Raw genomic sequence first — 144,179 nt, 5'->3', positions numbered from 1 at the left:
TACTAGCTTGCTCTCTATGGCATATTCAGTTTTCCTCTTTATATAACCCAAATCGACCTCTCCAGGAGATGTCCCACAATTGTCTGGGTCCTCCCACATCAATCACTCATAAAGCAAATACATCACAGACATGCCCACAGGCCAATTTAATTAAGATTCTCTCTTTCCAAGTGACTCCAGATTTGTTCAATGTTGACAAAACAAACAAACAAGCAAACAGAGCAGAACACCCTCTCTGACATTCCTGAAACAAATTTGAAGATCCATAAGCTTGCTTCACTTAGCATTAAGCTGTGTTGCATGTATCACTGAGAATATACATGTATTGTATGCATCTGTTTATGGCAGAAAAGCTTTACTTTCACAGATTGGCCAACTCACAAATTGAGGAGGATCAGAATGTGCCCAGGTCTACATGGCCTTGCCTGTCACTAAGGCAATTGAATTTGTCTAAGAATTGAATTTGTAATCCTTATCATCTGGACTCATGTCTTTTCTTCTTAACTTCTGTTCTTTTGCCTCATTCTATGAATAATAAATGATGGCAGAACATGGAAGAGGATGAAGCAGGGGCGATTTTAAAAAAAGTCACTTCTGATATCTAAGGTTAAAAGAACAAGTAGACTACAAACAAGCATACTTGGATGAATAACCTATTTCTATAAAACAGACAATGAAAGGCAAAACACCTTACTCTGAAGTAGAAATGCCAAACTGGAAATCATGCTGCTTCAATACTACCAAACACCAGTTTTCCTTAGGATTATGAGTTCATTAGGGTTCAGCCCCTTAGACTTCCTAACTTGATGACAGAAATGTCAGGTCACATAATAAGGTCTCATGAAAGTCCAGGTGATAGGCACTGCTCAGGGCTCAACAGACAACCAGGACTGACTTTTAGGCAAGTAAATGTCACTCAGACATTAAAGATAAAGTTGTACAATTAACAGAAAAAATTGTATTGAAGGTCTTCCAAGAATCAGAATTAGAGTCTGTGGCTCATATGGTAGACCAGAAGGACAATAGCTACAAAACAGAGAAAGATTAAAACATATGAGTCTATGAAGGAAGTGCATTCTGATTCAAGCCATCATATTCTGTTTCTTGTTTTCCAAAAGTCTGTGGGCATATCATAATGGAAATGCGTTTGGTCCAACTTCAAAAGTCCCCATTGTCTTACATCACTCTCAACACCATTTGAAAGTCCAAATATCAGGTCTCTTGTAGAACTCAAGGCAACCTCTCAATTGTAACCCCATGTAAAATTAAAAAGCAAACTACATACCTCCAACGTGCAGTGACACAGATTTTTGTATTACCATTCCAAAAAGGAATAATTAGGGCATAATGAGGAAATACTGAAACAAATCAAGACCAAAATCCAGCATGGCATACTTCAAATCATATAGCTACATGTTTGTTGTCAAAGGACATAGATTGCTCTGCCTTTCCCGCATTGTTATCTACAAGGTACATCTCTTTCTAGCTTTGGGTCCCCTCTTTGGCAGATATCCCACAGACTTAGCACCTTTAACATCTTGTGGTCTCCAGTGCAATCCAGACTTTACTTTTACAGATTCATATAACAGAGAATCTTAGGGCATCCATGACTACCCTGAGACTCACCTGGCCTCAGTAGCTTTTTTGAACTGTGAAGGAAGGATCCAGGACTACTTTTTATGCCTCCTTCATGATTCTAAAGCCAGAATCATGAGGAATACACTGCTAAGTTCAGCTACCCTCTTGGATAGAATTTGGCCCCACTAAATAAAACTCCTAAAAGCTTTTTTTGCTATTTATTCTTAGGCACAAAATATTCCTCAGCCCTTTTTCTCTTATAAGTTAGAGACTTAATAGATTGAAAGTTTTGCCCTGAGAGCACCCTTCTCTTAACTTTGCTTTTGAATAGGCCTTTCTTTAATATTCTCATCTCCTTGCTCAGACATTACATTTCCTGATGTTCTTTTTCTCTTCCACCTGTACATTGTATATTTCTTTTTGTCTCTCCGCCACCTTTTCACTGTAGATCTGAATAAGAGGGAATACTCATAACCATGCACCAAAGTCAATATTAGGCTGCCTGGAAATCTGTTTCGCTCGATAAATTAGTGCATTACCTCTCAATGTAGCCCCAGGACAATTCTTAGGACATGGACAGAAGGCAGTCACATATACAAGAATGGTCTCTAACCTAGTTGTTAATACTGTTCTCTGAAATCTCTTGAGCTGTACTTCCATAGTTCACATTGTTCCCAGCAATACTTGCTTTCAAGATCTGACTGGGATGTCCCCTTAATCTCTGCTTACAGCATCCAACCACTTTTCTAGTCCAAAACCCCAAAGTTTTCCACATTCCTTTTATTAAAAAAAAGGCTCAAGATAAGATCTGTAAGAGCAATACATGATTCCTTATTCCAACTTTTGTTTTAGTTGCTTTTCTAATTCTGTGATACATGTCTAGGACCAAGGCAACTTACAAAACAGAATTTATTTGGGGAATGGTTTCAGAGGAGTCTTAGATACTATGGCAGTTTAGCTGAGAATGACCCCCATATGTGCATATATTTGAATACTTGGCTGAACTGACTGGAAAGGATTAGTAGGTATGGTCTCATTGATATAGGTGTGTCACAGGGTTGAGCTTTGATTTCAAAATTCAAAGTCATTCTCTGCCTCTTCGTTATGTCTCAGGATGCAAACTTTTAGCTACTGCTCCAAGACAGTGACCTCTTGGCCACTAATGTTGTGAAACTATAAGCTTCAAGTAAATTCTTTCTTCTATAAGCTATGTTGATCCTGCTGTCTTATGACAATGGTAAAAAGTACCTGAAATAGACTCCATGACCATTATGGCAGGGAACATGATAACAGGAAGGCAATAATGATTTTGCAGTAGCTGAAAGTACACATTCTAAGACACAACCATGAAACAAAGAAAACTAACTCAAACTGGTGTCTTTTGAAATCTGCCAATGACATACTTCCTCCAGCAAGGGCACTCCTCTCAGTCCTCCTCAAACAGGCACCAGCTGGAGGTCAAATATTCAAACTTATTCAAACCTATAGTGGTTTGAATAAGAATGGCCCCCATAGGCTCATAATTTGAATGTTTAGGGAGTGGCATTAGGAGGCGTTCTCTTGTTGGGATATATGTGGTCTTATTGGAGGAAGTGTGTCACTGTGGGGTGGGCTTTGGGCTTTCAAATGCTTATACCAGACCCAGTCTCTTTCTCTCTCTCTAGCTGCTCATCCAGATGTAGAATTCTCAGCTACCTCTCTAGTGTAATGTTTCCCTGCATGCTGAGATGCCTCCTGCTATGATGATAATGGACTATATCTCTGAAACTGTAAGCCAGCCCCAATTAAATGTTGTCTTTTAAAATGAGTTGCTGTGGTCATGGTGTTTCATCACAGCAATTGATACCCTAACTAAGACATCACCACATAGGTATAAACTGTTCAGTGAGAGGAATAACAAGGAGCAGGCATAAGGCAAGAGGCAGTATGGAAGAAGTCATTGTTGTCTAGGAGTATTTGGGGCTCCTAGTGGGATGCTGTGACATTGGCTTTTACCCTATATTCTTAAGTGTTTTAATCTTGACCTGTGGTAGGGTAGAATAGAGGTAGGCTGGGAAAACTAAGCTGAATTCTGAGAACAAAAATGCAGAGTCATAAAGACGTCATATAGCCACCAGAGGGGAAAGAAGCAAGCTGTCAACTGGAACCTTGCCGGTAGGCCACGAACCTCATGATAAAATATAAAATAATGAAAATGGGTTAATTCCATATGTAAGAGCTAACCAGCAATATACTTAAGTGATTGGCCACAGTGATTTAAATAATATAGTTTATGTGTTGATATCCAGTTATGCTAGCATCATTTGTTAAATATGCTTTCTTTTTTCCATTTGATATTTTTTTGCTTCTTTGTCAAAAATCCGGTGTTTGAAGATGTGTGGATTAATATCTGGGTCTTCGATTCGGCTCCATTGGTCCTCCTGTCTGTTTTTATGCCAATACCAGGCTGCTTTCAGTACTGTAGCTCTGTAATAGAATTTGAAGTCAGGGATTGTGATGCCTCCAGAAGTTCTTTTATTGTACAGGATTGTTTTGGCTATTCTTGGTTTTTTGCTTTTCCTTCTTTCAAGGTCTGTGAAGAATTTTGCTAAAATTTTGATGGGCATTGCATTGAATCTGTAGATTGCTTTTTGTAAGATTGCCATTTTAACTACGTTAATTCTAACTACCCAAGAGCATGGGAGATCTTCCTACTTTCTGGTGTCTTCTTCAAATAGTTAAAGTTCTTGTCATACAAGTCTTCCACTTGTTTGGTTAGAGTTACTCTGAAATATTTATGCTACTTGTGGCTAATGTAAGGGTGATGTTTCTTTTATTTCTTTTTTGGCCCATTTATCATCTGTGTACAGAACGGTTACCAATTTTTTTGAGTTAATCTTGTATCCTGCTATATTACTGAAAGTGTTTATAAGCTGTAGAAGTTCCTTGGTAGAATTTTTAGGGTCGCTTATGTAAACTATCATATCATCAGCAAACAGTGAGAGTTTGACTTCTTCTTTTCCTATTTGTATCCCCTTGATCTCCTTTTGGTGTCTTACTGCTCTAGCTAGGACCTCAAGAACTATATTGAACAGATATGGAGAGAGTGGACAACCTTGTCTAGTTCCTGATTTCAGTGGAATCCATTGGAGTCTCTCTTCATTTAGCTTGATGTTGGCTGTTGGCTTGCTGTATATAGCCTTTATTATTTTTAGGTATCTCTGAATATTCAGAGTATTATTTTTATGTATCTCTGTTCCCTCCAAGACCTTTATGATGAAAGGATGTTGTATTTTGTAGAAAGATTTTTTTGGCATCTAATGAGATGATGATGTGGTTTTTATTTTTCAGTTTGTTTATATGGTGGATTACATTGACAGATTTTTGCATGTTGAACCATCCCTACATCTCTGGGATTGATCATGGTGGATGCTGGTTCTGATGTGTTCTTGAATTTGATTTCCCAGTATTTTATTTTGCATAGAAAAATGTAGAGCTCAACAAAAATCAATAAAAAAATCTAACAATCAATAAATAAATAATATATTTTCTGTGTGATTATTTTGGGGGTCTGGGCAGCCAGGAAATGAACAAGAGTCTCCTTACTACACTACCATAAATGATGAGTCACACATATTAGACTTGATATTGTGAAAAATATGAAATCTCACTTTGCTTGCAAGGTAGTGTATTAGGCCCTGTGTTTATCTGTGATCTATCCTTCCATCTGTCCATCCACATATAGCTATTTTTGTTGGTACTAAGCTTTGATCCAGGGCCTAGGCACCATAGGCAAGCTCTGCTGCTAAACAACACCTGAATTTATAACTCAGGTGTAGCCCAACAGGAGCCCTGGAATGCTAGTCCTTCCTCCTCTTAGAGATGGACTTCTGTTTTACAATGTACACAAATCAACTCCAGTGAGGGAATGTAAACAAGTTTCCTTTTACTATTTTGGAATAAACAGAAATGGCCCCACTGGGATCTTTATTTTTCCAGTTGTTAGTCAGCCATCCTTTACTAAAAAAACCTAAGTCATACATTAATAGAAATTTTTTTTGTTTTGTTTTGTTTTTTTTTCTCATGGTTTATTTTTTTTTATATTTAAAAATTTCCATCTCCTTCCCTCCTCCTCCCCCCTCCCTCCCCTCCTCCTCCCCCTTCCCTCCCTGTGTTCCAGGCATGAGGATTGCTTTCTTAGCAGTTTGGACTTGATGCAGGCTGAAGTTCTGCTATAGATCCTGCAATGGTCAATGTTGCCAATCCAACTGGAGTTGGTGATCTCCCGTTAGTTCTGTCCCACCGTCTCCATGGGTGAACGCACCCCTCACGGTCCTGACTTTCTTTCTCATGTTCTCTCTCCTTATGCAACCACTTTGGAAATCAGTGTGGTGGTTTCTCAGGAAATTCGGAATCAACCTACCCCAGGACCCAGCAATTCCACTATTGGGAATCTACCCAAGAGATGCCCAATCATACAACAAAAGCATATGCTCATCTATGTTATAGCAGCATTATTTGTGATAGCCAGATCCTGGAAACAACCTAGATGCCCTTCAGTGGAAGAATGGATGAAGAAACTGTGGAATATATACATGCTAGAATACTACTCAGCGGTAAAAAACAATGACATCTTGAATTTTGCAGGCAAATGGATGGAAATAGAAAACACTATTCTGAGTGAGGTAATCCAGACCCAAAAAGATGAACATGGGATGTACTCACTCATAATCGATTTCTAGCCATAATTAAAGGACATTGAGCCTATAAATTTGGGATCCTTGAGAAGATAATAAGAAGGTGAACTCCCAAAAAAAGATATAGTAATCCTCCTGGATATTGGAAGTAGACACGATCGCCAGGCAAAATTGGGAACTTGAGGGTTGGGCGAGACTGGGCCAAGGGAAGATGGGGAGAGAAAAATGTGAAGGGGAGAATGGGGGGAGCTCGGAGGAATGGGATGCTCGAGATATAGGAAGGGTGGATATGGGAGCAGGGAAGCATATATCTTAATTTAAGGAGCTACCTGAGGGTTGTCAAGAGACTTGACCCTAGAGGGGTTCCCAGGTTTCCAGGGAGACGCCCCCAGTTAGTTCCTTGGGCAGCTGAGGAGAGGGAGCCTGAAAAGGCCAGTTCCTATAACCATACTGATGAATTTCTTGCATATCACCATAGAACCTCCAGCTGGCGACAGATGGGGAAGGTGACTGAGCCCCACATTGGAGCACTGGACTGAGCTCCCAAGGTCCTGATGAGGAGCAGAAGGAGAGAGAACATGAGGGAGAAAGTCAGGAACGTGAGGGGTGCGTTCACTCATGGAGATGGCGGGACAGAACTAAAGGGAGATCACCAACTCCAGTTGGAATGGGACTGATGGATCATGCGACCAAACCCGTCTCTCTGAATGTGGCCAACAGTGGGGGCTGACTGAGAAGCAAAGGACATTGGCGCTGGGCTCTGATTCTTCTGCATGGACGGGCTCTGTGGGAGCCTTCTCAGCTTGGTCAATCACCTTCCTGGACCTGGGGGGAGTTGGGAGGACCTTGGACTTAGCATAGAGTGGGGAACCCTGATGGCTCCTTGGCCTTGAGAGGGAGGGAGGGGAGGTATGGGTGGAGGGAAGGAGAGGGAAGGGGGAGAAGGAGGGGCGGGAAGGGGGAGGAAGAGCGGAGGGAGGGGGAGGAGGAGGGAAGGAGATGGAAATTTTTAAATATAAAAAAAAAATAAACCATGAGAAAGAAAAAAAAATTTCCATCTCCTTCCCTCCTCCTCCCCCTCCTTCCCCTCCTCCTCCCCCTTCCCTCCCTGTGTTCCAGGCATGAGGATTGCTTTCTTAGCAGTTTGGACTTGATGCAGGCTGATGTTCTGCTATAGATCCTGCAATGGTCAATGTTGCCAACCTAACAAGCTCAGAATTCCCTAGACAAGCCTCTTGTTTCTTTGAGAACACCTGAGGGAATATCTAAATTCTGTTAAGAAAATTCACTGTAACTGTGGTTGATATTGTGTTTTGGGGGAAGTGCCTTAGATTGAATTAAAAGGAGAAAGTACATGAGTAAAAGCATTTGTATCTCTACCAATAAAGACCAATTAATACACATGGAAGTTTCAACAACTGAATATATCTATACTAACTGCATGTTCAGTCCCAAGGCCAGAGAAATTTCCACTAAGAGATTATTGGAACCAGTCAACTGATGATGTTGGAACAATATTGCTTTGACGACTAGTTTCTCATCAGCTTGGCTTCAGTGTCAACTTAGACCTAGTATCAAGTAGTCCTTGAGATCTTTTTAATTCCCATCATTCTAGCATATGACTCCTATGAAGAAAAAGGTTACATCCCCTTCTGGAATTACTATGTGAATCTTTCATATATTTGTGAATCACTTGCATATAAATTTGCCCATTTACAAGGACACACAGTACTCTGTGATTCTAGTTTCCTTTTAGCAATCTTTCAGAAGACAAAACTGGCATACCTTTGAAGAACTTTACTGGTCCTAGTAGCATTCAGCTTCCTTCCTTGCTTCATTTTGATTACCTGAGTGAAGTGATTGTCTTCTAGCATACCAAATTTTCTGTCTGCAGTGAAGACAGGTTTTCTTAAGCTGTTTCTATGGTGTCTTGTAGTTCCTGTTACATGATTGCCCTACCAGTCTTGTTGTTCATTTCTTTCATTGTAATCAGTCTGCTTTTGACAGTTAGTGGCATTATTTGGTGTTGATATTTTGAGATTCTCCTGAAAGACCCTAATTTCTAGGGTTCAGGGAAGGATCCCCCAGACTCAATAAGCCACACCAATGGATGCAAACAGCAAGAGGGTTCTTTAATGTCAAAGGCACCAATGGGGGACTCAATACTCCAGTGAGACTGAGATCCCCCATGGTATTTTTCCAGCAAGCATTTATAGGGCCTCCGGTTTATGTAACAGGGAACCATGGCAACTGCAACATTATTGGTCAACTCAAATTAACATACGGGGGGTCAACATCAGGAAAAAAACAAGTCTAAGAGGACAAAAACAAGTCTAAGAGGACAAAAACAAGTCTAAGAGGACATAAACAAGTCTAACAGGACAAAAACAAGTCTAAAAGTTAAGCCAGTTTCAGTCAGTTTCTGCCTCCCTGGGTTTTGATACACAAGGGACTGAATGTTTTTCTCAAGACTGCTTCTGCTGCCCACAGATATCCTGTTTTCCTTGGCCTAGCTGATCACAAAAACATCTTAAGATGGAGACTAGGGTTGGGGTCTTTCAATGCCATTCTCAGTTATATTATTAAGCCCTGTTTCATAACAGGATACTCTGTTGATTTTTCTCACATGTGGAGGAAATTTCATCCTCTATATTCCCAATGATGTTATGCTCCTCTTGCAAGAAGATCGTATATTATTTTGTCAAAACAAGCATTCTCTACCTCTACCCATCAAACAAGGTCAGTTGCTGAATTTTCCAATCTTATATTAATGACCATTTTCATTCATTCCTATTTTCTCTTATTTGCTCTGTGGTTTTACTTTTATTCTGTTTTTTGATTAACTTCTAATTTCCATTCAGCTATCGTAGCTGCAAAACTACTTGAGTCCTTACCAAATGTTAAGATGCTGCATTGCAGTACCACTGAATCAAAGACCCTTCATTATCTAGACATCTGCTCCATTCACACACACCCCAACCTCTCAGTTCAGCACCTGAAGACTCCATCAAACCCTACTTATTGTCTTCTGGATCTTGCTAGTGTTTGGGAAAATTACAAACTACTCATGGATGTAATCGGCTCTTCTTTTTGGGTCTCATCACCTCACTGGCCAGTTAATGTTGCCATCTTGATGCTATTTATTGCTCTGGCAGTCAGGAGTGTGATGAAGTTGGACACTTAAATGAGTATTCAAGATAGAGATTTCTACCTTATTTTCAAGCAGAGAAAAGAGAAAACTTCTGTCCAGGAGGAGTAGCAAAGTCATAGATCCAAAAAAGAGCCTGGGGTTGAGAATTTGCTGCTCTATGCACCATCCCACATGACTGAGTCTCACTGTTATCCAATGTGAGCCTTGTACATTCCAGGTGAGAATTTAGCCTTCTGTGATGTTCTGCTCATGGGTGTCCCCACATCTACAGCTGTAAAAGCAAGAGTTTCTTGACCCTGACCAACAAGTGTCTCTAAATACTCAGACTTTCACATATCCCTTTTGATCTGGGATCACTTACCCTTGTTGTTCCTTACCTTCCTTACTTCAAGTCTTTCTAGTTAGCACTCCTCTGAACATCTCAAATGCATTATACAGCATTTGAGTTCCATGTTCTGGTGTCTGCTTCCATTCCTGTGGAATAAGCTTAACAGCCAGCACTCCTAACAGACTCCATCCCATCTTCCTTCTTCTTTGCTTGGCAATATTCAGAATGATTCTCAAGCCCTTAGTTCAGTGCTTGGTGCAATGCAGTTACCCTGCTTCCTGAATATTTAGATGTCAGAACACTTTTATGCACTCTATGACATTTTTGTCAAGTCCAAAAATGCGTTGCTTGTCAATATAACTCAAGTAGAATTAGGCTAATTTTATTTTTTCTCTTTAAAAGAATTAACTTTTAAATTTCACTGTGTGTACCCTTGCACATATTACTGTACAATCAACTTTTTTCATTAAAGTATGCATTGAATTGAGAACATGATCTTTAGTGTCCACCTCCAGTTTCTCCCCCAGACTCTTCCTGTTGGTTCTTAGGCTCCCTAAGACACTTTCATTTCTATTTCCATGTTGTAAGCACAAACATAAATTTAAATACAAAATTTAGGAACCCCAAATGAGAGAAAATATATATTTGGTTTTCTGAATCCATCTTAAGTCACTTAAAAAGGATATTTTCAGTAACATCCATCTTCCTTCAAATGACATAACTTCCTTTTCCTTTATGGCTTAAAAATCATTTTGCATCTGGGTGGTGATTGTGCATACCTTTAATCCCAGCACTTGGGAGGCAGAGGCAAGCAGATCTTTGTGAGTTTGAGGCCAGCCTAGTTTATAGAGCTAGTTTCAGGACAGCTAGGGCTGTTACACAGAGAAACCCTACCTCAAAAAACAAACAAACAACAAACAAAAAGACCATTGTGACCATATATATATGCACAATGGTCTTTTTGATATATATATATATATATATATATATATATATATATATATATATATATATATCTGTGTTCTTGGGCATTGGACATCTGGTTGGGTTGTATAACAGGCGTTTATAAACAGTGCTTCAGAAAACATTGACGAGTAAGTGTCTCTGTTGTCTCTGTTGTCCATTGATTTGGAGTCTTTTAGTAGCACAGCTGTATCTGATGGGAACAGTAGAAGTTGAAAGCCAGCATAGCTGCCTGACCAGGATCCAGCAAACCTGAGCCATGTGGTGGCTGCCATGCCACTTTTGGTTTTCATCTCCACCTCTTGCATATTTTGGTGACTTTTAATATTTGTAAAATTTGTAGAAATTGGATTGATGGAAAATTTCATATGACTCCTTAATTCCTACTCCTAGGAGTATTGTTTCTAAGCTTCCCAGGAAAGCCTTGAGCATACTACCCTTCCCTCTTTTAGGGAGCTATTCTTATATAATTGAAGGTCTTCCTTATGCCTTGGAGGTTGTGATACATATAAAGAAGCCAGAGGTTGCTTTTGGAGGCTATGAACTAACCTTGGAACATCTGTCCCTGTACAGCAACAAGATATTCAAAACAAAGTAAACTCCAAAAGGTCAACAAGATTCAGTGGGTGAGGGGAGTTGGCCACAATCAGGACTGCAAGTGTCCTCTCACTATACTTTCAGGCAATTACATGTCCTACACAGCAAACAAAGTTAGATTAACTGAAGTCACTTCTACCCTTTACAGAGACTTACATTGATGAACAAAAAAATTGATGTAGAAAGATGATAAAGAATGAGATATCAGAATCTTCCTTTCTTAGAAAAGTTGTCTTATGCAGAGCTGCTGGAAGCCGCAACATTTTACAGTAACTGCTCAGACATCGTTTCACGAGTGACTTATCAGAGACAGAGGACCTAGTAAAGGTTAAACCAAAAGGCAAGGCTTTTTGGCGGTATTGCTTTGTGAATAAAGTGGCTGACTTTTGCTGTAGATTTTCACTGTAGTTGACTCACCTTCTGTTTCATATTTGGGAATTAATTCCCACAGTTCAGAACTGTTTCCTATGCCTTTGGGCTGTGTGTGAAAATAGTTTCCCAGTGCCGGGCCTTCATTCCTTTCTCCTAGGTAAATTCAGAGATCTGCCTTCCTGCAATTATCTTTATCAGCAGGCATTTTGTCAGTGTTTAGTGTCCAGGCAAGACTACTACATTTAAGATATTTGCAGATATTCAAAGAGAGAATGACTACTTGCCCAAGCTGCTGCTCTGGTTTTACCTCACTTCAAAGATTCTTAACTCTTTATGTTCATCTTCACCTCAGTTTACTGATGATTTTAGTTCAGGAAATTTACTGCTATTTATTCTCAAGCCCTATTCATAATTTTACTGAAAATAATCCTTTTAACTTTTTACTAAGCACCTAGAAATGTAGTGTAACAGACCAACCTCCTCTCCTCCTAAATTCCCTAATGATTTAACTCCTTTATTAGCTAACTTTCTCCATTGAAGAGTTCACCAGATATGCACTGGCCATTCCCACCTTTGAGTTGACAGCTATGGATCTGAGTGTATGTGTGTGTGTGAGAGGGGGGGAAGAAAGGGAGGGAAAGGGAGGGAGGGAGGGAGAGGGAGGGAGGGAAAGAGAGAGGGAGGAAGAGAGAGAGAGAGAGAGAGAGAGAGAGAGAGAGAGAGAGAGAGAGAGAGAGAGAGAGAGAGAGGCAAAAGAATTCCAGTACTGGAACCTGCTAGGACTAGGGAATTGATGGTTTTAAGGGTGTCGATAGCTGCAAGGAGAACAATTTAGAATAGAGAATAGACTGAAAAAAGAAGAATAAAGAAACATGAACAAATGAATTCTGATGCGAGTAAACTTCTTAACCCTCTGATTGCTAACCCTTCTTTCACTTATTGTGGTGTCTTTAATTGAACTCTGAAGGGATCCCTAGAAGTTGGACTTTTAGGGATCCCGCTAGAAAGCCATGTAGTGTCATAAACAAGGAACAACAGAATGCCAGAATTAGACATGTAAACAAATTCTATAATTATATAAAATACAAATATTGTATTTTGCCAGAATTTGAATAACAGCTGCAACAGCTTTGGCCTGACAGTTTTTCCTGGGTACTCTGACCATTGAAAGTTAATAATACACTGCTTAAAACCTGTAAATATACCTGGGTGGGCTTGAAGATTTTGTTGTGGTCTAGTGTCCTTGTATCTACAAAGGCTAATCACCTCAAAACAGGCTGTCATATGTCTCTAGATTTTTAAAAATTGGAGTAGAAGGTTAAGTTGCAAAAATGATAAGTCTATTTAGTAATGATGTCAAAACTCGATGGAAATTGGTTGGAAATGATAACTCTGTTCTGTCATAGTTTATGAATGATGACTGAAAGCAAGAAGAAGTGAAACACATGTCCAAAACCAAAAATTGACATTATTTATAATTTGGAACAACATGAATGTATCCCTGCCTACCAAATTCTATATAAATAAAGAAATGCTCTAGCTGCTAGTTCCAACCATCATTCCTGGCTCATTCCATCCCTTACCTACTCCTTACATCCGCTGTTGTACCTGTCAAGTCTGGGGATGGCCCCTCGTTTTGGGCCAATACCCATGAGAGGTATAGATAGATCAGAATTTAGCTTTGTAAGGGACCTCCACAGTGATTTTCAGAGTGGCTAGTCTACTTCACGCTTCTACCATCACCACATGGAGGAACTCTTTTGTCGGAATGTTGCCTACATTTGTTATTGCCTTCTAAGTCACTGTCATTCTGACTAAGATAATATTTCCCACAATCTAGTTTTAATCTGAATTTCATTGATGACTTCTAGTAAAACTGAACATCTTTTCATATGATGGCTATTTGTGTTTCATGCTTTGAGAACTTTTGCTCATTTTATTTACCTGTTTATTGATTAGGCTTCCTGATTGCTTCTTGTTTATTTTTTTCTTTCAGTTCTTTGTACATTCTAGATACTAATCCTATATATCCAATATATAGCTAGCAAAAATTTTCTTCCATTCTATAGGCTGCCTCTTTACTGGTTTGTTTTGCTTTTGTTTTTGTTTGTTTTGTTTGTTTGTTTGTTTATTTTTACTATGGAAAAGCTTTCTCATTTCATGATATCAAGTGAGTGGAACTAATTTAACCTACCTACATTGAGCTTTATCTTATTGAATGAATCTAATTTACTATAAGAAATAGATTTCAGTGTACCACATAGTATATCTCTTTGTCCTATCAGTTTTACTGGCAAATGTTTATTGCAATGAATCATTGGTCTGGGTCAAGGCCTCTGGGTTTTGGTACACCATTATCACTGAATTCTCACCAGAACTTCCCTGGGATATCCTGTTACTTTCACAAGTCTTGGAGATATTGTGGGTATCTTTCCATAGGACCAGTCCCTTCATCAGCTTCTGCAAGTCCTAGATGGGGTAGATGCTAGGGTGGCTCAACCAAAGATCAGGCTGTGGGCCTAGATAGTAGCAAATGTGGTCATTCCAGGTCCCTGAGTCACCTACCATGGACAAGAGGGTGGACTTAGCTCTCCTACATGTATGCCTTCAGAGTTGGTTACTCTGGCCTGTGGTGAAGGGTAGGGGCCATCTCTCTAGTGTTCAGGGGTCAACTCTTTTTCTGTAGTGCCCTGTGAGAGTCAAGGCTGGCTTTCCCAGGGCCATTGAAGGACATGTCTGGCTCAACATGGCCCTCTAATTTCATCTCACATGGGTCCAAAAATCCCCTGAGGTGACACAGGCAACAGACATCCACACAGACTCCAGATGTAGCTGGATGATTGACCCAGACATGGTCCTTGGCAGCAGTTTGGTTCCAGTTGACATACTGGCTCTGGGTAGAGGGACTGGCCACCATTGCCACCAGGGTGAATGAAGAGATATTGGAGAAACAAGGAAAGGGAAGCAAAAAGATTTTTCTGTTGTTGTGGGTTTTGTTTTATTGTTTTGTTTTGGCTTTTGTTTGCTTATTTACTTATTTTGATTTGTTTCCTAATGTGGAGGGGCATGGCATGGATGAGGGGAGGATATGGGAGAACCAGGAGGTGAACAGAATTGGGTTTCATGATGTGAAACTACCAAAGAATCAATAAAGAAGTTTAAGAAAATAAATAAATTGCACATAAATTAATGATTATCTTATATTTAAAATTGGCCACTTCAGTCTTGTAGTAGGAGCTGCAGGCAGGTCTGCTTTTCGTCCTGCCTGGCCCCTGCACGGCTAGCTTAAAACCTGAAATAACAACATATAAACTGTATTCTTTTAAACACTGCCTGGCCCATTAGTTTTAGTCTCTTATTAGATAATTCTCACATCTTGCTTTAACCCATATTTAGTAATGTGTATAGCACCACGAGGTGGTGGCTTACCAGGAAAGATTCAGCATTATCTGACCTGGTGGCTGTTTCCATAGTGTCTGTCTCAGAGAGAAGAGGCATGGCATCTGCCCGAGGCATCTGCCTCACTCCCAGCATCCTGTTCTGTCTACTCCACCCACCTATGTTCTGACCTATCAGGCCAAACAGTTTCTTTTTTAATTAACTAATGAAATCATCAGATAGATAGAAGACACACCTATATCACAGTCTAATCTGACTATACTTCTTTTGTTCAGGTTCCTTGGAAGTGAACAGTGAGATTCTTGGTATGGGTTTCTGAACATGTAATAAAATAAACTCCAGTTAGAACCCTGGGTACATTGTAAAATTCAACTAGACAAATATTGGTGAGTTAATCTTGTTAAGTATATAGATACCATCTTGATATTTTCATAAAACATATGCAATTGCATTGATTATGATTACAAAGGATACTGTCCACACTTTCTTAATTAGTGTAACATAATAAATTCATTCAAGAGTTTCCACTTATCTAAGTGCACAGAAAACCCTGCTTTTCCTTCCCTTTGCAATTCTAGTCAAGGCAACATGGCATGCTTTTGTAGAGGGAATGCCATTGAACCTTGCTTGTATACTTCAGCAGAGGTTTAAGGGCTCTAAGTATGTCCTCCTCCCCCAAAGAAAGAAAGGACAAGAAAGGTGTAGTTTGTGAATCAACCGTGGTGTTTGCACATATACCATTCATCAGTGTGCCAAAAGGCAAGGCATCCTCTCTTCACTGACATCCATGCTTGCTTCCTTCTTCCTGCTCTGCTGGTATTGGCCCTGCATCGAAAAGCTCAAGTGAATGCACAAAGAGTACCATTCTATTTGTCATTTCTGCTGTTGCTCAAACCCCTTGATATTGCTCCAGCTCAGCAGTTAGCTCCACAGACAATGAAAGCCTGTCCCTTCAGCATGCAATTTCCTGCTCTCATCCATCAATCACATGGACCAACAATAGGAATTCATTAAATTAGTTAACTGCTTGGTTATTATAAGAAGAGAGAAAGCAAAACTGCTATTTTTGACCAGAGTGGCCTTTTATAACAGCCACTAAAGACTGTTCTTTCCCTAGTGAACTGTATCCCTCAAAAGTCACCCAGTTCCTTCATGATGCTGCTCCATGATGGACATAAGAGAAACTATAAGAGGTTTTTTCTCTCTAGAAAATAAAGGGCAGACGTGTAATTATTCAGCAAATTCAGTGGGCTTTGTAGTTGTTTGCTCATTGTGTATCACTTGAAGAGTCACTATAGTTCTTGGTAAATTCTGGATGATGGTGTGAATAAGGCTGACATGCAATCAGCAGCTTCTCTAGTGAAGAAGTTAAAGAAATGGCATTATTAATTTCATCAAGGGTAGTTGGTAATAGAATAAAATTCATTTCTTTAAGTGTAGTGGAAACTCCAAAGCTCAAATGTCTCAGAAAGAAACCTTAGCTTATTTGGGCATCAGGATTGAGCCCAGATATTTTTGAGAATTATACCATTACACAGAAAATCTACTCCATTCTTTTATAAAATTACTGTTCAGTGAAGCTTTCGAGGTCCTAGAAAATTCAGTACAGTTGATGCATCCAAGATTTGACGAAAGTCTCAGGAGGAAAAAAGTAAACAATAGAGCTGACTGAGATGATTTTTAAAATTCAGCACTCACTTTTCTAAGAAACTGAAAGAGTTTAGATGCTTGCATCTGTATTAGAAGGGAAAACAGCATGTCTGTTATTTGTCTTGCTAAATACTGGGATAATCTGTCCCTAAACTGCTGAAAAACTATTATCTTAAGTGTATATTTATCTATTTTGATAGTCATTACAGTTTAATTTGATAAATGTCACACTCTGCTTATATGGTGTAAAAGTAGCTCTTGGTTTCTGCTAGTATCCCTAACAATTCTTTCCATCTGGTAACTGCACCTCATGCCCAGGGATGGGGCTCCACCATTCGCAACTTTACTGGGTTGTCTGTATCTGATCTGGATGCTTCATTTAGCTCTGGCAGTAAGACTACCACAAAGATTTGGAAAGTGAGACTGAAAGATACAGAAGTTTGTGTGTCTGCCAGTTGGGTCTCACCATGACCTGGGGGTTTCTGAAGCCTGATCTGGCCCTCCTGCTGAGGTCTCCCTTTTCTTCTGCAACATTCACTTGCATCTTCCTAAAAAGCAGATTCATTTAATTTAGACCCAGATGGTATTTGCTCCTTGAAAAAATAAGAATCTTAACTAATGTCTAGAGCCTATCTTTATCATACATATAAGTGTATTTAACATTGATGTCATTCCTATATCTCCAGATTTTTAATATAGAATAATCTAAATTCAATCTGTAGCACAGCATAAAGAGAGAAATTTTTCTCAAGAATCTTTTTCTCATTAAAATACTTGTAGTAACCATAATTAAAGAATAATTCAGCAATATTCATAGTAAAACTCTACGCATTCTATTTCACAAATTAATATTGCTGTGAATATACTCACTATAATATCACTAGACTATGTCAATCACTTCTACTTCTCAGTACACCTACTAAATTTTTTAATTGATTTTTATTGAGCTCTACATTTTTCTCTGCTCTGCTCCCTGCCTCTCCCCTCCCTTTCAACCCTCTCCCAAGGTCGCCATACTCCCAATTTACTTAGGAGATCTTGTCTTTTCTACTTCCCATGTAGATTAGATCCATATATATCACTCTTAGGGTCCTCATTGTTGTCTAGGTTTGCTGGGATTGTGATTTATGGGCTGGTTTTCTTTGCTTTATGTTTAAAAACCACTTATTAGTGTGTATATGTGATAATTGTCTTTCTTGGTCTGGATTACCTCACTCAAAATGATGTTTTCTAGCTCCATCCATTTGCCTGCAAAATTCAAGACACGTACTAAATTTTGATAATCCTATGTTCTAGGTAATGACAAAAATGTGAAAGGCATCTGTGGAAAGGCACAGTACAGTGAAGGTCTTATCATTCTTTGAAATTGTCACACATTGATAGAGAATGTGTAGCAATACAGAGTCGATAAACTGTTATAACTTACAGTTATTTTTTAAATGTACAATCTCTTGTCATCGTAAAAATAAGAATTAACACCAACTTTTATAGAAAACACCAGCTAATGCCAAAATAGCATTTTATAAGTGAATACATAAATTAGTGATGGCATGTTTCAATTACTCTAAAAGGAAAGGGGAGAAACATTTTTTTAAAAAAACTGCATCTTGCTTTTAAAAACATTGCAGCTATCTTTATCCTTTGCTCCCCATTAGCTTACTTAGATTCTGAAACTGGTCTTTGCAAATTCATAGGTGGTCCATAAATATTTATTGGATCAAAATGTGTTCCTCTGGGAGGTTAATGAAATGCAGACAGTGGAAAAATCTAGCTGGTGACAAGAGGAGGAATACAGTACCTAAATCACCCCTAGTTTGGATGGAGCGCATGAAGAAGGACACCACATTGCCAACCTAAAATGAGTCCTGGGTTGAGATGCACAGTGAACAGGAGGGGAAAGGGCAGCTTGAATCCTTTTCTCTTTTTGTAGCTTTTTCTATGACTTTAGCCGAAATGAAATATTAGTAATGTCAGTCCCACTCATAGCTCTAGAAGATATTGCACAGGAAGTCTGAAGATGTGTGACAGCTGAGTGTTTGACCTGCTAATCAGCCATCTCTCTGTGTGTTGGACATTGGTTCTCACTGGAGGAGACTTCAAATCCTGATAATGGTTACTTGAAAATAAACCACTTCACTTTCCCAAATTCATGCAACTCTAGCCATGACTCTGTAGTTGCCAGAATGTGGAGGTACAACATTGTCTTTCCTTCCCTGCCTGTTCCTATTCTGCCTCTTTTTTTTTTCCCTTCAGTAGACTAGCTGACCAATGAGGAAGAGATATAAAAGAACAACACGGCCAGAGCAACCTGAGCCTGGTAAATAAAAGAAATGTAAAGCACGTTCTGTGGACCTATCGATCCATTTATCAGTTGCAAAAGCATGGCTATCCTTATTTTAAAATGCACAGTACTAAAACCACAATAGCACACTTTGATAATAAACCAATTAAAACTTGCCAGATCTGAGGGCTCAGAGGATGACCACTGGATTAAGGGCTTGTTGTGCAAGTATAAGAATCTAAGTTTGGGTCCATAGAATCCATGTAGAATGCAGGTGCGGAAGCATACATCTGTCACTCCACTGTCCCTAAGGTGAAGGGGTAACAGAAACACGCAATTCTCTAGAAGCCTGCCAGTCTAGGTCATGAAATGAACAACAAACGAGACACTGTCTCAAACAAGGTTGAAATTGAAGACCAACTCTTATACCTGTGTGTCCTGGCACATAGTGTAGAATCAGTTACACATGCCTCATGCTTTGGAAAGATCATGTTTATTAAAATGTTGACTGCTGGTTACAGGACATGGTGATATCAAATTAGTACTGACCAGAAAGCTTCATTTTTGCTATTGAGCAGTCACAGTACTATAAAATGCTATGTAAGTTCCTTGGAAAGCAAAGTCATCAACAGTCTTCCCTAGTTCTGAACCCGGCGAGCTATAAAACTGATCAGCATGCCAAGATATGCTCATGGATGCAGTAGTAGCACAAAAGTTATGGAGAATAATCAACTGATTTTTACTGTATTTAAGGTCTCAACCAGAGGAGAAAATACTATATCCTGGTACAATAAGTCTGACCCAAAGGAGTTCAAGGTCACCAGGGAAAACTTTCAATTATTATTCTGTTCAGATGGACATATTATTAAACTGCCTCTAAATTCATATTTCAAAACCGATAAACTAGTGCAGTTCTCGAAATAGTCAGAGGTTTCTTTGTGTATTGGAAGATGGTTAATGCAGAAACTAACAAAGAATCCAAGTGCACAGAGTACCTGTTGAGTGCTCAGTCATGAAAGGTACATCTATCACCCCTTCCTCAAGGCTCAGAGACCATCAGAGAAGGAATAAGGGAGGAAAACTAAGAAAAGAATCAGGTCAGGAAGGACCAAAGAAAAACAACATCTCCTGCACACAAGAGGATGATACACTCATGAACTCACAGCATTTGTGGGTTCCTGAATAAGACCTGCACAATATCAAGGCAATCAAGGTAACATGGAGTTGGAAGGAGCTCATGAGCTCCTGCCCCTAACTGAGACACTGTGGGCAGTTGATGGCTTGTCAGGGGGACGCAGTTTTCTTTAAGGGTTTAGATCTGATACATAAACTATTCTCTAGTGCATGGGCCCGTGTCGTAAGTGTATGGGCAGAACAAGCTGGGCACAGTTATTTAAAATAAGAAAAGAGAAGGGAACAGGAAGTTTATAAGAGTTGGGAGGTGAATGTGCCTATGCGGAAAGTTAGGGGAAGGAATATAGGATTAATAATCTCAAAATACCCTGCATGAAATTCTCAAAGAACTAATAAAAATATTACATTAAAAACTGTTAACAACTCCAAAAATGTTTCAGTATAGGTATTTAATTTACCTTTTAATTTTTTAAATATTTGCCTTTCTAAAATCCAGTACTTGAGAGAATATATATTATAAAAAATGAGTTTTTTAGTCTTTGATTTGTGAGGCAAGTCTAGTAATTACACATTATTGTGCCTCTCCAGCTTCCTAACCTTTTCTGGGTCATACCCATTTTAGAAGTGGATGAAAATAAAAAAGTGTCTAGCCATAAAATGTTGCATAGACATATGGACATTAAATTTTATATGAAATGCACAATTTGCATATTATTTAAGTGTGATACTTCAATTTACCTTTGGACACTGTAATGAGGAAACCTGAACTTTTCAACTCTCTTAAAAATTAAGATTTATTTCTAGTATTCTACACTTAATTGTGGATAATTTGATTTAAATTTTGAAGTTTTATTGTTTAAGTAGATGCTTTACACTCTTTTATGTGGTCTTTTTGAGTGACCTGGAAAGAGAATATATAAATAAAAGAGTGCTGCAGTTCCTCTATCATACCCAAAAGTATGATGAAACATGATATAAATAATACAAACTCTTGGGCTGTAGCAAGATCTCTGTTGTAAAGAGGGATGACCTCTTTTACAGAGGATCTAAGTTCTGTGACCAGCCATGACTTTTGATGAATCAAAATTGCCTATAACCTAGCTCCAGAGGATCCAACATCCTCCTTTAAACTCTGTGGGCGCTATACTGGTGTGCACAATCACATAGACATAATTAATAATAATATAAATATTTTTAAAATGAATTGAAACTCTTAAATGTATTTCTGTAATGTAAACTTCTGAAATATTAGAGCAGTGGTTCTCAAACTTCCTAACGCTATGACTGTTTAGTACTAAGAATGTATAAAATGCACAAATTTTCAACTTACATCTAATGTTCAGAGGTTAAGATATTTCTTAGGTTTACATAACTAACATGTCAGAACAAAATTAAGGATCAATCGGACAAACAGGCTGGACAGTGGCAGCACAGGCCTTTAATCCCAGCACTCAGGAGGCAGAGGCAGGCGGATCTCTGTGAGTTTGAAGCAAGCCTGGTCTACAGAGCGAGTTCCAGGACAGGCTCCAAAGCTACAGAGAAACCCTGTCTCAAAAAAACAAAAAACAAAAAAGAGGACAAACAGATCAAGGTGTTCATATTGGAAAAATGGAAAGCATGTTTCCTTTTGTAATAACTTCAAAATGGCAGGACATGGTAGTGCAGCGCTTGAAAAATGGAGAAGAAAGTTGTTTGAAGTCATGAGTTTGAGGCCAGCATGTGTATTTAATGGAACTGCAAGCCCAGCCGTGTATGACAACACAAAGTGAACTCTGGCTTTTTGGAGAATTTCAGTCTCATATTGCTTTGTTTGGGCATTTTCACCTTAGTGGTATTTTGCTTGTCTTACATGTTTCCCTTCCTTTCTTCCTTTCTTCTTTCCTTCCTTCTTTCCCCTTTCTCTCTTACCTCCCTCCTTCCCTCTCATCCTTCCTTCCTTCCTTGCCTTTCTTTCTTTCTTTCTTTCTTTCTTTCTTTCTTTCTTTCTTTCTTTCTTTCTTTCTTTCTTTCTTTCTCTTTGCTTTCCAAAGGGAGAGAGAAAGGAGGCATGGAGTTGGATGGGCAGGGTGGTAGGGGGTATGTCAGAAGAGATGAGGGAGAAAAACTGTGATCAGAATACATTATATAAAAAAATCTACTAAAAATAGACCACGTGTCTAAGGAATAATAATGATTTTGATTTCAAAACACTGGGTCAAACTACATGAAATAAGTAAGAAATTGTCTTTGGAAAGGAAAGTCTTGAGGCAAAAGTTTGGTGACTGTAGCCTTGCTTGGTGGATGCAGAGAGATGCATCCTGGGTAATCAGTGTACCCACACTGTGAAACCTAGATTACTGGTCAGTGTCTTGTGATCAAGAGGCATGGCAAACAGGTGCAAGACAATTTCGAAGGAGACTTTTTTCCTAAGTAGTGATTAATTCTATAATGATTAATCACAATCCAAAATGGTAAATAAATGCACAAACTAGAAAAACCATTATTCATTGTCATTATCAAGTGTTTGGTATATAATTTTGTGCTTTTTTTCATAACTGACAGCACGGTAGGTTTGCTTCCAGCAGCATTATCGTGAAAGTGGACTCTGTGACACTTCATGATGACAATGCTATCATGGCATAGAGCAAGAACACCTCTGGCATCCATTGTAGTCCTACAGGAACACTGCAGTTATATGGTCTGTTGTTCTCAAACATCACAACTGTATAGAGTGTACACAGTAATCAAAGTTCTATTTCCTTGTACTTTAGTGTCTCTTAGGACTGTGGAGTCTGTGGAGAGCCCTGCCCTAATATCTAGACCTATGGCATGCCCTACAGAAAATTGTTTTCATAATTTTACTTTAATTTTTATTTTATACATTTTGCACACAACACAAACGTGCACGCACGCGCGTGCGCACACACACACACACACACACACATACACCTCTGTATCTTTTCAAAAGTAAGTCCACTGCTAATCTCAAAGAAAGAATCCCTTTTGTGGCTGGCCCAGTTTGTAGTCTTGTGTCTTGTGCAGTTGCTTAATTCACACCTGCTGCTTCTCCATCTGCTAAAATTTTAGATCAGTAAGACCTTCCCAAAATATATGTAAAATGTCAAACATAATCCAAAAAAGCACTGTCTTCTTCAAGCTGACGGTGTCCTAAGCTGACTGAAGCTTTTCCTATATTAGCACTGCTTCTTCTTCTTTTTTTCATTAACCTAGAGTCTGCATTTAAAAGATCAAGACAATTTGGTCACTGTTTAAAGAACAGAGAGCAAGCATTTCTGAAGCAAATGCTATTGTGCTCAATGGGAGGCACTTGAAAGGTTATCTCTCCTATACTTAGGATAACATAACAAGCCTCAATGATGCATTTTGACATTCAGAGAGTATACAAACAGCTTCTATCTCTATCTAAAAATATCTAGAATGAAAAAATTTACATGTAACAGTAATGTTCAATGACTTGATTTTTTTTTTTATGCAGGTACTTAGACTGAGTGAGATGCTACAGAAACTGATATAAGGAATCCGAAAATATGTCCAGGAACTTGATGACATCATACTTTTGTAGATGGATGGTTGGCTCTTAGGCTGGAGTTACGTTTTACTGCTTAATGTTTCAGGATGGAATTTGGTGTTTATTTTCCCACATGTTCATGTGAGCCTTTGTATCACACTATCAATCCTCATTACCCAAAATTTCATGTTTTGTGGCAAAAGGAAGATCTAGGAATGGCTCAAAGGAGTAAGAGTCAATGAATCCCAACATCAGAGAAGCATGTTGTGTATTTCTCTTGGAGTTACGTACTGGGATGTTATCATTCTGTAGCATGAAATTCACTAACAGCTTTTGCAACAATAAAATATTAAACCTTAAAGTGTGTTTAAATTCAAAATGGTAAATTGTTAAAAGTTGTGTATTGCAATGAAAACATTGAGTGATTAATATATTACATGAATCTCTAATTCTGAGTCAGTCCACAGCTTTGTGATTTTGCTGATGTAGGACATTGTGCTACTAGGCAGGGCTGAGTTGAAGTAAAATGTAGGATCAACCTCAAAATGGAGGGTGTATTATCAGAAAAAATTATTTACTAGAGCCTGATACTAGAAAGTATGGAGATTGGATTTTCTTCCATCTGTGTTACATCCTGAATCTTGAAACTCTTCCTATATCCTTTATCACTGTAGACTCCACCAAACTGCATCCTTTGCCAAGGCAGGCTCCATCAAGCTGTTACAACTTGGCTGCTCTTAGGGTATCTCACCAGAATAATCCTACCTTTAGCTTCTCTTTGAACCAAAAAAAAAAAAAAAAAAACCCCACAAGTGCCAAGATGAAAATTAATGAGGTAGTTAATAATCCACCTAGAAACTTGAAGTTTTCCAGAATGTTTTTGAAGACATTCATAGTGCCCAATGCCAAGTAGTTGCCTTCTAGAAATTTGTATAACATAACATTAGTTTACCACTGAAACAAAATAGATTGAAGTATGTAGTGAGCCTTGTGACTCCTATGTATGTGATAAATGAAAGTTTTGGAGATTCTGCCTTGCCTTCAATTTTGACATGTAAGATTATTTGCTTCTGCACAAAATTCACAGAAACATTATGATTTCTATTCTAAAAACAAAAAAAAATGTTCATTTCTCAAAATATCACGAGCATGCTAAGGGCTTTCTTTTTAGTTGGATAAATGCCTATCCTGCCTCTAGATATTTTAATTGATAAGAAGATGCTGTGAGTTAAGGAAAGCTGATTGACAATCCTGCCAAAACCTTCATATCATTTGTGTATGTTCATGTGCATGTGTGTGAGTATGTGTGTGTGTTTGTGTGTGTGTATGTGTGTGTGTGTGTGTGTGTGTGTGTAAGTTCTTTGAGAGCTTCATAAGTTTTGATCACATTCTCCCTTACAACTCTTCATGGATCCTCCTTCCTTACTGTCATCACCCAAACTTTGGATCCTATACAACTACTCTTGGGTGTGTGGTCTTCCATTGGGGTATGGTTAACATTTCAGAGTTGCACTATTAGTGAAAATTGTCTCTTTCTCTCCCAGCAGAAAACAATCACCAATAACCCCATGTGAACATCCCCCAAAATTACTTCACCAAACAAAAAGGGGGAAGCAGTTTGGAGAGAACTATTCCCAAATTCCCAAATATCGTTTATAAATATTTGTTTATATTTAAAGAGGAATATGATATAGATACATGAATAATTTGCATTGGTATGGATCTTGGTCTATTGATATATATTTCTGCTCTTGATTAAGGTATTGTGATTGTGCAGTTCACTTAAAAATGTAATGTATAATTAAGAAATACAGGTTAGTAGATAGTCATCTATAATAGTCAAGCTTGTAGTTGTGTTAGGTTTTCTAGATATATAGAGATATATTTCAGTTAGATATTCTTCAAATCTTTCAAAGACCTTCAGAATATGGCATTTAAAATGTTTTAAGAACTTAGGACTTTTCATGACAATGAGACACATCTATTCCTGGCAACACCAATTGCTTTGAGAGGAGAATGGGCATCCAAGCAGCTCCTTATAACATTGGTTAGCCATTTGGGCAAGAAACTGCTCTTGCCTGGACTGCTTGATATTATGCTGTATGAGCTGAACATGTGGGATCCATGGACAGATGATTGCTGAACTTGCCTAAAGGTGAGTTGGTCTTTTGGGGTTCCTGATTCATGAAAGAGTCTGCCAGACATTCTGCAGGATACAGAAGAAAGTGACTGACAAACATCCAATATAGGCAGAACTGTCTTTGAAATTTCCTGCTTCATGGAAAAGTCTGCTGGACACTATGGGCCTATAGGCTGAAGATGGATGCTCCAATGATACAGAAAAATTGTGGGTGACTGTTCTGGCAGTGAGATGTCTCTGTCCATTGTAGAGTTTTGGAAGTTGCTTACAATGTACTTCCTGTTTACTTCAGTAATAGTATATCCTTCTGTAATCTTTGAAGGAGTCGAATAATAGTTATAATTATAGTTTTCCTTATGACAAAAATATTTATAAAAGATATAAATATTGTAACTGTAATTCTTGCTTGATACCTATTTTGTTATATGTAGTTTTACTATGTTAAAGTTAAAACCTTCCTTTTGATTTAAACAGAAAAGGGGAAATGATATTGAAAGTCCTTTTTACAGGTGTTGTATTTATTGGTTAATGAATAAAGAAACTACCTTGACCTGTTTATAGCACAGAGTAGAACTAGGCAGGGAAACTAAACTTAATGCTGGGAGAAAGAAGGTGGAGTCAGTGGGAAATAATGTAGCACTGCTGGAGGCAGAGACAAGAACTTTACAAGGTAAGTCACAGACTTGTGTCTATACAAAGATTAATGGAGATGGGCTAATCTAAGATATGTTAGCCAGAAATATGCTTAAGCTATTGGCCAAACAGTATTGCAAATAATATGGTTTCTGTGTGATTATTTTGGGACTGAACAGCTGGGAACAAACAAGTGGCCTCCTACTACATCTCTTCTCTTCCCTGACATTTCCTTTTCTCTAAAGACAAGTCAACTTTACAAGGCTTTTCCTTCCAGTATGATTCATACAGTCAAACTATCAATACCTCTATACTGTAGCGCAGTTACCATGCCTTGACATCATATACAGATCACTCTCTGGGCCCTCTTCTTATAGAAAAGCATAGTGCTTTTAGCTCTGTCAATATGGTGGCACTTGGGACTGGGATAACTGCTGTTGGAAATATAGCACAACTTACTATCTGAAATATCCCTGTCTGATGTGGGAGGGTCTTCTTTTGAGTTGATTTCATTGGTTAATAAAGAAACTGCCTGGCCCATTTGATTGGCCAGCCCTTAGGTGGGCAGAGTAGACAGAACAGAATGCTGGGAAGGGAAGTTAATAAATCGCCATGCCTCTGCTCTCTGAGACAGATGCAATGAAGCTCTGGCCCAAGATGGACGTACGCTAGAATCTTCCCAGTAAGGCACCACTTCGTGGTGCTACACAGATTATTAGATATGGGTTAAGCAAGATGTGAGTAAGAGGCTGGAACTAATGGTCCAGGCAGTGTTTAAATGAATGCAGTTTGTGTGTTGTTATTTCAGGGCATAAGCTAGTCAGGCAGCCAGGAGCCGATCGGGACGAAAAGCAGGCCTATTAGCCTCCTCACTACACCTGTCCATTTGAATTCCTAGACTAAAGTGGTAGGAAAGTAGAGTTGATTCAAATCCTTTGCTATGAGTAAGCCTGAAGACTGCTAGAATTTCTTCTTCAGGAAAAAAATCCTGGTTATTAAGATGTGTTTGACTAATAAAAAGTATAATTCAGAAGGGTACCATTTGATTGTGCCATGTCTTAAAGTAGACATATGTTAATAATAGAAATTTGCTTAATTATTATATACTACATTCTTTAGTTACATTGTTCTATTATTTAGAATCTTTTATATTAAAAAAGTCAGCATTATTTCACAATCCAATGTAAATTTTTGTGTCTGTTTTTTTGGCGATAGTTGTTTGTTACAATGTGGGCAGAGTATTATTTGGCAACAAATTGAGTACATATATAAAATTAGCATTCGGCAGTTGAAAATATTACACACATAATACATGTTAAATATCAGATATGAACATATCTGTTCTTAATACACTACATAATTAAATATGCAGGATGACAGATGGTCTGTGTTAAGCTGAGATGGGTGGGAGTAGGAGTGGGATGAAGAAATTTGTCAGCTGAGGAACTGCTTCAAGAATTCAAGTCAATTAAAAACTGTCAATAGACTTTATCATCTATAAAAAGAGAAGTAGAAATTGTTGTTATTTCAAGAAGAATTACTCTGGGGGTGGGGGAACTTGTTTCTAATTCACCCAGGAATTGTCATGAAAACGATGACCCAAAGATATTTCTAATGGCTTGTAACTAGGTCTGCAGGAAGCAAGCAAAGCATGGCATTTCTGTCACCACAGACAGTGGCAAGACAGCCATCATAATATGAATGGGGAAAGCTCTCCTGAGACACAGCTTTGATATGATAGACTCCTCAGAATTACATCAAGTATCCCCCAGTACATTTCTGTTGAAGAAGCTGCGATCACTAACCTAAAATCCATTATAAGCAATCTTTAACACAGGCATTAGTTCTTGTATCTTCGCTAAGCTTAGTGAAGATCTTTAAGGTTATAGGAAATGCATGACTTTGTAATTACCATTTTGGTCATCATGCTCGGGAAATGGCATCAGAGAACTTATTTTGTAAGTTGCTAAGGTCTCTCAAGGCTGCTGGCTTGGGACATCTGCCAGCAACACTTGACAGTCTCTCATCATTTGACATGACACTCCATCTTCAACAGCAGGAGCCAGTCCTGCTGAATTACAAATACTTGGCATCCTCTCAAGACTGGCCCTACCATTTACACAGAGAACTAGATGAGGACATGTACAATAGACAGACTCTGTATTTAAAGATTATTTTTAAGAGTTAGCTTTTCTAGGAGTTATAGCATTGAAATACAATGTTCTGTTATTCTTAGTTCCTGAGGCTGTGAAAAAGTGTGAGTGTCCAGAGTGTGAAATGCCAAGTTCAAATTGTCCTACTCACTGACTTCTAACATTACCCCTCAGGGAGGTTCACAGGCACCTGCCACAGAAAGTACCTCATCTGTCACTTTCTCTTAGCAGGCTGCAACAACCAGGAATAAAGAAAAACAAGCAGTACCTTCCCTGAAATCACATCTATTGGCATCTCAGCTGTTTCTTGGATAATGTAGGAGTTTCACATAAACATTAACTTCTTTTGGGTCAAACATTTAACCCAATAGGAAGAATATGGGGAAGATGAGAAATGGATTAGACTTAGGAATCCAATGGACATTCCTTTCTGAATTTTAAAGTTATTTTTCTCTAGTTGACAGATCAATGAGTTTTATGTATGTGTTTCATATTTTACCATGCTATCTTTTTACCATGATATTCATCTTTTTACCATGATGACCAGAACTCTAATCTAAAACACACTAAAGACTATTACCTATATGTATATATTTACTCCTCTTTCTATCAATCTATAATCTTACCTGGTTGAGAAGCTAAGTGTCATGGTGAGTATAGTTGAATCTAAAGACAAATGTGTTCCATCAACATATTGTTTATGGATAAGACACATATTCATCTCCCAGTAGTTTATAATTTTTTGATAGCTTAATAATATTCATTTTCAGAAAGTACCCGGTAGGAGATGAGCAAAGGAGATGTTTTAGAGTTTCTACTGCTTTCATAAAGCACCATGACCAAAAGCAATTTGTGGAGGAAATAGTTTATTTCACCCTACAGGTCCATCATCTAGGGATGTCAGTGCAGGAACTCAAGGAAAGAACCTGGAAGCAATAGCTGAAGCAGAGAGTGCAGAGCAATGCTTCTTGCTGGCATCCTTTTCCTTATCTCACCAGGACCAACAAACCAGGCATGGGACCATAGTGGGCCCTCCCACATCAACCGTCAACCAAGAAAATGCCCCACAGGCCAATCTGGTGGAGGAATTTTCTCAAATGAGGCTCCCATTTCCCAGATGACTGTAATTTGTATCAAGTTGATTTTACCAGTCCATTTTAGGGAAGATAAGAGAGTCATTTTGTGGTCCCCACAGAAAGGGATGGGATAGGAAGGATAAGTAGGTGTCAAGTTGGCAAATTTGTGTTGGGACTAATGAGTCCTGGTCTTCAGCTGGATGTTGGGACTAATGAGTCCTTGCCTTCAGCTGCTCTTTCCTCCTAGAACCTTCTAATTAAAGTTACTAGAAGCTGTGCCTAGCTTAGAGGATCAGAGGATGGGATTTTCACCTGTTGGCCATTGACTGCAGTGTATTTAAGCCTCCATGGTGCTAATAAAGAAGGGCTTTGGTATCAGTGTTAAAAAAAAAAAAAAAAAAAGGAAATCTTAGATGAGTACACTGGGGTCATTGGAAGCAATGTCACCTATAAAAAGTTCTGATGCTTTATCTGTTTGTTATATTATGAGTCCTTCAAATGTAGGCTTAGACAAAGCATAAAATATGTCCTTACTGTATCAAAAATACAACTAGAGAATAGGAGCTTATCACAAAATATTAAGGTGTCAATATCATTTACCAATGGAGATTTTTAGTTCAATCCCTTGCTATGTAATATGTTTTAACTTTAAGGTATTTTACTGATAAATAAACATAATTAAAAGTCATACTTATAAATTACTTTACATATTTCTTTGGCCATTTGGAAGAAAGCATGTACCAGTGGGGAAGTGACAAAACTTGCCTTATTTTAGACTGGTGTTACTATTACATCTATGTTTTCATTCTATTGAAAATAAATGACTAGAATCATTTAATTATGATAAAATATCTATCATGGGCTGAGTAGTATTCTTAGGATCAGAAATATATCTCCAGACATGGAAGTCTCATAGCACACAGACACCTGAAGGAAAGTAGAAATAAACATCCTAATAATTATACCTGGAAAAGTAGAGTCCACACCACTGCTTAGGCTTCTAGCAATTTCTCTTATAAAGTTGCACATTCTGACTCTGAGAGACATTGTAAAAGCCGGGAAGCCAGGCCCTTCCACTTACTGAGGAGATGACCTTGAGCAAGCTCCTTCTCGTGTAGGTGCTTATGTTTACTCACATAATAAATGAGACAGAAAATTGGATCTCTTAGGGTTGTTTTGAGAATTAAGAGACCTAAAATTATATATTAGAACCAGAGCTTTCCCATCTATAATGGGAAAAAATGTTTTCTTAAGGTATATTCAAATCCAAGGACAGGGCTAGCATGGTCATGCGAGCCCAGCTCTGTTGTGCTGCCCAAGGCAGAAAGAACAAAGTGGTTAAGCTCTTGCTACACTGGAATACAGCTTCCCCAGCTTAAGGCCAAGGCTGGTGTGTTAAGTTTATAGTTAGAAGACATATTTTATTCCTTGGGATGGGCTTTTCTTTGCATTAAGGGTTGATTACCACAAAACTGTCTCCAACTTCAGATGTCAGTAGCTACTGTTGGGTCTTCAAGTTACCCAACTTCTTGTAATTGGAGGTTTTCTAGATTCTCTGCTTAGTTCTGATAATTTTCACGAGTAGTTCACAATTTATCCAGTATATCATCAACTTATAGAAAAAGAAACCACCCAGGAGCAACCTGATAGAGGAAATGCAAAGGGCCAGGTGTAGGGTTGGTGTTCTAAACCTTTAGGTCACCTCTGAGTGGTCACTTGCCCAGGAGTTCTCTGAGCCATGCCTTTTAGGGACTTTTACAAAAAAAAATGTTGCAGATGAGTCTTGATATCTAGCTCTTTTCCCTTCCTGCAGTATTGGAATTGGGTCTGAAGTTTCAAATTTCTAACATTGTTTGGCCTTTCTTATGAACAAGGCCAGGACTCAGAACACATGTCTTGAAATATGACACGCATGCTTTGTAATTTAAGCTGAAGGAAACAGAAAAATTCAGAATCACAAAGTCTCTCTCTCTCTCTCTCTCTCTCTCTCTCTCTCTCTCTCTCTCCTCTCCTCTCCTCTTTTTCTCTTTGACCTTTCCCTGTTTGAAGACATCCAATAGGCACCCGCTTCCAAAGGAAGGCATGCCAACAGAAGCAAGAAGAATACAAACAAGATCCCACCCCAGTTATATTGCCACTGTATTATATCACATTTTTATTTAACCATGGCTCCATACAACTGTATTGTTTACATTGAACTCAACCATGAAAAATAGTTGCCTGTTTTTTGACCCTTGATTCATGAGTACTCATATGTCATGTCAAACTTTCCTTAGATATGTTTGCTCTTCATTTTGCCCATCTTTGTTACAGAGATATCATCTGACATTTTTGTTGTGAATGAGGGAAAATTTATTACTTTCTCTCTTATATATATGCCAAAGTGTACTTCATCAAAACCAGAGTCAGAAAATTCCCAACATCAAGAGCTGTGTCTAAACCAGGGACATAGATAATCTATTAGAAGACAAAACACACTAATAACCTTAGCAGCCATATGGTTCACAGAACCATATATTTTTAAGTACTATGCCAAGAATTTGAAGCAGCAAGTATCTGTATATGTTTCTTGAGACAGTGTCTCAAATGTTTGATCCTCCTGGCTCTGAAGAGAATATAAGTGTACTAGGTGTATGCCACTATTTCCTAGCAAGTGCATGTGTTTGTGTATGTACATATATTTTTCATTATATCACTAGTAGCTACAAAGTAAGGAAACATACCTACATCTTACAATGGAGGAGCGATTTTTGAAAAGACAGTTGAATTCCAAAGCATACACTTTGAGCATGGTGTGTTATCAATTGTGTGCCCAAACCTACTATGGAAGGTTTTCCTTATAGACCTTGATGGACTTACAGATCAAACAAATTGAACTTGGGATTTATACCCTCAATAATAAAGTTTTAGACAAGAGCCAGGTACAGGAGTCTATCAAGGCTTGTGAGGACTGAGGAATTTCATTATGTCCTAAGTGAAAAATAAGCTATTAACTTTTTTTAAAAAACATAATTAACTGCTCACACATTAATAGGAAGAATCTGCTTAAGGAAGGAGAGCTTTATAATATAATTTCTATCAATAGAAGCCCTAGAGGTCAAACATATTCTTCCTTCACCCCACACTGCTCTTTGTCACTGCTGTCAATTTGATTTTGTTCTATTATTTATTACCATTTACTTTTCTTTTTAAGATGGTGCTTTTGGTATATTAAAAAGATATTTTAAAGAACATATAGAGGATCCTAATAATAAATTATTTTCCAGCTTCAAGGAAGCTTAAGGATAAGAGAATCGTCACTTCTCTCCCTTGTCAAAGCACATGTGATGCTGAACACATTGTAGTTTATGTTCTCAACTGTGGTGCTGTCTTTATGGTCTCTACTTCCTCATCCTTTCCTGTCAGTCCCCAACATGCATCCAAGTACTCATCATCATACATAAACCACAATAATCTTTAGTGAAATTATACCATCTACAAATGGCTTTCACCATGGCTCTGTTTTTTTTCTCCTCAATAACTAGAAAGATGGATTAAATAAGTTTTCAATAATGGTCAAGTTTTTTTTTCTACACTCATGAGGAATTAATTAATCCTCTTTATGGAAAGCCTTTTCTAAAAAAAAATATTCTCAAGCCTCTGTATTCACAAAACAACATTTCTTTTTGTTCCATTTTGCCTTTGTCTTCCCATAACTGCTGAGGTATCATATATGCCAATCTGCTAACTGAGGCATTTTAGGTATGGATATGTAAGAAATTTCATGTTCAGTGGCTTCTTGGGGGGGTGCATGATATGCTAATGTGTCTTATGAATATGTAAAAGGGAGGTTGCCACTATCACTCACACGTTTTAGTGTCACTGAACTGTTTCCCAGGGCAGCTAGCACTCAGAGCAGCACCAATGATCAGACCTGGCTCTGGGCAGTTGCATTGAGGAACTCCTCCCGCAGATGAATGTTTCCTCCTCCTCTCAATTTCTAAAGATCACGTTTAAGACTTTAAATTCAGGTTCTTTGTCTCAGTTGTCATTTCCAGTTTTATGTCCTCGATAAGCACGATTTCATTACTAAAGTGACATGGAAAAGAGTAATTTTGCAATGAGATGATATTTTATTTTAGTTTTCACCATTTATGTACAAACACAAGTTAATAAAACACATCACAAAACTGTAAAATTCAAAATTAATATTTATAGGTGCATAGTTTCATGCTCACATATTTTAAAATATATTATTAACAAATTTCACAATACATCATTCTTAGACAGAAAGAATCATTAAGGACACCTAGAACTCTTATAAGATAGCAAGTCACAACTTATCAAGAACAGCAACAAAAATAGTGAAGGTTTAGAAATAAGTGGTAGTCACTTAGGTGTTTTAATTTTCTTCTAACATTTTAGGTTTGAAGCCACGAGATCCACAGCACACAGGACCCTGCTACCATGTATTCACTGTAGTGAGAGGGAAGCACCGGGATGCTGAGGGGCAGGTACAGGACGTCAATCACTGCTGATGGAAGACTTTGAAACACACTGTACAGCTTTGAGAAAACGTCATGAATGGGCACATTGGAACTGAGCACTTGTACGCCATGGAACAGTGGCCGGAGATCTCAGGACACTGGGACTCAAGGCCCTCTTAGGCTTCAGGCTCATAGTCTTGGTATCCTTCCTATTATCAGAGAGAAAGAGAGAATGACCTGTCTGTGAAAGTGACAGCTATCAAGAGTCTACTTCACACGAGAGAAGAGCCCACCTCCCATTCAGATAAAATCATCAGAACAGTGTTTGGAACGTCTCTGTCATACATATTTATTGGTTTGTTCATACCTGTCATCTATAAGTTATGGGAGTTGTCAGAGTTAGCTTATTAGGCCTAATTCCAGGTGTGTTATTTGAGAACTACAAGCAATGCGCACCAATATCAACTGCATGGAACTTCTTCCTGAGCTCAGAGACTCTTGTTCTCAGAAGTGACAATGCTTAGAGACAAGGCACATTTCTCTCTCACATTAGGAAATGCCACTTCATGGCCAGCTTTAATGATTCCTTTACCTTATTCTAAAACCTAAGCCTCCTGGCCAAATGTGGATAAACACTCACAACAACAGTAGGCATAACTAGCTAGATTAGGTACCCTTCCTCAAGAATAATTCCAATTACATCAAGATTCTGCTGTTAAACTAAACATCTTTAAACGCCTGTTTTTGGTTTTTTGTTATGTTTGTTTTGTTTTGTCTTGTCTTGTTTTAAACAAGTATAAACTTAACTGACAAAGTTATCTTGGTGCTCTATAGTTTTTTCATAACCCTAATTATGTATTCCATTTTAATCTGTCATTTTTCTGTTTTCTAAGTATGATTAACTGTACACTCACTGTTCCTCAGACACTTTCATGTGCCTTTGTTTCTGGTAATCTCTTGTGCTAGAATATTCTCTTCTCATTCTGATCTATCTTATCTCTCATGCTCTCCCACACAGATCAAAATCAGTTCCTCTCAAATCTTTTCTTGATTGAACTACCCAGATCCTAATATGGGGGAGATCTGATAGTCACAGGGTTTTGGTGATATGTAGAAGGAGCAGTGGGCCGCTTCCTGCCTCCCGGCTCCAGGCCACCTGGCTAGCTTATGTCCCAAAATAATTACACGGAAACTGTATTCATTTAAACACTGCCTGGCCCATTAGTTTCAGTCTCTTATTGGTTAATTCTCACATCTTGCTTAAACCATTTCTAATAATCTGTGTAGCACCACGAGGTGGTGGCTTACCGGGAAAGATTCTAGCCTACATCCATCTCGAGTCAAAGAATCATGGTGACTGCCTCGGAGAGGAGACCTATGGCATCTATCTCACTTCCCTTCTTCCCAGCATTCTCTTCTGTCTACTCTACCCACCTATGTTCTGACCTATCAGGCCAAGCAGTTTTCTTTATTAACCAATGAAAGTAACACATAGACAGATGACTTTCCTCCATCAGTGATACTTATTGGTATGACCTAAATTAAATACCTCAACTATTTTTATTAGTTTTCTGTATATATATATATATATATATATATATATATATATATATATATATATATATCATTTACCTCTGAAGGCATTTCATAAGCCTCACTGCTAGGATCCACAGGCATGTCTTCCAGAATTCCTTCTTGTGGGTATCCCTCCTCACCCTACAGTCAAAGAGAGAAGTGCAAAGCACAATGAAATATCATTTTTAAGAACTGAAACATAGTTTGAAAAACATTATTTCTAACACATCAATGGGGTGTTCAATGGAGTATTGTCAGAGTTTCACACTTTAGTACTACCAAGGGAATTCTAATGGTACCACACCTATGGAAAAACTGTAAACATGGGTTACCAATCTGAAGAGTACCAGGTTTTTACCAAGGTGACTAGGAAGTTGCCAAAGCTAAAGTTCATAAATTCTCTCCATAAGAGCAATGTGATAATAACACAATGGCTTATAATCAATGGATGATGATGAACAAAATAATGGTGATGTATTCAAAATTATTATAAAAACATATGTTCTGGACTTGGGGGAGCTGGGAGGACCTTGGACTTAACATAGTGAAGGGAACCCTGATGGCTCTTTGTCTTGGAGAGGGGTGGAGTGGGGGTATGGGTGGAAGGGAGGGGAGGGAAAGGGGAGGAGGAGGGGAGGAGATGGAAATCTTTAATTAAAAAATGAGAAAAAAAGAACACAGATATGAAAAAAAACATATGTTAATTTTCAAATAATGAGAACTTGGCTATGGTGTAATGTTTATCAGGACAGTATTTTTGGACAGAACCTATGTAGCATATGAATGCAAATGTTTTGGAGTTGAAAAGCTCCAAAACAGTAAAATAAATATATAGAGACAAGTTGTTACTTATTTCCCCTAAATTTTATATGGTTAAGTATATATGGTTTATAATTTACTTAAAATTATTTTTATTTTATTTTATGTGTATGGGTGTTTACCCTGCATGCATTTCTGTTCACTGTGCGCATGCCTGGTACTCATAGATGCAAGAAGAAAGCATCATATTCCCTGGAACTGGAGATATACAGACAGCTGTGATCCTTCTATGGGTGCTAGGACTGGGGCCTCTGGAAAAAGAACATGTGTTTTAACTACTGAGCTATATCTCCAGCCCCAATAATTCATTTTTAAATCCTGGCAAGGAAATAAGTTCTCTTCTAAAACACAAAGTCTGAAATTATTCATAATTGTAGTTATAAAACCAAAGACATGACTGAAACAATTTTTCAGTTTATCTCTCCATAAATGCAGACACCCTAACATTCAGCCCATCATGATGCAGCTTATTTGTATTCTCCATCAAAAATCTTTTGTTCCTTCCCCTTTGTTCCAGCAAAGCAATTATTAAATTATAGAGTTCAGTAAAATTCAATGAGTAGAAATGCAACCAGCATCTAAAGGGGCTCACTTGAAGAGGTCAAAGGATGTTCAGGTTACGTGGACAGTATTGTTGTGTAAATGTTAACCCCCACTGCTTTTATTATAGACATGAGAAAACCAATATGGGAGGAAAGAGACAATGGTGGACAGTGAAACAACATCAGACTCTGAAGATCATGCTTTGGGCAGTTGGAGAGAATATCTTATAGATCATCCTTTCCTGCTTTACAGGCATCACCAATCTCCATTTATAAATCCAGAGTGTCCAGTTTGTAAGTTAGGTAAAATATAAACCATTCCTAAAACACCTCACTTCAAAATGTGTGGCAAGATAATACTTCCACAGTACAAAATACTGTGATATGAAAATCTAAGGTTTTGTTGTTCAGCACCAGAATTTGGTCATAAGATGCACATTACAATTCTAGACACACTAGGTTATCAATATTTTGTGACCCTGGACATGTTTCCCATACTACTTCTCAGCATCAACTAGTTTTAGTAATAGAAGAAAGCAGAGAGATCTTTTTATTTGTATACAACTTGAAAAAGCAACTAATGCTATCGACTCCTCCAATTGATATGCAAATGCTTTTTAGAGACAGTTAATATAAAGGAAATATGATGAACCACCATATCTGTGCATTTATAATGTAATCTATGAGATTTATGTTATAAACTGGATGAGACAAATGGCAGGCCAATCTTGGGGACTGCTGAGTCTCATAAAAGAAGTGATCCTGCATGAGTAAGAGAAGAGGGAGGGTATCATTGGATGTGACTGTCCCTGTCTATGGGGGGGGGTAACTGTTTTCACTTTGAAGTTCAGCCAGGAAACAACTGGATGTTGCTTGTCATGTACTACATGAATTAAAACCTATCCTTGTTAATTTTAAATATAATATCAACCAAATTGTAAATGAATAAAAATAGGTTATATTTTTAAAATATAGTTTATATGTTTCTGAGTATAATTTTTTCTTGTACTAAAAATTGAGTAAAATTCAAAGGTAATACCATATTTCATAAATTCATGAGTAATTATCATTATCACAGATTTTATTAATTTTTTAAGACATTCAAAAAATGTTTGTAGGCAAGGGTTTCAGAAATAATTAAGGAACCATAATTTCTATAATAAAAGTAAAGTCACAGACATGTTTTTATAGTTTATCTGTGAATATGCTTCAAGGGAGTATTATATCTTTTGTGGTATAAATATATACCCCCCAAGAACAAAACAAAGTATTTGTTTAAATAAAAAGCAAGAATGTCTTTATAAAATACTCTGATGGATCTCCTGAATGTGTTAAACAACAGCCAAAGGGTAAAGATAGAGTAAGGTATTGGTACAGATGAAGCGGTCATCAAAAGACATTTTATTTATTTATTTATTTATTTATTTATTTATTTATTTATTTATTTTTGGTTTTTCGAGACAGGGTTTCTCTGCAGCTTTAGAGCCTGTCCTGGAGCTAGCTCTTGTAGACCAGGCTGGTCTCGAACTCACAGAGATCCGCCTGCCTCTGCCTCCCAAGTGCTGGGATTAAAGGCGTGCGCCACCACCGCCCAGCATCAAAAGACACTTTAATAGCAGCCATTGTTACTGTAGCCATTGTTAAAATCTTGTGACAAGGCTATTTTATATATTGTGCCTCCTCTTATTCAGAGAGATCTATGCTGCAGTACTACTTGGATCCTCATGCATAGCTTGTATCCTATCTGGACTTGTAATGAATAACACACTTGCTTCCTGGCCCTTAATGTATATCTTGCATCCTATCTTACCCTTAATACTCATCCCACATTTTACGTTGCCTTAAATGCACAGCTTTCCTCCCACCTGGACCCCCATGCCTAGGTCGTATACTATCTGGCCCTTACGGCATAGCTTGAATCCTCCTAGCCCTTAATGAGTGCTTCCAACATGCCTGACCTCCAATGTGTGGCTTGCAACCTACCTGATCCCCATGCATATCTTGCATATTCCTAGTTTTTTTTAGTATATTTCTTTTATCCTTCCTAGAATTCCTATACATAGCTTCCATTCTACCTGGCCCTCATGCATATCTTGCAGTTTCTTGGCCCCAATGCATAGCAAGTACTCTCTCTCCCCATGTATAGCTTGCATCCTACCTGGCTCCCATGTATAGCTTACATCTAACTTCCTCTTAGCTTGCACCAAAATCTTCACTGAAGTGTGCCACAGAAGATTCTGAATATGACAATTTTTGGTAGCAAAGTAACAACATAGAAAACATGGATTATGCACAGAAGCAAGAAGTTAAGACCAGAACTGACAAGGATTTCCAACTGATCTTGAAAATAACTGTCCACTGTAAGCAATCATTTGTAACCTACACAGTGACATTTAGTATAAGAATATTCTTGCTACCAGCCTGTCAGTGTGAATATTGTAAAATAAAAGATATTCTGACTTCAAAGTTTATGGAGGGTAATTAACAGTTGTGGTTTCTGAAAGAATGCATATAGAGTGCATATACATACATACATACATACATACATACATACAACAATACATACAACAATACATAGTGATATTTTCAATGGTAAGGGTTAACCAATTATCTGTCATCTATATTTATAACACTAAAAGTGGCAGTTCAAGATTTGACCCCACTGTTTTTATACTAAGATAGGTTTTGGTATAACCACTATTTTATTATAATGCCAGGCAATGTTAGTCAGCCCCATGAATAAAGGAAGCAGCATATTTGCTCAATAGGGCACATCATAAAGATGAGAAAACAACAGTCATCGGACAAAGGAAAAAATTTAAAAGAAAGAAATTTGACATTATAGGGTAAAGGTTAATGAGCACATATACTAGTTTGTTAAATGTTTCTAATATGAAATACAATGAGAACTAATATGAGAACTCTGTTTCAGATGAAAATAGCATTGATTTCTTTGATATATACATGACTGAGGAAAATTTCTCTCAGAAGCCATGGGCTATTAATCCAAACACCAAATGCCAAGGGCTGGATATTTTCTTATGAGTTGTTGATCACAGAGACCCCATTAAAAACTCAAACAATACCAGCTGTTTCCACTCTTCTTTGCTGTCTGCCACAGGTAGGTAATACTCTATTCCTAAATACACTAAACACCTTGGATGCAATACTGGGGAAAGTCAAACTGGATTTGAGCTGGAAGATTCCTCCCCGTTGGTTAGCTTTCATGGTCTTAGAAGGTGATATGCAAGATACTGGAAGTAAAAGGACATCAATGTTATTTTTTCTTATTCTATGATCTATAAATCCAATGTTCCAAGCACAATAGTGGCACTACTGTTTGGGAGGTAACCCATTGCTCTCTGGTTGAATTAGAGTCTTACTCCAAATGAAAGAATGCATGTCTAGTATTATAAACATGACAAAATAAAATCTTGGCAGGAGATATCATAGCTCCTTGGGGAATACTGAATAGTGTTGTTTAGCAAATTGACCTAGTATCAAGTTGCCTCTAAATATTTATATTTATGCTCTTAAACAAATGCTACTTTCAGCCTTAATCAGAGAAGCCTCTTTGTCCAGTGACAAGTGGTGAATGTAGAGACCCATGGCTTTAATGGCACCATGTATTGGTGATTGACCTACAATAATATATTTATACCATCTGCTTTAAAGATCAGTGGGCATTGAAGAAGTGGTGACAGAAAGAGCCAGAGGAAAAAGCAAAGGGCAGTGACATGCTATTTCCCTGGCAAGACAAAGAAATTTCTCATAGCAGCTGCAGGTGCCTGCTCTGATTATGCACAGAAATGAGCCTGTCAAGAGTAAGGCTAGCTCAAATGACCCTACCTTTCACTGTGGAACTATGTACTAATTAGGTTTGGGAAAGGGTAAATTGCTTCCTTCAATTTTATATCCACTAATGATTCCACTATATACTAATGGACAGTTCCAGCTAAATGTTCACATAAACAGGCCTGATTAAATCAAATGGGTCTTAAAACAAAACCTAAATGCCTCCATGAGAGAGGGGCTCATGGCCATGGCAGGAGTAAGGTCTTAAATGGGATGAGAGGGAAATAAGAGACTGTTAGAGAAAGAGTAATTAGGAGGGGTGTGTGTGTGTGTGTGTGTGTGTGTGTGTGTGTGTGGTGTATAAAATAGTCAAATTTAATTGAAAAAAGATGTATATAACCATATTTTCTACTTCTTACATAGGGTAGCCAACATACCTATAAACTAAAAGCAAATTTTGCTAAGACAAATATCTATGTATTTTATTTTTTTCTTTCTCCAATTTATTTTTTTATTTCATTCTACACAGGAACCACAGTTTTCCCTTCCACCTCTCCTCCACTACCTCTTGCTTCCTCCCTACCTCCCATCCACTCCTCCCAATAGGTAAGGGCTTTGATGGGGAGTTAACAAAAAAATACATGTATTTTATGTACACAGTAAAAATAAAGAGTGAAGTTGGCAAGAATGAAAAAAACTTGTTTAAAAAGAAGTATAAGGTATATTACATGTATTCAACTTTTTTTGCTGCCAGTTTTGCCATGGCCTATATGTTTACCACTATCAACAATTTAGAACTTAGAAGGCCTTTGTTTAATATGAAAAGTGCACAAGACTGGGAGGAAATGGCTCAATCAGTAAATATCCTCTTTCTGAGCATGAAGATCTGAGTTAAGTAGCTTTTGCTTGTAATCTTTGGGTAGGGTACATGGGAGCTTAGTGGTGGCAGGAGGTGAGGCTGTGAGACACTGATCTCTGGATCTCGCTGAGCAGTCAACCTAGTCTTCCTGGCATCTGAAAAACAACACCCTTGGGTTGTCTTTTAACTTGTACATAACCAGGCAGAGAAAAACTCCTATCTACATGCATGCATTCTATATTAATAAACATATAAAATGCAACTATAGAGTTCAGTGGTTGAGATTTACCCTGACCTTGATATCTACTACTATTAAATTAATGAAAACACAAGTATAGCCTGATTTTAACAAGAACAACAAATGATTAACCACAAAGCTGACTGAAGATATGTGGTTCCTGATTCATCTGAAAAGCTAATTTACTATCATAGTGACTAATTTGCCCTCACTTATTATATCTAACCAGATTTTCTCAATGAAATCTCAGTCAATTGCTATGCCATCAACTACATGTGTCATATGGAAAGAGCAAAATTGGGGAACACTATTAAGCCATGCAGCAAACACACTGTCCCTAGGTCACACCTACAAAAAGGTTTTTGACATTATGAATGTAAATTTATCCAGGTAAGGGACGTTTGTGGAGATTCTACCTCCACAAAGAGACAATATGTCCTCATGTTCTCATTGAACATGGGCATGTTCTATCTTGGAAGGCCAATAGCTCATTTCTCACTTTCTTGTCTTCTTCCCTTTTGGCACACTGATTGAGTCTCAGCAATCCTCTCAGACAGATAGAACAGTATAGAGAAAAGATGAACATCTGCTTATCTCATTGTTTTAAAAGGTTTGGGAGCAGAGGAAAAAACAAGATAATATAGTAAATACACTTGAGGAATCTTTGTAAATGCTTTTTATCAATTATTGAAAACCAGTTGCATAAAACACTTGACACACTAAGTAGGTATCTGTGTAAAAGCTTTTTTAAGTAGGGTTTCCAGGAGGTAGGCTGCTATCTTAATCCACATTTTCTTCGGTAAGCTGTGTAGGGCATGCCATCTTGAGTGCACAACCATGTCATTAGCTGACTCAGCTAATGAGACTTCACAGCATGGCAACAACTGCCAGCTTTCATTCCTGCTATTTGAATACGATCTGCTTGAAAATCTTAACACACAATGGAGTCCCGAGAATAAACTGTTTTTTTTTTTTTTCATGTTTGGGGACTGTTGAGGCAAAGTATTATTCTATATATTTGAATATTTACTTGAGATTTGTACTATTAGTTTAAATTTGTATGGATTGGACTCACAACGATAAACCCCTGGTTAGGGCAGGCATAAGACGTCATCAGAGTTCGTGTAGGCTGAGTTGAGGCTGAGCTGAGGCAGACTGGCTGTGCAGTGCATGCAGAATCAGCTAGCCACATTCTCTTTGCAAGTTTACTAGTCTTCAAAATCAGGTCCTAAAATCCACAACTGAATAATAAGGTAGACTTTGCTGCAATTATGAAACAGGATCACTGTTTTTATTTTAGGTGACCTTGGAGAATGTTGAAGATCTTAGAGGAAAAAATAGGAAACATTAAGACTTGAACAAGCCAAGGCAGAAGTGTTTGCTTTGACCAAACAAATAACAGACATTCTATCTATCTTATAGATAGATAGATAGATAGATAGATAGATAGATAGATAGATAGATAGATAGATAGATAGATAGATAGAATAGATATCCCTGACTGGCAGGAAACTCTTCTGGCAAAACAAGCTGCAAAGGATGGACAGGAGTTATGGGGTTCTGAAGCAGACCATGGAAGCTTAGACATCAGCAAGAATAAAATCAAGAAACCTCAAAGAACAAAACAAGGCTGTGTCTTCCTTATCAAGCTGTAGCAGGAATTTGAGCAGAGACCAAGGGAAGTCTAACAAGCCTCAGGTCTAGAAAGATAAGTTCCTCACTGGGCCCCTGCCTCTCAGACTGACTGTGCTATGCAATGTCTCCGTGGGACCAGAGGAACGAAGGAGCTAGTGCCTCACTAATCATAACAAACTATTTCAAAAGGACTTGAAACTTCTCCCATAATTAAATATTGTCACATGGTGGCAATAACCATTCTCCCCCTCCCTGTTTTTATTTTTGTTTATTTGTTTTGTTTTTATTTTAACTTAGATTTGTTCTGGAAATATCTAACCATGTCTGAATAGATTAGTGTTAAAAAGGAACTTTTTAACCAGTACATGCCAGGAATGTGGGGTGTCTGTGAAAGAAGCAATTCAAGGGAGAAAGCACTTCTTTTGTCTCACAGTTCTGAGAAGGTGCAGTCTATCGTGGTGAGGAAGTCAGGAGCTATGTCCACAAGATCGGGAGTGTGGGTTTGCTTGCTTAAGTCTTGGCAGATTAGGAAGCAATAACTCAGGCTAGACTCTGAGCCAGCCTATAATCATAAATACTGTCCTTGTGACCCTGCATTTTGTCATCTGAACCACATGCCCAAAAGGTTTCATGCTTTTGCCAACAGTAACACCAGCTGGGGACCAAAGGGTCAAGCACACAAGCCTGTAGGAAACATTTAGTATTCAAACCATAACAGAAAGAAACGGAGGGCAGAGAGAAATAAGAAAGGGAAAAGGGGGAAAGGGAATACAGCAAAGTGCTAATAATTGCTGAATTAGAATAGGATATTCTCTCCAATTTTGTGAATGCTTGATGTTCTTATTACAATGACTTCTAAAGGACTTTTTGGAATATAAAAGATTTGATCAAATAAATACTAAACAGTTTTCAAAAAAAAAAAAAATGAAGGAAAGTTGATGGGTAAGGGGACTCCTTAGGCGGTAATTGAAACCCAGCATGGTGATCCGCACCTGCAATACCAGCGCTTGGAGAATTAAAACAGAATTTCCAAGGATTTCAGCCCAGTCCGGGCAACAGCATAAGTTCCATATATATATATAGTGAAACTTGCTTGCTCACAAAAATAATAAATTAATATATTTAATTAAATACAGAAAGAAAGATAATTGGAAGAAAATGCTACTAAAATGTTTTCTTGTCCATCTTACTTATTAATGAGCAACAGTATAAAACAGACCTTTCTTGGTGCTTCACCAGGGTCTGGACATATTCCAAAGACCTTAGAAATATTGCTTCCTTGTTCTAAAGCTCACCCTCTTAATTAATATGGGGTATTTTTATGAAGTCTCTTGTAAATAAAATCTTTATGATAAAACATTAAGCCAATCTCCATGAACAAGGGATAATTAATTTCTGAAAATGTAAGACATTTTATTAAATACCTTAACTATCTCTGGTATTAATTAAAGCTTGTTACTATCTGTCACAGGAATAATGGTCTCAGACGACTGCTAAAGAAATTGAGTGTGTGTGTTTGATGTTTTGCCAAGGACAAAATCAGATAGCTTAGCTTTTTAATTTTTTATATTTTTATTTATATTATTTATTCATTCATTCATTCATTCATTCATTCATTCATTTATTTATCTAGAGGACAGTGAACAGGTTTCTTCTAATGAAGAACCCTACTCAGGCAACATTATTTTCTGAATCTGTGTAAGCTATTTTGTCAGAGGTCCTGACACTACAAACTTCCAGACTAGTTTGAATTATAATGATTGAGTGGCTTCCTTCTCCCAAGGAACAAAGCTTGGCTGAGCCCTGAAGATGCTAATCTCTCTTAAGCCCCTGCATTCTGTCCACTTCGATTATTACAATCGGGTATAACAATCTTCAGTAAGCCCACTGGGCAGATGCCACATTTGGTCATCATGTTTAGTTGGCTTATTTATTCACATAGGATTTGAAGAGAAAGGAAAGATTCACTCCTCATCACAGCTGATGTTGTTTTTCCTTTCCTTATAATAAGGCTCCAAGTGTTTCTCTGTAGTCTCTTAATTACTTTTAAAGAATCCATTATTTCTAGATTACTTACATTATTAAACTCTCAATAAGTCAATCCACTGCCATTGCATCCTTCTTAATTTGGTTTTTTTTTTTAGATCGCATTTTATTGAATATGCAACAGGAACTCACAGTTTTCCACAGACACAGAGTGTCTGTGTGAGGACCATGTACACATCTCCAAGATTATGCGTAGCGGATGCAGGCACTCTTGTGGGGTGACAGTGCTGGTCTTTGACCCCTTGACCCTGGGCTTGCCCTCACTTTCGGGTCATGACAGCCAGCTACCAGCACCCTTGCTCCTGCAGGCTTTGACTCCACTGGTGGTGAATCCTAGCTACACCTGGATTCAAGATAGGAAGCCCTGAGCAGCAACAGCACGTCTGCCAAGCTAGCCTCACTTTCATGGTCTTAAAAGGAGGCGCCACCTTGAGCCTTCGGCTGCTGGTGCCAGGATGTGGGGAGGATGAACCTGCGACTCCACCTCCAGTCTAGTACTCAGGTTCAGAACACCCCCAAGCTTGAGCAGCTGAGTAGAGGGTGTCAGGAGGGAGAGGGGGCGTCCCCACCCCGTTTGGAGTCTGGGATCAGGCCCCCAGAGAGCGGGAGTCCAAAAAGGGTGGCCCAGAGCTACAGTCGGAGGATGATGCCCACTGCCAGGCCAAATGTGGCCACCTTGTAAAAGGTAAAGTCATCATGAATTTGTGTTCCACCTGGTCCCTTAGATCTAGCCTCCCAAAGGCCAACAGGCAAAGATTCAGGTGGGAACATGCTGGCCTTCTCACAGGCTTGGCTGAGGGCAGGATTTTATTTAAAAAGAGGGCTGCTCCATATTTAATGGGGGTACACTCAACCGCATAGTGATTGGCCCATCAGTGATTCTTCCATTCCTCACATGGGTCACCAATCTGCCAGGTTCTCTAGCAGAAAGGGCGGGGTTCCCTGGGGCTGAGCAGGATGGTAAAGTGTCCATGACTCAGGCCTCCCTCCCTGGCCACCAGGGATAAACACACACACTGAGTAGGGAGTCTGTCAAAGCAGGATCTCTTTAATTGTTTTAGACAGGAATTTACATAGGCTAAGATAGAAGGTGGGAAGCCTGGCATCAGCAGAGGCAGAGCAAGGAACAAGGGCCAATAATATCCTGCCACGTTAGTGGTGGCTGGGCAGAGACAGGCCTAGGTCAGGTTGTGCTGAGTCACTTCCTATGTGGAAGTTATAGCCAGAGACAGGTCTCCAAACTAGAGCTAGACTCAGGAAGTTTCACTAGGCCTCAGGCAAACCCAAGTTAGGCTCAGGAAGTTACACTGGGCCTTATGCCCAGGCCTCATGAGGCCCAACACACATATTTCATTAATGAATTCTCATTACTTTTAAATTATCAAGTTATACCTAATTTTTTCTCTTAGAATAGACTATAGATATTTTTTAAGCAAGCTATATTTTAATAATGGAAACTTCTTGTCTATTTTCATCACTTGCATTTGAGTCTCTAAGCAACCTCAATTTGTCTTTTTCAAACTGGCACATGGGCGCTGTCCTATCCTCACCTCTTAGTGGCCCAGGAATGTGGATCCAGACTGTAGTAAGAGAAGATGCTGAAGTCCTGCACATGGGTAAGAAGCACTCAATGGGAGACCAGCAAAGCAACAGTTGAGAGCACAGAGCTCTTAGCATCCATCACACAGGCCGACTCAAAGCAGCAGGAGCAGGGCTTATGAGGGACCACTGGGAAGGTGGGACACATCTTTAGCATCAATTCTGGAGGATAAGTAGGATCCTGTTAATTCATATGATGCTGCTAAGGAAGCATCTCTTCAGTCACTGTTTCTCTTCAGGAAAGCAGGATAAGAACTATATGAAAACCTTGACCTTTTCTTCGGAGTCCCTGGGTTCAAACTCACAGATTCCCTAGTGTGCTGCCTATGAAACTTTCACAACTGAGACATAAGCAAAGGCAGCTGAGGTCTTAGAGCAGATACAATAATTATTACACAATATTAGTGGCTATGATGGTGATAGGATGCACTGCCACTAGTCTCTAAAAACATGACCTATCTTGTGTTTAAGATGTTATACGACTTCTGTAAATGTAGACTTAATGTTACTTTATTTGAAGAATTGGCCAAATCATAGGGATTTTTTGATGTGGTACTCCCCTCTGTATGCTGTGATTTCCATCAAAGAATAAAGAAATCTGGCTTTAGTCTATAGCAAGGCAGAACTTAGCTAGGTAAGGAAAAACTAAACTGAATGCTGGGAGGAAGAAGGTGGAGTCAAGGAGAAGCCATGGAGCTACCACCAGAGACAGACATGCTGAAACTTTGCTGGTAGGCCACAGTCTTGTGATGTACAGATTAATGGAGCTGGTTTAAATTAAGATGTGAAAGTTAGCAAATATGAAGATAGAGCTAATGGGCCAATCAATGATTTAAATAATATAGTTTCTATGTGATGATTTCAGTAGTCTGAGTATTTGGGAAATGAACAATTAGCCTCCTTACAACACTTTATGATATTTGTATGTAATAGTAAAGATTTCAAATTTTTAATATATTGAAATAGAAAATATTATTTCTCTATAGTCTAATTCAGTGATGGGATCTATGATTTATACCACCAAAACTGTAATTTTCCCACTAATATAAACCTATTAGGCTCTTCAGAAAAAAAGAGGAATTAACAATAGAAATATTCTCATATACCCTGAATGATGCCAATAATTGCAGAATATATACTGATATATGGTTTCACCTCAAACCATTTAAAATATAGAAAAATAAAAGATATGTAAAAGTTGATAAAACAGTAGTCTGTAAACATGATTTAGGACAGTTAAAAGTAAAAATAAGATGTTTAAAATGAGGAGAGATTATTCCCCAAAACACTAGTATTATATCTCAATATTTTGGTGATGCCTGGAAAAACAGAGTTTGGAAATATCATGGACAAAACATGGTAGTAGGAAAGCTATTCTGTCCTTGTGGACAATTAAAATTGGAAACAGATAAGCACTCTTTATACTTGCCAACACGGTTTGCACATTGACTAACCACTGAGCTCTGAGTGGAGGATATAAGGGTAAAATTTGTTCCAGTAAATACACCTTGCCTGTGACCTGCAGAATGGTTGCATAATATGAGGATCATGTGAGTTGGCAGGAAAACCCCCAGGAGAGATGCTGGGAAGCTTGGGTATTGACAGGAAAAAAAAAAAAGAAAAAAAGAAAATATAATAGCTGAGATCTTTCAAAGTTAGCAATGATTGCTTAAAAGCTATTGATAGTCTCAATTTTTTTCTACTTGAAAGTTAATATATTTGTCAATATCAATATTATAGATATTGAAAAAAATACAAAATAATTTTGAGCCTGAGACAAGTGACCTCACTATTTGTGAAGGCAACAGTAGCCAGGGTATGATCCTTCTTTCATAGACTTCCCAAAGCCTCAGGAAACTTCCCAGTTCCCACAGGAAGAGAAACCAACACTCAATAACTGGCTTTATAAAAGAAGAGAACTCCAGAGCTCAGGGAGGTGAAACTCTATATAAATGGGAAGTGACTACAAACACAGCTTCTCATTAAGGATGCTCACTCACATCTGCCTTTCTTCTAAGGAGGAGAAACCCCTTCTATCCTCCAAGGCTTAGCATTTTCCTAATATCCTCATAAAGGGAGACCTGCAGTTGGTAGCTTTTTACTCTTACCTCTTTTTTTTTTTTTTTTTTTTTTTTTTTTTTTTTTTTTTTTTTTTTTTTTTTTGATTTTTCGAGACAGGGTTTCTCTGTGGCTTTGGAGCCTGTCCTGGAACTAGCTCTTGTAGACCAGGCTGGTCTCGAACTCACAGAGATCCGCCTGCCTCTGCCTCCCGAGTGCTGGGATTAAAGGCGTGCGCCACCACCGCCCGGCTACTCTTACCTCTTTTAGTCTTTTGCCTCTTTGCTGTTTGAGGGGCCTGCCACTGGCTCCCAAATAAATACACCGGAGGCTTATTCTTTTTTAGGAACGCCCAGCCTTAGCTTTGTTTGTTTCTAGCCAGCTTTTCTTAAATTATTTCATCTATCTTTTTGCCTCTGGGCTTTTATCTTTCTCTATTTCTGTATACCTTTATTTACTTCTTACTCCATGGCTTGCTGTGTAGCTAGATGCCTGGCCCCTTCTTTTCTGGCTCCTTGATTTTTTCTCCCCATTTTCTCTTCCTATTTATTCTCTCTGCCTGCCAGTACTGCCTATACTTTCTCCTGCCTTGCTATTGACCATTCAGCCTTTTATTAGACCAATAAGATGTTTTATACAGGCAAAGTAACAAAGCTCCACAGAGCTAAACAAATGTAATATAAAAGAACGCAACATATCTTTGCATCATTAAACAAGTATTCCACAGTATAAATAAATATAACACACCTTTAACTAATATTCTATAACCAGACCCAAGCAAAAACAGTTAATGTCTAGTTCAAAATGTGCAGAAATATGGTTAAAGTCCATAGGAATAAGCCTTCAACTGAGCCTATAGGCATGAATCTCCAGCTAATGTCTAAGCAATGATCCCATACTCTGAGTGGATAAAACTACAAGACTGGGATTCTGTTATCCCAACCCCCAGGATTCAACACTCAATGCCTGAATTCACAGTCCCAGGTGAGCTTCTTTTCATCTACTCAAGATTTCTCTCTGGACAAGAGCAGGACCTAAACAGCTTATTGGTGACCGTTTGAACACTGACTTCATTCCTGTGATTGAGGAAGTCATCATATTTCACAAATGTGTGGAGAAAAGTTAGGCAAGTGAAGAAAGAGAATACATTTGTATTAATAAGGCCACTTGTTGCTTCCTGGCTGTTCAGCCGGAAATAATCACACAGAAACCATATTATTTAAATCACTCCTTGGCCCATTATCTCCAGCTTCTTATTGGCTAGCTCTTACATCTTAATTTAACCCATCTCCATTAACCTGTGCATCACCACGAGGTCATGGCCTACCAGCAAAGTTACAGCATGTCTGTCTCCAGTAGTGGCTCCATGGCTTCTCTTTGACTCCACCTCCTTTCTCCCAGCATTTAGTTTAGTTTTCGCCGCCTAGCTCTGTTCTCTTATGGCTCTGCTATAGGCCAAAAGAAGTTCCTTTATTAACCAATGGTATTTACAACATACAGAGGGGAATCTCACATCATACATCACACAAAAAAATCTTCTCAGGAGTCAAAGGAGAAAAATATGAAAAACACATAAGCTAAGATAAAAGGTGTAAACCAGAAAATAAAAGTGTTCTGGGAATAGAATGGAAAAATCCAGGTACTAAGGATGTTGTTATTAAGGGTGTCAAGCGCTGATCAAAAAAAATGAAAATAGAAACCACACAAATACTTCCTGTCCTGTGTTCTCACTTAATAGGAATGCATGCAGACAGATCTCTGAGAGTTCAAGGACAGCCTGGTCTACAGAGTTATTCCAGGACAAAGATATACAGAGAACCTGTCTCAAAAAGTAAAAGTAAAAATAAAAGAAATAGAGGTTAAAATAAAGCCACACAAAGATGGAAAATACACAGAAAATCTTGATTCTGTATGCTATTATGCTCTCTTTGAATTGTTTGAATGCTGAGGAAGGAGCAACAGCTGCTAAAAGTTATTTTTTTATAAATGCTGCTGAACTAATTCAACATAGATATTTTGAAAATATCTTGACTTCAGAATTTGGATCTAAGGATATGATACTTTGGAAAAGAGATTCTTCTTTTTGTTTTCACAGAGGATGAGACCCTGTGGATTGCTTCTATCCCAATATGGTATGATAGACCATGCCCTCCTGAAAGGTTTCTGTGAACACCTTCAGAAAATTACTTCACTCAACTGATGACTGAGATGAAACTGACACACAGGTTACACCATGAAAGATGTGATTAATAGCACCCCCATTCAACAGGAAGCAGTTTGGAGAGAAATAACTATTTCCATGTTCCCAAATATTGTTTATAAATGTTCTTTTACATTTGAAGGGGGAAATAACATCGATATGAATAATTTACATTGGTATAAATTTTACTCTATTGATATAAATTTAAGGTCAATTTTGTTATATGTATATGTATTTCTGATACTGATTAAGGTATTGTGATTGTGTAGTTCATTTAAAAATGCAATGTATATCTGTTGTTAATGGATAGTCATCAATAATAGTAAAGCTTGTAGTCATGTTAGATTTTCTAGATATATAGAGATATATTTCAGTTAGATAGGCATTTCTAATATCATTCAAAGACTACAGAATATGGCATTTTAAATGTTTTAATAACTTAGGGTTGTTCATGACAGTGAGACATGTTTGCTCCTGGCAGCACCAATCTACTTCAAGAAGAAGATGGGCATCGAAGAGGATCCTTATGGAGTTTGATAGCCATATGGGCAAGAAACTGCTCTTGCCTGGACTGATGCATAGACTGGACACAAAGAACCCACAGAAAGAGGACTGCTGAACCTGCCTAAAGGTGAGATGGTCTTTCGGGGTTCCTGATTCATGAAAGAGTCTGTGAGACATTCTGCAGGACACAGCAGATACTGACTGAACTGACTTTGAAGTTTCCTGCTTCATGGAAATGTCTGCTGGACACTATGGGCCTGTAGGCCAAAGATGGATACCCCAACGGTACAGAAGAACTTTGGGTGACCGTCCAGGCAGCGAAATGTCTCTGTGATTTCTAGAGTTTTGTAAGTTGCTTACTTCTCATTTACTTAGGTAATATTATATCCTTCTGGAGTCTTTGATGGAGTTGAAGAATAGATAGTTATGGTTTTCCTTAGGTATGATAAAAGATGAAATTGATATAAATATTGTAACTGTAATTCTTGCTTGATAACTGTTTTGTTATATGTAATTTTACTATGTTAAAGTGAAAGCCTTTCTTTTTTGTTTAAACAGAAAAAGGGGAAATGATGAAGGTGTGTCTTCTATCTATCTGTTGATTTCATTGGTTAATAAAGAAACTGCCTTGGCCCATTTGATAGGCCGGCCCTTAGGTGGGTGGAGTAGACAGAACAGAATGCTGGGAAGTTAGTCAGACCGGCATGCCTCTCCTCTCTGGGACAGATGGAATGGAGCCAGCCACTAGGTCAGACATGCTGAATCTTTCCCGGTAAGACACCACTTGTGGTGTTACACAGATTATTAGATATGGGTTAGTCAAGATGTGAGTAAGAGGCTGAAACTAATGGGCCAGGCAGTGTTTAAAAGAATACAGTTTGTGTGTTGTTATTTTGGGTGTAAAGCTAGCCGTGTGGGAGCTGGGTGGGACGAAAAGCAGACCTGCTCACTCATCACTACAGCCATTGATATTTCAAACCACAGCACACCATGGTCAGGTTGTACAATGATAGGACTATGCTTCTGCTAGGAGAATAGCAAGGCAGGCTCTCTAGGACTGAGGGTCATGACCACTGTCCAGATGGCCAGTTTGACTGACTTAAGTCTTGCTGCCATCATCATTTTATTTCACAACTGCCATTAGTAAAAAAATGCAAAAAGCCAACTATTTATATTTTTTAAAACCCCTACTTCCTGCTGCCAGATTCCCAGATGAATTGGAACACATAAAATGAATCTATAATGTTCTGTGGAACAAGCGTGAAAACCACAGCAATGAGCTCAGTCAAGAGACAGCTTGATATAATGGAGTGTCACTGGTTAATAAGTGAGATTGCTTTCACTGAACTAATAGACTGTGCTCGGACAGAGTACCTGATATGCCGCATAGCATCATCATACCTACAAAGTGGGGGTTTCCAAAACAATGAGAGACCCATCGGGGAAACTTAGAATTTCCCTTTTATTTTCTTCATAGTCAAGCAAAATATGTACTGGATGTGTCAGCAAACTGCTGCAAGTAGCTGACATATTTTTTTTGTCACATACAGAAGAACAGCCATTTATAAAAAGTATTTAAAATGAACCTGCTCATGTATTGCTCCCAAATCTCTCTATCACTATCAGTTCACCTGCTTTGTACCGTGAGTATTGTTCTTGTCTCAGGCTCTCTCATTAAATGTCTTCTACCTCTGGGAGAAAGTGTGACTAACCTTTCTCAGTGAGCACACACTAATGCAGAGCAGAAGGCACCTACAAGAAAGGTCTGACAAAGCCAGGATAGCAACCCAGGACATGAAGAGAGTGCTAGTTACACAGCACATACACACCATCTGACTTGTAATCTACTGCATAGCTGTCACAGAAGAAACATAAGGAGCTTTGAAAACACAGCACAGCCTGTGGTTACAGTTAACACAATGACTACTCAATACAAAGCCAAATGCTCCTTCTTGCTTGAAGGACACAGAAGATATCTAGAATCAAGAACAAACCCGGTCTCTAAGGTGATTTTACACACTCATCTTGAGGCACATGGAGAAAGTGTTTATTATTTTTTGGAAGCAATGCCATAACTTAAGTCAGACAGGGTCACTAAGAAAGGTTTTTTTTTAAGATTTAGAAATAAAAACATATAGCTTTAGGTGGTTTCAGAGTGACTGGATGTATGAAGTCCAGAAAGTCATCTGAAGGCCACAGATTATATTTGTTTTTAAACTGCAGAGATGAAAAACTTTTATTTGGAAAACTAAAATTTATTTGGACTACCAATTTTGAATTTAAGTCAAAAGGAAATTTAGCTAATGGGTATTTGAATACAGTAGCTCAGCAAAAATTTTTTTCTAACATTATTCATCAATGAAGCATTAAAAAAATCCTGTCTTTAGGAATGCAGCATGTTAGGAAGGCAACACATTGATGTCTGATGTCAACTTTTCCAAACAGTTCTCAACTTACTGCATTGGACATCTTATTTTTCTTCCCCACATTATTCATTTCTAGACGAGCACTTTATTTTTAATTGATACTCTAATTTCCAACACTTTAAGAGCCATTTTAATTTTGTATTGAAATATCCCCACAGAGACTTCAGTAATGTTTGAGATTCTACATGCAGCAGACTTTGTCAAGTACAAACACCAACACAAATGAAAAGATTTTAACAATAGAAGGCCTAAATCAACATGAAAGGTCAAGTTTCTCAGGATGTCTTATGTCTTCAAAACCTCCCTCCTGTAATTATCTGAAGCTTTGGTTGGATAATTACTGGGGGACTCTGCAGTTGTCCCTTCTCTCTGCATAGGTCACCACATTAATTAAGAGAGTTTCACTGGGGACAGTTGCTGTTCTGCATTTTAAAGTATTTTATTTTTAGTCTTTTATTTCCAACAGAGGTGGGAAAAAAAACAAGAAAAAAAAAGGCTGCTTCTCAGCTAAGCTTCTCACACAGAGCTTTAAAGAAAAGGCAGGTGGTAAGGAAAGAAACAGAGAATCTTCCAGAATGAGCCTTTACAATTGAACTTTTACACATTTTAAAAAGTGTAATTCAGTTTGAAATTCACACATCTTTCATGGCTTCTAATATACCTTTTGGGCTGATTCATTTGAATTAGCACAGACATGTGAACCAGGTGCTGGCTGTCATCAAGAGGCTAAAGATGTCTTCTCATTACATCACCACTGTCAGGTGTGAAAACACAGTGGGACCACGAGGAAGCTGAGAATTGAAAGGACCAACAGGAGACAGGTCCTCCTCTACCCAAGGGCTTCTCCAGGGCTGATGTGGTGATGGGAAAAGGCAATTAAAACATGTTTTCCATAGACTTTTTTCCCCCAAGGCTGCCTGTGTTACTGTAACACCATAAGCAAAACAAGCCAACTGAGGGATAAACCTGAGCTCACTTTTGTCACTAGTCATCCTAACTGCCTGTGCTGAGGCTGGCAGACATGACGCTAGAACAGAAGGTGTGTGAGAGGAGTAGCCTGATGGTGTTCCCTCTCCTTAGGTCTGCAGGTGGTAACCAACAGCTAGCCTAGGTGGTCTGCAATTAGCTCTTCCCCGTGTGCTCCCTCAAGTACCCTCCTACATAACCCGCCACTCTGAAGAGCTCTGGTATAGGTGAAAAGCCTTTAGGCCTACAGGATGGTGAATATCTAAAAGCAAGGGCATGACATCCTCCCATTTGTACCTTTTATAGTTATTTCCTCAATGCCAAGTAAAATCTGTGGACTGAAAATGAGAAGCACAACTATGAGAGAATTTAACTGTTTCCCAACAGCGAACTCTCAGTGTTTTGTGGGTGAAATTTAAACTCAAATAAGAATTACTGTCCCTAGGAGGTAAGACTTTTTATATCAAAGGACAAATACGCATGCTGTTTTTTTTCTTTTTTTTTCCAGTTTATTTATTTTTTATTAAAAATTGCCATCTCCTCCCCTCCTCCTCCCCCTTCCCTCCCCTCCCCTCCACCCACACCCCCACTCCCTCCCTCTTGAGGCCAAACAGCCATCAGGGTTCTCTACCCTATGTTGAGTCCAAGGTCCTCCCAACTCCCCCCAGGTCCAGGAAGGTGAGCAACCAAACTGACAAGGCTCACACAGAGCCCGTCCATGTTGTAGAGACCAAGCCCATCGCCATTGTCCTTGGCTCCTCGGTCAGACTCCACCATCAGCCACCCTCAGAGAGTCCGATTTGGTCGCATGTTCCATCAGTCCCATTCCAAACAGATTACTATACCCAGCCAAGCTTTCATTCACTATAAATGGAGAAAACAAAATATTCCAGGATACGCATGCTGTTTTATGTTGACCTTTCATTTACTGTGTTTTCTTTTGTATTTTGAAATTATATTCAATCATTTCCCCTTCCCTTTCCTCCCTATAAGCCCTCCCATATGCCCCTCTTTGCTCTCTTTCAAAATCATGGCATCTTTTTAAGTAAGTGCTGCTTATATGCATGTTTGTGCACATATTCTTAAATTTAACTTTTTCAGTCTATATAGCATTATTTATTTTTTCAGGGCTGTCTGGTATTGGATAGTCAATTGGTATATGCTTCTCTTGAGAAGACCATTTCTTACATTATGAGAATTTCTTAGTTGCCTGTACTTCTTTGCAAAGGTTTGAGATCTCATGGGCTTTTTTTTTTCTCTCCTCTTAAGCATATCCATTGTCATTGTTGAGTGCATGTTTAGGCAGTCATGTTGGTGAGTTTATGGATATAGCTTCTGAACTTACTAGGAGACAAAGTTTCTCAAAATTACCGAAAGATGATTTACATGGACAATTCTTAAATCATCAGTATCTTAACAATAAATGAAACTGTAAGTCAGAGCACTTATGTTGCCATGCTTTTGCATATTTGTTCCTTGTCAGGTGCACACTAGCAACTTTATGTCAGTCTTAGTAGGTATGATCAGGTTCAGGCACACGCCACAGTTAACCTGGAGCTCCCAGTTATAGCAGAGGAGGCTGGAACTGTGACTGAGACCCGAGCTACCAGGGCGGGTGGTTTATAGTACACTCCCATGAGACATCACTGCAGGACAATTTTAGAAGTTGCATTGTCTCTCAGAGCACACTCACGTGTGACATCATGTTTAGGAAGTGAACATATCAGCATAGCTGAAATCACTTACCAGTCTTTACCTTGTGGTCTGAAATCCCAAGAAAATGGGAAAATCCTTGTACTTTCAAAATAATTGAAAGTGTCATTGAGTTCATTCACAGTATGCCTGATGCACTTTCCCATGCTACAGGGAGAGTGTAATGGGTAGCTGGGAACATTATATTGATTTGTACACAAATGAATGTGCACAAATTATATATATACATATATATATATGTATATATATACATGCATATATACATATTCATTCCATCTATTCTTCAGTCTGAAGTTCTCTCTGGATTTGACTTTAAATGTTGCCACATTCTTCAGACACAAATACATCCTCTTACAAACCTTTATTAAATATTTAGGAAGAGGAAAACAGACTAACCACAATGATTTGTTGTAATACTGGCACTCTCATATTACTTCTGTAGAGAGTCTCACCTCTTGCACAATGGTCTAAACAGGCAACTCTATCCACGTTATATACAGTTAAAATGTAGGTATGTAAGCAGCACATTTAGACCACACTAGTGGTGGGCATGCTTTCTGAGAGTCAGGTCTGGGGCCCTGAGTGATTATTTTTGTCATTTTCTTAGTGTTCATTTTAATGAGAAAATAGAGATTAGAAGTAAAGAATGGCATGTCCTCCATTTTCCTTTTTGATTTTGTCTGTTTATTTCTGTGTGTGAACATGCACATGCATTTGGGAGAAAGTCATAGGACAGCCTTGAGTGTCATTTCTCAGGATTTATCCAATTTGTTTCTCTTTTTAGCCAAAGACTGTCTTGTGAGGCTAGGCTGGCTGACCAGGGATCCACTAAAATCCACTTCTCTGTGCTTCACAGTGGGGCTCAAACTGAGGTCCTTTGTGTTATGAGGGACAAGAATTTTACTGACTCAGGTATTTCTCCCATCCTGATACATGTCTGTTAAGTGAAATTTCTTTTTCTCTTATGCCTGTATTCGACTTTGTTAGTAACTATTTGACAAGTGCCCTGACACCCCACAGTCACATAAATGACTGGTAGCACTCTGCAGTAGAAAGAATAGGCTGACCCCCTGGTAATAGTGATGCTAATCATCTCTGCCCATTGGTCAACTAATTTCACATCCTACGATCCATTGTTTTGATTGCTCACCAGCCAACAAAAATGGGTGGGCATCCTCTTTGACATGTGTTGGTTTTGCTTCTATGTAGGAATAATATTCTATAGCTCTGTAAAAATGATTCATCAACTCCAGTGAGAACAACCACTGAACGAAGCTGAAGTATGGTGAAATCATTTTCTTCTTTTAGTCTTAATAATCTGTGTAATTTAAAGTGTTTTAGCCTCAGAAAATGACTTCTTAGTCTCTACAGACTATGTAAGTATTGTAATGTCACCTAAGAAGGTAAGAAAAGCTCCACAGACTACGAATGCTGGAGAAGGCTGTTTTCCAGGTCTACAACTGTGCTCTCTATAATGGCTCCTGACGCTAAGCTTGCAGATACTGGGCGGGTGGTTTATAGTACACTCCCATGAGACATCACTGTAAGACAATTTTAGAAGTTGCATTGTCTCTCTCATTTCATTTTGTATTTGAACATATCATATCCTTTGAGGATTACAGAATAAACACATCACTTCCTCCAAGAATCTTCTCTAAAGAATACAGGTAAGTATGCCAAGAGAAGAAACAAGAAGAAACAGCTGACCCTCTGGTCAAATGGTCTCAGAGCATACAAGGCAGGAGTTCTCCAGCTGAAGGGGAATCCAGCTGCAAGGAACCCCTGGAGAGGCAAAGCTTTCCATAAGCGGTATCTTTCTGTTCTGGTCCAAGGACAAAGGAACTCCCCAGATAATACCTTTCCTCCCTCCCCACTCCTATCTACACATAGACCCAAAGAGATCAATTAACACTTGTTCCAGGAAGAAACACAGACAGTAGCATCCGTATCACAATATTCCTCTGTGAATTAATTTGAAACTTGTAGAGAGGAAGAGAAATGTTTTGAGAGAGGCAGAGCTAAAACAAACCCCTTGGCCTCACTGCTTAAAGGAAACCTGTGGTAAAAATAAAGCAAAAGCATGGTGTATTGAGTGTGGACTGTGATTATAGACCTGGTCTTCTGAGAGGATTACATAAAATGAATGAATCCTCTAAAGCCCAGTGTGCTTGGAGAACTCTGTAAGAAGGAGGTCAGGAGAAGATTGAGCTAGAGGACAGGAATGCTATGGGTGGAAAGACAGAATAGGGTCCAAGTGTATACAAACTTGCATAATACTGGAGTAAAGGGAGCTTCTTTTTGTACACCAAAATCCAGCATGTCCTCAACAATTTAAAAAGATTCCTGGCTCTTTCAAAATTCCAATAAAGCAAATGCTTTGAGAACTTGGGTGATTTGGGGCCTACTTCAGTTGGGGAAATTCCAAGTTCATTTTTTAATTCAATGTTTAAGTTAGTATGTGAAATGATTGATTTTCTTATAGTACTTTCATGCATGGATTTCACCATGCTTGATTATATTCACTCCTATAGCCTTCCCTTGGCCATCTTCATTATGCTGGTGTCTTCCTACATACTTTCTCATTCTATGTCACAGTTAGAGCATAATACATTTGAATCTAGACTATGTATATGAGAGTAAACAGGAGATATTTGTCTTTCTCTCACTATTGCTGTCTCAGTACCTTTCTTCCTCCTATTGGCTCCTTTCCTCCCAAGCTTAGACAATGGAGTAAGCATGGATGTCCAGCAACCAGAGAATGGATGAAAATAAGGGGATGTATAATATACATGTGCTTCTGAGTGATGGTTTGGAATCCATCAACTAACTAGTTACAGCCTTCCTATTCATAAAATCACTTGAAAGTACTTAGGAATACTGTGAATAATTTCTTCTTTCAGAATTCCAAGAAAGTAAAGGGGAAAAAAGTGGAAACCATTTTTAACAATGATCCCCAATAAAAGTTAATATCATAAGCACAGGCATACAGAAACTTATAAATCAAACTAATAAAAGATTTTTACATCCTTCAAATGCATAGATACATTTGTGACCCAGGTTTCCACTATCATCCCAGTATTGCAGCCCAGGTTTCTTTGTTTCTGGAATACATCTGATAATAAGTAAGACATGTCTTGAGCTGGACAATAATAATCTCCTTCCTAAATTACTGACAAGCCTAGGCTTGTCTCGCTACAGCTGAACTCATCCACCTACCCCCAGCCTGTATCTCTTCTTTCCCTCACTCTCTCCAAGTTTTCTGCCCTCTTTCATGCCATTAAGACACAAGATTCTCAAATCCTTTAAATCGTCATACAGGAAATGTTTTCTGCTTTGGATATGTCAGCCCTACAATATAACAGCACCATCCTCAAACCTTCTGCTTTTGTGTTATGGCTTGAAATTTTGCTTATCAAATCTGTATTAAAATGTGGTCTTTCTATACAAGCTTTATATAATTTGGCCTGTCTCATCCTCCTATTTCATGTGCTGTTTTTGATGAGAATTTGGAAAATATGTGTGTGTGCACATGCATGTGCTCACAATGGATGTAAATATCTATGGGAGAAATTCAGGAAACAGTGTCTGCTCCCAGCCTGGCTTTAATGATGACACTACTATCCACAAGGGGTGAGCCACCAGAACTGTTGATACTCCATCTGACTTTTTTGTGTTCCCAGACATACACACACACAAAAAAAAACCAGGATCATTAGTTAAGGTAACAGAACAGCATGATTTCTTCCTAACTCATAGGAGCTGGTTTCGCAAGGACAGCCAAGCAGATCAAAATCAAAGCATTTAGTTCTTAAGGCATGAGGTGCCCTTGCAGATGCCAGTAAATCACAAGGGATCCTGAAGGGCAGCTTAGGGACCAATGATACCATTTACAATGGGCGAATATCATGTTTATCCTCAAATCCATCTGGTCTGAAGATTTTCAGGTTAAGTAGACGAGCTCTGGGATGGAAAGAGTGATGATTAGCAGTTACAGATCCATCTCTGTACCATCATCCAGGATTATGAAATACCACAAATCTGTTTCAGTGACTTCTCGGGCACTCACTCACTGCTTGCCCCTTACTTGCTTGCTACTCAGCAGCTAGAGAACAGCTGCCAAGTAGACAAGAAGTGAAGATGCACATTGCTGTGTGATTTAAGGTAAACTTGGTATCGTCAGGAATTTCATCAGTCTTCTAACCAGCTTTCTTTTAGCACAGCCTTAATCTGCCCGTAATTGCCTTGAACTCAGTGACTCAGTACATGTAAGCATGCATTTGACTCTCAACAGCGAAAAGCAGCAACGAATTTGACAGTAGGGATCTAGTCTCATCTCTGTATATTATTCTGCATGATGCTCTTAATACACAGACTTTGAGGCTCTTTTTTTTTTTCTTGCAGTGTTAGTAAGCTTGAATTTTTCTATCTTAATTGTTCTAAGTAAAATAGAACGTATTTGAAAGGCAGTGGCTGTGGCAGAGTAAATAGTATATAGTCTGTCACTAGACTTTTCTTTTAATGACAAATTATGTTTTTAGAAAACAAACACAGCATATCTATTCATTTTAAAACGCATTTGCTACAACATCATCAGTCAATGATAAAAATTACATAAACCTCTGTAACTGATAAGAGTAAAGATTATGTTTAATTGAAATATTGGATCTCTGCTTTAATCACAAGAATTGTGTCATTTAAACTGGGTATATAAACAATTATTTTTAAACTAAAACCAAATTAAGCAATTAATTTATTTTTAAATGTTTATGTTCAAAAGGTTCTACATAAAATAGTAAATGTTTGCGTGTTTTCAGATCATCATTGATATCCTCTACTTATTTGAGCATGGACAAGAATTTTAAATCTCCAGGAATGTTTATTCACTGACTGTATCTGAATACACAGCATCTTAAGCCTTCATCAAATGTTAATTTAATGTCTCAGGTTTCATTCATCAACTCATAAAGGAAGCAATGACATTTAAAGGAGGAGGCATCATCTGTGAAAAGCTCCGTTTCCAGACTCCAATTAAGCCATTGATTATTTATGGCACTGAGACTGAGTTGGACATGTTTGCATGCTCTTCTATGCGGCCATATTGTGCAACAGTGGGGGTTCAGAAAAATAGGCTCACTCGTCCTTTCAGGCTCCAAGAGAAGAGAAGGAAGCTTCAGTTTGCAGGTCTAACAAATTTCAAAATAGTCATGCTATTTACAAGTCCAGGTAGATCCAAAAAGCAAAAATCACAACAGAAAAAGAAACTAGGATTTGACTGGTTGTTTCAGACATTATTATTATTACGATATAAATATAAAATATCAGGGCACATTTTTAATTGAAAATAGATTATTTTCTCACATAATATATTCTGATTACATTTTTTTCACTTCCTCTATTCCTCCCAGGTCCTTCCTAGCTCCTCAGCCTCCTCTTCCTTCTTTTTTGGTTTTATTTTTTCTTTCTTTTCCTTTCTCTTTTTCTGTACATTTCTAGCACTGTTACAACTTCCAAAGATCAGAGCTAACCTGGCTTATGATATCTGAGTACATATTTTTAACTACTCTTTCTAGTCTATTAAATAAAACCTCTACACATCCATGACATTTTCCCCTTTGCTTCAATCATCCCCACCCATACTTACATCTCTCTCTCCTTCTTCCCATCTAATAACCTAATATTTGTCACTACTCTTGCCATGATTTCTGAAATCTTCTTTTCCTCTCCAGTTGTAACCACACTAATATATTAGTATACACAGTACTATTAGAGTCACCTGACACCCTAAGTCAACCAGTACTTAACAAGTGTCTCTCTGTAGTCACCCGTTACTCTGTTATCAGAGTGGGCTAGCTGTTGGATAGAAACTGTTGCCATAGACAGCTCTAAACACACAAGTGCAGATTGGAGATGGAACTGGTGCTTGGAATACCAGTCTAAGAGACAAAATATCACCAAACTGTACTACAACTTAGTCTCCCATGAACACAGCAAACACATCCACAGAAAAAAGAGAGACAGTGAATTAATGGTAAATGAATGTTACTGGATTAATGGTCACAAAGAATTTTAACAATTGATCAAACAAATTGTTAGATATCAACACAAAACCAAAAGTCCATAAAATATAGTATAACAACTACTTATAAAGCATTTTGTTTATATTAGGTACTATAAGTATTCTAGAGGCAATTGCAAGTGTGTAGGAAGATGTAAGTTGAAAGCACATGTTGATCAGTTATATATAAGAACTTAGGCATCTTCAGTTTGGTATCTGAAAGAGGTCCCAGAGCCATCTTCTGTAAATATAGATGGATGATAATATGAACCAATCACTTAGGAAAAGCTTCTATAAGCCTGTCCTACAATGGCATATGAATAATTACAATCTGAAGCAGGTCCTAGAACCAAGTCCAACAGATATAAAGGGGTGATGGTTACATGAATCATTGACACCTGAAGGGGTTTCTGGAGCCATTGCCTATAGACATGGAGAAACAATGGCATGAGTTAATTGGTGGGTAAATAAGAAAAAAAGAAAATGTCACAAAATTTACTTTATATGGCCAATGGGCAGAAGTGTTATATAGAGGGACAATAACATATAAATTATTGTACAAAAATAACAAAAAAGGAAATGTTACAAAATTTTCTTTATATGACCACAGGGCATGAGTATCTGATGATTATTAGAAAAAAAGTGAACAGATAAATATATCTAAGGCAATGTGTAATTTTAATAAAAAATGTTTTAGTTTAAAATTATTGAACAAACATTAAATGACAATTTAGTTATATTTTTCAACATTAACAACTTATAATTTTAGATACATTATTTCCCCAAACATACAGTATTGATTATCTCTGTAAATAACCGCTTTAAAAGAATTTATGATAAAATTTTCCTGATATGCTTTGAGAGATACCTGGAGATAATCCTTCAGCATTTATAGCAGAAGACAGTGGTAAAGGAAGAGTTTCAAGTTTGAGAATGTTGAAAGATGCACTTTGTGATTGATATACTCCTTATTTTCTCTAGAGAGTAAATGAAAGCTTCATTAAGAACATGAAAATTTCTGAAATTAAATGTTTAGATATAAAAGTATGGATAAATCTTAGTACATTATATAACTTAAACTATCTATAATATAATGTTACTAGTTATATAGATTTACAAAGATAATGTATGTTTAATGATCTGAATGACACTAAGCAAGTTCACAAATGAAGCATAGCTGTGCTCACATGTAAACTGCTTTTATATTGACATTTAAGTATTACCAAAGCAATAATTAAGTGTGGCGTGGGAGGTCCTTCTGTATATGTTTCACTTTTATTGGTTAATGAATAAAAAATCTGCTTTGGCCTGTGACAGGGGAGAATAGAGCTGGGTGGGAAAAACTAAACTGAATGCTGGGAGAAAGAAGGCAGAGTCAGGAGCCAGGAACAGACATGGTAGAACCTTGCCAGTAAGCCACAGCCATGTGGCGATACACAGATTAATAGAAATGGGTTAAATTAAGATGTCAGAGTTAGTCAGTAAGTAGCTAGATCTAATGGGCCAAGCAGTGATTTAATTAATACAGTTTCTGTATAGTTATTTTCGGGTTGAGTAGCCAGGAACAAACGAGTGGTCTCCTACAACACAAGTGGAATAATTTGAAAAAACAATTAAAAGAATCAGTCTCTGATAGCCAAATTTTAATAATTAGAGATAGATATATCAGGTATGATTTGAATTTACACACTCTAGTGTGCTAACAAACCTTGTTCATCTCTAGAGGCTAATCTAACTCAAAGTATTAAATTTGCCCAAGTAAGGGATACTTGCATAAGCACATTTTCTCATGGCTAGACATTTGTTCTTCAAGTGTTTTTTTAAGCATCCTTGATCAAAAATGCCTGCAACTATGAATCTGTATATGTAATAGAGATAGAGTGTGGTTAGACATTTCCTTTAGTGTCTATTTTATTATTTCTCTTTTTCTCCAGTGTCATAAGTACATGACATACACACACAGTAAAATCCCTACATGAGATAGTTCTTATGGTTAATAGATGTATTAATCTATAGGTATAACAATGAGAAGCGTGTTTAATACTAAGGCTATTTAGCAGAGCAATGGTAGTAGGTTCTCCACTGGAGATATGACTTTTTGAACCATAGGTTCTTTGCCCCAGTACTGGTGGCATGCATGGATTTCATCTTGTGGAGCTGGCCTTAAATAAAATCTAATCAGAAAGTTGTTGATCACTCCTGTGACACTCATGCCACTATTCTACCAGGGTCATATGTTGCCAGGCTCATCATTGTTGTACCTTGCAGGGTTCACATTTGACTAAGACTGATGAGTGTTTTTCTCATTTTGTAGCACTTCCCAGCGATGTAAAACCTACCCAATAAGGAAAAAGCTTCCAGATGAGTGCCATCTTGATTTTTCATGTTATATGGCTCAAGAATGTGATGTCTCTAGTAATAGCATCATATTTTAGGTTCTGGGGGACAAACAAGAGTACTGGCAATAGTTTGTAATGTTTGGTGACCTCACTCACCAACAATTCTAAAAGGTGGTAAGCCATTGCTGACACTAGGATTTATTTGTTAGCCTATGGTATCTAGTAGGGGCATTGTTGTCTTGTTATGAGGTAACTATACTTACATTCTTTTGATATATATGTGTGTGCATCTATTTTAAGAAATTTCAACAGTAGTTGACTTCTATATGACTTTTTTGTTTATTTTTGAAAAATTCTATTTTAATTCTCCCTTCTTATTCAAGCCTCCAAATCTATATAATTTTTAGAAGGTCTTCAGCAGTAGTTATTTCTTTCCATATTCTCTCCTGTGGCCCACCATCTCATTTTTGTCACTCCATTTAACCCTTCCTGTCCCATAATTTCCATTTAACCATTTCTACCACTATGTCCTTCCTTCTCTCCCTTGAAATCCTCCTTATAGCCTCATAATTTTCTGACCCTATATGGATGATTCATGTAAAATACAAATATCTATGGAACTAAAACTAGCATGCATAAATGAGAGAAAACATGAAAATATTTTTCTGTGTCTGAATTAGTAGAGAAATTTCTTTATACAATAGATGGTTATTAACACAGAGATCCACAAATAGTCAAAACACAGAGAATAAGAGATTGCAGAATGCTCAACCCTAACCATAATTTGTCTTCCCAAGGCTCAGTGATCATAAAGGAAGAGAGGGCAGAAAGAGTCTAAGAGCCAAAGGCAGCAAATGACTACAAGGGAAACAACGTTTTCTAGACATGGTAGAGCTGGTGCACATATGAACTAGCAGTAGTTTCCACAGTATGGACAAAACCTGTATAAGCTCAAGCCAGACCAAATCCCTGCATAGAGGGAAAAGTGAACAAAAGGACCCAAATCAGTCAAGAAACTATTGATAATTGATAGCTGTTGAGGGAGGGGAAATGTATTTTCTGTAAGAATGTTTCCCCTGGTAACTAGACTACACTGCAGTGGAAGCCCACACATTCAAAAGTGCATAGGCAGCACAGATTGTATTTGATAATTTGTTGGGTTTCTGGTTTGCTTGCTTGTTTGTGGTTTTGTTCTTTAGAGTATACAAAGCTGGATGGGTATGAAATGATGAGGATCTTGGAGAAGTTAGGAGCAAATGAATAAGACAAAAATACATAGCACAAAATTCTCAGGGAAATATTAGAAAAATGTGGAAACATTTCTGATGAAATTAAAAAGTTTTAGTTACAGATCCTTATTTTAGAATAGCATGACAGCTTATAAGAATCCTATGGTTATAAAAATATGTTCACAGTGCAAAATATCAGAAAAGAATTTAACATTAAATGATGAAAATGTTTTGAGACATTGGAACTAAGTGTTCTGAGTCACTTTTTGGTCGTGTTTGACTCACAGTGACACATTTAGCTTGAAATAGTCTTTAAAATAAAGTTTTCAGGGAGGCCCTTAATCTTAAAATGGAGTGTGTTGGAGATAGCTGTGTGGGATAGCTAGGGAATAAACATGCTTATGGGCACAGTGGGAGATTTTAACTTTAGTCTTCAAGATGATGTCATGATAGTTATGCTAAGCAGGTATGTTTAAAAACCAATCTGTCAGCTCCATCATCAATGCTCTAAAATAATAATAATAATGTCAGTAATTTATATGTTACAATAAAATGGTGTTTTAAAACTGAATTCTCAAATACACAATAGGAATATATACTATGTACAGTGTGTACTAAACTATAAATTCCACAATGTGAGTTGGAGACAACATGTGGGGGGGTCTTGTGATATTATGAGTCAAAAATCAAAGTCTCTCTCTCATTTTATTAACTCTTTTCAAAGGAGATGTATGTGTGTGTGGTGGGGGACAGGAGCAAATTAAGTAGTAAGTCATTATCTGATGAAAAAGCAAACATTTATGAAGTCATCCATTAGGTGATAGTTTGCTAACAGCTAGGCACTCATACCAGTCTTCAGAGACTCATATTCTCTGGAGTGTGGTAGAACATTCACCCAAAAAGCAGCAAGCTCATTTGAAAAGATCACAAGCAGCAAATGGCCTTGGCATTGTGAATTCTGCTCAGTAACAGGTGTATTTTCAATCTGGTTAGCATGTGAGGATGAAAAATGGCCCTATATCAAACCTTGGCTTCAGTTCTTCTATGTGAGCCCTGCTTTCAATAGTCCACGACTATAGTTAATGATCTGAAAAGCATTTAAAGGAGATAATGCAGCTGACGCAAGGGGAGCCATAGCCATCATTTTGTTCGTGCTGCTCTTAGACTAGGATCAGGGAATGCATATCTGAGCAAATGTTTCTCTCTCACACCCAAATCCAAAATTTATTTGGCATCATTGAGTAAGATGTGTAACAGCATTGGTGCAAAAATAGGTTATACCGACAAGATCCAGTTCTTACCCAGCTCTTTGCTTTCCTGTATCTATTTGACATCCTGTTGCTTTATATCTGAGCCTATGAAAAAGTTCCTGTTAAAGTCTATCAGGGCATACATACATTTCCCAAATTGCATCTGTGTGATCACAAAGAAGCAAGCAACTTTTATCATCCTTGTTTGCTTTTCTCTTTGGCTTTGGTCCTATGACCTTCAGATTATTTGAGTTCGGAATACCTCACAAAAATAAGTAGGGTTAAACCAAATTGGACTCTAAATGTCAGAAGGCTCAGAACATATATTAAATACTTTTTGTATAATCCTTTTGTTTATATGACAAAAACACATTTATTCTGTCATTCTTTCATGAAAGTGAAAAGATCAAGTTCATATCATCACAGAAGGAGCAAAGGGAATTATTCATTCATGTTTCCAGACTTGCAATGGCAGTGATTCTTTATACCAATGACTTTATTTACAAATACTTTCATTTATGATACAGCCTTCTTTGATTAAAGGATACTTCAGCACGTGCATACCATCAACATCTACATTATTTGTTATTCTATATACTTCCAATAAGTATAGTACTTATTGCTCAGTTTCAGTTTAATTATATTCATTGTTATTAATGGAACATGAATAAATTGTTTATCATTATTAAACAGAAACTATTTAAGGGTGTAAGATTATTTTAAATCAGAAAAAGATAATTATTTACCAGGATGCACAAGCTTTTTGTTTGTTTGTCTTTTTATTTATTTATGTTTTTCATTTTACATACCAGCCCCATTTCCCCCTCCGTCCCTTCTGTTGCTTTTAGGACAGTGATCTGTGCTGGCTGTAATCCTCCAATTGCTGTTAGAAGAGAAGGGATGAACAGGCCTGCTGTCAGTAAGATCCATAGGAACAGGAACTTCTCTATACTGAAGCTGCTACCCTCTACAAAGGACAACTGTGGGTCTTTCCAGACAGTAATTACTCTTGAGCACCACTGATAAATGGCTTAATTCCTTTTCCTCAGAAATTTTTTATTGTATTATGTGTTTATAGAATGATCCTATATAACACCTTACCTGCCTGAGCTGACTAACAGCAGTCCATTGCAATGGCTTATGAGAAATTATATTGCTGTATTTAAAATTAATTTGGAGGTGCTATCCAAACATTGAGTTACTAGAGTTAGCACACTGCTGTAGTTTTACTGTTAAAATTCCCTATAATTCACTAAAGAAAGATGGTATTGGAGAGTTACATACTTTATAGGTGAATTGTCTATGATTTCCTTATAGCATGGACTTTCTAAAATTAACTTTATAAATATAAATTCTATGGTTTTGAGAGCTACAGAACTTTCTAGTTATCCTTTCCATATGCAAAATTCTACTTGAAAAAAATCATTTCAAAATATACTATAATGTAAGAAATCTATAGGAGTACAGTTATACCTATAAACACTAGTAAACCTAAACAGATAAATACCTCTTCCAATAAAGCTTGTAGGTACCAAAGACGTTCAATTTCTAAAACCTCACTCTGTAGAATCACACAGAAAGTGATAATAAAAGACCAAAGCTATGGTGATAGTATTGAGTGGTTACAGACCTGTTACTGTGATGTCTGCAGTGGATCCATGCCAGATGTGTTAATCCTAGCTAATGTGTGTTTCTACAAACATCCCCATGCAGAGTTTTTGTCAACATTAGGATCTTACTGAGAAGAAGAGGAAAACAGAATGATAAAATGTTTTATTTCCTTCTGGTCTGGACAGAATTACTTCATTGATACTTAGTGCCTGTAAATTCATATAGAATATGAACAGTCCTTGTTGTTTAGTTTCATGCACATACCATTTTAGGGTTCATGGAACCCAGTAGTTATGTGGTTAGTTGACATCATTAAGGACCTCTCTGAAGCTGTGGTTACTGCACATGCCCTGAGAGAAAGCTTCATCAAGACACTGGCATGTCATAGCCTCTTCCGTCACAGAGCTGGAGCCCATCCCCAGGAGGCTTTGTCTCTGATCAGCTGTCAGAACTTGAAAAATTACTTTTACATGGCAAGATGTATAGTCATGCCAGAAACTTAAACTATGATTTTGATAATAAAAAATAATTTAAAAGAAAAGCTACTTTGTTTTAGGATCAAAATTATTTGGAAACTAGATGTAAAAAGGATATAGTTCTTAATCAAAATCTCCTCACTTGCAGTTTGACAAAAAAGGCTTAAAAATATTAATAGCTTTTTGAAAATAAGTAGCCTATAGCCTACCTTGGTGATACATGCCTTTAATCTCAGCACCCAGCAGGATCTCTGTGAGTTCAAGGCCATTGTGATCTACACAACTGGCTATGGGACAGCTAGGACTATAGAGAGAGAGCCTGCCTTAAAAAAACCAAAAGCAAAAAGCTAAAGAATTCAAAATGATCATAGAATTTATATTTTGGACTAAAAGGAAGAATGAGACCTCTGGTCTTGTGGAACCTAGTAGAGTGGAAACAGTGCAGAAGGTTTTCTTCATCTATGGCTTTCTGTGACAAGCAGCAAGAGCCATGTTTATCTGTTGGTCTAAGAATAACTATTTAGAATGCAGCTAGGAAATACATAAAGAGTTTAAATCTTTGAAAATTTCATACAACATATTTTGTCATGGTCACTCCAGCTCCTCCCCACAGTTCTCAGATCTACCTCCTTCTCCCTACTCCTGCACTTTGTGCCTTTTTTCTGATTAAAAAATGGTAAAAAGATTGTATATGCTAACAAACTACCTGGTCCTCTGGTTCTTACCATCTTTCCACTCCCTCTTCCAAAATGTTCCTGACCTTTAGTTATACATGTTGTTTAGAAAGAAATTAACTGGGATCAATTTTTCTCTACATTTTTTAGCAACACATTGGTCTCTTAATTGGACTTAGGGCCTGCTCAGTAGGGGGAAATTCATGCTTGGTACTGTACACGCAGTCAACTACCTATGGCTGGTGAAGCAACGAACCATAGGGGAGAACCTGCTGCTGCCATTTTTCTAAGACAGTATAATTTTTAGCTTCATTCTAGATACTTACCACTCATCACAAAAGCTTTTGCAGCAGCAACAACAGCCGCCGCAGACAGAATCCATCATAGAAAGCCACAACTGACAGCCTTTTGAACTATTTTTTTCCCTGAACCAGTTTCCCAAACACCAGTGGCTTTATTCTTCTCTTTCTTTGCAAATATGAATTCTGCAGTCATTCCCAATCCATCACATGCTCAGTCATTCTGTGACCTGTTCTTTCTTCCCAGGTCATCTTGTAGTCTATGTTTTCTATTTACACATCTAGAGATATCAGAACTCTAAGATGCAATTAGGGTCAACTGTTTTCCCTTCAAACCACCACTGAATTGAATTGTTAGAGGTCAGGCACTATGCTGAGTACTTTATATAAATCTGTTGAAGTAAGAGTGATTTTTATTTTCATCCCATGTGCAAATCAGCCAAGGAAGACAAAAAATTATGAGATATTGTACAAGATCTCATTGCATGCACACAGTCAGTTTGACCAGAAGACAGTTGTCAATTGCTGCAATCAGACATTTGGTGCAGTGGTCATGAACCACTCATTACACAAGCTATACAAACAGGCTCTTTGGGCTTCATGTTTGCCTCTCACGTGCTGGTAATAGTAGAATTTTACTTGCATTGGAAACCAAGTGCTGAAAAAGTAGCAGCAGAAGAAAATAAAGCAGATGACAGAACCCAGAATTTGTTAATAAGACCCTTTGACATTGTTTTGTGTGGTTTGGGAAAACGCTAAAGGGCTGTAGCTAGAAGTTTATGGAAATGCAATGTGGAGAGGTCTAACTGGAGACCGAGCCAGTGAGGAGATGGTGAACTGTGTTGATAAAGGCAGGGTTGAGTGGGGCGGGGGGAGTGTGCGGAACTGCTAGGCAAATATGGCTGACTAAATGTGGAAGGCAAGATAGCATACATCTTAACTATCATTGTAGAGTGGGAAGAGAGACTTGCTTCTGGTTCTGCTCTTGTTGCCATTCTTGGTCTGGACATAGCCTTTCAAGTGCAGCTTCTTCCAGAAATAAAACTCCAATATCAGAGTTATGAATTAGAGAGAATAGGAAAAGGAAAAATGAGGGAGCCTGAGGCTGCTAGGCTTTAACTAAGTGGTAGGTTAGGTGTTGTTCCCTATGTAGGTAAATATATTAGCCTTCCTTTATATAATATTATAATCTGTTTTAAATTGATATATTAAAAGTTTTGTAATCATGTATTTAAATAATATAGAAAAAATCAAAATTAAGATTTAATTGGTTCTTTATATTTTCAAGCAAAAGTCCTCACCATGAGTAGTACTTGAACATGCAGATGTTTACCAAACTCATATCACAAATGATAAAGATAATGATGAAGATGCCTCCGTATACAGAGAAGAGACAATTCTTACATATAAGGACATAAAATTAAATGTTATGAAATTAAATGTAATCTAATGGGTGTGTTTTCAATGTAGTTCTTAAGTGGAAAAAATAAAATAGTTTCCATAACATTTTAAACATTTTACCTTTACCATATCAGCATAAAGGCTCATTTAAAACTGGTCGATCACCTTCCTGGACCTGGGGGGAGTTGGGAGGACCTTGGTCTTAGCATAGAGTAGGGCACCCTGATGTCTCCTTGGCCTTGAGAGGGAGGGAGGGGAGGTATGGGTGGAGGGGAGGGGAGGGAAGGGGAAGAAGGACGGGAGGGAAGGGGGAGGAGGAGGGGAGGGAAGGGGGAGGAGGAGGGGAGGAGATGGAAATTTTTAAATATAAAAAAATAAACCATGAAAAAAAAACAAAATAAAAAAAATAAAAAAGGAAAAAAAATAAATAAAACTGAAATTTCCTTAGAAATATTAGCAAAGCCAATGAATATTTTCATAGAACAAAAATTAGCCAAAGAAGACTCTGTATTCCCATAAGCTCTGCTCAAGCAGGTCAAGGCAAAAAAGTAAGTCAGAAGCAAAATGAAATAAATATGTGCCAACCCAATCTGGGTGTAACAAGTATCTTTAGTATAAAAATTGGAGAAGAAAGAGCATATGGACATAAGAATCTAAGCAGACACACGAGAGTCTATCTGAAAAGAAGTATCCAAACATTTTCTAAATGTCAAACAAAGCCTAAGTTTATTTAAAAAAGGGCAATTTTATTAGAATTCAAAAGGAAAATACAAACCTAGGGCAGGCAAGCTGTAGCTCTCATCAGGTGCCCAGAAAAGGAGAATATGGAAGAGGAGGAAAACATTCTATACGTTGGGCTAAGCACACTTAGTAAAGACAGAGGTAAGGGAAAGTTATGGTCCTCTGGGAAATTCAGATAAGCAGGCCAACTAATGATGTAGCATGCCTACATGCTGTCAGAGACTCTGCCAGTGGATAGGAACCCTGAGATATAAAGCTATCTTATGAAAGGGACAACGATTCCGCTTATTTTTTAACAAGTCTTAAGTTGAACCCACCTTCCTGTGGAGTGGTCCTCTGACTAGGTGTCTGTACAACCTAATTCTGTTAGTTGATTTTCATTTATTTAGCTTGCAGTGTTAGTTCTTGCCAGAAAAAGCAATAATTCTAAAAGAAGACACCAAAAAGTTTTCACATTTTTTTCTTCACATGTTTACAATGTAGGGGATGAGGGTAGCAGAAGACAGTGTAAGAGGCCATGGAGAATGAGAATGGTGTGGAACCCAAACACATAGTAGACTTTTGCCAGGTGGATAGCGAGTGATAATTGGAAACCAGGTCACAGAAACGAGTGCTGTGTAACTGAAACAGAGCCATCTGCTCAAGTACGCAATCTGAGATGCAGCTTGGACTCTGACTCTAGACTTTCAGTGCTTTATTACCAGGATGTGCATAACTAGGTAATAAAAATCCACCACACAGTGAATTTCCGGAACTAAAAAAGTATCTCCATAAAAATAGAGACTGCTTAAAACTGAAAATCGCTTTCCTTAGATGGGTGCCTTCAGCTGGACCATCCAACTTTCAAAACTGTGGAAGATGATGTCCATCATCCTCCTTTAGCATAGGCCCTGGAATCAAGCTGAACATTCTGCCTTGCCCAATCTAAGCTTCTCCACGTTGGGGTAGTTGTGATACACCTGGGTCCCTAAAATGAAGGCATGTGGATGTTCTTTTTGAGGCTATCCTATGAACACTTTTCAGAACTCCAGAAGTAAACCTCTTAAACTCAGGTTAGTCTCTCCATCTGTGCTACCTAAGAGGATTCTGTGGAATGAATGGACACGCTAATCATCACCTGTCTCATGTCAGGGACGTAGATATCCTGACCAAGCTATGTGTGTTCCCTTCTGCTGACATCAGAGTGAAAATGGGCATTCCCTAATTTCTGCCACCATGGAATGAGAAGTCTGATGCTTGCTGGATTGACATGATCAATGTTCATACTAGATATTCCTCTAACAAAATGTGAGAAAATGACTGCTTTTAGTGATTCAGTTAACCCAGTGTTGATGTTTGAGTTTCAGTTATCAACTGATATATTATTTATCATTAAGTGAATACATTGTGTTATTAAACGCTAGTTGTAGAACAAGTTGAAAACTCAAAGGAAAGGCACTTATTCCAGATAAGACGTGACTTGCTTCCCCCTGTAAACTGCTGACATACCCCATATCTGAACACGCACACTGTTTTTGTTATCATGGGTACTTTCACGGATAAGACTCATGTCATAGGCATATGGTAGTTTCTGACAGCTACATGTAGTGAGACAAAAAAAGTAGCTATTTTCTCTTACTCTACTGAGACTATACCTAATATTTAAATGAGGTTGCAGTTGGTTATTTATCTAATTAAAATAATCATATTACAGGTATAGGTGTGAAAGTATCTCTCCACAGAACTGATAAAGATTAAAATCTCAGGCAGTGAGTCCGGTTTGATCACATGCTTCATCAGTTCCAGTCCAGTTGGTCTTGGTGAGCTCCCATTAGATCAGCCCCACTGTCTCAGTGGGTGGGCACACCCCTCACGGTCCTGACTTCCCTGATCATGTTCTCCCTCCTTCTGCTCCTCATTTGGACCTTGGGAGCTCAGTCCAGTGCTCTAGTGTGGGTTTCTGTCTCTATCTCCATCCATCGCCAGATGAAAGTTCTATGGTGATATGCAAGATATTCATCAGTATGGCTATAGGATTAGGCCATTTCAGGCTCCCTCTCTTCAGCTGTCCAAGGAACTAGCTGGGGACATCACCTTGGACACATGGGAACTCCTCTAGAGTCAAGTCTTTTGCCAACCCTAAAATGTCTCCCTTAATTAAGATATATACTTCCCTGCTCCTGTATCCACCCTTCCTCCATCCCAACTGTCCCATTCCCCCAAGCTCTCCCCATCCTCCCCTTCTCACTTTTCTCTCCCCATCTCCCTTTACCCCCACTCCACCCCCACCCCTGAGCTCCCAATTTTTGCCTGGCAATCTTGTCTACTTCCATTATCCAGGAGGATAACTATATGTTTTTCTTCAGGTTCACTTTCTTATTTAGCTTCTCTAAGATCAAGAACTATAGGCTCTGAATGTGGTGGTCAGTGAGGGCTGACTGAGAAGCCAAGGACAATGGCACTGGGTTTTGATCCTACTGCATGTACTGGCTTTGTGGGAGCCTAGTCTCTTTGAATGCTCACCTTCCTAGACCTCGATGGAGGGGGGAGGACTTTGGACTTCCCACAGGGCAGGGAACCATGACTGCTCTTTGGAATGGAGAGGGAGGGGGAGGAGGGTAGGGAAAGGAGGAGGGAAATGGGAGGATGGGAGGAGGTGGAAATTTTTAATAATTTTTTTAAATAAATAAATAAATAAATAAATAAATAAATAAATAAATAAATAAATAATCTCAGGCACTTTCAACCCTATATAGGTCTATTCTTCATACATGTGAAACATTTTCTTAGAGGCAAACAAACTCATCTTTCAGATTCATCTTCAGCTGGATTAAGTTGTAGTTGACTTGATACAAGCTATTCCCATCAGACCAAATAGGAGAATACGTTCAAAAATGAAGACAGCAACAGGGACAGCATAAGCAAAAACTGTGATGAGTTCCTCTTGTTCACTGGCATTTTTACAGACAGATGCTTGGGCCACATTCAGAACCTTTCTAGCATTTGGAAAATACACAGATGAAAGAGACACCTAGAAACTGTGTCTTTCTGAAGTTATCTCCTCCCCAGCAAGTATAATGGAAACCAGAATGGCTTCTTAAGCACCGAGGAAGCCAAAGCTCTCATCTGAAAAGAAGGAGGCTAGGTACTATTTTGAAATTGCCTCTGTTTTCTGATTTCTGAATAGAATTCTGGAACCAGGAGCACAGTATTTCTGGCCTTTGGAATGGAATCATTTTGCAGAGCGTGCCTGCTAGTCGATGCTAAGCACAAACAATTTGGTATTTGGCTCCCGAAATATCCTCACTGTTGACATTTCTCCCCTCAGCAACAGGCATGCAGCCAAATCATTTTTAACCAGATCCCAGAACCCAGTTATGCCTGTGATACTGAGACTATTACAGTTGCTGTGGAGACAAGATGAGGAGTGAAATATTGGCACTTCTGAGATAAATAAATTGTTCACCAGTATATCCCACCTTAAATCAGAGTTGCTAAAATTGCTTTGCTTTGAAGCCGAACCTAGTGGAAATGGGAAATAAACATGTCAATCAGAAATATTCAACTTCTAGACTACTGGCTTATATAAAATCCAAATTTTAAGACTCTCCTTAAACTGAATATTTCATGCTTCACACAAAGTGTGAGGAACTTGAATTATATTTCTAATATGAATGAGAAAATAAATAAATTGCCTCTTACTACTTTCTTACAATACTGCTTTCTGTTATCATTTTAACATGTTGTAAATCTTTGCTTTTTTTCTTTTTTCCCAGAATTTCACAATGTAGTATACTGAAGCATTTCCTCAAAATTCAACAAAGTTAGTGAACAAGAATCCTGCTTTTTCTCTCTCATGGCTTAATTATGTAATTCGAGTGAGATGGCTAAGGTCACAGGATGCTTTAGTGAGGTTTAGAAGAAAGGTTAGAAGAAAACTAGGGAATTCTGCAAATAACACCATAAGAAATAGTAAACAACATATGTATATAGTCTAGTAATATATTACTTTTTAAGCAAATGGGCTATTATGATAAATGATTACATTAAGATCACTAAAAGGTACATGAATTTTGATGTCATGGAGGTAGAGAGTAGAACAGCTATTGTGAAAAGCTAGGAACAACAAGGATGGATAGAGAAGGCAGGAAGAGGCAGGATAAATTCAGCCGACTACAGATTGTAAGAAGGAATGATCTCTGGTGTACTATAGAGGCATAACATGCCAACAGTTTATAACACTTTATTAGCTACTTTATAAGGAAATAGGAGAATGGTACTGGGAATTTACTTAAAAATGAGAAATGGCTGAGTTATTTTATAGCCTAAGTTTTCAAATGAATAAGGTGTGTGTGTGTGTGTGTGTGTGTGTGTGTGTGTGTGTGTGTGTGTTTGTGTTGGTGAGGGTGTGTGTTCATCTGCAGGTACATATATGCATGTGTGTGTGTACGTGTGTGTGTGCAAGCAAGCCAGTGAACAGTTTCTGATGTTGTTCCTCAGATTCTGTCCACATTTTTTGTTTTACAATGTCTCTAATAGGTTTGAATTTTGTCACACAGACAGTGCTGGTTAGCTAAGGAATGCGGAGGTCCTCCACTCTCCGCCTTTCAGAGCTGAGATCAACCATACATTTCACCATGCCTGCATTTTTTTCCTTATGGGTCAAAGTCAGGTCGTTGTGTTTGTGAGAAACCTACTGAATCATCTCTCCAGACTGGGAACCCTGATCTGATCATCATGTGTCCAATCATTGTGTAGCACCCTGTAGGGACACACCACAATGAGATGTCAATGAAAAGTATTCAGAGAAGCGCTTCTTCAAACTGTGGCTAGAAAAAAGGCAGCATGATATTTATATAGAGTCATGTAGATGAGTAGAACTCACTTTTTTTCTGATCTGTGATCTCAGTAGAATTTGGTGACAATACGGATAGACTCCTTTGGCAAAAATTAGACATTAAAGGGATTATAGAGAGAGTTTCCATTTCTTAGTTTTGCACTGTGCAGGTGAACTGTTAAGCATTTTTCTTTGTTCAAAAGTAAGTGTTGGGCCTGGTTAGCTCAAATATTCCCACTTTCGTTTGCCCCTTAAAAGCAGACATCCTTGGTCATCCTTCATACTGGAACCCTCACTCTGGTCACGTCATTTGGGAGTTTGTCTCTATTTTCATCTAACGGTCTGTCTCAGGCCTTTAGTGACCTCCCACATGTGATTACGCTTTTCTTCTCTGCTTAATTCTACACAGAACAGGTTTCTAAGACCCAAAAGCAAGTCTCTTGTGGAAAAACACATTGTCAACCTGTCAACGTGTGACCATACACAACTAGCTTTAGGGTCCAAACCAGCACACACCATTTATGCACCACAGAACGTGACCAAGTATCCAACTTCATCAGCTGGTGATGTGCAGAGGGTGCAAGAAGATGGCAGCCATTTTCAGTGAGCTCAAAGAGCAACTCAGAAGCTAGGCCTGTGGACCATTGTAAAGTAGTTCAGCTGCTGCCTAAACAGAAATGGACATGGACATGGAACCAAAGGGAGGGACAGATAAGCGGCCAGAACCAGAGGGAAAGGTTGAAGGAGACTTAATGGAGAATATAACGCATAGAAGTCAGTATGTAAAGGAGCTGGCTAAGGTAAAGAGAAGGTCAGCAGAGCAGGAATAAGCCTAGGAGCTGAGGAAGTCTGCATAGAAGCAATTTGGGCTCTGTCAGTACTTGTATCTGCACACTCCTCCACAGGCACTGGAATCTGCACACACTCCTCCACAGGCACTGGAATCTGCACACACTCTTCCACAGGCACTGGAATCTGCACACACTCTCTCCTCCACAGACACTGGAATCTGCACACACTCTCTCCTCAACAGACACTGGAATCTGCACACACTCCTCCACAGACACTGGAATCTGCACACACTCCTCCACAGGCACTGGAATCTGCACACACTCCTCCACAGGCACTGGAATCTGCACACACTCCTCCACAGACACTGGAATCTGCACACACTCTCTCCTCCACAGACACTGGAATCTGCACACACTCCTCCACAGGCACTGGAATCTGCACACACTCTCTCCTCCACAGACACTGGAATCTGCACACACTCCTCCACAGGCACTGGAATCTGCACACACTCTCTCCTCCACAGGCACTGGAATCTGCACACACTCTCTCCTCCACAGACACTGGAATCTGCACACACTCTCTCCTCCACAGACACTGGAATCTGTACACACTCTCTCCTCCACAGACACTGGAATCTGCACACACTCCTCCACAGGCACTGGAATCTGCACACACTCTCTCCTCCACAGACACTGGAATCTGCACACACTCCTCCACAGGCACTGGAATCTGCACACACTCTCTCCTCCACAGACACTGGAATCTGCACACACTCTCTCCTCCACAGGCACTGGAATCTGCACACACTCCTCCACAGGCACTGGAATCTGCACACACTCCTCCACAGACACTGGAATCTGCACACACTCTCTCCTCCACAGACACTGGAATCTGTACACACTCTCTCCTCCACAGACACTGGAATCTGCACACACTCCTCCACAGGCACTGGAATCTGCACACACTCTCTCCTCCACAGGCACTGGAATCTGCACACACTCTCTCCTCCACAGACACTGGAATCTGCACACACTCTCTCCTCCACAGACACTGGAATCTGTACACACTCTCTCCTCCACAGACACTGGAATCTGCACACACTCCTCCACAGGCACTGGAATCTGCACACACTCTCTCCTCCACAGGCACTGGAATCTGTACACACTCTCTCCTCCACAGACACTGGAATCTGCACACACTCTCTCCTCCACAGACACTGGAATCTGCACACTCCTTCCTCCACAGGCACTGGAATCTGCACACACTCCTCCACAGACACTGGAATCTGCACACACTCCTCCACAGGCACTGGAATCTGCACACACTCTCTCCTCCACAGACACTGGAATCTGCACACACTCTCTCCTCCACAGGCACTGGAATCTGCACACACTCCTCCACAGGCACTGGAATCTGCACACACTCCTCCACAGACACTGGAATCTGCACACACTCTCTCCTCCACAGACACTGGAATCTGTACACACTCTCTCCTCCACAGACACTGGAATCTGCACACACTCCTCCACAGGCACTGGAATCTGCACACACTCCTCCACAGGCACTGGAATCTGCACACAGTCTCTCCTCCACAGACACTGGAATCTGCACACACTCCTCCACAGGCACTGGAATCTGCACACACTCTCTCCTCCACAGGCACTGGAATCTGCACACACTCTCTCCTCCACAGGCATAAGCAACTGACATTTGGGTCTCCACAGTCACTCACATCTGCACACTCTCTCTCACTGGCACATACATTTGCACACTCACTCTCCTCCACAGGCACACACATCTGCACACTCTCTCTCCTCCACAGGCACTCACATCTGCACACTCTCTCTTCCACAGACACTCACATCTGCACACTCTCCTCCAGTGCATGTTATCATAGTGACCACACAGATGTTCTGTGGATATGAGGGTCACAGAAGAGTTAATGGATAAGGTGACATGGAAGCTTTCTGACTTGTGCCATCACATGGAAACCAGGAGACGCAAATGCCAGTTGTTACAAAGCACTTGCTTGTAAAATCCCCTTGGTAATAATGCTGAAGAATCAAAAGCCTATTTTAACAAGGGTTGGTGTTCAAAATAAATAACATAGTTGCCAACAATTTAATACTTAGAATACTAAGCTGTTATGAGAACAGCTGTGGGCAAAACAACCCCTCCAAGAGCTTTACAGAAAAGCCAGAATTGTCTGACTCACCAATTTCCCACCAGGCTTGACCTGCTTTTACATCCCAGATCTATGTGAAATAAGTCTCGAAATACTTAAGCAGCACCAAGTGCCTGTTTAGGTAGCACTGGAAAGATTCTCTGCCTCTGCCTCACTGTTAGCTGTGTCTCCACTCACTTCAGAGTCATAACCAAGGCACAGATGGCATCAGCTGAAACTCCTTAATGCCTAAGAACTCATTACTAGAAACCTCAATTTATATTCAAGTTTCACTTAATGTTGACTTGCTTATGGGCTAGTCGCTTTTAAAACTATCTGCTTTCTGCCATTATCCAACAACAAACACTTAAAACCCTGTGTGGTATCCAAGTCTCTGCTCTGAAGTGGCTGGTTTTACGTCTGTATTCCAGAGACTCTGTTATTCTGACCCATGTATTTCAAGTTGCCCAATTTGAATCTCATTTTAAATCTTTCCTCCCATCAAACGTGGTGGTATAGGCTTATAATCCCAGTGCTCAGGAGGCTGACACAGGAGAATTATGAGTTTGAATCCAGCCTGGTTCTTCATTGTCACAAGTACCGGAACCTGTTTAACTTGAGCCCGTGGTATGTTTTCTGGAAACTAATATTCTGTGATGGTCATCCAAGATACATTTTCTGATACCATGTATGTCCTCCGTGCATAAAAATGTGTGTGTGTGTTGTTTGATTTTATTTGAAGCCTGAGGAAAATCTTTCACAGAACTGAATTCATATGTTTTGCCACTTATTGATCAGTTCTCAGTACTATCCACTGGTACCAATGACATGAGCTATCCATTTTGGATGCTTGCTCATTCAGCTTCCTTATTATAGATGAACAACCATAGGGCAATCCCTACAGAGAGATAAGTTACACAATGATGACGAAATAATTTCAGACTTTTCACGAAACATCTGAATGCCACAATATGGTTTAGAGTCAGTGTGTCAAAACAAATAACAAATACTTCACATACTGTTTAAAATGGGAGCCTTAAGAAAGGCTACATCTGCTTGGAAAAGTTCAATGAACAGTAATAAGTTAAATTTCAAAATTATTCTCTATTCCAAGAATAAGAAAAGGTTACTTTAAAAATGATATATGTAAGCTATTGTCTTTAAATGTATTTATGATTTGCATCTGTGTGTGGTGTAATGTGTGGGGGTAGATACAAATGCAATGTGTGCATGTGGAGGTCATCTCTGTGCAGTCAGTTCTCTCCTTCATCCTGCAGTGGGACTTGCACTTAGGACATTAGGGGTGCAAGACAAGCAATAACCTGTTGAGCCATTTTGCCTGATCATGCACAAGCCACCTTTTAAAGAACAATTCTTGTTACTTTTTTATGACTGCATGGTGTTTAGGGAACGCAACTCTGTTATGTAAAGACATTTCAGATGAACTCATTGTGGATTACAAGTTTTACTCCCTGCCTCTAAAGGCTGCCCTAAAGAATTTTGCACTTGCCATCAGAGTACCTTCAAGCTTCCAGTTCATGTTACTTTTCTTCTACATGGTTTTGAGGAATCAGATGACGCTTAACTATTATATAGCTAGTTCCCAATCTACTGCACTCTCCTGCAATATATTTTCTTGAACACTCAGTGTGTATTTTACTTATTCATCCATAATGCAGCTTTCTTATCTTTGAGTTTGTACTTCAGTGTTAGTTGTAGTAAGCCATCTGTTATTAAATCTGTTGATTAATTCTTAATATCTCTTTTTAAACTTTCACTTATTTAGGGTGGAGGTGTATATGTGTCACAATGGACATGCAGAGGGCAAAGGATAACTTGTGGGATGACAATTCCTCCTTCTACTCTGTGGGTCCTAGGGAACCAAACTCAGGTCATCAGGATTGGTGAGAAGTTTCTTTACCCACCTAATCATCTCATTGACCCTGATATCTCTTTAACTATATCTTGAAGCATCTAGTCAACTGAGTAGAAACTCTGTGAATAATTACTGAATTGAATTATCCTTTTTAGCATACAGAGCCCCACATGAAGGATAAGAGTCAACTACAAATCAGTTAATTGATCAATCACCTGGCTGCAGAACACAAAGGCTTAAATCAACAATATCTCACAGGGAAATTCTTCCATATTTTAAAATAAAACACAAGTCCTGTGGCTTTCTGATTTAGAGTTAATTCACAAGATTCGAGCTTTTCTAGATCCCCAGGGACACATTTTTTTTCTTTCACAAACAGCAAGACAAACACTAGGCCTGAGTGATAGCCCTGCAGTACAAGCCTTGGTCACCGGAGGTGGGTTTTGCAGTACTATTTTAAACAAGAACATTACAAACCAAAACATGTGCAGACATTTTATTGCAATTCTGATTCAGTCTGCAACAGAGGCCTGCACCTCACAGTCTGAGAAGTAATTAAGTAAGACAACCAAGCAGAAGTCTACCCAAGAGCACTGGCATCCATGCTGCCTCAGATTGGGACTGTACCCTCACCTTGGTCAGTTTAAAATCCTTTCTACTTTGAATGAAAGGGGGTACCAGGTAACACATGTTTCATAATCACAGTCCTCAAAGCAGATATATCTAAACACCTACATTTTGTTACTTTTCTTTTGCATATGTCTTTTATGTCTATAATATGAAACCACTCACAAGAAGTACAAAAGCTTTTCCACTAGCATGCATGTCACAGGGGTCGGCATTTTATTAGTAGTGATATGAAGTAACTAGAAACTTACAGTTCATGCATCTTACTTTTTTATCTTTTGTTTTAAGGTGGCACTGGGGATGAAACCTAGAGCTTACACTGTGCACATGAGACAAGTGTGCTACCAGGGAGCTAGCATTCTTAGACCTCGAATCTTTAAGTGTGGTATAATGACATCAGTGATGGATGGGAGGGTGAGATCTAGAAAGGAAACATTCTTCAGATCTGAGAACAGATGGCTAATCATTGTGACAGCAAAGGACATATCCCAGATGAATGGCTGTCAGGCTGGACTTGTTTTACATTTTTAAATCCTCCATCACTTGAAATGCCCTGCATTAGCAGAGCTGACACAAGCAAGCCTTTGGATTGTTCCCCATTCTTTGGAGAGTCTCCTGTTGCTTGTGCTCAACAGAGCAGCAGTGTGGTGTCAGGTGCTGCTTCTTAGTGATCTCAAGTGTCCACATGGAATTGGTTGTTTCTGCATGACAGACAAGCTGCCAGACCAGTGCAGACTTTAGATACAACCATTTTTCTGTAATTATTTTATTGTATAGAATACTGAGCCTAATTTATCACTAATTGGCTTATTTGTCTCATGGTCAAGGGCTAATTGGAGGTTTACCATTTTAATGTTTGAAATTGTAAGAGTCAGGTAAAAAGAGAAGCTAGATATTTCTTTAAGTCATCAGCCTTGTGCTATAAAAAAAGATTGTAGGAATGAGGATAGTGATTTCAGTTTCCTTTACTTGACACCTTATACCAGGAAATGGGAAGGACATATTCAGTGTACAGAGGATTTTCAAGGTGAATTTTCCAACTCTATATATTTTTTGAATTTACTTTAAACAACAGAAGCTTGAAACAAAATGCATTTTTTCCTGGTTTTCATACAAATATCTTGGTAGAGTTGTAATAATGATTTTTCCTGTTGCCAAGTACTTAGGTCCTTGAAATCCACACCCAATTTTCCTGTTGTGCTCAGTTCCAGAATTAATCTGCAGACACATCTTGTGAATGACAGAAATAATTTATATTTCTTTGAATCCAGATAAATATAGCTAAGGCAGTGTTATGGAAAAAAAACATTTTCATCATTTTTTGTTCACAAAAGTTAAAAAAAAACCTGATTTTAAGTTTTTAATTGACTTTGGTTTCATTAATTGCCTTTACTAGAATCCCTAAATAATATTTACTTTAGTGAAGCACAGCATCATATTGGCTATTAGTTTCAGAAGTCTAACAATTAAATGAATAACTAGATGGCCATATTATTAATTGAGGGTTTTGGACAAACATGTTTTTTCTTTTTAAAAAACTTGGCCAAGTTAATAAAGTGTTGGCTGAAAAGTGAGAAAATGAACTCAGATATCTACTACACATGCAAAAGCTGAGCATATATGTGTCTATAAACCATTGCAGGGAGCACAGAAGGAGTCCAAGGGCCAGTTAGTCTAACTAAAACAGTGATTCCCGACTCAGTGAAAGTGTCTCAAAAAATACTTTGAGAGTGATTGAGAAAGATTTGATGTAGACCTCTGGCCTCCACATACAAGTGCACTGATTTGTACAACTAGACACTGCACATGACTGTACATACCACACACATATAAAATACGGTACACACATACATACACACATACATACATACATACCTGGCATAGAAAAGGAGGAGAGAAGCCGGGCAGTGGTGGCGCATGCTTTTAATCCCAGCACTTGGGAAGCAGAGGTAGGCAGATCTCTGTGAGTTCGAGACCAGTCTGGTCTACAAGAGCTAGTTCCAGGACAGGCTCCAAAGCTACAGAGAAACCCTGTCTTGAAAAACCAAAAAAAAAAAAAAAAAAACCAGAAAAGGAGGAGGGGAGTGACAAAAAGGCCATTGTATATGTGAGAACCATTTCTTTCTAAATATTCATTTAAAAGCATTGTATAGTACTGTCATACAACACAAATATATGTCTACTACATCATAATATCGTAACCCACAATTTGTGACCTAATACAGACTTGTGCAATATTTTGGGACTTATTGTTTAAATGGAGGAACAAAGTAACAAATGCAACTTTAAAGGTGAGAATCTTGAAGAACAACTCAGGTCAGGGTCAAAGTTAGGCAAAAAATAAGTAAATGTATATTTTTACAGGATGAAGAAGTAAAGCAAAGAGGATGTGTGGACGGTCACTACATCCCTATGGTGGAAGGAAAGAACTGTCATCTGACGTTGACTCAGTAACAGTCATTGAACTGAGGGACTAATGAACAGACAGAGGCTTATAGCTGGCAACCCTTTGAGTCTGTGTGCATAAGTAGTCCAAGTCTCTTCAAAGGAGCATGTGATATGCTTTCTTGTGTACAAACATGGGGCTGGACTAATACAAGGCCATGAAGTTCAGAATGCTCTAGTAAGGAAAAAGGAGGAGAGCAAAGAGTATTTCAGCACATTTGACACATTTCTTCTAACCTATCAGTATCTTGCAGACAATGGAGAACAGATGGCAGTATTTATTGGGGTGGGCAATGGGAAAGTGTGCCATTGTTGATTAAACCCATGCAACATGCCAAAGAAAGAAACATCATAGGGGAGAGAACATTTGAGGTTATAAGAACACAAAGTTTTAAAGTAATATGGCTCTCCCAGCCAAAGATATACCTGTACAGATGCTTAATTTATCAGTCTAGCTGAGTTACCATAAATCAGTTCATCTTCATCTTTGACGAATCTGAAGATGAAAAACAATGTGAGTCCTTCCAGAACTAGAAAATTCTACAATACAAAGGATATTGGAACCTAAAGCCATGTATGTGTGGGGATCAAGTGATTATTTTTAAATGTGCTTGATCCTTCTTTATTTTGTTTGTATGTATATGTGTTTTTCTTCATGTCTGTATTGCACTACATGCATTCCTGTGACCATGGAGAGCAGAAGAGTGTGTACTATCCCTAAAATTACAGCTACAGATAATTGTGAATCACCATGAGGGTGCTGGGAACTGAGCTCAGGTGTACTGAAGAAACAGAAAGTGCTCTTAAGTGCTGATCTGTCTCTCCATCACCAAAGCGATAACTTTTTATTGTTTTGAAGAAAACAAAGCATTCTGGAGGAAGACCATGGCATGAAAAAGCTTTCTCTTTCTGGGCCCACTATGCCCTGCCCATCATCTCACTATGCCAATCAACTGCACCTAGAAGGTGGGGTAAGATGGCCAATATAGGCAAGATAGTCTTTCAAATTACAAGCTTTATGGAAAAGTCTGCTGGATACTGTGGGCCTTTAGGATGAAGGTGGATGCCTCAGTGTTACAGAAGAACATTGTGTGACTGTCCAGACAGCAAGATGTCTCTTTCAATTCTAGAGTTTTGTAAGTTGCTTACAATGAACTTCCTGTTTACTCAGGTAATATTATATCCTTCTGAAGTCTTTGGTAGAGCTGAAGACAGATAATTATAGTTTTCCTCAGTTACGCTAAAAGATAAATTATGTGAAACTTTAGACTCACGAAAAATATTGTAACTCTAAGTCTTGCTTGATACCTATTTTGTTTTATGTAATTTTTCTCTGTTAAAGTTAAAACCTTCTTTTTTATTTAGACGGAAAACGGAAGATTATGTGGGATTTCCCTCAGTGTGCTAAGGATATGTTTTATTACCAGTGGTTAATAAAGAAGCTGCTTTGGCCTATGGCATAGCAGAATATAGCCAGGCTGAAAGAGGACTATAGAGAGAGAGTAGGAAGAGTCAGAAAGATGCCATGAAGCTGCGAAAGGAGACAGACGACCCGGAACTTTACAGGAAAACCACAAGCCTTGTGGTAAAATATAAAATAATAGTGATGGGTTAATTTAAAATGTAATAGCTAGCTAGAAAGGCACCTAAGCTATTGACCAAACAATGTTGCAATTAATATAGTTTCTGTGTGATTATTCAGGTCTGAGCAGTCAGGAAATGAAAAAGCAATAGCCTCTGTCTTAATATGCTGTATTGATAACCCCCATATTCCTTTGCTAGAATCAGCTGGCTCCAATGAACAAGTGATTCTATGAATTTTGCTGACATTTTCATGACCTGATGTGCATTTATTTAGAAAATATTGTAAAAACAAAAAAGTGAATAGATATTAAAATTAAAAATATTTACTAAATATAATGCATTTATTTATCTATCAGTCATCTACTAGATGTTGAGTGACAGTTTTTTCTTCTAGTATTTAATTTAATTTTTTCTAAGGATCAGTTAAAATATAGTGAGGCATATCCAGCAAAACTATATTTAAATATATAAAATGTTTCTTGACCTAGTTAAATGGATTTAAATTCAATAATGGGTGAATAAGGTTTTATTCAAAATTAAACAGAGGCCAGAGAGGCCACCTGACTTCTCGACTGCACTGCAGGAGGCTAGATTTGGATTTGAATCTTTGTTATGTGCACTGGCACAGACTCTGCCTAGCAGGGAACTGCACTATGTTCAGTCTGAAGGTCTGGTGGTTTGTGCAGCTGCACATGTGAACATTTTCTTGTGTATCCTTTTGACTATAACTAGTAACTCATCTAATTAAAATATGGGGAATAGGTAATTGACAACTGATATGCTGCTGCTGTGTAGAACAGGTTAAACCTCTTTCCTAGGCATTTTTGTTATTATTTTTGCTTTGAGGGCTATTAAAAAAAGATCTTACCATAGAGTCTAAATTGACCTTTATCTCACTGTGTGTCCCAGTCTACCTAGAACCCAAGTCCCCCTGCCTCTATCTGCTATGCTGGGGTACAGTATGCCTGTACCCCACATTCAATTGTTATCTCCATCTTTAGTCCAAAATACTCTATTAGAAACTAGTCTACAAAGACCTCACTCACCTGAAAACTAAAGGCCAAAGTGAAAGTTTTTGAAAAGTAAGGGAAGCCAAAATGGACACTTTAACTGAGTTTTCTTCATAATTAAATTTTACTTACACACATATTACTTTAGAGTTGTTTGTAAATCCAAACACAATTTCAAGTAAAAGATAACTCAATTTCAAATGAAAAGAAAACTCAGAGATAATAATTGAAAGAAAATTCTGAGCTCACAGTCAGGGAGGCTGCCAGCGTTCAGCTAACAATAGATGCTTCTAGGGATAAACTATACACAAGAAGCCAAGTTCAAGCTGGTTCACAAGCTGGCATTAATTACTTGAATCAATTCCCAGTAGGTCAATGCCTGAAGATGTTTCCGTTAGAACAGCATATAGATTTGTATAAAAGGGTGATGTTTTAGCCAAGAGGATGTGTGACCTCCACATATGCCACTAGCAAAAATATTTGAAGAGAATTTGGATTGAGTAGATGGAAAACTGCAGCACAAATGGGCATCTTCATAGTCTGGTCACAGCCGCACACACAGCTAGTCAATTGAACAATTCTGTCCAGAGCAACTAAGGTAATGAGATGACTATGTGTGGAAAAATGCAGAATTTCCATTGATAACATAGTGTCTTCCTGAGGCTATAACGCTATAATCCTTACTTTTAGAATGTTGACAATAAATACCTTTAAACAGAAAAATCTTTTTAAAAACTATTTTTATGATTACTCTCTCTCCACTTTGTCTTTCTATCAATTGACATGATTGTATTTAATGAGTTTTAGCCTGCCTGCAGCAATTTATTGCTACATTGTATTTGAGAATACTTCATTTTACTTAAATGGCAGCAGTTCTATGTAGGCATGATTATTTTTCACATATTCATCTTTTGTGAGTTCACTGATATAACTATGTTAAATTCATAGCTAGCATAGTTTCAAGCAGAATAAAGACACCAGCTCTCTTCTTGAAGGAAACTTCCGGCATCAGCCCACATATTATGCTTAATAGGAGGCCTAATGTGGTTTTCTAGTGATCTGACAAAAATCTGTTCTCCCTTCTCTGTCTGACATGTCTGGTGTGTACTCTATAGGACATGTTTTCAGCCTCCTTCAATTGTGAATCAAAGTTCATGACATGGAAAAACAAATGTATATGCTTCTTCAAACAGGTGACAGAGTGAAGGATACACCCTTGGGGAAGAACGTGAAGTAGCATTAGGGAAAAGACTGGCCACCTCAATTTTTCTGCTCAGGAAATTCTCACTTGCCAAAACACCCACTATTTTATATTATGTAAGTTAATAACTACTTATTATATTTGAACATCTTTATAGGAGATTTAGTAAGTCATGGTTATTTTTTAGCTTAAAATTTTCTTAACTCAAAATATATTTAAACCCACAGAAAAGTTTCAATAATGGTTCAAGAGGCCCTATATTCACATTGTCCACAATCCTTCCTATTCATTGAAACAATCTCTGTCTCTCTGTCTCTCTCTCTCTCTCTCTCTCTCTCTCTCTTGCACTTGTGGCCTGATTGATGATGGGATAAAACACCCAATGCTCAGCATGCATGCCCTGGAAACAAGAATACTAGTCTACACAAACAACATACTTCTCATCAGTCCGGAAGCATATACCAATACAACAACACTATCCAAGCCAGACAATGTTAACAGTATTCTATTTATTAATTGTTCAACTGTGTTTGATGTGACAGACAAATCTGAAACTACACCTTCTTTTACCCACTTTTTAGACACCCTTTTCTTTCCCACTTCTGTGGCTGCTGGACACTGACCTCGATCATGATTTGATACTCTATTTTCTCCTCACTGGGCTTACATGGCAGTCATGTTTTCACATCCCCATAGCAAGAAAAAATGGGGGGAGAAGAAATATCCTTGGACTTAACATAGAGTAGGGAACCCTGATGGCTCCTTGGTCTGGAGAGGGAGAGAGGGGGTATGGGTGAAGGGGAGGGGAGGGAAGGCAGAGGAGGAGGGGAGGAGATGGAAATTTTTAAATAAAAAAATAAACCATGAAAAAAAAGCAAGGAGAGACTGGTGAACAAGTCTATGTTTGGTGTAATGTTAGCATGATTTTGAAAATCAGTGCTAAAAAAAAAACATCTCTATAGGACACCTAACATGGACATTCACTTTTCACTCAAGCTCTTGTTAGAATTGGCATGGTCTAAGGACAACTTGAGAACAGCAAATGTTCTTTTGAACCATCCAACTGCAGCATTCAGATGACTAGCAAGCAATTTCTATATGTTTGACATTTAGCTTTTTATATCTTTTATTAGAAGCCATAGGGATGAATACTTACAAAATGTATGTTCAGTAAACATAATTTGGTCAAAGAAAATCTTTTCTCTGAACTCTTAGTTCCAGAAGAAAAGAGGTTTAGGCTTAAAGGAGAGCACAGTACACACTGAGAAACATTTGCCTCACAGTAAACACTCTGTCCATGTAGGAGGTGGAAGAATTCTGCCAAAACTACGTTCCCTTCAGCAAACACTCACAGCAGCCTGTCAGGCTTCTCACAAATGCATGAAGGCAGGCTTGCTCATCAGAATCATGTTTCGCACAATGGTAATTTGATTTGAGCAATTTCAGCATCTATTCATTGTATTAAGTAATTGTAAAAAAAAAATCTCTTGACTACTTCACTATGCATAAAATTGCATTGAGTACTTTGATAGGCTAACAGTAAAGTAAAAGTTTTCTTTATTCCCGTCAATCACACTATTAGTTTCAGCAGAAACTACAGTATGAGCACATACAAGACAACAGTCATGATTGCTAGTGTGACAGAAAGCATGTATCCTAAACTATAAATGTGCTTTATCTCAATAAGCATTTGCCAAATCTTATGTCTGAAACAAAGAAAGGGATTTCTTTCTGCCTCAGAATTTTCATTAAGGATGTGGTTAGTTCCCCCCCAAAAAAGTCCACAATAATCATTTTAAACTTATTATGTCATAGAATTCAAGGCTGTGTGTTTACCTACAACATTCCAAAAGTCCATTCTCAAGACCCTTGTTCCTCTTCCACATGTAGTGGAACTTGATGTGGTTGTCAACAGTAAATCTTCCTATCAAGAAGTTCCAAAGCTCTGCCGGACTTCCAGAGTATGTGTAGGAAGTGCCGATGCAAGGAGGGGCTGGCTTTTCAAAAATGGGGCAGTATGTGTGTTCAGCTTGTAGTAAACACTGTATGTACTTCATCGTACCCTGATTAGGCAGCAATAAGCAGAGAAAGGAACTCAGTGCTAATGGCCTGCTAATGGGGGAGAAGTGACTTCAAAGGAAGGGGCCACAGCTAAGAACTATGAGCAAAGAAAAAAAAAGAAGAAGAAGAACAGTCCACAGATAGCCTATTGAAGTAACAAAATCCTCCTCTCAAGAAATAGAAATTTATTAACTGCAGTGAAACCTGATTTTCAAAAAAAAATAGTTGCTATGCATTGTCAATGGCCTGCCTGAATATGGTTTGTTCTAGAATATCTTATGATGGGTGTGAGAGCTACTTTAAATAGTGCTTAGACACATAAATCCTATTCGAGGCTCATGTGCCTTATAATGTAGTGGCTTCTTCACTCCTGTTTTATATGATAGCTTTGTATGTCATAAAGAAAACTCTAGTGAAATTGAGGAGGATGTCGGTGGCCCTGATTTCTCTAACTGCAGTCACTGACTATTAGGTTCTTCACCATCTTCTGAATATGAAGAGGGCAAGTTCATGCCCAATGGTAGCTTTGTTGTTTTCTCACAAAGGAATTAATGGACACCACTGTGGCTCAGAGTGTGACAAAAATGAGTATGCTTCTCTTTCCACACGGCCAACAGTATAACTGTGGTTGTCTGTTTCTGCCTCTTTCACCACTCAGGTCAAAATGTCTTGTTTCAAACAGCTAAAAGGTGGTGACACAGTTTGTCTCAAAATAGCCTTAAACCTCAGTCTTTATAAACCCGGCCATTGCTGAATGCCCCTTTTCTATGCTACATGACAATGGTGTCTACAGATAGAGATGCCCTTTGGAAAGGTAATTTTGCTCTAGTTGCCTTCAGACCCTCGTAGTGAGCCCTGCAGCCTGCTTTGACGTGAGGGGTGGTGGGGGAGAATTGTCTGTATTCTGTCAATCATGTTTTAAATAAATGCTGATTTGCCAGGCAGGAGGTAAAGGTGGGAAAACCAGACAGGAAGTAGAAATGATATAATGAGAACAGGAGAACTCTGGGAAGGAGGAAGTTGATTCCTCCCATTCCTGTCCAGATCACCAAAGCAGAGGGATGTGATCTGCAACCACTGAAAAAAGGTACAGAGCCACATGGCTAACATAGATCAAAAAAATGGGTTAATCAAGATGTGAGAGTTAGCCAGCGAGAGGCTAGAGCTAATGGGCCAATCAGCTTCATAACTTTAGAGACCTACGTGTGATTTTCTTTGGAATTAAACAGTTGTGGGGTACCGGGGCAGGACAAAAACCCCAACAAACAGGCCCCTCATGTTACAGAACTTTGTAAAGATAATTTTGCTCTAGTTGCCTTCAGACCCTCATAGTGAGCCCTGCAGCCTGCTTTGATGTGAGGGGGAAATATAAAAATGTGTGTTCCAAATTTAGGAAGAAAAATTTTTCCAAGGTGCATTTTCCATCAGGCAACTTCTCATCTGTGATGGTTTGCATTGTAAACACTTCGAATGAGAAACAAAGATTTGTTTGATTTAAACGTCACCTGTGTTCATCTCAGTATTCTAGTATCTGGGTCTGCAATCTTTTCATTCTTACCCATAAGAATCAGAGTGTCAACTATCCTTCATCTTATTTTTCCTCTTGAAAGACTTCCATGGATGACTTAGTTCACTTTTAATACAATTCAATTAAAATTTAACGTATTTAATACAATGAAAGTTTTGTTTTCTCTATTGTGGCTATATACTGGCAATGCACTGGGGTGCAGCTTCCATTTCACAAAGGGATTTCTGTGTATCTTCTTGCACACTTCATTTACTGGAGCCCTTAAAGATTTATGAGAACGGTCATAAGCATTAACTGTGGACTACCTATTAAGAACATCAGACTAAGAGCTGTAAATATATTATTGTGTATAGTATTAATACATATTGAAGCTTTTACTTATAGTGTACATTTTGCTGTTTTATCTTTCAAGAGATTTGATGTAATTCAATTTTATTGCTGTTATTTACTGACTTCAAATGACATATATGTATTATTTTAAGTTTAAAATCCATGGAAGTTTCACTGCTAAACAGAGTATATGAAAAGGATATTGTACCCTGCTAAAAGTATAGGGGAGAGTCTCTTTCTTTGTCTGCCCCAACTCCTTAAGGACAGTCATCATTCTGGTCATAATCTACTGTGTATCACACATGTCCTGTTGTTACCTGTTTAATCTCTGTGAGAGGGATAGTTGCCTAAGGAAATGGATCTTTGTTTTTAGCTTATAATTGCACTATGCTAGCATTGACACTCAGAACCCAACATGAGTTCATGAATCAATGAGACAAAATTTCCATTTTCCTTAGTACTGTGTGAGTTAGAGAAAACACTCCCACTAAAAGCACACATGTGTAAACCACAGGGGTTAATACTAAAATTTAATCTAGAGAATTGTAGTTATGCTTGTAAATATCTAATACCATAGTATCCTCTACACAGTATTAACAGATTATGTCATTGTTATTTATTAAAATAGTCTTCCATAGTACATTGCTCATATCCAGTTATATAGATTATTTGTTCATTTACTAACAATACCTTAAGAGAAATGTACAGAATGTTAGGAAACAAGCCAAAGACATTTTTCATTTGCCCAAAATGCCATTGCATCCCTTAGTATGCCTGTGTAGCAGTGTATTCCTGAGGACAAGTTTCAGAATTCACATGAGGTGAAAATGTAGAATTGTTGCTTTAGGGAGTGCTAGACACTCTTAGTCCTGCTATAATAAAAGGTTTTATGTTTTTTATGTCCTTTAAACTTGTTAGGCTCTAAATAAAGCCATGACGTGTCAGATGTTTATTCCGACAATGTACATCTCTTCAAATACATAACACCCTGCATATAGACATCCAAAGATGGATTGTGGAACCTATAAAAACACAGTAAAATAAACCCCTTCTTCAGGTGAATCTCTTCTTGGTAGATTCCTTTCTAGATGTAACAGTATGTGATGTGAACAGCATGGTATGTCAGTGTATCAGGAGTGCCAGTGGCAAAAAGCACCTAGGAGATATTACAATCCAAGGCAAAGGCATTTTTAAAGACTGGAGTTGACATTTGTGATGCTAAAGTGAAAGAAGTCTCATATGAATAGATACAAATTGTCGTGGTATTTTGGAGAGTGAAGGATAAAAAGCCATCTTTAACTTCAACATTGCTACCCTCTGCAATCAACATTTTGTTTGTTTGTAGTTGTCATAAAGTATTGTAAATATTACCTATATAAGGACTTTTGAATAAATAAATATTCTAGGCTAACTTTTATGTGATTTTCTGCCATTTATATATTATTACAACTCAGAGCTCATTCTATCCATGGCTATTATTTGAAAATTTGTTGCACATTATTCCTGTACACTGTAAGAAAATGTTTTGCTATGATTTGTGTAAGAAAATGTTGGCCTGCCAATAAACAGGAAGAGGTTAGGTGGGACTTCCAGACAGAGAAAGACAGGAAGAGAAGATGAATCTAGGAGTGGAGGAAACACCAGAGGAAAAAGAGAAGAAGCAGGACACTCAAGGAGGAAGGTAAAAGCTGTGAGTCAGATGGCAGGGCATAGATTAATACAAATGGATTAATGTAAGTTATAAGAGCCAGACTAAGCTAAGGCCAAGCTTTCATAATTAATAATAATACTTCTCCATGTCATATTTAGTGAACTGACAACCCAAGGAAAACTCCATCTACAAAGATTTTTGTTTTGTTTTGTTTTTCTTTGCTTTGTTTTTGAGACAGGGTTTCTCTGTATAGCCCTACTGTCCTGAAACTCTCTCTGTAAACCAGGCTAGCCTTGAACTCACAGAGAGCAGCCTGCCTCTACCTCCTGAATACTGAGAGCTACCACCACCCAGCAATTTGATGATTTCTTAATCCATAAAGAACATTCTTAATATCTATTTAAATATACCTAATTTTCACCCCCAGAGAACATTTAAACTGCCACTGAACAAAGACCATTAAAATTATTGCAAATATGAGCTTGTGAGATAGCTCAGTGGGTAGAGTGTTTGTGTGACAGCCTGTTCACCTTAGTTGAATACAGGTTCCTACAAAGAAGTAGAAGTGAGCCAACACCAGAGAGATGTCTTCTGACCTCTGCAGCCATATGGCACATACACATTGTGAAACAAGCAACAGTTGTTTGGAAAAGAGGTTCTTTTGTTTCCACAGAGGATGAGAACCTGTGGATTCATTTCAGGCTAATGTGGATTGATGGACAAAGATCCCCTGAAAGGTCACTGTGAATACCCTCAAAATTTCTTTACCCAACAAAATTCAGGAAGCAGTTTGGAGAGAATGTTGCCCATAATCCCAAATATTGTTTATACATGTTTGTTTACATTTAAAGGGGTATACTATAGATATGAATACTTTACATTGGTATGGATCTAGGTCTCTTGATATAAATTTTAGGTCAGTCTTATTATATGTATATTTCTGCTCTTGATTAAGGTATTGTGTTTATGTAGTTCATTTTAAAATGTGATGTATAATTAAGAAATACAGGTTAACATATAGTCAATACTGTACTGGGTCTACATTAGTTCTAGTGATTCCAAGTCAAATCCTCACATTTGGTCAGCAAGAACTTTGTGCTCTGAAGAATTTCCCAAACCTCCATTTCTGTTGTTTTTTGTTTTTTTTTTTGACTTTTGGTTTTGAAAACTTTATCCTATTTTCTTAATTCATTGTTTTAGATAACCAAGCAAAAGATTATTAATAGTAATATACCAAAGTATTAATGAATAAGATTAATAGTGAAAAGAATTAGAGAGGGTTCCTTTGAGGACTGACATTAGGTATAAGAAGATATTTACACCACCTGGATCAGCTTAGTATGAAGTCGATACTTTAATAGTTTTTAAATGGGTCAAATGTTAAATTGTGAGGCACGGGTAAAAGAGTACACTGGATTTTTATTTTAAATAGCATAGAATTTCTTCATAATCTTACATAGATTGTATGTAGAACCATTGGTATGTAGTTAAATAGGTTTCATTGCTCTTTGTAATGTGGTAGCCAGAAGTCTATTTAACCTATGTCTCAGTTGAATATATGCCACCACAACTGTACCTCAGTTCTAGAGACTTAGTAGCCATATTTGTCCAATTACAGACACACTAGACATACAGGTATAGAGATGAGCAAGAAATGCGTATGAAGCCCTGTCTTAGAAGGGAAAATTTTCTGATGCTCAATAACTAGCTAATCCAAATATATGAATAAACAAATGACAGGACATATATGCATGCGACAAGGATGGAGAAGAAGTAAGAACTTAGGACAAATACTAACTTATCATGAGGACCTGGTTAAGTGTGTTCATGTTCAAAGGAAATGATATGTCTAGAGACACAGGCAGCTAGCAGTTATCCAGAGGGAAAGATCAATCAGGAGACAGTTGATAGTCTCATTCACTCTCTAGGTCAGAGTCTCATCGACCTTCTGAACGAAAATGACAGGAGAGAAGTTGGAAGACAGAGTGGGAAAGATAAGGAATCTAGAATCATTTTATGAGAGAGAAAGGGAATTAAAAACTTCAAATGCCTCTGTGTTTTGTGTTATGGCTCACTGTAGAATACTGTTTTCAATGTTGATAACTGGTAAGGTAGGGTTGCTTGTTTGGGGGAAAGATTAAATTGAACTTTTTGACCTGTTGAGGCTGAAATAGAATATGTTTCTAAATAAAAATTGTGGTATATATGAAGAAACATTGAGTCAATAATGTAGCTAGAGTTGTAAATAAAAGTGATAAATGGTTTTGAGAACATACGGCATTTCTGGTGGGAAAGACAAACATGGAGAATATGTCAGGAATCTACACAGTGGTTTAAAGGCTTAAATTGTAAAAAATGTGAGAAACAGATTTTGTGGACAATGCTTTGGGTAATACATAGGAGATGAATAAAAGAACCAGATAGTAACCAGACAGACTATGTATCTTGGTGTATGCAAACACGTACAGCTGCAAAAATGTCAAGGTTACTGTCTCATGTGGCGACATCACTATGCAAATCACAGCTTCTAATGGGGCACAGTGAAAGCTGAAGAATCATGTGTAATATCACAAAATCCCTTGTGCAAACACTGTGTTATCCTATTACTTTCTTGTCCGTGTTTTACATAACGTATCTGATTAAAATATGAGTGTTATATATACTGTTTATTAACAGATCCTTGTATAAATCCCACAAGGATTTCTAAAGACAAACCTCATTTGTTAAATATTATACACTCCTTGTTGAATTTTAATAAATATCATAAACCCCACCTGATGTATTTCTGAGCCTTTTTATATTTTTCCTGCTGTCTCTGCACCTCCTCTTTGCACAGGTTGTTCCATGTTCATGTTTTCCTTCAGACACTGGCTCCATCCTACTCCTGCCATTCCCTGAAGTGAAGAACCTTATGGTTTGCACTATAGCTTGTAAAGCCTCACACTAATGACATCACAGCTGGTGACTTCATCAAGATGTGTTATATCCACTGCAATCTGGACAGAGAATATTGAACTCCTATGCAGTGGACAGGGAAGCATGCTTCTCCCACAGAATTTAGGTAACTCAAAAATTCTCTTTGGAAAAACCTGTCCTAGATGAACAACAATTCTATATCTAAATACTGCTTCACCTCCATATAACTATGGGGTGTCGGTCAACACAAGCACCAGAAAGAGGTGGATAGGGGAGGCCAATTGAGGTGACCTGTTCCCAGACAGTCACTCATCTCTCCCTGCCAGGCCAGGGTAAGCAGGTAGTTGTCAGTCCGCAGATGGCCAGCCCAGTCAGGAGGACAGCACCTGCTGCTTATTTCCCTTGTTCTCCTCTGCTCTATGCTGTCCTCCCATTCCCAAATCCATCCCTTTCCCCCACTCTTTTCTTCTCTTTATGGTTACCTCTCTTGACTGTTTAATTGGTTGTTATAAGATGCTTTTATTACCAACATCCATAAATTACTATTTAATGAACTTTCATACCATCTGTTCTTACAGGAATTATAATAAATACAGAGGAAATATTTACCAAAATATTTAGAGAAAAGTAAAATTCCAAATAGTTACTGAATTCTCTCCACATCAGCCCTAGTCATTTAAATGTTTATACACACAGCCTTGGAGTACTCACAAGGTAATACTTCAAATTCCTTTTATACCTTGATTTGTTTAATTAGCAAAATTATTAAAAGTGTATCTAATCATTCTCATGTGAAATGATACATATTTATAAAAAAGAGTAGCTTCTCAGCGGCATTTCAAACAGCACTATAGTCAGGAAGCACAGAGGTACCCTGAGGTGTCTGAGGCCATAGACAGTATAAATCTTCTGAAGCATTCTCTTGTCACATGTTATAAACCAACAGGGAAGGAGAAATGTATGATTGGCTATACATTTAGTCATGAGATCATTTTTTTTGAGTCAGTACACTCTAGGTGCCTATTAATTGTGATCAATACTGTAGAATTTACAAATGCAAGTAGGATGTAGTCTTAGCCTTAGAAAGAATATATAATCTTTCAAGGCACGAGGAATAATTAAGAGTATCCATGGCGTAGACAATAAATTTGTGTTAAACCATAAGTGTCACTAAAATATCTCCACAGTGTCTAAAAGGGACTACATGACAGCCAACAACAAATACTTGCTGAATGTATCCAGATTTCAAGCAATCTGAAGAAGACAAAACCTTTACCCAGTGCTTCAGTGCTGTGTAGAACTAACAAAAATAATTCTCCTAGTTTCCAGCCACACTGCAGGCCTAATTAATGCCTACTGACATTCCATGCTTGAATGACTAATTAGACATGTTCTGTTCTTCTGCTCCTATTTATTTGAGGGCAGGATTATTTTGGAGATATAAATTATTTTCCATACATTTTACATCAACATATTAGTGTTTCTACTGTTACCAAAGTGAATCCAACTGGATGACATAGGATAGGTTAAGGAATGCAAAATAAGTTTCTAGTACTCTGGAAATACATAAAATCTAGGGGTTATATCCTTCTGATATGCTAATTTTAGGCAAGCCTTGGACAGAATAATTGTACAGCAATAAGGATGATTTCCAGATATTCCATTTTCCCATCCCCCAATTCCCAACTTATCATCTTGCTTAAGGTAATAAGAACTACTATAATAGTACTAAAGGTCAAAGTTCACCTGTAGATTTCCATTATTTTATATGAGTCAACAAAGCCCAACATGGACAAACATGGCATCATAACAACCTGCCTACAGAATTTTGTCATTCCAAGAGTATCACATTTTCATATATCACCACATCCTATAGCTCATAGTCTTTTAAAACTGCCCTATTTTACATTTTTTAAGTTTCCACATTGTGTTTTTGTGCTATGATAGATAAGTTTTTAATCATCACTGAACAGAATTCCATTGAGTGGCTGAATCATACTTATTTATCCATTCATCAATTAAAAAATTTCTTGGCTGCCTCCAAGTTTGGGGAATTTTGGATAAAGCTAGCAGCAAACCATGTGCTAGTCCACATGTAATTATGTTTTCAACTCAAGGGAGTAATAGTAAGTACTGTGATTGTTGCATAATAGATACTAAGCCCAGCATTAACTTTGCAAGGAACTTACAAACCATATTCCATGCTTTGTGTGTCCAGCTGCGGTGAATGGATTTCTCTCGCTAACCACCCATCCTTCCCAGCATGAATAACTGTTATCACTATGGATTTGGTCGTCCAATCGATGCATGTTGAGCTTTTCAGGTGGTTAACTCTCATGTAGCCTTTCAAGTCATCAAAGGAAAGCAAAATTAGAAGCTCTGCTGTTTCAGGGAAGCATGGAAAAATGAAGGGATACTATTGAAAGGCAACACACTATATACCTCAGAGAACCTCTGAGTCACTAAGCTAAGATTTTTAATGGTGGATTTTTAAAAATTGACTTGTACATACACAGGATATGCAGTTTTCACTATCCATTTTTTGCTGGTTTAAATAGTTCATAGGATAATGACTTGTTTAGCTATTAGTAATTTTGAGTAAAAGACAGTAAGTTGTGATATGTATGACTATATTCTTGAGAATCCCGTGACTGTGGATTCAGTTTCTGAAATGGACAGTACTCCTGATAAGTCAGGCATACATGGAATTTTAGTACATTAGATCTCTTTTCTTTCCGGGGCACTTACCATTTATGAGATTTGGAGTTCATTTGATTATTTAGGCATTAAAATGTGTTTGAAAAATGGAATTACATTATTTTTTCTCATATACCATAATGTCTTAATTAAGGTTTCTATTGCCAGGAAGAGACACCTTGACCATGGAAACTATTATAAAGGAAAACGTGTAATTGGGGCTGGCTTAAACTCTAGTGGTTTAGTTCATTATCCTCATCATAAGGAACATGGAGGCATGCGGATAGACATGGTGCTGGACAGGTAGCTTAGAATTCTATATCTGAATCAGAGAATCACAGGAAGTGAACTTTGACACTGGGCATAGCTTGAGGATAGCAGAACTCAAAGGCCACTCCCCAGTGACACACTTCCTTTAACGAGCCATACTTTAACTCCAGCAATGTTACACCTCCCAATAATGCTACTCCCTATGGGCTTATTTTCATTTAAACCACTGCAATTAGTGTTGACAATAAATAGCAATTATTAATTACATTGTGCATTTTAAATTATGCAAAATCTGAAATGTGTAAAACACTATAAAAGTATATTGTTTCACTGGTGACAGTTCTTACTTCACAGGGTTTATAATTTGTCAGGGAAATGTGGCACTCAGTGACCACAGTACAATTTAATAAATGTCAAGATAAAGCATTAAAATTTCTAGGTCACTAAGGAATAAAAAGACCACAAACTCTAAGCTCTTTTATGGCAAGAACTAGGACATTTATTACCACACCTCTAAAACATGAATTTTATTAATTTCAATTCATACAGTTTAGGTAACTGAATAATGAAGCAATGTACTCCTGACCAGACAGATAATGAGTGCATTGCCACTCTCTGCAGAGCACTGGAGAAAGCAACATTACATAGCCTTAACTAGACAGACTATTTCCAGAATTCTAATTTCAAGAAAGCAGACCATCTGCATACATTACCATACAGCACAGGGATGGTGCCAAAATCTTGGGTCTCTTTGCCAGACGCTCTAGCAGGCAGCATTTGTATCTCGAGTCATGGTTTTGACCATGGCTCTGCAGCAACAATACTGGTTTTTCTTTCCATTGAATAAACAGCAACAACAACAACAAATTCTTAATTCTGTTTGCCACCTTCAATGAAAGTTAGCCTGGACAGAACCGCAAGATTAATTTGTGAGGGATTTAGTACCCTAGCCTTTCATCTTCATGGCTGCTGAGAAGAAGAGGTTTTGAATGGTTCCAGTGTGATCAGGAGGAAAGGGGCATTGAACTGAGTGTCCAGAGCAAAGACAAACTGAAGAAAGTGCTTCTTTAGATTTATTTTTGAGTTTAATATGGAAGGGGAGCAGAAAAGAGGAGTCAGAGCTGCTCTAGACAAACGCTATGTTCGTTATTCTGCATCGAACACATCTTAACCATTCTTGTATCTTAGCTCTTATGAAAGCATAATACTGTCTGTGGACCCATCACACAGTCAGATATTCATATGAAGAGATGTAGTGACAGGCTAGAACAGTGTGTAATTTTGTGTACTTGTACATGATATATATTTACCTATATGGTTGCTTTGGAGACATTTTTGTTTTTGAAATTCCTATCGGTTGCTATGTAGGAATCACCTTCATCTGTCATCCAAAGCTCTATACTTGAGTGGAAACCAGAGTATCAATACGTTTCTAGCTTAAATTGCATAAAGGATCTGAAGTGAGCGGATTAAGTAGAGCACTGTGCATCAATAGGTCCTGACGAAAGGATTGCTCTCTACCAGTTTGTGAGACATATAACTGGATGAAATGACACAATAGTAATTCAGTGCATCCTAGGACACTGAGCATCCTAGGACACTGAGCATCCTAGGACACTGAGCATCAGCCAGGTGCACTGAAATCCACAAAAGCTACAGATAGGGCATACAGGGAAAACTCCATTGCAGTAGCTCTGACCTCACTGAAAATATTCTAAAACTCATTTCAATTGTATCAAATATATAGTATTAAGAAATTGTAAGTCTTTTTTCAATTAACCAAAAGGGAACACATAAAAGAAATTAAGAAAAGCAAATTCCAAATTGAGAGAAAACATATAAGAACTAACATAAAAAGCACATGAAAATGGAATTCTTTAAGAAAACTATAGATATATAATCAGTAGAAAATGATGATAGCTCCCGTTAATCACCAGACTCCCCAAAAATTGTAATCACATTTTACTGAATTTTAAAACTACTATTAAACATAAAATTGTTTTGTGGGTTTTGGGGGGTTTTGTTTTTGTTTTTTGGTAACAAAAGATCTACCCATGTGAGGCTTGACTTGGGTTTAGCTAAAATACTAAGTAAAGAATAAGTGAAAATTAGGAAAGAAATAAATGCATAATAAATTCTGTGAGTAAATAAATCCAGGAAAAGTTAAGCTGATGATTCATATAACAAATGCTTCAACATTTTCCATGTTTCACAAAATGTTCACTCCAAGTAAATATCATAATATAGTAGGAGAAGGTATAGCTGGTCTGTGCTTGCAGTCACCTCTCTAATAATGAGGCAAATGGTTGAGAGATAAAAGGTCAGCTTTGGGTTTCTCTAATTTTGTCATGTAGATGAGGGTCAAGCAAGCACAGAAGTAAGACTGGTGTCTCTCAAGAATCTTATTCACAATTCGCATTGACATTCAGGTCTCAGAGATGTATTTTGTATCTAAGAACAAATGCATGCAAAATGGACCTTGGATGTACAGATGACAACCCTTCAACATGATTGTGCTGGAGGGCATCAATTGATTCCCTCCCACAGAAGAGGAATTGCTAGCTCTGGTGGTTTGAATAAGAATGGTCCCCATGGGCTCATATATTAAGTGCTTAGTTATCAGAGAGTCACACTATTTAGAAAAGTGGTTCTCAGTCTTTCTAATGTTGTGACTCTTTAATACAGTTCCTCACATTGCTGTGATCCCCAACTATGAAATTATTTTTACTGCTGCTTCACAACTGTAATTTAGATATTGTTATGAATCATATACAAACATCTGTGTTTCCCAATGGTATTTCATGTTGAGAACCACTGACTTAGAAGAATTAGGACTTGTGGTCTTGTTAGAGGAAGTATGTCACTTGGGGAGGATTTGAGGTTTTAAAATCTCAAGCCAGGCCCAGTGGCTCTCTCTCTTCCTGCTGCCTGCAGATTCAGATATAGAACTCTTAACTACTACTCCAGCACCATGTCTACCTGCATACCACCATGTTTCCCACCATGGTGATGACAATGAACCAACCATATGAAACTGTAAGCCAGTTCCAGTTCCTTAATAAGAGTTGTCATGGTCATGGTGTCTCTTCACAGATATAGAATACTGACTAAGACACTAACCAACAGTGATTTCTACCAGATCATACAACATAGGCAGCATGTCTCTGGAGTTTTGAATATGCTTTTTTTGTAAAAGTACTAGTCAAACTTGAAAAAGAAATACAGCAAAATAAGAAATCTCTCGATTGACTCGTATAAGCTATAGATAAAGCAAGCCACAGTTTTCCTTTATAATCTTGACTAATTTCAGAGCTGAATCAGGAAAGCTAATGTAGTTTGACATTTTTCTTTTTTTATGGTGAAACCATTAATCGTGAAGAGTTCTGAAGATCTTAAGGAAACCAGGGTTTCAGCTATACCTCCTGGGCTCCATTCACCTGCATAGTCCATACAGTGACAAAGTCATACAGTCCTAACCTGCAACATAGCCTCATGCACCTTCCTCACCAAACCTCCTCATTTGTGTGCTTGTGTGTTTGTGAGTGTACACATGCATTCATACACATGCACACACATATGCACACACATACACACACATGTGCATGTACACACACACTTTTTCTCTCCTTCTCCTCTCCTTGTCACTAAGAAAGCTTTGGTGTTCTCTGCTAAGTAATTTTCATTTTCTAACTGGCAGCCTGGGATAAAAGGCAGAAAGAACATGAATTCTTTTTTTTAATCAGGCCTACCTAACTGTTTCATTTTATTATTTATATTCCAAACACTACAAGAAAGCAGTGAGTATGTTTGGATTTGAGCTGGGAGTAGTTGTTTTGGAAGACATCATTTCCAAAGGAAAACATATAGTTACATCTTACTTTCAAATACAAACATGCATTGCTGTGGGACAATGGTCTGTATCCTGTCAATCATATTATAAATAAACGCTGATTGGCCAGTAGCCAGGCAAGAAGTATAGGCATGGTGACCAGGCAGGAAACAGATGTGGGGCAATGAGAACAGGAGAATTCTGGAAAGAGGATGCAATCCACAGTCATGACTCAGTCACAGAAAAGGCAAGATGTGACTGCCTTGCTGAAAAAAGTACCAAGCATGTGGCTAACATAGACAAGAATAATGGGCTAATGTAAGTTATAAGAGTTAATAAGAAGCCAGAGCTAATGGGCCAATCAGTTTATATTTAATGTAGACCTCTCTGTGATTTCTTTGGGACTAACGACTGTGGAAACCAGGTACGACAGAAACCTCAGACAACAATGCTTTTCCATTACCCCCATCCCGACCATTAGATCCTGCAAGCTACAAGTTTCATCCCACCCCCAACCCAAACCCTCCTATTCCCCTGCAACCTCAGTGGAACTCTAAAACACAGCCTGCTACTACACAGGACCAAGAGAGGACCAAGAGCCTGATAGTACAAATAGAGGACCCAGTAAGAGGTCCAAGAACCAACTACTATACAGACTGGACCAAGAAATTCCAAATAACTCAATTAAAAATGGGGTACAGATGTAAACAGAGAATTCTCCATAGAAGAATCTCAAATGGCCAAAAGACACTTAAGGAAATGTTCGTCCTTAGCCATCAGGGAGATACCATCTTACACCAGCCAGAATGGCTAAGATCAAAAACACCAATGATAGCTTTTCTTGGAGAGGATGTGCAGTGAGGGGAACATTCTTCCTTTGCTGGTGTGAATGCAAACTTGTACAACCGCTTTGGAAACCAGTATGGCGGTTTCTCAGAAAACTGGGAATCAACCTACCTCAGGACCCAGCAATACCACTCTTGGGGACATACCCAAAAGATGCTCAATCATACTACAAGAACATTTGTTGAACTATGTTCACAGCAGTATTATTTGTAATAGCCAGAACACAGAAACCTAGATGCCGCTCAAAAGAATAATGGATAAAGAAAATGTGGCATATTTACATATTAGAATACTGCTCAGTGGTAAAAAACCAATGACATCTTGAGATTTGCATGCAAATGGATGGAATTAGAAAACACCGTCCCAAGTGAGGTAACCCAGAGCCAGAAAGATAAACATGGTATGCACTCACTCATAAGTGAATACTAGCTGTAAAGCAAAGGATATTGAGCATATAGTTCATGATCCCAGAGAAGCTAAGTAACAAGGTGAACCCTAAGAAAAAACATGCATAGATCCACCTGGAAAGGGGAAATTAACAAGATTGCCTGACAATCTTGGGGTGGGGGGAGTAGGAAGGGTGGAAAGGAGAAGACAAGGGGAGAAGATGAAGGGGAAAGAAAACTTGAATTAATGGGATAGTGGAGACCAGAGGAAAGACAGAGGTGAGAGTCTGCAGTGTGGATGGGGGTTGGGTGGAGGGATAAATAGAAGGAATGGGAGGAGGGGAGGGAGTGGGACTTGGGACTGGTATGTAAAATGAAAAAAGATAGGTTGTTTTCTTTTTAAAAAAAATTATTTAAAAATTTCAGTCCACACATGAGATCCCTGTTCTTTCATTAAATAAATCCATACACTATGAGTTGTGTTAACTGCTAGGAATAAAATGATGATTAATAAATAAACAAATCCCCAAATGTGCTTTTGTGATTTCCTACACCTTATCAAACAGGATAACAAACACATTGGAAATGATATGTAAGACAGGAATTTTGTCATGCTGTGAATGGTGTCACTATAGAGAGGAAGGTAACATTCTAAGAACACTTGAAAGTAAAGATAATTGCTACTATGGCCCGAATGTCCCCAAAACCTATGACCTCAAATTTAATCACTACTCTCACAGTTTTTGAGGTAAGGCTCTTTGGAGGTAATTAAGTCATGAAGGATCTGTTATTCTGTAAAGGGTATGAAGGGACAAATTTACCCCTTTAGTTCTTTTCACCTTGTCAGGTGAAAAGGTACAGCAACAAGATGCCATTTTGGAGCACAGATGAAATCCTCTACCATCTTAATCTTGGAATCTGCAGCCTTTACAATGTGATAAGAAAATTTCTCTTGTTTATTAATTACCATATCTCATTTATTTTGTTGAACATATTGACTATTAGGGACAACTCTCTCAGAGTCCAAAAGTTTTGTGATGAGAATTGGCAAAGCCAGTTAATTGTTAGGGCTCCATAGATCAGAAATACTTGTCAAATGTATATAAGCCAATAAAACTAACCGCTCAGGAAATATAATTTATCACTCTTAGAAATGTTTTATTCAAATGTGTCCTGTTATCTGGATATAGCCTGCAATCATCATAACAAGAAAGAGAATTGTCAATGTCGTATTTCATATTGCTTTGAAAATTAAGATCAAGAGTGATATATAAAAAAACTACTCCAGCTAGGAATTGTTAATGATTGAGAGCTACATAACTTCACACACACACACACACACACACAAATCTGGTTTTATAGTAGGAGGAAACAAGGTCATTGAGGGAGATACTCTCAAGCAAGGTTCACACTTAATAAATGACTATCAGGGTTCTCAGCTAGATGTCAATGCATTAGATCCCCAAAGCAATCTTATACATAACTACAGTATAATGCTTGATACAGTATTGAACACATAGTATTAATTAACTAGATGAACTCATGTATGTGTGGATAAGCAGATGAATGGACAGCAAAGGTCATAGTCATATAATTAATTTCAAGTCCTACAAAGCTCAAATGACTTTATGACTCAATTTAAGTTGAAATATGGGCACCGACAAGGAAAATTTATATCTTTAATTTCTAATTGTAATTAAAGGAGGATAGGGATAGTGGGATAGTGCTTAGAAACACACACATCACATGTGTGCACCTCTTTTTTTTTTCCTCTCTCTTTCTCACACACATGCATACATATATACATACACACATACCACATGTGTATTTTAAAGAACAGAAGAGTTTACCACCTTTATTATTGTTTTATAATCTGTTTGTTTCACTTAATGCAGCAAGAGCAACCTAATATGACACCCATTATTCATCTGCACCTTTCTGATCAAGTCATTGCTACATGGGAAAAGCCATCATGCATTTATCCTAGTGGCTATGTCAAGCTTTGATAAATAAACTTATGTTTAAATTGATGGCTGCTAAATTCCAGGACACAAAATACAGTGAACAGAAAAGCATACTTGCAGTGTTTTTTTCTATCAGTGTCCCATGTGTCCTCAGGGATGCTTCTTTCATTGCATTCTTAACCTGTGACATAGAGATGCTCAACACATGGAGCATCAGCAGAAAGCACGATGCCCTTCCCACGCCAACCTCAGTTCCTAAGATTCAACACTGGAATGACAAATTTCCAGGTTTTCCGGGTTCAAATCAGGTCTTTGAAAGAAGTGTAGGCTGGCACCTCACAAGGAGAGAAGCAAGCAGGGGAATCTTCTCTTTCCAAAGCCTCTAGGCTAGGAATATACCAAGGCACATTTCAGTCACATGGACCATAATCACAGAGCTGTGAGGGAATCTGGGATGATGACCAAATGCCAGCAAGAGCAAGGGCATTTCATGTCCCTCTTTCTTCCTCTCCTCTCTGTACAGACATCTTTCTATTTTTTTTAAAAAAAAAAAAACTTAGGGAAGAAGGAACTTTAAGGGTCTGTGTGAAGTTGTTCTCTGGGATGGCTTCCATTTCAGGAATTTCCAGCGTGATGAATTAGCATGAGGAGACACTTTACATGTGGTATCCTCTAATGTCTGGGAGGAAAAGGACAGAGACAATGAAGATGCCAACTTCATAGCTGGTCTCCTTGGACCTCTCCCCATCTAAGGCATCAGGATCTTTTCCAGGATTTGGTGAAAAACCTCACAAGAACAAAGGGGTCATTTGTTTGTCCTTCCCTTAGAAATGTTTTTTTTTTTTAAGTGCCTATAAAGGAATAGATTGTGGTACAGAATGCTGAGAGGTCGGTCACTTGCTCTGAATGTCCTTTTAGCTGGGATCTAAAACTTGACATTTCTAAGAAAAGGAAGAACAGAGTGCAGAGTCAGGCAGGTCATTAACCCAGGTCATCTCATATCTGTGTTCCATTGAATACTTAGAATTTTTCTCTATGTGCCCAGCACCAAAAGAAACTAAGAAAGATAATTATACCTCTACCATGTAATGTTAAGCACTTTGATTTTCTTCAATTTAAAAGAGAAACTTTTAAACTTTGCTTATGCTAGTGTTTCTCAAAATAATTTGAGCAGAACCCATTCAAATTAAAGCAAGGAGATAACAATTCATAAAACCTAGTACATTTTAGAAAAATTTGAAAAAAATCTAAGGGACAATAACAGTAGTGTGATGTGACTGTTAATCTCAGTTGTAAGCTCGATAGACTCTAGGATCAGCTAGGAGATGAGCCTCTGGGAACTCCTGGGAGAGCTATCCTGATTAGATACCCAAAGTGGGAAAACCAGTCAACTGTGGGTGGCATCATGCCCTGGGCTAGAATCTTGACCTGTTTAAAAAGAGAAAGTAAGTCACAAGCTGGCTTTTGTCTCTCTCTACTCCTGACTGGGTCTTTCTTGTTGTTTGGTTTGGTTTGGGTTTTGGTTTGGGTTGAGGTGTTTTTTTTTTTTTTCACATGACTTGACACTTTACCTTTCTGCTGCCTTAATTTCCCTGTCATATTGAACTCCACCCTTGAACAGTCAAATAAAGTCTTACTACTTTAGGTTGTTTAGTCAGAGAATTTTTATCACAGGGACATGAAAGAAACTAAGACAAGGAATGTGACTCATTTTATTAGGCCAATAAAGTGAAATTCTTGGTGAAGTCTATTCCCTTTAGTGTTAAAATGCTTAATAAAGCCAAACTATGCTACTCTGGGAAAAGGTCTCTAAAATCATGTATCTAAAACAGAGATATAACAGGGAATATCAAGAAAAAATGCCACAATTATTCTACTACCCAGTTGACTGCTTGTCTTTTATCTGCTGCTGCATTTTTTCTCACTCCAACTCTATGCAGTTGGTCAGCCAATTACAGAGGAAGAACGCTGCTTTAGAAAGGTTAAATAAGTTGCCAAGAGTCTGGAAATGCATAATTGAAAAAAAAAAAACTGGCTTAAAATGCAGTCATTGAATCAGGATAGAAAACATTTTGAGCTCATTTCTCTCAACAATTCTATTCAATGGATAAAACCTTCCATGCTCAAAGCCCTGTGGTGACCTCATCCAGGATGGTGAAAGAGATGGGAATAAGGCCACACTGCATGAACTACCAAGCTGTCCTCTATTCACAGCCACATGTTCTATATGCCTGAAGAAACTCGTGCACATAAACCAGGCACTGGGTATGAAGATCAGGGCCAAGTCCATCATAATGGTCAAGTATTAAAAGCAAAGTAGCTCTAACCAGAATATGTAGGCACTACCTTTGCTTCAAACTTAGAGTGACTGTCTTCCATGCCAGAATCATGTTTCTATAAACAATTTTGCTAGTATAGCAGATATTTTTTAAAAAATGTATCTGTTTTACATATATGGCAAAATTAAAGATGAAACATTCTAGTAATTTTGCACTGTGTACAGAAAATACATTGATCCCAGAGACTTAACAAATAACACATGACCCACTGAGCAAAAATTGGAGTGTCAAAGCTAAGCTGAGCATGCATTCACTAAAGCTGTATGACAAGAAATAACATAAAATATTAAAATGGAAATTTCTCATTTTTGTGGATATGCAAAAATAAGACAGAAAGGTGTTTATGTGTATGTGTGTGTGACTTGCGGTTGATTTACTACTGTAAATTTTCAAACTCAGCCCTTCACAAGCATAGTAAAAATCTGATATTCGTTTTATTCCTTGTATACACTGACCTGAAACTGTATTCATTCATGTGAACTGAGTTCCAAATAAATTAGACAAACTCTTTTAATTAAAAAAACACCAGTGTGGGGGCTGGAGATATGGCTCAGCGGTTAAGAGCACTGATTGATCTTCCAGAGGACCTGGGTTCAGTTCCCAGCACCCACATGGCAGCTGACAGCTGTCTAAAAATGCAGTTCCACAAGATCTGACACCTTCACACCAATGTACATAAAATAAAGTTAAATAAATCATTAAAAAATTTAAAAAAACACCAGTGAAAGATAAGGGAATGATGTAGGTGTGTCTTCTATCTATCTGATTATTTCATTGGTTAATTAATAAAGAAACTGCTTGGCCTGATAGGTCAGAACATAGGTGGGTGGAGTAGACAGAACAGAATGCTGGGAAGAAGGGAAGTGAGTCAGATGCAATGAAGCTCTGACCCAAGATGGACATAGGTTAGAATCTTCCCAGTAAGCCTCCCCTTGTGGTGCTACACACATTACTAAATATGGGTTAATCAAAATGTGAGAGTTAGCCAGTAAGAGGCTGAAGCTAATGGGCCAAGCAGTGTTTAAAAGAATACAATTTGTGTGTTGTTATTGCAGAGCATAAGCTAGACAGGTGGCTGGGAGCCAGGCAGGACAAAAAGCAGGCCTGCCCGCAGCTCCTCTCTATAAGGGAAAAGGAAGCTGAAATAAACATGACTTCTTATTTTTCATTTGTTTCATTTTCACCGGTTCCTGACTCTACTGCTTGTTTTAAATATGCAATATAACTTTAATGGGAATAAAAGACTACTATGAAAATGTTGCAAATATCTATTTAATGATTCCATTACACTGGGGGGATCTTTAAATTAAAATTAAAAAGTTGATAGAAACTGTAATAAAATTTCTATGAGGTAATTACTTCATACAAGACTTGACAATTCATTTTCTCCTAATGGAATGATTAGATTTATGATATGTATCATCCAATTTCAGTTTTCATAAATATATATTCCCATGCAAAACCAAACTGATCTTATTTACTTTACTTCTGCCTTTGAAAATACCAAGCAGTTGTATTACATCCTGAATTGTACATTTTGAATATTTGGAGAATCATATGATACCTTCTGTCATTCCCTTTTGGCAAGTGACAACACAATCTATGTTTCCATGGGATTAGAGTCAAAGTCTTCCTTTTTGACTTTGGAGTAAGACTAACTAATGACGGTCATAATATACAAACACATCTTAATCATTTTCTGCTTAAATATGTCTGTCATTTTCTTACAGAGTGAAAATGGGGGTTAGATGGGAAAGAGATTAAAATGAAAACAAACCATGAAGAGTTCATGAGTGTAAAGACAATGGCAAATACTGAGTGTGTCCAGGTAATTGAAGACAAGAGCTAATATTGAGTGTGTACAAGCCATTTTCTAAGAGAGTAACTTTTAGCTTCTATCACTAAAAAATAAATAAAAGTAACACTATGAGACAGCAGATATGTTAACTTGATTGATTGTACTAATGTGTGTGTGTGAAGATGAGTGTACCATGTTTTATCCATTTAATATAAAAAATAAATTTTATAAAATCATATATCTTTGAAAACACCTTACATATAATTGTAGAAGCTCAATGAAACCCTATAAAAATGTTACACAATAGTTATATGTAAAGAGACATTGCAAATAAATGTTCACATGTATCCAACTAAGACCAATTCATGAAACTGCAGCCATTGCTATTATGAAGCATTTGTTAGAATACCAACCTCTGCCAGCATTTAGGAAGAAATGGACGAGTTACATAGTATAGCTTGTACCTGTTCACTGGAATAATTAAGGTCATACTACCATGCTGACCTTGGAATGCACTTCTCCAACAGACAGCAATATCTCTGATCTAGCATTTGAACATTTTTATTCATGTCTCTGCTGCTGAAGGTTTCATTCTGGCAGATTGTAACCAATGAAACCTAGAACTTGAGTGGAAGTTTTGTGCCCCTGTGTCTAAACAGCTGAAGTATTATGGTTATTATTTGCCTAAGATTACTTCATATACCCAACTTAACACTTGCTCAAAAGTTAGTATTTATTTGGAATAATAAAAATTCTTTTTCATTTCTAATAAATACCATTTAATGTTCTTATAATAGATATAAATTTAGGGCAAATACATACTATAGCCAGATGAAGGGGAAGCCCAGCCAATCACCTTGTTTGTGAGGCATGTCCCCCTTAGGCTAATATTTACTTATAAAATCTTGCGGGCCTGTGGCCCACCTGCTCTTTGTTTTCCTGTACTCCTCGCTGGAACCTTGGATTTGTAAGTTCCCTTTTCTTTCCTTTATTAAAGCTGAATATTATATATATTAAAGCTAGCCTGGTTAATCATAACTGCCAATCAAACACGCCCCTTCAGCCAGATTTTGATACTAGGGATAATCTTATCTCTTGCCCTACATACTTCAGGGCATGGGTCAGGCACTCATGATTCATGCATCCCCTGCTGAGCCATCTGCATATCCAGCACATATGAGCAAATTACACAGTGCTATTGAATTACAGCAACAACCAAAGCCCAGTAAGTCTATTTTTCCATAACAGTTTATAGATCATAGCAGAAAGCTTTTGCATTTAGAGCTTTGCTTCCATAAGGTCACTAAGGTTCACAATTCATCTTCATCTATATATGTCCAATAAAACAGTGACAGGAACATCACAGCCACCTGACAGGTGTGTTTCTATGTGTGGACAATATATACACAATATATGTATTGTGAATGCACATAATCATAGCAAATTCTCATTTCAGTAAAACTATTGTTGTATACGAATCACACTGCAAAAACATTACTGATAATCTCTCTTTTGAAACAAATCAATTGAATAAATTGTGTTTTTCCTATTTGGCATATTATTAGGCTTTAAGATTTTAGTCAGTTTGTGGACTCCACTCCCACTACAAACACAAAGCAGGTCACTCACTGTGTCTCAAAGCTTTCATTTAGGTTTGAATATTTTTAACAATTGTGTTGACTATCTTAAACTGGACTGACAGGACTCAGAGTCCTAATGATTTCAGATGATGTATTATATTAACCATAATTTAAAACTGAAGGAGAAAAATTTTACTGTGCAGGGGAGTATTTCATTAATCCTGACATTTGATGTCACCTGTAGTCTGTGTATTTCTTCAGAGAAACCTGAAAGGTTGCGTATAGCCGGTGGCTGCTTTGTGAGATGGGGATAACCTTATCAGACTGGTCTAAATTGAATAAAAGAAATATGTATTTATTTAGCAATAATCACATTAACAGCAGCCCCATACGGAACACAGTTGAGCAGCTGTAGAAGACAGACCGGCCAGATGTCCCAACCAAATGCTCCAGTGACTAGCTCTAAGCTGTAAGCACTGTACCGTTCCTCAACAGTATGAACTCCTGTAACTTCCTTTGTCCAATATTCTTCATCCAAGCAGATCTTTCTCTCAGTTAAAATGGAAAATAGACTGATCTTCTGTACATAAAACCATGCCTAGTTTGCATTTCTGCCAGTGTGTGTTGGCCATTTTCTATTTTAACAATCAACTGAACAAGTCTGGAGCAACTGATAAGCTTTGCTATACAGTTAAATGTAGATCAGGTCTATTGATTTTTTAGTCACTTATAAAATTTTCCACATTTGGCATTGCCAGTGATTATCCATGTTTGTGCATATACAATGAAGCATGTGTGTGTGTGCATGTGTGTTTTATATGTGCTTATTGATATATATGCAAAACTGTAGATATTACACCAAACAGGTAATAAAAAATACAGTAAAGTTTTCAGATATAAACTTAATATGCAAAATTAAGAAGCAACTTTACAGGTATCTATCTAAGAAAGAAAATAATTCCATTTAAATAGTATTAATAGCATTAAAAGCATGAAGAAAAATAAAGTCCTTAGAAATAAATTTAATGCATGTTTTAAAGTCTCTGAGAATTAAAAATTATACAACATTGATGAAAGACATTGAGAAGACAGAGGTAAATGGGAAGATAAGCTGTATTCATGGATCTGTAGAATCAACCTCAGAAGTTCACTTTGGCCAAAATAGCTTAGATCTGAGATGTTGTCTCTGGTCCCAACTAAATGCCACATCTTCCAGACATAGACAAAAGCCCTAAACCCAGAAGAGTCAAATCAGAGGACATTAAATGTTCAAAGTCACCTTGAACAATAAGTAATAACACTAACACTTCAGATTCATAACTGGAGGCATTAGAATGCCAGATTTCATAAACTGTCACAAAGCTGGAATAACAAAAGAATAGTTTACTGGCATAAAAACAGTCACATAATCCATGCAATGGGGCAAAGAACCTATAAACCCACAGACTGGACATCAGTCAACCTTGGCCAAATGCATCAAAAGCACACAGTAGTGAAAACTGCACTGGGAAACTTTCAGCAAGCATCACTGGCAATGTGGATAGTCACATGCAGAAGGGAAAATTGAACACAACATTCAAACCTTGAAAATATTACACAAAAACATAAAGGAAAATTTCTTGACATTGGTCTGAGCAATAATTTTTTTAGATCAGATTAAAACATTACAGGCTACAAAAACACACAAATTAAATGGCATGAGACTCTCAGCTTCTCCACTGCAAATCAGACAACTCTCACAATACAGAAGTATCCTGTAAAATAGAAGAATCAGTTTGCAAACCATGCATCTGTTAGCTGTTAATCTTTTTTAATGAACATGAAATACTCAATAGAAAGGAAGTAAATAACTTGGGTTAAAAATGGACAAAAGAGTGTAAGAGCCAGAGGAGATGGAGAACACCATAAAAACAAGGCCTTCTAAACACAACAGAACCTACCCACATATGCCTGTGGTACCATGCATGCATAGGGTTGGCATAAGTCTTCACCAGATGGAATCCTAGAGCAGAAAGGAGAAGTGAACACATTCCCCCACCCTAACCCAGAAGCTCTCTCCAGTTTATAACCACTTGCAAATGAAAACTTAGCTTTCTCCAAGGGAGTCTCACTGGAGAAACTCACTGTTTAAGGGTAGGCCCCACGCCCAGTAGCAGATGGTCAACACAAAACAAACACAGTGGCATCTTTAGAGGCTCTTTGCCCCATAATATTATGTCAGGGCATTTTCTTAATGCTACAGGTCTTTGCATATATGTTATGACTTCTGGTTTCGTGAGGGTTTGGCAGAGAGTGGGGGATTCCTGTGTATGCAAATGTGCATGTCTCTGTGTCCTTATGTATTTCTCAGACTTTTCTTTGACTCTTTCCTCCTGTTTGTTTTAGTTTTATCTAGTTTTAATGTGATTCCTTAGCTCCCTGTTTGTTTTCTAAGGATAGACAGAAATGGTGCAGATAAGGATGGGAAAGGAGGTGGGGAGGAACTGGGAGCAGTTGGCATAGGGGAAGTTATATTCAGAATACTTTATATGAAAAAGATCTATTTTCAATAAAAGAAAAAATGAATAAAGGAGCTGGACAGTGGCTCACTGGGTAACATGACTGATGCACTAACACGGGGTCCTGAATTTAGATACCCAACACCTACATAGAGAACGAAACAGCTTGACAGACCACACCTGAAAACCCAACACTAGGAAACTGGCAGGTAGATCCTGGGAGAACTGACTGAGAAAGATATCCTGAAAGCAGCCTATAGCCTCCATATATGCCTGTAAAAAAGTGGATTTGTGTACCAAACACATACACAGACACAAACCACAGATACACTACATACACCATACATAATGCATACCACATATACACTCACACACATATATACATAGTCACATGAAAACCACACATACCACAGTTGTGCGCAGGAGCCACACATGCATACTCCTAAATGAATTATCTGGGTAGACATTTATCAAAGAAAACACACAAATGGCCAAAGGTTACACAAAAAAAAAAAAACATTCATCACTAACCATTAAGAAATGAAATTCCAAACCACAATGACATTGCCTTCCTTATACCCATAGACTGGTCAGCTAAAAAACAACACATGACAAACATCTTGAGGATTGTAAAGACAGGAAAGCTTGAGCTCCTACTGTTAGGAATGTTAACTGACTGAGCCATTATCAAGATAGTATGCAAGTTCCTCAAATACTGAATCACAACTACCACGTACTCTGTCAATCATTCTCGTAGGTATAAAGAAATCACAATAGTCAAGAAATGTAAGCAAGCAAAAGAGTAATTAGCAACTGAATGAGTACAGAAATTGGTGTGTGCACATGTATGCAAATGAAATGCTATTCAGCCTTCAAAAGGTTTTTAATGAGAAGGAAATCCTTGCATTTGCCAAAGCATGGCTAAACCCTGAGGTCATCCTACAATGGAAAGTAAGCCAGATGTAGAAAGGTACATTTTGGGATCTCTCTTCTATGTGGAAGCTATTCTAAAACCATTAAGCCCATAGAAACAGGTTAGGATGATGGTTACCAGGGGCTGGGAGATGGGACAATACAGCCAGATGGTGGTCATAAGATACAAAGCTTTATCTGGGGCAGAGGAGGGAGGAAATGTCCCGGAAACCTAACGTGCAGCACAGTTGTTATAGTTGTTAGTGTTGCATTTTATTCATAAACTGTCACCACAATAAGAGAAAAAGCCATGAAAGATGTTGACTATGTTAATTATCTTTGTTGCTGTGATCATTTCAGGTTGTATGTACACTTACTAAAACATTGTGCTGTATTCCATAAATACAATTTTCTTTAGTTAGCTATACCTAATTTAAGATGGGGGTGCATCTCACCTTAGTTATGTGAAACTATATTTTTCCACTGATATTAAAAATAGGTAGAATACAAAAGAGCAGGAGTATCCCAAAGAGAAGAATTTAGGGAAATAACAGGGTAAAGAGATGAATAACTATAGCTTAGTTCTAGACAAGAAAACAAGAAGAAAGGGAGGGAGGAAGAAAGTGTGCCTGTTCTCTCATCACCCAGGAAGCAATGAGACAAATACACTCAGAAAGCATGCTGGGCAAATGCAAGGTCTGTCACCTCTATTTCCCCAGTGTTCCTAGGTCAGGGATCCTGGCCACCAAGAGAATGGCCAGTGTGGTTAATCCACTTCTATGAGCCCCACTGGTCAAATTCCTGCTCTTCCAAGCTTCTCGAACACAGTAAATAATCATTATTTTTTTAAAAATAGAGCAAAGGGGGTCACTGAAAATTAGTTAAAAAATAAATAAATAAGTGCTTGTTGCTCTTTACCAAGATCATTCTGATTAGAATCTGAAAGACGCAATAAAATATTTCAGATTTCATTAGAAATAAATCTAATGATTATATTTAAACTGTGGATATGTTTAGCATCAAAAATATGGCCATAATTTCATAATTTACTTTAATAATCCTTGAGTTATTATAGCTATTCAGAACTTCATTGCAAAATTGGGCTTTATCAGCTTTCTGATAAAGTAGTGGAATTCCCTCCTTACAGATGAAAGGGTGTTAGCCACTCAGCACAAGCTTCCATGCCTAGCAAATGACCAGGACAGCATGAAGATCCACCATTTTAACCCCAAACCCACTGGGTTTCATATCAATTTCTTACTCCACTTTCTATGTTTATGGCTTAATTTTTATATTAGGAAATTTTAAGAACTTACAATACCCCAAAGAGAAATATCTGCAAATATTTCATTTTATAACATTGGTAGATTTCTGCTTTAGAATATTAAAATGAGGACTGGTATTTTAAAAGGTAGAAAACAAGCCCAAGTTAATGTGAAGTGCTTTAATGAACCGTTTGTGATTTACATTTTAAAAGCAAGCAAACTGGGAAATGGAATGAAACATACTTCCCAAACTTCCTATATCCAAAGCAACAAATTCTTCTACTAACTCCTTTATTGCATAATTCAATCAGAGGAAGCTGCATGTTGGCCATAACCAGGGAAGTGATAGTTCAGATAGATAGATGTGTGCTAGCTAGGGCCATCAAGGTAACTCCAGCAGGCTGCGGGAACTTGGTACTCACTTTCCCTTTACAAATCCCACATTCCTCATTATAAAATCAGGAAATAGGTTTAAATAGAGATTCTGTTGACATCCTTCTTTTCGTCCTTTGGTATATGAATGTGATCGTGCATTTTTCTGATAAGAGACTCCATTGCTATACCTAGAATATGTCATTAAAGCCCCATATTTATCCAGAAACAAATTTAAAATTCTGGAAATGTAGAAATCACCATATGAAACCATGATCTCTGTTTGGCATGCACTTTCAGTCTCAGTTTGGAAAAGCCTGTGTTTGGTAATGAGTTGATATCTGATATGCAAATATGTCATTTAATAAGAGTTGTGTCATTACAAAGAAATCAAATAAAAGATCTTCATCCTTGAAATTTAGGAATTAGGAATGGTAACAAATTGGTGTTCTCACAAAGAGGAATTCCAGACCCACCATCCACATGAAAGCAGCCATTCTTTCTGAAATGTCACCAATTCTTTAGCATTTATGACACTGTTCACTTCTGTAGTTTTCTTCCAGAAATTAAAACAATCAGGGATATTGTGCAGTGTGCATGGCATTTCCCAGGGTTAACTGTGTGACAAAATAAAAGCCCTATAAAAGTGCAGTGCCCCTCCCAAGCCCACATGCATATCTAATGGCTGCTTTCTGATACATATGAAGGATAATGGTATTCAAAGTTTATCACTGTAGTATAAAACAGGCAGTCTTACCTTGCCCATCTGGTCCTTCTTGACGAATCCAGTGGCAGCAGCAATGTTCCCAGCTCCCTCCACTGTCTTCTGGGCAACTGCTGTCACACCAGTCACCACTGCCCCTCCAACATTGGTCACTTGCTCTTTGGTCTTCTCAGCCACTTAAGAAAATCAAGAGCAGCACCGTATTAAAAGATGGTGGTGTGACAGACTTTAAATAACTACTCTTCCATCAGCTGTCAACAGCAATAGACACATCCACCATAGGCAACAAGAGTTGAAGAACAAGACACCAAGGTAGAAGTGACCTGTTTCAGCCAAAGACTGAATCTGAGCTATAATTATGCATAGCTTAGAAAATCTTGAGCATTTAATTGTAACACAATGCAAGCAAGGTAAGGCAAATGGACAGAAAACCATGCACCTGGTGCAGTGTCAAGTTGCCAGTCCGAGCATCTCAGTCCTATTCACTTTCAGTGCCAATGTTTTTATCTCATTTACCAAGTTCACTTCCATTATCCCTCTGAGCAAACACGTCTCACAACCCAGTATCATTGCTTTGAACACAAAAGTAAAAATGTTCCTAAAACCTTAACTTTTGAGCAGGCCCAATTTAATACTAGTAGAAAATTTCACACCATGAACTTTGATATATGCTCAGAATTATTCTAAAATAGAGTATGAAATTACCTTCAGACAATACGTAAAAAGTATGTGTAATATATGTGAATTTTACATTTAGAACTGGGTCCCATTGCCAAGACAGATCATTGTAGGTATGCACTTATCCCCAAATCAAAAACAGGTGAAATCTAAAGCAAGTGTTGCCTTAAGCAGTTCTGATGACGGGACGCTGAGCTCATACATGCTCCTCGTTTGTTTTAGAGATAAATGATAGATGGGGACACGGTAGAGGAAAATGATGGTTCTTTTAAAGGATTACTTTTTAAATTATGTGTATTTGTGTCTGGTTAGGACAGGTATGTGCACATGTGTGCAAGTGCACAAGGATTCCAGAAGGTGATGTCAGGCCCCTGGAGCTGGCCTTACAGGAGGACAAAAGCTTCCCAGCAGAATGCTGAGAACATAATTCTGGTCCTATGGAAGAGCATCAAGTGCTCCTTAACACTGAGCCATCTCTCCAGTCAAACAAAATTGTTGAGACAAAATTTCAGCCACTTCAGTGGAAACAGGGAAGCTATAATTTTAGTAAATATAAAAATAGATTTACAGAGCACACTTATATTATGGCTATTTAATATGTTTTTTAGACAAGTTAAATTTCAGAGAAGATTCTACAAATAGTTTAGAAGGTATTTATAAGTAAAGACTTACTTTCATATAAAAAATTCTCTGTGTCATCCTAGAAGGACACCTAATTGTTAAGCTAGTCTTTCCCAGTCTTGTGTGTGTGTGTGTATGTGTGTGTGTGTGTGTGTGTGTGTGTATAAAACAGAACTTAAAATAAAATAAAATGTGCTTCCCTTAACTCCATAGTTCTGCGCAAGAAGTGAATGGCAAGAGATTCCACTTCTTAAGCAATGCTAAGTAAAACAATAAAACAAGTAAGTAAAGGAACCTGTCTATACCTCATCTTATATCTATAAACCTTGATGTCTCCAAGTTCTTATCAACATGGATGTCATGTCTGCCTTTCATTTGCTCTACATTTTTTTCTTTTGCTTTTGTGCCAGATTTCAGGGTTAGGTTGTTTGAGTTCATACTCTCTATGTGTGTTTTTCTCCTAAGCAAATAACGTATGTTTTTCTTCACATACTCTCTGAGAAGCTTGGATCCTCATAATCTGAGGAGTCACAGCACATCAGCCAGTCATGTGAGTACTGAACTGTACAGATTTCAGTACAGGAACATTAACCCAATAATGTGGGCAAAGAAAATTAATTTACAAGGGACAGTTCTGTAATTGAAGTTACATTATTTGTAAAGGCACAGGGCTTATCCCTCAGAGCAGGCAGAGAAAGGAAGCCTGAAGGTCATACACACTGCAACCAGCATCCACATAAGTGACTCTGTAGCTGCCGTTTAGGTCTGAGTTCTGTAAGTCTGCCTATGAGCTCTCTGTCATTCTGTCTGCTTCCTGAAGAGCACTGAGGATCCACAGTCTAATTTTAAAGGCCAGGACAGAGCTATATTAGAAAATCTGTTTTTAAACATCACTGGAATCATACTGAATTCTGTTTCAGGTTGTTATTTTTCTTCCAAGAGTATGACAGAAAGTTTTGTTTGAAATTAACATTTTCTTGTTAAAACAATTCAAAGCAAAGCAAAATAGGTTTTGTCTTTTTACTTATTCATATTTTTTGCCAGCCATAAACTTTACATTTCGTGCACACTTCTTTATATAAATAGAAATTTTAATCTGTTTTTAAAACACAAAAATTGTACAGTAATTGCAAATTATTCATGATTCCCATTTTACTGGTTTATCATAACAATAAACAATATTATAAAATGACAACATATGGTAGTGATAATATATGTGGTTAAAAGATAAAAATATAAATATCTGTAGGACTATATTTTGACTTAAAGGTCTAGTTTATCTACTCACTAACAGTGCCTTAAAGTACAAAAGGAGAGAAACTTTTTGTGTTTTATTCATTCAATAAATGACATTTATTTTGTGGCTAAAGACTTTATAATCAGGATCAAGAGTATTTAGCTACTGTCTTAGTGTTTTCATTGCTGCAGTGGAACACCATGACCATAAAGCAAGGTGGGGAGGAAAAGGTTGGTTCAGCTTACACTTCTCATCGCTATTCACCACTGAAGGAAGTCAGGACAGGAATTCAAACAGGGCACAATCCTGGAGGCAGGAGCTGTTGCAGAGACCATGGAGGGGTGCTGCTTACAGGCTCTCTTCTTCAGGATAGCTTAGCCTGCTTTTTACCAGGCCAGGGAGTACCGCCCACAATGGGCTGGGCCCGCCCTTATTGATCACTAACAGAGAAAATGCCTTACAGCTGGATCTCATGGAGGCATTTCCTCAGCTGAGGCTCCTTCCTCTCTGACTTCTCTAGTGTGTATCAAGTTGACACATGAAACCAGCCAGCACACCTCCCAATCAATAGATATGGTAGAATTCAAACCGACTTGTGTTTATCCCAATGTGTCAGTCTTGTCTAATTGGTAAGCAGACTTCCATCTTATCAGAAGCCCTCTTCCACTCGGTTTCTCTGTTTTAATCCACTCACCTGTCATAGCCTGTTAAAGACCTGCAAAGGACTCCTTCTTCCTCTATGGCCCCATGAATTTCTGGCTATATCTCAGTGGCAAACACTGAGAATGTTATCAAAATTTACCATATGTCTACCTACATCTGTCTCTATGTTTTAAGCTCTTTAAAATCATGGGCACAGCTGTCTTGTTCCTTCCTTATATAATGCATTGGCAGATATTTAACAAGCAATTTTTAATTTACCAAAAAGGAACTTAATGCCAAATTTAATGTCCAAATTAATTTTAATAATTAGTTTTATATATTATTTAGTTTCTAAAAGTAAAATTTTAATTATAAAGTTATTATACATACAATAATAAAGTGAAAAATTAAATAAAATATTCATGAAACCTCACACTATAGTTATATAAATAAAATAAGGTTTATCATCATTATTTTTAAGTTTTTACAAAATTTTTGTACTTTTTTATGTGCACAAGTCTTTTGTGTGTGTGTATATATATATGTGTGTACTCCATCAATGTAGGGTCCTTGGAGGCCAAGGGAGGATTCAGTTCCCCAAGCACTCGAGTTAGAGATGCTGGCGAGATGTGAAGTAGAAGCTGGGAAGCACACCAGATCCTCTGCAACCACATCCAGTGCTCCAAGTTGCTGAGCCCGTTCTGCACCCCCACAGTTTGTTCTGAAACAACTTCAAAGATGTCTTTCAATAAATCTAATTAAATATATTTTTATATCCCTGCCACATGACACATATACTGGCAACTGAAACAATATCATGAAATCAAAATGGTAGAATTTAAGATGTTTTCTACATTTATATTGAAGGATTATCTGACTGAGAGATTTTCTTTTCTTTGGATTTGATAAGTAGAAAAGTTACCACCGAAGTTTCTTGGTTTATATTCCTGCTGAAAACCTATGGTGGGAATCTTGGCAGAACTTCAACAGTGGTAGGTAAGGGTGAATCTGCAGGGAAGTCACTTTCCTCTTTGTGTAAACATTACTAAAATAATGGAAATATCACTGAGTGGGTATGATTCTCCTGAAATGGACACTTATACCCAACACAGTAAACCACCAACTCTTCCTCTATTCTCATATTTAGGTGGTTGCCAGAAACATTTGTCCGTGCAACTGAAATTCGGCTTTTATATTAAATAATATTACTTCATAAATTAAGCATTTTATTTATAGACAATGGGAGGAATGGTACTTACTGTGGCATCTTTTTGACAATGCATCTATTCCTCACCAGACTGATTGTGTCAGTGCATTTGATATTTTATCACTGCTCAGGGTACTTAACTAGTAGACCAGCAGTTCATATCGCTGCAGCCACACCCCTGTGTCCATGTGGCCTAACAGAGTCTCTCGTAGTGTTTTGTGAAACACTAGATTCATTTGATACAGTAAGTACTGAGAGGAGGCTTCAGTAGTGAACCTTCCAAGATCCCTGGGCTATACCATATTCTGTGTTTATTTACTGTGGGATATCGCAAATTCTTTAATAAACTAAAGAAATAGAAAAATACAGTATGTATAATTTTCAGCATTATTAAACTATGGAAATGCAAACTTGCTATTATTCTTTAGAAAATGTTTGTAAAATATTGCTTATTTTATAAACACCCCCTCTCTTCTCTCCCTCCCTTGTTCCCACTCTCTTTCTACACAGCATTAAAAACTCATGTCCTACATCCAATTATTTAGGGGAACACTAAAAATTTCCAAACTTGCCAACAGAGAGTTCTGCAGCCTGTCACCACAGAAGACTCTGAACCTCACCACTTGCTACCTGTGTTGTAAACCACATTGCTTCTCCCTCGCCTACCAAGACTGGGTCACCATTACTCTAGAGTGGGCCTCTTCACGACACTCTCTGCCCGTCTAATCTCTGTGTCTTATTATATTTGTGCTGATGTTTGCCTTTCTTTCAGCCTCCAGAAACCAAGCAGCCTATTTATTTGTCCCACTCTCTACACTTCCTGTTGGCCAACAGGAGAGAGAAGGTGTCCGCTCTGTGAGCTTTGAGCCTGTGTTCCTGGACTTCAATTTTACTCTTGCAGCCTCGCTCTTTATCAGAAGGTTGTGTGAAAAGGGAGGAAGCTCTTTTCTTCCCTGACAAATGTCTCTCAGGAAAGGGCTGTTGGAAAACACGGTCTTTAATAGATGAGAAAATTAAACCAAGGAAAAGATAGGACTCTAGCAGAAAATCAAACAGCAATAAAAAATAAACCAATGTGGACTGGATTCCTGGATCTCGGCCTGGTGCTTGGCTGTGGATCTCTTCATTTGGTTTCATCAGTTACTGGATGCATACTCTATGATGATAGTTGGGTTATTCGCCAATCTGATTACGAGGAAGACCAGTTCAGGCACCCTCTCCACTATTTCTAGGATTCTTAACTAGGGTCATCCTTGTGGATTCATGGGAATTTCCCTAACACCAGGTTTCTCCCCATAATGGTTTCCTTTATCAAGATATTTCTTTCATTGCTCTCCCACTCCATCCCTCCCCTGACTTGACCATCCTGTTCCTTCATGTTCTAAGTCCCATCCCCTCTCCTTTACCACCCTCCCTTGCTCCCAATTTACCCAGGAGATTTCATCTAATTCCCCTCCTCAAGGTCCATGTGGCCCTCTCCGGGTCCTCTTTGTTTCCTAGCTTCTCTGGAGCTGTGAACTGGTTATCCTTTGCTTTACATCTAACATCCACTTATGAGTGAGTGCATATTGTGTTTGTATTTCTGAGTCTGGGTTACCTCACCCAGGATGACTTTTCCTAGTTCCATCCATTTGCCTGAAAATTTTATGATGCCATTGTTTTTTTTTCACAGCTGAGTAATACTCCACGGTGTAAATGTACCACATCTTCCTTATCCATTCTTTGGTTGAGGGGCTTCTAGGTTGTTTTCAGTCTCTGGCATTATGAATAATGCTGCTATGAACATTGGTGGGCATGTTTCCTTGTGGTATGACTGAATATCCTTTGGGAATATGTCCAAAAGTGGTATTACTGGGGGGAGGGATTAAATGAGCAAGTGAGGTTAGGATCATGACTCTGTCCAGCAACAGCTGAATCAAACTCGTGTGAACCCACAAACTCGAGACAAACAGCTGTTGAGCCTGCATGGAACTGAACTCTGCCGTCTGCTTGTGAAAGACAGTTGTGTAGGTTAGTTTATCTGAGGGGCCCTTGGAAGAGGGACCAGGATATATCCCTGATGCATGAGCTAGCTTTTTGGAGCCCATTTTCTATGGTGGGATACAGTGCTCAGCCTTGATGCAGACAGGAGGGTCTTGGTCTTTCCTCTAGCTAATGTGCCACGTTTTGTTGACTCTCCATGAGAGGCCTTACTCTTTGGGAGGTGTGTATGAGGAGTAAACTGTGGCGGGGGGGGGGGGATGGACAGGAGGAGGGGTTGAAGGAAGAACTGTGGTTGGAATGCAAAATGAATAAAAAATACATAAATAAATAAACAAAAGTCTGAATCAAGGTCTGACTCTGGGTTTTGCATATTTCCCATACTGAAGTAAGAGTAACATTTTCTGTGTTTCTGTTTTACAGGTTGTTGATGGGCACTTGCTATGCTGCAGGAATTTATCATGGCCAAGGTTTCCTGGTCATATCACTTACATTCCTGACAGGTCTCTTTCCACTGCAGGAAGTCTGATGCTGATGAACAGACCCTAGAAGTATGGCTACAGTTGTGACAACTCGACTGCATTTGTTTTCCGTATGTTTTCCTAGCTTTTCTTCGCTCTACTACACACCTCCCTCCCCACATTACTACATCATCTTTGCCGGGTTTCTCCTTTATTGTGAGTCTTATTTTAGATTTATTGAAATTCCTTCTGAAATTGTGCCAAGTGGACATAAATAAAATAAAAACTATATAGAATTTTTAAAATAACATACTCCTAAGCATATCATCTGAAAAAACCCTTAATCACAGAGGAAATGTTATAATCAGTATAATTTATGATCTAAATACCAAACATTAGAGAAATGTTTATATGAAATATAAAATATTTGAGGAAAGAATAGCATTATTACATTTTATTTATCTTGTGGTTTTTTTTTTGTTTGTTTGTTTGTCTGTTTCTGAGCCAAATGCCCAAATACCAAACCATTAAGAATAAGTATGGCTGGCAAATTTAAAGCCATCTTTCTTAATCATTAGACATTTGGGCTATAAATCTTTAATCCATATTTGTCTATTTAAAAATACTTCATAAAGAATAAGATTTAAACAAAGCCAGTATGTGAGGTACATTGGTGCATGCCTATAATACCAATACTTAGAAGGTTGAAGCAGAAGCCAGTCTGGCCTACATAGCAATACTGAGTCTCAACAATGCAAAACAAATTAAAAAATAGTTATATAAAAATTAAACTGTTCCTCTGTAGACAGTGGTTTTGACAGCTACATTTTGAACCATAAGCATAAGGTGTAATTGACCTAGAGGACATTTTATATATCACCCCAGGATAAAAAAACCAGTGCAACTTACCTGTGGTCACACCATGAACCACTCCTTCCTTAGTTTTGGAACCTAAAAACAAAGAAATTGAACGCATAAGGCTTAAACTGTCCTTGGATTTTTAGTCAGCCAATTAAAACATCTCAATATTTTGAAGTTCATGTACAAAGACAACCTCAAAGGACAAGCAAACCCAAACACTCACAAAACTCATTAAACTGGGGAGATTCAGCCACCAGAACACATGAAAGCCAGCAGAGGCCTCTCCAGGTGAGTGCAGGAGGGAAAAGCAGAGAGCATAATTAATGGGCAGAGTTTAGTCAGCAATTTGCAACTCTGTGCTATTCCAGTGGGGTGATTACAGACAGCATCAGGGTACAGTACGGGGTAACTCAAAACACTACAAGAGACTTTAACAGTGCTTGTCATAAAGATCTCATAAGTGTTTTGTTCGTTCTTTGTTTTTTTTTTCATGGATTTCTGTGCATAGCCCCAGCTGTCCTGGAATTTGCTCTGTAGAACAGGCCTGGCCTTGAACTCAGAGATCCGCCTGCCTCTGCCTCCCTAGTGCAGGGATTAAAGGTGTATGTCACCATACCCAGCAAGATCTGACATATTTGAGGTGACAGAGATGTGTGATCTGATCTCACAATGTAAACATGTAAGAAACATCACAGGGGGTCTCACTGAGAGGTAAACATTTTGTGCCCTTATGTATCAGATAAATAAAACTTAATTTTCAAAAATAAGAAAAAAGATTTTCACAAAGCATAATGACTTTTTATCTAACCCTTGCTTGATGCTTGATATCAGTTTATAAAAGGGAAAGGTGAGATATTACAGGGCTTAGAAAGACTCTTGTGTGCAGACCTGCAGATGCTGTAAAAGCACAGCAGAATTGAGTCTGGCCAAACTCCAACAGACAAGCAGAAGGGAAGAAGGTGCCAACATCTGCCCAACCTCTGGTCCGGCTTCACCTCACCTAAACTCTGAAGTAGCCATTCAGTGTCCATTTCATGCATAAGGAAAAATTATAATTAAGTGGTTTGTCTAATATTAAGTAAGAGCATGTTATGTCACAATCAAACTGTATGGAAGATAAAAACATCACCTACGTCTTAGCCATTACTAAACAAATAATTATTGCATATATTATTAAAAGTAACATATGTATATATAAAAGTAATATATGTATAAAAGTAATATATGTATAAAGTGCTGTAAAGCACTTTAATCATAACCTCTCTAAGGTTTAATTTTCCAATATAATTTACACCCTTAGAGTTATATGGCTTTTGTAGATTTGAGGCTCACTTAAAAAGCTCTGTTTTTTATATATTCCAGAGGCTCTCCTCATATTCATCCATTGTGAGTAACTGGACTGATTCCACAATGGGCTGCAGTTGAGTGGTCAAATAAGCAGTATATCATTTTTGCATGCTGACTCGTGTTTACACAGAAGTGGCATGGCTGGAAATTCCATTTATAATTTTTTTCAGAATTCTCCCCCTACTGGATTTCATAATTTACTCAGTCATAATGAATAATAAAATGATATGTGTATGAAAATGGATGGGTCATCATGGTAAGTGCAATGAGCCAGCTCACAAAGATAAATATATCATCATTTTTTCTCTCATTTGTGCACTATGGAATGGTTTTTTAAAAAGGACACAAAAGTAAGAGGGCACTACTAAAGATGTGAAGAGAAAGAATCATAGACTAATGGGGAAACATGATCAAAGTGAATACAAGCATTGTGAATGATCATGTGTTACATACTTACATTAAAATGTCCTTATGCAACAGTACCATGAACAATGAGTAATCACAGTGGAATTTGAAAAGGATCATCTCTACAAACAATAAAAAACTGAGCAATAGAAGTGTGTATAAACCTAGTATAATAAATGCATGTATGAGAAGATCATAATGAAACCACTCATTTTGTGTGATTAATATCCACAGTTTTAAATACACACACACACACACACACACACACACACACACACATATATATATATATATATATATATATATATATATATATATAATAAGGCTGAAGACATAGTTCTTGGTTCAGCAATGTTTTCAGATGTTCAAGGCCCTGGATTTGCTCCCCAATATTAACAAGAAAATGAAGAAAGTTATAAAAAGGGGGAGAGAGGAACATTAACTACCATAATCCTATCCACACAGAGAATGTGAAGGATAAAAGGAAATGAAGACATGTAAACTGAAAGAGATTTAGATTTGTGTGTGGAAAGAAATCTAACAATTTGTATTTTAAAAAGTCACTATTTAGAAAAAATATCTTGTTACGTGTACAGGAAATAAGTAGAAAAAACTAGAACAAACCCATATCATATACATAGCTTCCTAGAGGCTAAGTGCACAGTAAATACAAAGTACAGATATTAACATTTGTAATGAACTTCATGATTCCCTGCACATAATAAAGTTACAAATCAAATTCTGTTTTGTAATAAATACCATGACCAATTGCAACTTGTTGGAAAGGGGGTTTATTTCAGCTTGCAGTTTAGAAGGGCATCATCTAGGGAAACCAAAGTGGGAACTCCAGCATGGCAGGAAGCTGGAGACAGGGGCTGATGAAGAGGCCTTGGGGAACACGGCTTACTGGCTTGCTCTCCATACCGGTTTTCTTATAGCACCCAGGACCACCTGCCCAGGGGTGGGGCGACTCACAATGGGTGGGTTGGGTCCTGCTGCATCAGTTAGCAACCAAGGGAAAAAAAAAATTGCAAAAATTCCCACAGATCAATCTCAGGCAGGCAATTCCTCCAGTGATATTTCCTCTTCTCACTTATCTCTATTTCCTGTAAAGTTGACAAACACTACCTAGTATAAGAGGTGATTTCTAGCTCCAAAATTGTATAAACTTCAGATGTTCATTATCCACTGTCTAATAATATGATCAATTAGATCTAAGGACATGTACAGAAGTATGCTAAAGCATTTGGAAAATGTTTTTGAACAGATATAAGCACAGCCTTAAGTGTAGTTTGCAGATATATTTAAAATTATATTTTTAAAAGGAGTTCTTTCAAATCCCTACTTTAAAAAAAACATATGTAGGAACTTTCATTTTGAAAATAAAGACTGCCCAGTACAAAGTCCATGTTTCAACATTCACTTCATTAAAAAACAAAAACAAAAAATCTGCATCATTATCTTAGTAAAAGTATCACAGGAAATACTTGACAGAAGGCCCCCGAGCACTATGTTTAACGCAGGATGCAGACGCTGAGAGTTCTGGTTCTTACACACACAGCGCTGAAGAAGGAAGAGCTCAAGCTGAAGGCACGAGGCAGATCACCACACTAGAAGAAGCAGAGTGAAAGCTACACGAGCTGGCATGAATGGGCATGCTCTAGTGTTTTACATGTGTGTTGTCTGTGTATATTCACAGGCACTGCTCATTGTGCAAGGCACTGTACAGGACCTAATAATGGATGGGTAAACTGCTTATGCAGGGGAAGGCTTGGGGCTATTATTCAAACTGTTAAGCATTCTGACTCATTTATAAGTATGTTGAGAAATGATAAAATATTAAAGCTAATATTTATCTTACATTTTGTAGATTAACATTATTTTTGCAAAAATAACATATGAAGTAGTTCTAACAGTGCTTGTCTTCTCATTGCAAATTCCTTCTCGGGTAGGTATCTTTTTCATGTCCTATAGAATTGTGCAGATTAGAGTCCACAGTAGTAGAGGGAAGGCAGGGCAGCAGGAACAACTGAGAGTTTGCATCTTGATCCCAAATCGGCAAACCAAGAGCACACTGAGAATGATGGGTGGCTTTTGAAGCTTACTAGCCTACCCCTGTGACACACCTTCTCCAACAAGTCCACACCTCATACGCCTTCCCTAGTTCCGCTGGCGGGGAACAAGTTCATGAACCTCTGGATAGCAATTCTCATTTAAACCTCCACAACTCTTCATATGAGCTGTCCCTGCTAGTTCCTTTAGCATGGGGTTGAGATGGCATTACTTCCTCTGAGGCAATGGCTTCCGATACTTCACATCCTCGGTGTAAGCTTATACATTCATCTCCAGATCTTTAGCTGCATGTTTACTATCTAGAAAGACAGGAAAGACCACATCTGCACTGGACTGTGTCAAATTGGCAAACACTAACCAGTCTATGAGGTAATTGCTACTTCCTAAATTATTTAAAATCCAGCCGTACACTTTTGCACTCTGAATAGTCAACTGTTTCTTCCATCAGGCAATTACTCGCAGCATTTTTCATCTTACTGTTTTGATGTGCCCTCACCTCAGCTGGTCAGCCTTCCCTTTCTGGAACGCAATTCTGTAAAATACCACATGGACTTATCGCCAGGAGGCAAGAGACAACACACCCACAGGTGTTGCTGTTTGTGAGAATTGTGTAACAGATGGAGAGTGGCAACTCACCAACAAATTCCAGAAGAAGCGGTTTCACTTAGTCATCAATTATAATGGGTTATTTGTGTGACGATTTTGAGGGTGAAGAGCTAGCAGCAAAGTTCATAATTGCATAATTGCTCTTAATTTATGCACTGCAGTAACAGATATTTAAATTGTGTTGTTGGGAACAAGTGCTATTAAAGCCACAACTGGAATTTGAATATATTGTACAACAAGTAGGAGAAGAGCTTGTGTGAGAAAATGCCTATCTTCTGTATCCCTTTTGTTCACTCCCTACAACCATTCAGACCATGACTAATGGAAGAAATGCTCACTGCTGGTCCCTGGTCTGTCTCCTCTGCCTCAGCAGCAGGGAGAATTAGACATTTGATAAACCATGGAATGCCTTTTTAATGGAAGACAAATGACGATCTTGATGAAGTTGCTGTATCTCAAAATAATACATCTTTGTTTTCATAATTATCAGTTCAGTTATAAATGAAAATTTCCCTTCAATTTACAAGTGAAATCTAAGTGATAACATCTAGCTAAGAAGCAGATTCCAGTGGCAAATAAGAAACAAGGTGTGGAAGCTGGGGTCAACATGGCTTCTCTGAGCTGAGGTGCCCTGCCCCCAACCCTGTCTTGCTTTTCGGGAAATCACAAGGCTGCAGACTGGTGAGGGCTGTGAGAACCCTGCTATAACATTGTTTCATATGCTTCCTCTGTAAACACAAGTAATAAGTCTCATGTGAGAGTGGGATGTGTGGCTCAGCAAACACTGACACAGAATTTGAAGGTGATTTTCTTCAACATACTACTATAAAACTAGCATTATGTGAAGAAAAAAATTTGACTTTAATTTCAATTTCCAATTATATATCATGCCACTGACACTTATGTTTATGTAACTAAAGTATGATTATTGAAATTTTTATGCAAATAATACAAAGAGTAACAGCAAATTGATTACTGTGGCAATTCTTCAATTACTTAAAAAAACAGGTTTCCAAAGCATTTGATGTAAGGGAATGAGATGGTGCTCCTGCCAAGCTTTTCAGCCAGAAGTGAAATTTAAATTTTTCTTTGATTACTTCTAATCTTTTTTTTTAAATCCTCTGTTTTTCTAATACAGGGATCAAACCCAGTGCTGCTTGCACACAGACAAGCACTGAGCCACTGAGCCACTTAGCCATAGTTACAGTCCAGGCTGTTTCTAGTCCTTCAGGCTAACTGTTGATAATAGTTTTATATATTGAAGAAGAAATCATGTTGGCAAAGTAATTGTTGAGTTGAAAAACTTATCTAATAAAAGCCAAGGTTCCTAAATATGAAAGTGTACGCAGTTCCACATTTCCACAAAAGCTCTGCAAGGTAATTGCATTTTTATAAACTATATGTTTATGGGAAAAAGAAGGAAGTTCAAAGACATTAAATAACCTCCTCAAGACCCTAAAGGTAGAAGCGATGTAGGTTGGATAAAATCTATGTTGGAATGATAGTAAGTCTATAACCCGATTTCCTTTCACATCTCCATAGCCTCTGAGTTCTCTCCAGCTTATTGTTTTAATTACAAACTGAAACACTGCCACACTGCTTACTGCCTGTGGTGGCTGTCACACTTAAACAGTAGAGTTGGCGCTATCTGAGACGGAGTTGCCAAAATAAGTTTGAACAGTAGCAAAAGTTGACAAAAACTGGAAATATGATTCTTATCTTCATACCTCACTTTTTATCCTAAATTCAGCTTGTGTTTAGCTTTTAATTAGACTCTAGAACATAACCAGAAAATTATTAATTATGCATGTGTTAAATATAAAAACAAAATATAACAGACATGGGTAATTTTAATAAGATTGGACATATTGAAAAACTATACTTTTTAATATAATTGCCTTGCAGTGAGCAACAGAACTAATCTTTGAAAGATGCAATTTATTTGCCCAAACTCACGATTAACAATAAAAGTGTTCTACTTGATAAAATCTGTTTATTATCTAGAAATAGTAATAAATAAATATCCAATAGCTTCTAGATTTGCTTGAAATTTGTGGTCTAGCCTGGAGGTGGTAGCACTTGGAAGACAGAGGCAGGTGGATCTCTGGAGTTCAAGGCCAGCCTAGTCTATATAGTGAGTTTCGTGACAGCCAGAGCTACAAAGAAAAACCCTGTCTCAAAAAAAAAAGAAAAAAGGAAAAAAATAAAGAAACTTAGAAAGATATATTTATTAAATAACTGAAGTAAAAAAATAGTCATGAGCCTGTCATTGCAGAACGTGAAAGACTTAAGGCCCCCCAAAAATCTACAAATGAGTGATTTTTATATTCTGGATTCTACCTCACTTATACTTTTCTCTTATAACTCTCATTTCACAACTTTCTGAAATGATGCTTTGAGGTAGAAAAGAGTTAAGTCAACATAAAAATAAACTATCAAGAATGAATGAAGGCGATCTGCTGGGAACTTGACTAGAAGCATTCATACAAATGTTTCCAAGGGTACTGTTCTCACTGAACTCCTGAGACTTAACACAACTTCTGTCTCTCCACACTTCCTGGTGTAGCATCTCTGCTATATCTGCCACCTGGCCTGTTCCATCTCTATTTGAATGTCTACCTTGAACCTTCTACCAAGAGTGATGCCCCCAAAGAAAGGGGTAAAGCTCAGAGAAACAAAGAGAGACAGGTGAGTCATGCATTTGTGCTCCCGTGCACACCTGCGTTCCTGTTGCAGATGAATGTGTGTACATTTGTGTCATTTCCTTCCACCAAAGTATTGAATGTGCTTTGTAAGAATGCACCCAATTGAACACATGGAAAGACACAGAAAGAAGAGTGTTGACCTCTGCTTTGAGGTATACACTTAGGCACAAATGGCACCAAATGTCAACCATTTATTGTTCCATGCATGCATCATCTGGCATGTGACCACACAAATACTGCTGAGGTTCCTTAGGTTTCTGTGTCCACACTGACCAAGTGGTCTCTAAAGGAGATCCACTGGAAACAACTTGCTTTTTTTTCTATTTGGGGTTCCAAAGCAGGTATATTTTTACAGATATTAAATATAATCATACTAAAATCTTTCCTTAATAATTACAATTCATTAAAATTAGCAAGTTTTGTCTATAATGATGATGAAAGGAGCCAAGTTCCCATGAGTGTTTGGGGCTCGTTTTGCTATGGGATTTCACATAACCCAGACTGACCCTGACTTCACTCTGTTGCTGAAGATGAACCTCAATACCTGATCTTTGAGCCTCCACTTCCCATTGTTGGAACTGCACGCATGTGCCACCATGCTTGGTGCCATAAATGGGTTTGATTAATAAGCATATTCTTAGCTATTTTCACAGGTTGTCAGTTTTAAATATTGCAGTGTAATCACACACAGAAACATTGAAAACTGAAATAAAAACCCTAAGAAACAAAATTAAGTTTTCTGAGGAAAGAAAACATTGTTCCCATTTGTTTCTGAAGGCTAACACGGCATCTCACCTCCACAGACCTGTCACTCTCCTGAGGAGCAGGGATGTACACGAATCCGACATTGCACACCAGCACTGAGTTATCAGCCATTGCAACTCATCAGTCAGAGTGTCGCTACCTACCTACGTAGAGGACTCCCTCTTTTGTCTTTCCTGCTGCTTCTGCCACACCCTGCTTGGTTTTTTCAGCAGCAGCCACAACTCCTTCCTTGGCCTTGGAAAGTCCTTTCATGAACACATCCATGGCTAAAGATGTATTTTCTTCCACACTAGAAAATCCACAATACATTTTGAATTAGAGAATTTGGGTAAAAGAAAACAAGATTAAAGCAGCTAGAGTGGAAAGAATAAAAACCGAGAAAGAAACCACTGAAAAATTAATAGGGACTCCCCAATTTTTATGTAAGTGTACACTCGTTTTACAATTTTGGGATTTTACTTTTATTTATTTATTTATTTGTAGGACTGGACACGCTGTTACTTGTCTCTCTGCTTTTTCACTCAATTGAGGAAAAGTCAAGCCACTTAAGGATGGGATGGATCCAGATCGGATCACCGGGCAGGTGTTACAGCCGTTGAGAAGTGGAGTTACATGAAAAGATGGATGTCCCCTACCCCATCAAGATCCCCATGGTCCAAAGGAGACATTCTAAATAGGAAGCCTATCTTGAAAACGAATGGGGGAGGGGAGCTGAAGTGTGGTGGGGGGCAAGAGTAGAAAGGACCCAGACGGGGGTTAGTAAGTGGTTAGTCTTTGGAGATGGGAGGAATGGGAACTGCTCACTTGAAGATGAAGGGAACAGCAGGCCAACTGGCAGCAGCCCAGGTTTTCTAATCTAGCAAGACCTTCCTCCCACCACTAGCTCGCCAGTCTGCTATCTGCTATCTGCAGGCGCTGTCCATACACTTGAGCAGTCTCACCTCAGCGTCACTCAACCTAGGGGCACTTTCCTCAACTGTAATATGCTGGAAGACCCTGCACCCCGTGCTCATTAACCCCTTATCACCTGTTGCCAAGTGTCCTCAGCACTTCTATTAATCACTGGCCAAAGGCAGCCTCCTTACTCTATGAATAAAAGCTGGAACGCGCTCGGGGTGGGGGAAGAAAGTTGGATAATCACGTTTCTTCCAGCGCCCAGCACCCAGCATTCAGGACCCAGCACCCAACAAGAAACACCCTAGCCCCTAGCGTTTCCGCTTGAAAAAGCAGGTGCCACAGGCAGCCTGGCGTTTCCCTCGAGCTTTGAGAGGATGAAAGGGCACGTCTCCAGCGGGAGGAAAGCCAAGTAACGTACTTTCTACGCGCTAGCCTTGTCCCCACCGCCGAGGTAGTCTCAGTTCATCTCCTCCAGGCACCCAGACTCCTCTTAGCCAGGGCTTTCCAGGGTCCCCAGAGCGGCTGTGATCTACAGGTACTTACCGGCGCCCTTGGCTTCGGCAGAATTTCAATTCCTCCTCTTTCCCCCTGATCTTATTTCAATGGCAGTGGGAAGGAAGGCGCTGGGCGGAGGAGTAGGGACAGGGGCAGCACCTGCTGGTCTCTTGCCGTCTGCTGCTCTGCGCTCTGGCTCCCGGCTCCTCCACGTCGCCCCCGCAGCTGATTTGTCAGCGCCTCTCCCCGCCCCTCGCCTGCCTCGTGCTTTCGCCCCTTTCCTGGGGAGGGATGGGATGGAGATGCGAGAAAGCTGAGGGTATAAGGAGCACGCTCCCCCGGAGGAGGGAAGAGAGGATGGCCTGAGCTTCACCTCGAGTTCAGGGACCCTGGCTCTATAAAGGCTGAACTTGGATTGCTGACTCTCTTGCCCATCCCCCACTCCTCCCCTGCCTCCGCTTGTTCCAGGTTCCTCTCGGCGACCCCTCCTCCGGGGACCTGCTGGGACGCTGGCATCGAGAGCTGGACAGCCTGAGACTGCCTGTGTGCCTAGCCAGGCCCTGGGGAGGGAGTACACACCCTTTGGGTTGCTTTTGTTCATACAGTCTGAGATTTCCATTTGCTTTAAGCCTGCAGGGACCTAAAAGGGTTGTGAGTGTGAAGAGGAGCTGACTAAGGAAGAGTTACAGGTCGAGAAGGCAAGGGGAGCCTCAGCAAATCCTCTTTCCCACTCCACAATCACCATTTTCTTTTCCACCAATCAGCAGCTGCCAGGCGCTGATTTTTCCCATCTGTGGAGCAAAGAACAAATATCCCCCCAACCGTAGAAAACCAGCTGCCTAGAGTTGTTTTTGCTCTTGAAATGTGGCTTACTGGCTTGGGAGAAAACGCCTGTGGGATTTACCCTCTGGGACCATCAGAGGCAGTATCTTCCTTCGCCCCCATTGAAAGGCAGATTTTACACTCCTCTTACCTTTCCGACTTCTGGCTGCCTGGAACTTCAGCTGACAAACCCTTCCCCCAGGCCCAGCACACACGCAGATGCACACGCTTCGAGACAATTTGTATGCCCCTTAATACATCTCCATTTCTTTCTGAGCTGAGCAGAATACCGCTGTTCGTGTAGCTGACAAGGTTGGAGAGCCAAGCTCCTCCCCCAGCCGAATGCTCTTGCTTTGCTTTCCTTTCTTGTGTTCTGAACTTGTGTTGGGCACTATCAGCAAAACCAAGCTTTTGTTGTATTGGGGGGGGGGGGGGGGAAGTTGTAGGAAAAGTACTTTCTCTGATCTTTGCACTCATTCATCTTCTGAATTCTGAATAATAATAATAAAGTCGAAACCTAAAAATCATTTAGAAACAAGGGGCAAGCAGCTAATGTTACCAGCTGTGTAGAGAGGAGGTAGGTAGAGTCACATATACTGAGTCGAAGCAATGTGAGCAAAATTCGTTTCTTAAGCACTTTCATGACTTCCTTGGTGTTTTAAAAATCAAACTCACTCACAATGGTAGCAAATACTCTGCTTACTTGAAATTAGAGGAAGAAGGTGGTGTTTCTGAAGTAGTGGCAGGTCAGTTCCTGGGCCGTGATATCCCCAGTGAAGAAGGCTAGGATACCTGTCCTCAACAGACCAGCTAAAGAGACAGGTAAATACAGTGCAATATGCAGGGGGTACAGTTAGTCAAGGTGTCCACACTGAGAAGAGGAACAAAGACGTCCTGTGCCCTCCAGTTCGTCTTTGGGGACCTGGCATGAGGTTCAGGTTTAAATAGACAGCAGGAGGTTTGTATAACTTAGCAGTCCTGGTCAAAGTGTGGTTCCAGCCATCATCATTGTCCATGCTCCATTCTCTTCTGCAAGGTGATCTGGATTGTCTGCCTGGCCTCTGAAATTTCCTCCTGGGAGACATGCTGTCCCTATAGAAGGCACAATGCTTCAGCCTTTTCCTTGCCCCAGCAAATTCCTTTTCAATTTCAATTTCCTGGGGTCCACAGTTCTATCGTCTGAAGCCAGATGAAAGGACGCAAATGTCTCTTTAGGGTGACTTCTTGACATCCCTGTTTTGGTGGAACCTCGGAGCTGGTTCTCTGGCTCTCAGAATTTGACCGATTTAGGTTCTATTTCCCCCTTTTAAAAGGGAAACTGAACTGTGATGATGCCTCTCCACTGAAATTTTGTTATGTAAAATAGCTAAACATGCGTGGTGTTGAGACTAAGACTCCCACATGGAGATCACCAGCGTCTACAATTGTCAAAGCACGCGCTTGTGCCATCAGTGTGGTCACTCTGTCACTAACAGTTCTTCTTCTTGAGGTTTAAGTTCACACATTTTCCCATCTGTGAACATTCCAGCACACATTCATACATATGAATACAATTGAAATACCCACAGTGATAGCTGATGGTACTCTATATTGAAATATAGTTTATAGGTGAACTGACCAGATTTTAAGTGTCTGCCAGTTTTGAAAAACACATGTGATGGCATAATTCACACCAATTTGAAGAGAAACTATTCCATCACCTAGAAGTTTCCGCGTACCTTTCTTAAGGAAATATGAACAACTAAGTATTGGTCAAGGTGTGCTTCCTGCCTTAAACATTGTCCAGGCTCCAAGATCTCCAGTCACATGATGTGGCCAGTTGGCTGGCCTGTGCGAAATCTCAAAAAAAAGAAAGATAAAAGGAAAACTGTAAAATATTTTCACCATTTGAACTATGTTTATAGTTCTGTTCTATTCTATGTATATTCATGGAATATGACCTTTTTTATGTCAGTCAGCATGTGTTAGTTCACCCATGTTGTTGCATGAATCAGTAGTTTATTGATTTCTTTTTTTTGTTACTGCCAATAATGCATTTTCACAATGAACCATAAAACTCAGCTAGCTGGATAGACTATAGTGACAATTATAATATATTTCCTATTATGTCATATTTCTAAGTTCACAGGGATCTCTTCAAACCCTAGTGCTTTTGGTTAAAAGAGAAATATAATGGCAGATACTTTCAGACGAACAACACACCAAGAGAAAATCACCAGATGGCTGTGCTTCTTACAAGGCAGCCTAACTCTGCATCTGTATGCAGTGGTTTATATCCGGAAAAGGACCAAGGCACTGTGCCATTTAATTATAACAAGGGAATAAATTTAGGTTTGTGTCAGTTTTTCTAGACAGGAAAACTGGAGCTCAAAGAGTGCCATGCATTCCGATCACTTTACTCCTAAAAGTTAGACCTGAGATGACCTAGCTGGCTTTTCCAGAACTCACAGTCCTCTGCCATAGTAAACCCCTCTCTGAAGTCTCCCAGATCAGGGATGGAAAGGAAAAGGTAGGGCTCAGGTGTGTTAGAAATAGCCTTCAAAGGTGACTATGACCATGGAAAATCAGGAACATGGGTTCTTATGAAGGCATGGGAACCTTTGGAGTATCTGTCAGTGGTCTCTGGTGTTGGGAGACTTTTTCCTTTCACAATGACACACACTCCAACACACAGCTACACACACACAACAAGACATACTAAAATTTTAGAATTGCTTTCACCATTTTGAATGATTATTATGAATCTGTTTTATTCTGTCCACAGCTCCAAGTTCTGTGAGCACATTAAGCAACTGTTTTAACTGCTAATGCTACTGAAAATCCACCTCTGGGTTCTTGTCTCTGCCTTTACAATGGAGCTAAAGCCTTCTAGAATAAAAAAAAGAAAGGAACTGGAAGCTACTGTGGCTTTCTTCTTTTTGTTCACACACTTAGAAGTCTCAAAGCCTTTCTCTGAAGATAACTTTAATTTTTAAAGCTCGTTATTGGCCTGAAGAGTAGCTTATAGAACATATGGGCAATATACACATGTGTTACCAAATGCTCAGATGTGTCAGCTGTTCTTCCATGGACGGAATCTAATATTTTACCATGCTAATGATGTTGACTTACTTGGACTTAATCAGGTAATTATGTTGTAGATTAGAGTTCTATTCAAATATATACTTAACCAGGGCTTCCTTTGATTTCCCTGGGAAACAAGTGAATTTTGAGATCTGCCATGCAGTAAGCATCACTATTACAAAGAAAGAGTGAGATGCCATGGCTAGAAGGAAGATGCTCGTGATGAGGTGATTGGAAGGATGGAAAACATTGATTTAATGTGCCTAAGTTAGGACAGAAACAGTATGTTTATTGTTGATCCTCAGCATCTTAATCTCTGTCTGTGGCTTCCCCATCCTCTTATTACATGAGACACGTGCTATGGAGATGTATCTGCATGTATGAATCTTACAATTGTTTGTGGGAGGTGAATGAGAAACGTCCAGTACACATCTTTAGGATGGCATCACATTTTGTTTTCAAAGAGTCATAAACTTGAGCCAGAACAATAACGTTACTCTGAATTAAAAAATAAAAAGGAATCCAGGAGGAGGGGATGTAGTGCCAAAAGAAAATCCTTAATTTGACCCTTTATGCAATTGATATAATTTCTATCATTCCACAGGCAGAAGAATGTAATGAACAACAATGAAGAACAAATGTAAATTGTGACCACAGGAATATGGTATGGCATATATTCAGTTGGATATCTTTCTGAATATCCCAATCATTTTGTAGTCCTATGAATATGAAAACATACACAATTTCAATATTAAAGACTGTAAAACCAAAATCAAAATGCATTTAATATTTTAGAATATAAAAAATTCATTGACTTCAGAATTCGAAATAAAAATCATTTTGATGAACCCAAGAAATGCACTCAACTCTGGTAAACACTTTCCTTCTGAGAAACAGTGTTGCCCAAGGTAAGAGGCTGACCTGTGCACTGCCACTAGCCAGTGATAAAGAAGCGCTAGAACCTCACTCTTTGACTTCATCTGCAATGGAGAGATATTGTATTTGCCTTGTGTGAGGTCAGCAACTAATAAGAAAGAGGGTTCTAACTGGGCCATTGTGGTGCACATCTTTAATCCCAGCACTGGAGAGGCAGAGGCAGGCAGACCTCAATGAGGTCAGGGCCAGCCTGGTCTACAAGAGCTAGTTCCATGACAGACTCCAGAGCTACAGAGAAACCCAGTCTCGAAAAACCAACAAGAAAAAGGTTTTTAGAAAAGGTTCAACTTAGTGCAATTTCAAAATAAGTGCACATATTTTAATGTTTGTGAATGTATTTGTGTAGGATGTGTACAATGAGCACCATGACCAAGGAGCCTAGAGGCATGCAGTCCTCTGGAGCTGGCAATAAAAGCTGTTTGTGCCTTCTGTTGTGAGTGCTGAGAACTGTACTGGGATATCTTCAAGATCAGCTTGAGCTCCTAACCACTGAACTATCTCTCTAGTACTTGAGTAGAGAATTTTTATGTAGACAACTATTTGGGGTGAGCTAGGAAGAAATTTTCTTCTTTGTGATAATTTTGAGCCTTGTTTGCAGGCCTGTGTCAACTCTCATTCCATTCTGACATGGCTGAGATGTCTATTTCTGCCATCAGTGGTTTTTGTCTTAATATAGTAAATAAAACATTTCCAACCAGGGATAAAAGTGGATGGAATGAAGATTTTAAATATCTCAGGTGAGCAAAAGTAGGCACATTAATGTTACAGATGTATTTTTCATTAATATCTTGTTCAGAGGGACAGAAAATAGAAGAAAAAGCATCTCAAGGGAATTTATGTCTCTCTGACTATATTGAATTAGTTATTATGTCTTTCAAGGAAAGAAATAACAAAAAGTCAATAAAATGAGCATTTTCTTATTATACCAGAAACCCAAAACATCTAACATTTTGTTCCTGTTTAGTTGATTTGAGAGTATGAAGTGACATTTAAGAGATTTTCTGTAACATTATATAAAATACATCATTAGTATTGTCAAAGCTTGTAATTACACATCAAATATGAAGCAAGTTATTAAGCCATTTAGAAAATAAAATTATGGGCAAAGTGATGATTTATTAGTAGATAAATACTTTAGTTTTCAAACATAGCATTTTAAAGTCCATTTATATTTAAGTTTCACTGTAGCTTTCTCACTCAAATGCTCATTATTATGCGTGTGTTTATATCAGAATAAGAAACTCCAAGTTATTTGTAAAGAGACTTAGTGTGTAGCAGCCATGCATTATTTGAGAAAGACTGAAAGAATAAAACTATGTGTTCTTATTTTATTTTCCAAAACCTAGGCTGCAGAAAAAGAACTTTCTAGATATGTAACTTTCTTTTCCATAAATAGAAGTATCAATGTGTCATGGATAATCTTTAAGAATGTATGCAACAAAGAAGAGTTGTTTAAACATTAACATATAATGCAGTTTTTCAAAGTAAAAATTCAATTATTTTACTCAAATGTACACAGCTCCTTTTCAAGCAAAGAAATAGCACATAGTCTTTAATATTATTAAAATAGAGAGGAGAAAATAGAATATAAATGAAAATACATATGTGCATACATACATATAATACATGTTATATATATATATATGTATGTATATATAAAGAATAGTAATAGTAAAACAATTTGACAACGTTTCCAAATGTAAAATGGACCTGTGTTTAATGACTTGACTATTGTGTGAGAGTCTGTTGCAATAATTAACTCAATAATTTTCTTGTTCTGTGATCTTACTCAAAGAGAGAATTTAAATAGTTAAAATAGTACTCTTAAGACAGATGGGAAATCAAAGTGAGTTTCTGTGATAAGATGAACAGACTTCATATTTCACACATAGAAAGCTTTTTTGCTGCTAATAGTACATGCTAATTAAAGAAAATTAAGTCAGTGTAGATAAGAAATTAAACTCAATATCATATTAATATTCCAGGCAATAAATTGATAACCTTTAGATTTTTAGATTATGATTATCCTAATGAGAACTCCTAGTAACGAATGGAGGCTACAGAACCTGAACCGGCCATCTTCTGTAACCAGGCAAAGCTTTCTCCTAGTGTGGAGACTTGGACACCAACCCAGCCACAAAATCTTCAACCGACAACCTGTCCTGCCTGTAAGATGTGCTGGGGCAATGGTGGCTTGGAGCCTATGGGAGTGACCAACTAATTACTTGTCTAAGGAAGCCCATATAGCAGAGCCCATGCCTGACACTGGCTGACTGACAGAAACTGGATGACCTAGAGACCTAAGGCAAAACCAAACACGACTGATCAAGAGCAAAAACAAACAATCAAAAAAATCGATAAATGATTACTAATGATATTCTACTATACAAATAGATCGGTGCTTAGCACAACCATCATCAGAGAGGTTTCTTCCAGAAACTATGGCAACAGACACAGGAACTCACAACTAAACTTTAGGCAGAGCTCTAGGGGAACCCTAGCAAAGAAGAGGGGAAGGATTGTAGGAGCCAGAGGGGTTGAGGAGACCACAGGCCCACAAAGTCAACTAAGCAGGGCTCACAGGTTCTCACAGAGACTGAAACAGTAATCACAAACCCTGCATGGTCTGCATTATGTTCTTTTGCATACATGCTGTGATTGTTAAGCTTGGGATGTTTGTGGGTTTCCTAACATTGGGAGTTGGGTTGTCTCTGACTCCTTTGCCTATTCTCAAGACCCCTT

At 38.3% G+C, this 144,179-nt stretch overlaps 1 protein-coding gene across 3 annotated transcripts; it reads right to left on the bottom strand.

Annotated features, from left to right (window-relative positions):
- Nucleotides 1-33,905: 33,905 nt before the first annotated feature.
- Nucleotides 33,906-137,690, bottom strand: Snca (synuclein alpha). 3 transcript variants are annotated; one of them, XM_038319825.1, is made up of 6 exons: nucleotides 137,590-137,690; nucleotides 135,368-135,513; nucleotides 127,372-127,413; nucleotides 119,670-119,812; nucleotides 35,738-35,821; nucleotides 33,906-34,314 (listed from the first exon to the last, which is right to left on the bottom strand). In XM_038319825.1, the coding sequence occupies exons 2-6, from the start codon at nucleotides 135,486-135,488 to the stop codon at nucleotides 34,282-34,284; spliced, it is 423 nt and encodes a 140-aa protein (XP_038175753.1). In that variant the 5' UTR covers nucleotides 135,489-135,513; nucleotides 137,590-137,690; the 3' UTR covers nucleotides 33,906-34,281. The 3 variants fall into 3 exon arrangements, with proteins under 3 accessions (XP_038175753.1, XP_038175752.1, XP_038175754.1); XM_038319824.1 differs by lacking the exon at nucleotides 137,590-137,690 and adding an exon at nucleotides 136,665-136,793; XM_038319826.1 differs by lacking the exons at nucleotides 33,906-34,314; nucleotides 35,738-35,821; nucleotides 137,590-137,690 and adding exons at nucleotides 68,714-68,836; nucleotides 136,665-136,793.
- Nucleotides 137,691-144,179: the final 6,489 nt, after the last annotated feature.

Source organism: Arvicola amphibius, chromosome 2, assembly GCF_903992535.2.
Source record: "Arvicola amphibius chromosome 2, mArvAmp1.2, whole genome shotgun sequence".
NCBI classification, from domain to species: Eukaryota; Metazoa; Chordata; class Mammalia; order Rodentia; family Cricetidae; genus Arvicola; species Arvicola amphibius.
The sequence above is the reverse complement of the archived record's forward strand: the minus strand, read 5'-3'. Positions and strand labels throughout refer to the sequence as shown.

Bases quoted from the DNA above. Each gene is read 5' to 3' on its own strand.
- Snca (XM_038319825.1), bottom strand. From the start codon at position 135,488: ATGGATGTGTTCATGAAAGGACTTTCCAAGGCCAAGGAAGGAGTTGTG. The intron at 35,822-119,669 runs GTAAGACTGCCT...CTTTGACTGTAG, and splicing joins AGAAGGACCAGATGGGCAAG to GGTGAGGAGGGATACCCACA. The intron at 34,315-35,737 runs GTAAATGATATA...CTCTGATAATAG, and splicing joins CTTATGAAATGCCTTCAGAG to GAAGGATACCAAGACTATGA.